Source organism: Peromyscus leucopus, chromosome 3, assembly GCF_004664715.2.
Source record: "Peromyscus leucopus breed LL Stock chromosome 3, UCI_PerLeu_2.1, whole genome shotgun sequence".
NCBI lineage: Eukaryota > Metazoa > Chordata > Mammalia > Rodentia > Cricetidae > Peromyscus > Peromyscus leucopus.
The window spans coordinates 84196480-84324754 of NC_051065.1; the positions used below are offsets into that span (position 1 = coordinate 84196480).

At 40.5% G+C, this 128275-nt stretch overlaps 2 protein-coding genes and 1 pseudogene across 2 annotated transcripts; 1 reads left to right on the top strand and 2 right to left on the bottom strand.

Annotated features, from left to right (window-relative positions):
* Positions 1-8918: 8918 nt before the first annotated feature.
* On the bottom strand, positions 8919-69155 carry Il23r (interleukin 23 receptor). The gene is made up of 9 exons (XM_028880748.2): positions 68803-69155; positions 60401-60524; positions 53247-53407; positions 50333-50478; positions 32392-32552; positions 19632-19717; positions 16900-17002; positions 12979-13069; positions 8919-10899 (listed from the first exon to the last, which is right to left on the bottom strand). The coding sequence occupies exons 1-9, from the start codon at positions 69113-69115 to the stop codon at positions 10261-10263; spliced, it is 1824 nt and encodes a 607-aa protein (XP_028736581.2). The 5' UTR covers positions 69116-69155; the 3' UTR covers positions 8919-10260.
* A 32042-nt stretch (positions 69156-101197) lies between these two features.
* On the bottom strand, positions 101198-102950 carry Tacstd2 (tumor associated calcium signal transducer 2). Its single transcript, XM_028880752.2, is given in 3 exon segments — positions 101198-102245; positions 102247-102530; positions 102533-102950. Coding segments are annotated over 3 exon segments (957 nt in total). The 5' UTR covers positions 102849-102950; the 3' UTR covers positions 101198-101888.
* Positions 102951-109380: 6430 nt separating this feature from the next.
* Positions 109381-109664, top strand: LOC114700913 (annotated as a pseudogene).
* Positions 109665-128275: the final 18611 nt, after the last annotated feature.

The window sequence follows — 128275 nt, forward strand, 5'->3', positions numbered from 1 at the left end:
CAAGTGCTGGGATTGAAGGCATGTGCCACCACTGCCCGGCCCATGGCAACTCTTATAAAGGAAAATATTTAATTGGGGCTGGCTTACAGCTCAAAAGTTTAGACCATTACTGTCATGGCAGGAAGCATGGTGGTGCATAGGCCAACATGGTGTTGGAGAGATCAGAAGGCAGCAGGAAGAGACACACTGGACTTGGTGGAGCATCTGAAACCTCAAAGTCCAGTGACATACTTCCTCCAACAAGGCCATACCTCTTAATAGTGCCACTCCCTATGGGATCATTTTGTTTCAAACCACCACAAACAGTAATATAAAATAAATGACTGTTAGAAGTAAAGGCTTTGCAATTCATAGGGTGAGGCTGTAGCTCAGTGGTAGAATACATGCTTAGTTGGCATGCATGAAGGCAAGGTTTTTATCACTAATTACAAATTCAGATATGGAAGCAACATATTTCTTTATGCCAAACTTCCTATCAGCTATAATAATGCTTTGTCTTTTATAATTTAGCTGTTAAAGGATATTTAATTAATGTTCTGGAAGGTGATCATGTAGGTTTGCTCACTCATTTTCTTTTATTTAGTGCACTGCTTGCCTGTGCCTTATCATGAGGCAGATGGTTATCTAATTAGTGTGGAAGTTGGACAGATTTCTTCCCCAGTGAGGGACATTGTTTGCTTGGTGGGGTCTTATTTCTATCAAATGAATACACCTGAAAAAAAGGGTTTGGGTCAAAAGCCAAGAAATCCATTGAAAATGACTGTGACATTGGAGTGACTCAAGAAAATAAAACTGAATAGATAAGGGAAATGTATGAAGTGTATTGTATTGTTACTTTCACACCAATCATGTGACAGGCAACTAGGGAAACATCTGTGATGGAGATGCAACATAGGGGTGTTATGAAAACAAAACACCACTACCACCAGCAACCTCAGACTACACAGGTTTGAAAACTTGCCAATGGTTCCAGGTAGGAATGTTTTCCTTCACAGGAAGATAAAGGAATTAATAGTCTATGCCATTGTTTATATGTTTCTTCTATCAGAAATTTTGAAGTGCCCACTTATGAGACACTGTTCTTAGTGTAATATTTTCAGGGAGAGACTGGAGAGTTGGTGCAGTAGTTAAGAGAACTTCTTCTTGCAGAGGACGTGGGTATAATACCTCGTAGCTGAAGTTTTCCTGTGTCCCGGCCTGCCGGCAGTTGGGACAAATCTTTCCCACTCATGTCCCTCAAGTAAACACACAGAGACTTATACTACTTATAAACTATATGGCTGTGGCAGGCTTCTTGCCATCTGTTCTTATGTCTTAAATTAACCCTTTTCTATAAATTTATACCTTGCCACGTGGCTCGTGGCTTACTGGTATCTTACATCATGCTTCTCCTCGTGGCGGCTGGCAGGATCTCCCTGTCTCAGCCTTCTTCCACCCAGCATTCTCCTCTCCTTGTCCTGCCTACACTATCCTTCCTGCATGCCTACTGGCCAATCAGCATTTTATTTATCAATCAATCATAGCAACATATATTCACAGCATACAGGACATCCCACAACAATTCCTTGCACCTAATGACAGTTCACAACCATATGTAACTCCAGTCCCAGGGGATCTTATGGCCTTTTCTGACCTCCTTGGGCACCAGACATGTATATGGTGCATATACATTTATGCAAGCAAGACATTCATACACATAATATATATAAAATAATAAAAAATAAAAATAAAAAAAGATTTTCAAGGAACTGATTTTGGATTGACCTGTGTACTAAATGGCACAGAAGCAAATAAGACTTTAAGGAAGTCTTAAAGACTGAGTTTTCTTTATCCATTACAAAAATTGGAAAAAGAAACTTTTAGGCAGGAAGCAAAGGAAAGCGAAAGAGAAGTCTCGTTGAATTTTGCACCTCACACTCGGGTCTGGTGTTGGGCTGTTTATGATTTCCTTCCTGTGCTCTGAGAGAGCAACTAATTTTAGGTTTGTCTTTATGGTTAAAGGAAATATTTTGTTTTGCTTGAGACAATGATCTAAGGAAAGAATGTTCACCATTCTTTTCGTATATACTAAAATTGATAAATGTATAAAAAAATAAAAAAGCATTTCTACAAACTGCTGCCTAGCCTGATGCTGCTTTGTTTATCTTCTTCTTTTCCTGTTATACAACTCAACCAGAACGTTCTCACTGCTCCGAGTAAAGGCAGACCATTTAAAATCACATTCTTAATATATGCTAAATGTGAATTATGAGACAAGACAAGAGCTTGTATTTCTGAACATAAGAGCAAACAGAATGCATCTTCAGAGCAATTATGGAAATTCTACACATGCAAGGTGTAGAGTCATTATCCTGAGTTAGGCTGAGTGGAATTAGTAAAACGGCTAAAAGAGCACTAACACGAAACATTTATTGGAATTTAATGGTTAATCTTGGCAGTGAGGAAGAGACATAGTAACGCTCTGTCCAGCCTCTGGTAGCTCTCTGTAATTTACCTTAACTTAAATAGAATTGTACACAATCTATTCATGAATCTGAATCTAATTACTTTGTATTAGTTTCATGCTTTTACCTTAGAGAGAGCCATGGTTTATTTTTAATCACCTCTTGCATGTTAAATCAATAGTGTCTGCCAAGTGGGTAAAAATTCCCTTTAAGGTGAAGCCCTCTGTAATTGGCATAATTACCTCACATGGAGAGAAGCCGCAGTAGGATTCCATAATCTCCAGCTTTATAAAATCTAATTACGTTCACAATACACTATTTTATTTTCACTGCTCTCAGAGCCCAAATGTGAACACAGCCCAGACAAATCCCACATTAACCAGAGAGCAACTAGGTCATCCTTGGGTGGCTGCCTCCCTCAGCTGTCTGAGGGAGGAGCCCCTGGGCCCAGCCATGGCACAGAGAAGTTTAGGAATGTTCTGGATCAACCTTCTGGGCTGGCCCACTTGATATCAGATGAAAAATTCTGTTCGGTCCTGAGGTTCGGCCTTCTCCAGGCTAGACTCAGTGCACAGGAAGGGAGAGAGATGCCCAGTCTGGGTTCTCCATGCTGCTTTAGAGGCAGCTGCAGGTAAGAGATGGAGAAAGGGAGAGAGATGCCCAGTCTGGGTTCTCCATGCTGCTTTAGAGGCAGCTGCAGGAAGACATGGAGAAAGGAAGCCTCAGAAAGGTCTCCAGTGTCTTCTCAGCAGGAAGTCTGCCTTCCTCATCTTTACTCTTTGGAATGCTACCACTAATTTTGCTTGAGAAAGGGGTAAATTGCTGAAGTACATCTTAGAAAAACCTCTTCTCTATGCAGCCACCTCAGTTCCTCTGTCAAAAAAAGGATGATTAAAAATATAAGAAAAGAATACGCTGGGGATGTACAGGGAGTGCAACCCAGCAGCCCATGCTGCCCAGGAGCCGCATCCCTTACTGTATCTTCCATAATATCTTTAACTCTGCTTACAACAATTCTACTCTAAATAAAGTACATGGACAGACAGACAGAAACACACACACACATACACACACACAAAACCTGCTCCAGGAAATGGCCCCACTGTACTTCATCTGTGCCTCCATTATTTTTAACATAATTTTTGATTCTTTGGGAATTTCACAACATGCACCCCAAGAACATTTCCCACTCTTTCCATATCATCCCACTTATTTCCCAGTCTTTCCATATCCACCTTCCACCCTTGTAACCTCCCCTGCACCGCCAAAGAAAATAAAAAATTGAAATTAAAACAAAACAAAAAGCAACCAACCAATCAAACAAAAAAACAAAACCATCTCACCCATCCCTCTGGGCACAACCTGCTCTTCTATCAGCCGCAGCCTTTTCTCTCTCCCATCACAGCTGTCACGTCTCTAGTTGTGCTGCGCATGCGCCGTTTTGCACCTCTGTCTTTCCCACCACTCCATCACATGTTTATTCGTTGCAGTGGCGTTGGAAGCGTGTGTCATGCAGTATACCCTTTTGTGTATTGCAATGAGTCATTGGTCTGGTTCAAGGCCTCTGGCTTCCGTTAGACTGTCAGTACAGGACCCTCACTGAGACTTCTCTGGGATATCTGGTTGTTGTCTTGGGTCATGGAGATCCTGCAGCTATGGTTCCACAGGACCGGCCCCTTCAGGTGCTCCAACAGCTCATAGATGGGGAAGATGTTGGGGTGGGCCAACTCAAAGCCCTGAATCTGAGCCTGGCCTGCCAGCTCTCTCTCACCCAAGCAATGGGGGCCAGCTCTTTCTCGATGCCCAGGTGAGGGGCAGGGTCTGCCTCTGTTTTGTTGCTTATTCTCTTTACCAGCTATTGTAGTGTACAGAGCAGGTACTCCACTGTCTGTCAGCATCTCTCCCCTTACTCTTTCTTAGCGGTGTCTTGAGAACCACTTTCCTCCTTTCTCCCTTCTCCTAAACCATACCAAAAGGGAAGATATTTCCACTTAGGATCAGCAACTTACAATACTGTGAGACTCAAGGAAATGAAGTTAATAATATACTTAAGAGCAAAATGGGTAGATGTCATGGTTCAGACGTGTTCCCAGAAAGTTCAGAAAATACAGGATGAAAGAGTCCAAGATGGGAGGTGAAGTGGGTAGGAACAACAGCGGGGAGAGAAGTATGACCGGAAACACTCACGAATTTTTCTGTGCTGACTCAGACCTCAGATTTAAATGGTAATGGTGATGGCACTTCTAATGTAATAAGTATTAAGTATAAATAATAATAATTCTATGTAACAATTCGATTAGCACTGGGTAAAAGAATTATAGAAAGAAAACACACAAGATCAACTCAAATGGATCGAATCCCTCAGTGTGAGGGCTGAAACCATGAAAGTTCTACAGGAAAAAATAGCTTCAGTTTTCATTATAGAGGCTTTTCATTTCCTTCATTAGATTTATTCCAAGGTCTCTCTCTCCCTCTCCCTCCCTCCCTCCTTCCCTCCCTCCCTCTCTTCCTTTTGTTTCTTGATTTCTTCTTTGGGGAAGAACTTTTCGAATAGGATACCCTTGTTGCTTAGGAAACAAGGCCTGGAATGGGACCTCACGAAATTAAAAAGTTTCTATACGGCACAAGAAGTAGTTAATCAAGTGAAGAGACAGCTTACAGACTGTGGGAAACATCTTTGGCAGCTGTACTTCTGATAGAGGATTAATGTCTAGAATACTAAAAGAACTAAAATAGCTAAACAACAAGAAAACAAACAAGGGCCTGGAGAAGCTAGCCAGTGGTTCAGAGCACCGGCTGCTCTTCCGGAGGACCTGGGTTCAATTCCCAGCAGCTACATGGTGACTCACAACCATTTGTAACCACAGTCCAGGAGGATTCAGTACCCTCTTGTGGCCTCCGTGGGCACCATATGTACATGGTGTACAGACATGCATGTGTGCAAAATACCTATACATGTAAATATACCTGAAAAGAATACAAACAACCTGATTTTTAAAAACAAGCTTAGGGAGTTAACAGAGTTCTTCAAAGAGTAAGTAAGTGTTTTTTTTTTTTTTGTTTTGTTTTGTTTTTTTAAGTGTTCAACATCACTATACATCAGGGAAATACAAATTAAACTTTGAGATTCTGCAGCCTGGGTCCTCACAGTTCAGGATGGCTGGAGACATCCACAGGCCCATCTGGCACCGTTTGGCTCAGGCTAGCTTGTGGCACCAGGTAGGTAGGTACCATTATAATGAGCAACTGTATGGTGGAAAAAATGGGAGAGGAAGAGAATCAGAACAGTTCATGTGCTGTGGCGAGAGGCAGAACTGAAGAAGCAAAGAGATGAGGAACAGGCTGATGTGCGTGGCTGGCTTGCCAGTTGGGGACAGGTTGATATCTGGGCCTGGGATGCTGCTGTCAAGGGCATGTCTGGGCCCATGGCCCTACTGCACCCAGGGTCTATGTTGACATACATGGCCCATGTTGCCACCAAAGTCCATAAGGACAACTGGAGTCTGGGCTGCCACCTGTGGCCATGTGGGTGTCTAACGTTCATGCCACCACTGGGTCCATGCCAATCTGAGTGGCCTGTTCTACCACCCAGGACCCCAATGACATCAGGCCTGCCTGAACTGCTGTCAAGGGCCATGTCTGGGTCTATAGCCATGGTGCAGCCAGGGTCTTTGTTGATGTCTGTGGCTCTGATATCATCGAAGGTGGCTCCTGATACTATTGAAGGCTGTGTCAATGCCATAGGGCCAAGCCATTGTCCAGTGGCCATGCTGCCACTGGGCCATGCTGATCGGAGTGGCCTGTGTTGCCCTCTGAGGCCATGGTGACATCCAAGCCCAGGCTGCTGCAGAGGATCATGTCTGAGTCCATAGTTCTACCACAACTGGGGTCAGTGTTGATGTCTGCAGACCATGATGCCACCAAAGGCCACATGGATGCCTGAGATCTGTGGCCATGTTGGTTTCCAAGAGCCACACAGCCTCTAGGGCCATGCTGATCTAGCTATTGTCCTGCATTGCTAGCTGGGGCCATGGTATCATCTGGGTCTGGGCTGCTGCCTAGGGCCATGTCTGGGTCTGTGGCCCTACCACGACTAGGGTCTGTGTTGATGTCTATGGCTCCTGATAGCATCGAAAGCTGTGCCAATGTCAGGGGTCTGGTCAGCCACTTGAGACCATGTCAGTATCTGAGGGCCATGCTGCTACCAGGACCAGACTGATCTGGGTGTCCTGTGCTGCCACCCAGGGCCATAGTGATGTCCAGGCCCAAGCTACTGCCTAGATCATGGTCTGGGTCTATCCTGCTGCAGCTGGGATCTGTGTTGATCTCTATGGCCCATGTTACCACATAGGGGAATAGGAACTATGAATGTTGAAATCCGAGGGCCATGCTGAGCTGGCCCTGCCCTTCACTGGCCTTGAGATAGCTGTCCCTGTCCCTTGATGGACACTGCAGCATAAGAGCTGGCTCCACCCCTCATGGTAGAGCTGTCTCCCCTGAACTCCTGAGAGATGGCACCACCCCTCACCACAAGTGTGGGAGAGCTGGTCCGGATGGCATGGTGATAGGGAGAGCTTGCTCCACCCCTCACTGGAGGGGTTTGGTCCCAGTAGCCTGGACTGACCAGCTCAACTACCACTCAGGTCCACATCCTGGGCCTTGGGCTGGCCCACCCTAACATCTACACCATCTGTGACCTGCTGGAGTGCATGAGGGGACTGGTCCTGTGGAACTGGACAATAGCTGCAGGATCTTTAGGACTCAGGGCAATAGCAGGATGTCTGAGAGGACTCTCAGATGAGTGAGGGTCCAATGACGATGGTGTGCTAGAAACCAGAGGTCTTCAACTAGACCAACAACTCATTGTAATGAACATTTACAAGTAAAACTGAGTCGATAAAAAGGTACACTGTTTGACACACCACAGTTCCCAGTGCCACCAGGATAACTGAAGAGATGTTGGAGAGGTGGGAAGATGGAGGAGTGAGGAAGTTTTTTGTTTGTTTTAAAAATTTTTTGGGGTTTTCTTTTTAGGGGGAAGCTGTGGGGGTGAGGGACAGATATGGAGGGACTGGAAGGTGAGTGGGATTGGGGTGCGTGATATGAAATTCCCTAAGAATCAACAAATAATCATGTTATATAAAAACAACAACATTGAGATTCCATCCCACCCCAATCAGACTGGCTGTTATGAAGGAAATAAATACTATGAGAATGTGGAGAAAGGGACCATTATGCACTGTCAGTAGAAGTTTAAACTGGTGCCGACACTGTGGAAAGCAGTGTGGAGAAGTCCTCAAAAACCTAGTAATAGATCTATTATACAACCACTGTTGGGCTTAGACCCAAAGGACTTAACATCCGTTTGAGAGTTTTTGTTTATCCTTCATTGCTACTCCACTCTCAGTAACCAAGGAATGGTACCAGTCTGGATGTCCACTAACTGATAAGTGGATAGTGAAGATGTGGTACATATGCCCAATGGAATATTATTCAGCAGCAAAGAGAAATGAAGTTATGAAATTTGCAGGAAAATGGGTGAGACAAGAAAATATTATATATTGTTTTCTATAAGTATGTTTAAATTACGTGTATGTCAGTGTGGGAGCATGTGTGCATGAATGCAGGTGCCCTCCGAGACTAGAAAGACTGTCAGATCCCCTGGAGTTTGAGTGGCTGTGACTCAACCAGCATGGATACCACGATTGGAACTCGGGTCCTTTGCAAGAGCAGTATCCATTGTTAATCAGCTCTTCCTCTCCCAGATGTTATATGAAATGAAGTAACCCATGCTCAGACAGACAACATTTGCATGTTCTTTCTCTTATGTGGATCCTTAGTTCTAATTTTTTACACGTGCATTTGTAGATGTGAGTATGGGTAGAGGCCAGGTACCTAGAAAGGGGCTCTTGGGGGGGGGAGGGCTTTAAGGGGAGAGAAGGGGAGGGTGCTAGAACACATGTGCTTTGCAAGTACAAGTGGCAGTCCTGGGGGTGGGAGGGCTTAAGTGGGCATGGGCACAAGGACAGAAAGTGGAGAGAGTGTCAACCAAAGCTAGGTCTATATGAAAAAGCCACAGAGAAACCTGTTACTTTGTAAGCTAAAAAAGTTTTTCCTGTGCTGAACAGGGATGTGGTGGGAGGAGACACCACATAACAAAAACTGCTGCTCCCTTCACACTGCCTGAGGGCAGGGGCACGCACTGCTCCGGAAGCCTTGACAGAAGAGCAAAGAATTCTTTGCTTTCATCCTTTGAACTGGACAAAAGCTTTCTAAATGCGTTAGATTTATGATTATAATGAAATGACCTATGGAAATATCCTTCACAATATACCAGATCATCTAACAAACAAAAGATGAATCTGTCTTGCCATTTTTGTATCAAATCTGACCTGCCTCTGTCTCTTATTGTTAGTCTCTCTTTAGAGAAGAATAAAGCAAAGTCATGATACTTTACAAGTCAGGATATTTAACAATTGCATTTTGTGAGTGACATAAAGCATCCCTTTTAGATTGCGTAAAGTACAACAAAGACGTATCTATTTTAGGATTAGACAACGGAATTTCCATCAGGTTTTAAGCTTTTTACATTTGTAACCAGTTGTTCTACTTTGGATCACAATGGTGTCAGAGAATGAGACAAAAGTAAACCAAGGCATGTAGGGACCAACTTGCAATGTCTGCAGGAGACACAGGCTATGGGACAAGGGCAGATGGAGTAAATGTTCACCATTCCAGAGTAGGATACACATCTGTTTATGACATACTCAACATATAGTTGAAAATAACAGTCAAACCACCTGTCTTGCCAATCCTGTGCCTCCTGCCTCACATAGATTCTGCTAGAAGGTAAATACTGGTGTTTGCCACAGTGTGATCCCTATTCCATTGGAAGCTCCGCCTCAAACCTGTCCCTTTCAGAAAGCAAGCCAAGTAGCAGCTCCTTCCCTGGAGCCGATCAAGACCACACCTACAGGGTATTTAGCTCTGGTCCATAAACCTGCCACATGATTTCCCCTCTTTCCTTCCCCGAGATCACCCAGAAATGCTTTGCTCAGATTAAACCTGGTCCTTTACTTTTAATTGGGCTCGGTTTGGCTTACTCTATTGATGGAGGAACCTACTACCGGGGATTCAAAATACCTGTTAAGGCCCACCACTCCTAACCTGGATGGAGAAAGCAGGCCCATGGTTCCAACCATCACTGATTCACAATCTTTTAATCTAAAACAAGGACCGCAGTGAAAGAACAGTAAGCAAGTATGTTAATATTAGCTGCTAGCGTCTGTTTCTGCTTTACTTGTTTTGTTGTTTGGTTCTATATGTAATTTTAAGTGATAAGACAAAATTAAATTTGATTCTGCCTCTGCCAGGAAATGTTCATGTTTTCATTTTAAAGACCTGTTTTCTACTTTCATTTTAGCACTGCGTATTCGTCACTGCTTACCCTTTATACAAGCAGAGCTGTTCTGTACAACCTAATGAAGAAACTTTGAAAAGAAATAGTCCTGGTGGCACACACACCTTTAGTTCTAGCACTTGAGAGGAAGAGGCAGGAAAAGCCGGCCTTCAGTCGTCCTCCGGCCATGTAGTGAGTTAGAGTCAAGCCTGGCTATGTGAGCGCCCATCTCAAGTGGAAACATTAAACATGAAACTGGAAACAAACAAACAATCTACCTCCTTGTTTTTGTTTTGTTTGCTTTGCCAACCAGGGATGTTCATTCCTGGTGTCTTGTAAGTGTAATTACACTCTTTGGAGGGAAGATTTGACCTTCAGTGGAAAGGCAGCCTCTCTTACTGACTTTGATGGGAGAGTCTACTTTTGCAAGAGTGAAATCCCACCGAATTGGCTTTCCAAAATGTTCTGTGGAAAGTAAGAATTAATAGGTGCCAAGTCCTCGCTCCTGACTGTCAAACAGGAGACAAATTCATCAGACAGCAGGGTCTGCTCTGGAATAGTTTCCCGGGGTGTGTCACTTTCCAAAGTCATGGTTGTTTCCTCCTGTCTTGAGTTTTTTATGTCAAGAGGATTGAATTCACCTTGATTTAAAACGAGGTTCAAGTCATCAAGAATTAGTATTTTGCCCAGTAAAGTCGTACTTGAGGCAGGAAATGCAAAGTTGGGATATGTTTTCAGTCTGGTAAAGTGGTCACTTGTGGCCTCAAGGGTTGCAGACTCCCTTTCATCCCTGTTAATGAAATGGTCTCCCCCGGAGGGAATGTTTGAAATCTGGGGTTTGTATCCAGTGTTGAGATCAGGAATATACACAACAGAAGAACTGGTAGACAGTGTTGTTAGCGGACAGTCTCTTGTCTCCAGGAGTCCTGTGAGCCTTTCTTCCTTGTAACCTGTGGGATTGTATTCCAGCGGAGAGATTTCACTTATCTCTGTAAGCACAGGATCCACATACAGAGCCTGCTCACGGTCTTTATTATCCTCAAATATACTTTTTTCCTAGAAAAAAAAAAAAAGACATTACTTCACTTTACAAACAAAACAACCCCTCCCCGCAAAAAACCCAAAAACTGTTTAAAGGAATCAACCTAATAATTGAGTGAGGGCTGAAATGTTCTTTCTCCAACTTCCCTTTCTTTCCCCCTTTATCTTAGTGTTATGTCTTGGATGATTTTCTCTTGTCTTTTTGGTGTCTTCTAAACCTTTATTCAGGCCTCCCAAAGATAGAATTAAAAATAATGCAAGCCTTAAGCATATTTCTTGGTTAAAATCTTTTTTAAAAAAAGTTCTTTAGCCAGGCTGTGGAGGCACACACCTTTAATCACAGCACTCTGGAGGCAGAGGTATGAAGATCTCTGTGAGTTCGAGGCCAGCCTGGTCGACAAAATAAGTTCCAGGACAGTCAGAGCTGTTACACAGAGAAACCCTGTCTGAAAAACTAAAACCAAACAAAAAATGGTTTTAAAAATTTTATTTATTTATTTTTATTTTATCCTGGGAACGCTTTGTTCATATGACATATGTCTGGGCTTAAGTTGATTAGTAGGTGTGCTGACCAGTTTTATGCCAACTTGACACAAGCTAGAGTCATTTTGGAAGAAGGTTGAGGAAATGTGGCCACTAGATTGGCCTGTGAGCAAGCCTGATTGATGACTGATGTGGGAGGGGCTAGATCATTGTGGGCAGTGCCACCCCAGAGCTAGTGGTCCTGGGTGCTGTAGGAAAGCACACTGGACAAGCCATGGAATGCAAGCGAGTAAGCAACTCTCCTCCATGGCCTTGGCATCAGTTCCTGCCTCAAGTTCCCACCCTGTCTGCCTTGGATGATGGACTGCAAGCTGTAAGACGAAACAAACCCTCTCCTCTTTGGTCATAGTGGTTTATCACAGCGATAGAAAGCAAACGAAGACAGTGGGCTCACCCAGCTTTAAGCAGAACCGTGGGTGTCTGTTTTACAAACAGGCCAGCACTGCCCGAGATGTTGTTGTCCCCTCTGTACTTGAGCTCACATGGCACTTCTGCCGAGACCATTCAAGAAAGTCCTCATCTTCCCATATTTCCTCTCTGCAGCCATCACATTTGGACGCATTTTCTATGGTCATTGCTCTGGTAGTACCACATGTTTAGAAGACATTTCTGTCCCACTAACTGGGTATTCAAAATGGTGATGGCTAAGCAGAGTTCTGGAAGTTCTGAAAACATATGCTTCTGACCTTAGCTCTGTAGCTGGCAAAGCGGCACCCCCCCCACCTCACCTCCCCCCCCACTCCCCCGCCTTTCCCAGGGCCATCCTGGTGCCTACTCCTTTTTTCCTGGTTGACATAAATCCTAGTCCATCCCGGTGACACCATCTTCCGCAGTCACCCAACAATAATCTTTGCATAGTCCATAACGTTGGAGAAATGGAGTGGTACCCTCCCTGAGACTTGGACACATCTCCGTCTCTTGTAAACAATCCTCTTGGAGCCTTTAATGCACGATCCACAAAACATTTCTTCCCTCCCTCCTCTGCCCTGAAGACACTTAGCAATCTTTCTTCCTGTATAGTATAGTTTCCTTTTCTCCTGCCCTTTACTCTGCTAACTGTTCTTTCGTCTAAGTAGGGTTTGAGATGCTATAACTTTGTTTCCACACACACATACATAGCTATGTTTCTACTCCAACTGGCATTTCAATTGTGGAGATTTTGTTGTTGTTTACTATTTATTTTTAGTTATTTATCTTCTTTTGTATGTACCAGAGTTTTGTTTGCATATATGTATGTGTATTATGTGTGTATATGGTGTCTGAAGAGGTCAGAAAGGGGAATGAATCCTCTGGAACTGGAGTTATGGATGGCTTTGGGCCACCATGTGGGTGCTAAGAATTGAACCTGGGTCCTCTGCAAGAGCGACAAATACTCTTAACCACTGAGCAGCCTCTCCAGCTCTTACTTATTTGTTTTGAAAGGTCTCATTATGTAGCTCAGGTTGGCCTTGAATTTGTGATCTTCCTGCCCCAGCCTTTCCAACGCTGGTATTACTGGCATACCTACCATACCGGGAAACAATCACATTCTGTTTGGTACTGTTTGATTACCTGTAGCAATTGTGCAACATTACTATTTTCCATTTTAGGAATATCTTCATGAAGCCACTTTGGGATTATCAGTAAGACCTTTCTTTTAATTCTAGAAAACAAAAAACGACACATTAGAAGCAGCTCCTTCCTTCCTTCCTTCCTTCCTTCCTTCCTTCCTTCCTTCCTTCCTTCCTTCCTTCCTTCCTTCCTTCCTTCGTTTTTTGAGACAGGGTTTCTCTGTGTAGCCCTGACTATAGTGGAACTTGCTCTGCAGACCAGGCTGGCCCTGCCTCTGTCTCCTGAGTGCTGGGATTAAGGGCATGCACTGCCATGCTCTCTCAGCACATCTCTTTAGAATCAGAGCAGGCAATCATAGGTCATGAACTGAGCTAGAATGGAACACAACCTAACCTCACGAAGGAAAGTCTTCCATCTCTTACTTAAGAAGGGTTCAGGGGAAGCCAGTTTGATGTCTTGTCAGATGTTTTTCATGGTGCTGCCTTTGCATATAAAAGCACTTTCTATATTGATTGTGCACACTCATCTGGGCAGAAAGGTTTGTACCAGGCTTGTAGACAAGACCACACTGATCTGAGGTCTATTTTTATACATCAAGAAACTGTGAAACAAGTAAGACCTGTTATTTGTTTTAGCAGGCTCCCTAAACACATTTATTAAGTGACAACAAAAATGGCTGGGTGAACTTTGCAAGCTCCTTTGACCTTGATTGACACTAGAGAAAAATGATTTCTTTGTGTATATGTATACAATCTTTTATGACTCAGATTTTAAAATTAATTCACATTCTTTCTGTTTATAAGTAGACCAAGATAGTAAGTTGATGCTACTGTGATGTTTCACAATGCACATTGATACAGTATACAGTGATTTTACATATATATTTTTAATTTATCTACTCTTAGTTTTGTTATATTTATGTGGTGATACAATGTTCTGAAAATATTTTACATCTTAAAAGACTGAAACTTTTGCTGTATCTCACTGCCAGAGTTAATAATACACTTCAAGGTCACTTAAGAGAATGCTAGTCTACCATGTATTCAGTTTGTTTAATCTGCCTTTAAGAAAATACTGTAGTAGTGCATTGGATTTCCCATGTAATCAACATTTACAACCTGAGCTAATGCATAGCTATAATCTTAAATTATCTCCTCTTCCGTGCCCCTGACCCAGATAATGCATGTGTATCATTTGCTGAAAGCAGCAAATATAGAAGTTGAAAGCCACTTTCTAAAACCTACCATAAAGGTTGAAAGCAATCATGTATGGATATTAGTTGATAAACAATGATATTTTTCATTGGTGCTATCTGGGCCAGTTGGAATCAGTTGGAGCCAGGGACTTAATCCCTTGTAAAACTCTGTTAAAGATTTCTATAAAGTATCCTATTCCTTTCCTATGTGATGCTTTCTGTGTTGATCAATAAAGAGTGAAGCCCTTTGTGAGAGACACACACGGCACTCACAGACAGACAGACACACATAGGGAGAGACACACACAGACACATGGACAGACAGATTCACAGGACAGCCTTCAGGTAGGTACAGGTTCAGACTCATACAGCAGACAGATGAGAAGGTACAGGAAGAGAGATGGATTCCAAAAATGATCCAGGGGAGTGCTTTTACTTCTTTCCTTAATTCGACACTGATGCATTATTGGTAACTTGATCTTAATCACTAATACATAGAATCTGTGCATATTTAAAATGTGATTTTTGCCTCTGTTTTAGTTCTGATTTTAATAATGGGCTTTTATCAGTAATGTATAGTTGTATTAACCAACAGTATCTACTTATATGTTAAATACTTATATTGGAATTATTTTCTTTCTATTTTGCATGTGCATGTGTTTTCATTATACACATGTGTGGATTTGTGGATATGTGTACATATGGAGGCCTAGGGACAACCCTGGGTTAGGTGATATCTGCCTTATTTTGAAGGCAGGGTCTATCACCAGCCTGGAGTTTGGAAAGCAGGTCAGTGAGCCTCACAGATATGCCTGTTTCTGCTTTTCCAGCACTGGGATTTTAAGTAAGTAACACAATACCTGTGACCTTTGTTAACTTGGATCCTGGGGCTCAAACTCAAGTCATACTTTAATGAAAGAGCCATCTCCCAAGCCCCTCTTTTATTTTCTCAAAATTAGAATTTAAGCAATTAAATTATCCAAGAATTGTTCTATTTTCTTATGCATTATTGCTAACTAAAAGTCTTTGGGTTATATTAATTATAGTAATGAAATGGTTATTTAAAATTCAAACTATCTAGGATATCTTTAGATGCTAATACTAATATTATTAATATTATCTTTAGATGATAATACCAGTTTTTATAGGCATTATTTGAACACTAAGAGGTTTCAAGAATCTTTGTATTTAATTACATTTTAAGACACCCCCAAGCAAAATTACATACTAGTTCGTCCACTTTGAAAAGGCACTAGGATAAACTTATTAACATATTTAAAATTTGAAATATTTTCTGTGGGAAAAGCCTGTGCAGATAATAGGTTGGTATAATTTATAGACTAGCTTGCTTAAAACCTTTCTTCTTCATTTTGATTATACATTTAGATGAGTGATTGCCTCATGAAACAAGTGTTGAAACAAAAAAAGACACTGGTTTCCAATTTCTGATTGGCTATATATACAGTCTAAGTCAGAAACCAGAGAATGTTCATGTGTGTCCAAATCTGTGCATTATTAGACACACTAAAACACTGTAACATTAAACAACTTTAGTCTGTAAACATATTAAAAATGCCAAAAGCATCTGGTAACATATAGAAAATCAGAGGCCTTTCCTTACTCATATTTCACTTTGAACAACTAGGCGAAGAATACCTGGGAGAAGTCATTTGGAAGAAGATGGGCCCTTCCTCAAGACAACACAGCCTATTACTACTGCCTTTTAGTTGCCCACCATGACTAGATGGTAAGACATTATTTCTGAAGACACCATATACATTGGTTGCAGAATATAGAAAAATGATGCTGGAACTGACCTGGAAACTTCCTTCATACTGGCCAGTGTTCACAATGCTGGAAGGGTTTATGTCAGCCACTGGGGGAGGAAAGTCATCAATGGTTTTACCGAGTGGTAACCCATGTTCTACAATACTAAAATGCCAGGCAAAATGTATTCACTGGTGCTATAGCGCCAAGAATGTTACAGGAGTAACCATCCACTTTTTGATTGGATTTGAAACCTGTCCACAGGAGGAAATTCAAGTGTGGTGTTAAACCTGGTTAAAAGCTCATGTCTGGGGAGGGCATAGGCTCAAATAAGGAAGAGCTCTACTATTGTTCTTTTGCTAAATGGTCCTGTTGTCAAATTGCTTCTATGTATTTGTTTATACTCATAGATTAGTGGTATTCACAACCTGGGTCAGAGAAGCTTCTTTTTACAGTAAGCAGCTGTCAATGCAGAGACTCATAATTGGTCAGTAAAAGTTCTGAGAAATAAGTAACTGTTTAATGATCAGTATGAGTGGACTGTCTAAAATACCCTCACCTTGCAAGGCTCAAGACAGCATCGCAGAAGAAGGGGCAGAAAGAAGGTAAGAGACAGAGAATAGGGAGGAGTGCTGTGAAATTCTGTCTTCAGGACACGACATGGTTGTCACACTCACATACTAATACCAGCTCTGGTTACCTGCATGTGACCTGTTCAGTTCCTGAATCTCACATAAGGGTGGAAAGAGAGACCCAATAACAAAGCTGTCCTCTGATCTCCATGTACACACCCTGTGACATGTGTACACTCTTCCAGTCACAAATAATACACACACAATAATGATTAAAAATTCTCTTTTTCAAAATAAAGATGTTAATGTATAAAGAACTGACTTGACTATATTTTGGTAGTACATATATATGGCCTAAATCAGGAACCAGACACTACAAAAACCTACCCTATTCGAAGTGATGTGTTAAATATCCCAATCAGAGCAAAAATCGGCAACATGGTGGACAAGAAGACCATTCCCGACAAAAATCCAATGTCTTGACTATTATCTAACAAAGGAAAGAAAAGAAATTTAACTAGGCATTAGTGTCCTTGTGGTGACCACGCCACTGTTTTCTGCACCCTGTTTAAAGTGTCAGTCACTGATCTCAAAGGGAGGGAAGGCAGAGTTGACATTCACCTGAGACTACAAAGTGACTGCCCTTCCAGATTGCCTGACTGTGTACCCCAGGAAACCATCTTCTGTCTGAGGAAATTGGACTGCATCTATCTGAGGTCAGTGGGTTTCTAGAAGTGCATCTCCAGCAAATGTGGTCAACACACACATACATAGTTTATGTGAGTAAGTGCTGTGATAAACCTCATTTCGTTTGTCTGACACAGCTGAGAATTCCCAATTGCTGTGACAATGTCTAAGGCTGGCCAAAGCCACAACTAAGATCTCTTTGCAACCTTTTCTGTGAGGCAACATTTATCTGTGACTTCTCATCATTCTTTAAAATGAAATTTGACCTATAAGAAAGCATAGTAATTCTGCCTAGAACAATATATGCTGTGGGGAAGAAATAAAAATTGCCACATGTGACACCCATTTTAAAAACACCTTTCTTACATTTTGAAGTTGAATTGATTTCTTTAGATCTCTCAATAGAGTTTATCCAATGTGTGTTACTCATAGGCTCATCACATTTTCCCCTAGTACAGGGGAAGATAACCGCAGTATTTTCAGATCTAGAAGATATTTTAGATGTGATTTACCAATTTGGAACTTGTAGGATCATGCTGAGTTAGCAGCTACCTTTCTACTTTTCCATTCTTCTTTCATCCCTGCCTCCTTTCCCATTTTTCTTTGATAATTAACTCTAGGCAGCTACTAGACCCACACTAGTCACTTCTCTGCTCCGTTCACCTGGGGGCTTCCAGGTTTTCCTTCCTCCTCTTTAAACACACTTGCCAGGCAGGAGCCTGTGAACTTTACCTCTTTCAAATTTTCACAGACTAGGGAATTAGTATTTTTCTAGGACTAAAGATGTATTATTGAATATTCTAAGCAACTATTTGGGTTGCAAGCTACTGCACACCATTGAGCATTAGAGCTTGGAATTAGAGAGAGGGTTGTCAAGGTAATGTGGTGCTTGGGGACATAGTGTAAGGAGGATTATCAGAGGGACCAGGAGTCTAATTGAACTCTGCCATTCTTCAGCTCTATGAACTTGGGGAATAATTATCAAGTTGCTGAGAGTCACATTTTACTTTCCATAAGACACAGACAGTACTGTCTGTCTAATGGAGCACCCATGAGTCCCCAGCCTCCAAAATTTCCACAGAAAACTCAATGTGCACGTATACAATTAGGAATCTGTACTGGGATGTTTTTTGTCTGCTTCATGTTTCTGTATAACATGAGACATTTTCCTCCTTGTTTTGTTGTTTTTCTCCCCTATTTATGAAGAGTAGAAGCTCAAGGAAGACAAAGGCATTGTTTATTTTTCCTCCCTCCCTCCCTCCCTCCCTCCCTCCCTCCCTCCCTCCTCCTCTTTCCCTCCTTTTCTCCTTCCCCTGCCTCCTTCACTCTTTGACAAGATCTCATGTAGCCCATATTGACTTCTAACTTGCTATGTAGCTGACGTATTGAACTGTTGATCTTCCTGCCTCCACCTCCTCATTGCTAGGATTATAGGCTTATACCACCAGGTCCAGCTTTGTCCACTTTTTTTTTTTCATTGTCAATTTCCCATCTCCCAGAACAGTACCCAGTACATAGTTATTTAACACATATTTGTTGAATAAATTAACAACAGTGCAAAAATACCAATACAACCTGCAAAATTCCTTACTCTAGTCCTGTTAGATTTTTGTGCCAGGAAGTAAATAGTCTACTAGTCAAACAGTCAGGCCTCAAGTTTTTCAATGTCAAACTTCAATTTAGAGTTATATTTGCTCATTGTACAATCTTATCTAATATTTTTACATGCCTGAAACATTTATGTGTGGCCGTCAATAAAAACACATCAAGTCCATGTTAACAAATTAAATGGGATCTGGTTCATCTAAGAGGAAGAACACAGACTTGTGTATTTAAAAGGATAGGGCTGAGTGTGATGTTTCATGCTGGTAATCCCAACATTTGGGAAGCTGAGGCAGGAGGCAGGCTGTGAATTTCAGGACATCCTGGAACTGGGCTACAGAGTGAGACCCTGTCTTGAGAAGCAAAACAAAACAACAAACAAACAAATAAATAAATGAAAGCAAAAAGTAAGACTTGAATTTCTAACAGTTTTGTACGTTTGAGCATTCTTCAGCCTCCCTGAAGTTGAGTTTTCCCTTTTATAGAGTAGGTCCACGGCATTTATCTCAACAGGTTGCTCTTCAGATTGACAGATGATGTATGTACAACCCTAGCACATGGTGGGCGGGTGACATGTTTTTAAAAAGACGTTTTTGGGACTTGAGACCCATAGCCTGCTGAAACAACAATGTAACCTCCTCACGACCACAGCAGACAGGTGCCCCTGAACTACTGCTTACATTCAGTGTAAGCACATTTTGAACCTAGTCAAATATTTCCCAGAAATGCTGATATGCCATTTTTGGTGTGGAAGTTACCTGCTGAGGAGGCCTTAATTCCATGTACATACATACACACATACATACAGACATGTGCATTTTTTTCTTTACCAGAAGTAAGATGTCCTTTAAAGACTGTAGCAGTGAGCATCTCAATCTTCTGAGATTCGTGGGATGATTTTGATGTGACCGAGGAACTTAAAACAAGAAAGAAAGAGTATCAACATTTTAGGTCTTAGCATTTTGGTGGCCCATGTTCCTGAGACATTTTTCTCTTGTTTGGAGGTGATTAAAGTAGTAATTTTAATATGTTCAGAGGGTGGGATAAAGCAAGGTCCTCAAATGTGTGTCTTTTCTTTTCTTTTCAGTGACTACATCTTGAAGGAGGAACTTCTGAATGGAGAGTTCAAACTACACCAGGCTGAGCCTTTAATCCTAGCACTTGGGAGGCAGAGGCAGGTGGATCTCTGTGAGTTCGAGGCCAGCTTGGTCTACAGAATGAGATCCAGGACAGGCTCCAAAAGCTACACAGAGAAACCTTGTCTTGAAAAAACAAAACCCAAAACCAAAACCAAAACAAACAAGCAAACAAACAAACACCCAAAAAACAACACCAGGTTTTAAAATACCAACATGGCTAGCAATTTCACTTGGTTTCTAGGCAACAAACACCAAGACAATACCAAGATAAAAATTCCACCCAGCCACAAAAATGCACAATAACTTGTTCCTACTTGGTTTCTTCCAATTGGTGATGATGCTATGACATCCACATTGCCTTGGCCATCCAAGCTGGGTCACCTCTGCCTTGGTACAGACTCTGGCTTTGGCTGCACTAAGGTGAGCTTTTATGAGCAGACACTTTGAGGTTGTAACACAGAGGTGAGATGTCACTAATGACTCCTCTCGATGCTTTCCTGCTCTTGAGGATCTTGGCCAGCCCTGTCTAGCCATCAGACTTTCAGGGCCCCACTAATGAAAGCTTGGGAACTGGGTGAGGTAAGAAGTCTTGGCAGTTAATTTACTTTAGGTCTGAATTCAGAAGAGTTCCGGAGCAAGCTTGCCCTTCTCCTGCTTCCTAATAAATGAGAGCTGTCAGAGGTGACTTCAAGGGCACAGCCCTCAAGAGCAGAAGACAGCACTGAAGAAGGTTCTGATTCTGAAACAGGTTCTAAGTTCAGCATTCCACACACTCTACGTATCCAGCCATTCCAGGGTCACTACTGAAATCCACCTTTTGAAAAAGTGTTTTGCATAACTTGAGATGTTCCTGTTGCCAAGCCACCAAAGGCTTATGTGATAAAGTGTGGTCTCTGGAACACTTGTTAAGAAATGCACAACACATATTCAAAGAAAAGATTCCTATAGGCCTTTAGAATTTTTTTTTTTGAAAGAGCTAATTGTATGCAGGTAACTTAAGGGCAAGTTTCTGTAAACTACGGGCTGGGGATTTTAGCAGACGAGAACATCAGGAATCTGTAAGGTCTTGACTCTTTCCAGAGCAAGAGGAAAGTGTTCCCTGTGAATTGTGGCAATCAGAAATTGTTTTGAGCTTCACAATGTTTTACCAAGTTTCTTCTGCTCCCTGGAAAATAATTCTACTGAAGTCCTGAGTCATGGCCAACTGCCAGGTTTATTCATCTAGATGAATGGCTCACAGAGCAGTGATCATTCTCACAAGTCAAGAAGGACTTGCAGCTACATGCTTTGGGAATTTTAAGAGCAGAAATATAATATTAAAATGCAGCATAATTTTCCCTTTGGCAAAGGCAGAGGTTTACAGCATGTGTTGCCCGTATTTTTATTTTTACTTTTATTATTTGAAAACTAGCATTTTCATTTAAAAATAGTAAATTGAGCTGTTGTATTTTTAATACAATATAATTTTGCTGTATAAACCAAGTTGATTATTTGGCAATGAAAACCTCATTGGATTATTAACTTATATCATACAAGACTAACTGTACTTCATATTATTAGCCTTAATGAATAAATACAATTTTCCTTTAGAATCTGTTATTATAGTTTCAAATCAACAAGGTGTGCTCATTGAAATTAAGCTAGTAATTTAAAAGAGGTTTTTAATTATGAGATGGTAATTTCATAAAGGATTAGATATCTGAATAAAATAACTTATAAACAGAACTATCAGGGAAGAAATCAAATCTGTGACAAAATATTTTTTAGCATGGCATGAAATGAAACCATACATTTTCCATGTTATACTGCCACCAAGTGGCTAGTTAATTTCTTTATAAATCACACTTAAATTTTTTTCATTGTAAAAGCAAAAGTTATGGTGAAGATATTTTAACAGGAAATAGAAGTGTGAGATAAAAACAACCCAATTCTACCCTCTTAATCCACCAGCTCTCAGTCTCTTGTAGTATTTTTAAGTATTTTAACATATGAAAGCACCCACAGATAGAATGAAACACACTAGACTCCTACACAGCTGTAAAACATTGTTATGTCTGTCAGCTTTAACCATCAGGCCGTTAATTTCCATGCTGGAGAAACCTCATGCTATCTCTGTTATTGCTTTATTAAATGCAGTGTTTTGTTCACAATGGGACAATTCTGTCCTGCAGTAGGGTGTTACATTGTATGACTATTATATCTTCATAGGATATATTTCAGGATATTCAGAAACCCAAATAATTTCTAGTTTGGAAATTTTTTTGATGTAGTTTGCACATACTATCATGGAAAGTAAGAATGATCATAAGAGAAGACAATGTGCCTGGAAAGAGTTGGCATTTTTTATAGTAAAAATAGCTCCCCATTCTTGGACAAAAAGTAGAGCATAAATATACTCTTTAGCCCAACAAATACCAGGCTAAATTAACCAAATCTGCTCCAAATGAATGGTTTTGGAAATAATGTATTCTGTTTGTTTCTTTGAATTGGTGCCAAATGATCTCCTTAGCTCTTCCCTGTGTGGCCACCTCCAGGCAACCATGTTGTCACTGTGAGGCAAGCACTCAGTATCTTCCAGTGTGTTTCAGACGACACAGAAGATCTCATATGCTCTCTGCTGAGCCTTGCAATCATGTCTAACTTCATCATAACTAAGCATGCCATTTACTGAATGAAGACTTAGGAATGGTAACCAACCAATGTCGTCTTCATGGCAGTTAAGAGTGGAACTTCTCACCTAGTTTTTGCATGTACTTTGTCCTGGTCACTAGGCTCATGAATTAATAGTCTCACTTTTACAACAGGGCAGTTCATAGTGTTGGACCTGCCAGCAGTCTGGCCCCCTAATGGGTAACATTGCTTCTCTGGGGACAAGTCAGTGTGTCATCCCTGCCTGGCCTTACTGAGTTCTCAATCCCACCACATTGTGTATTATTGGGTGAAAGCACTGAGCACTGATTCTTTAAAGTTTCAGCCTATGATTATTTTTTCCAGATATTTTTCTTGATCACTCTATCAACACACGCTAATTAGGAGAGGCTTGGAAAGTACAGAAGATTATGGACAGTGCACAGAATTTCAGATTGTGTCACAACCTAGAAGCAGTCATTTGAAATATTTGCTTTGTTTCCACATCAATACCCTCTTGGAGATCACATGCCTTAGCAATATCACAGCGTGTCGTTTGCATTCAGTGTTACATAATGAACACTTCTCATTAAGAATTTCTCAAAACACATAGTTGCTTAATACTCATCACACCCATGCAATGAGTACCCATTCAATAACACTCCTGTTGAGAAGCTGTTTTGAACATAAACTGTTGGCTCACATAAAATAGCCCACGTCCTAGCTCCACCAATTGGAATTATATAACCCTAAACAAATTATTAGTTCTTCCATGACTTGTGTTCTTCGCAGCAAAACTGGAAGAGAGCCATGCTTAACTCAGGGATTCTAATGTCCATCTTAGTTACTGTTGTGTTGCTGGGAAGAGACACCATGATTAAGGCATCTTATAAAAGAAGCTATTTAATTGGAGACTTGCTTACAGTTTCAGAGAGTGAGTCCATCATTGTCATGGAGTGGAGGGAACAGTGGTGGCTGGAATAATAGTTCAGAGCAAGTTGGAGAGAGATAGATAGAGAGAGAGATAGAGAGAGAGAGAGAGAGAGAGAGAGAGAGAGAGAGAGAGGAGGGAGGGGGGGGGGGAGGAGGGAGGAGGAGGAGAGAGAGAGAGAGAGAGAGAGAGAGAGAGAGAGAGAGAGATCGGGTCAGATTTGGACTCATCTCTTCCAATAAGGAACACCTCCTAATCTTCCACAATTAGCTCCACTAACTGGAGACCAAGCATTCAAACATAGGAGTCTGCGGGGGCCATCCTCATTCAAACCACCACAGTGAGATAGTTTACATGAAGTACCTAGTACCATGTTTGACATGAATGAAAGCCTCAAAAACATTATTTATTGCTATGTTGGACATTTAAATTGGCTTCAAATTCTTACTGTCATAATTAGCTTTGGGACAAATGTCACTGCACATGAATTTCCTTTCCTTATCTGTTGATTCTTTCTCATTTATCTTGAGACCCACATTTCTAATTATTTTTCAAGGTTGTGTTTCTATATGTGGGCTTCTTTGGCCACAGACACAGGCATCTATGGGACCGTTTTATTTATTTCTTCCTTTGCCAGGCTTTGTGTCAGTTGAGGACTGTATTATAGGAACTTAGATCAGAGCTGACAGGTGCCATTCTGGACATTTCTTTCCAAAAAACAAGAGTCAAAGAAAGAGGTAATTTTTCTTTAACCAACATACTATTTTCTTAAAACATAAACATCTCCGTTTGGTTCCTATCTTTCTAGTCTTATTTTAATAATTCAGCTGTGTAACAACATTTAAATGTTATCATTCCGGGCCCAACCTGGGCTGGTGGAATTCAATACCATCAGATCATGGGCAAACATTTGGTCTAGCCTATACTGATTGGTAAAGTGAAGACACTGACCATACAACACCAGACAGGCATCAGAAGCCCAAGGAAGAAACAATAGTGTGTCAGCAACCAACTCAGCATGACACCTGGAAAACTAAGCCAGATCAAGTTATTTCACGGGTAAATGAATCGTATCATCCATGATAATTAGTGATGGCAAGGTATGCAGAGACACTGCCACCAGACTCTCTTAATTCATGCATTCCTCCCTTGTAGTATGTTTACAGAGAAAGGGGAAGACCAACAAAGGCATCTTGTTGCAGCAACGAATAGAAGAAAGGGAAGGAAAACAACTAGAAGCTGTTCAAGAAGATTCCCCAGGCCACGTGGACCACACAGAGATGCAGGTCAGAGGTCAAAGCAAGTCAAGATTCTACAGGTAAGACTTTTGCCTGTTGTCAAAGATTCTTCAAAGTTCCGTTCTTGGTTTTGGGCACAGTGCATCCCTCTTCTCAAGTCTGAATAGTCTAGTAGCCCCTGGGGAAGAAGAGTGCACACTTCTACCCACTGAGCAATCACTCTAGCCCTTCACTACTCTTGAGTTGTTACGTATCCCACAGAAACACAGTGATTTATTAGAGGCAGGACCAGGAGAAGATAACACCTTGATGAGAAGTCCAAAGTGGCTCATATTTCAAGAAACGGTGTGTTTGTTTCATAGTTTATTAACTAAGAATCAGCAGATTATAATTAATGTATATATGCATGAATGACAAGTCTCTAATTATAAACAAGGGAAAATTTGGAAAACACTCTGTACACTGTTAACAAATTTGCATTACATTTAATAGTACGTATATTGAGTTCTATTAAAATGTTTGTTTTTTTCTTCTTTAGACACTAAAAATCCTGAAAAACTAGTAATGAGCACCTAAATAGCTCTGGTGATGCTACAGCTAGTAACTTCCCAGGAACAAAGTGAAAAGAAGTTTCACAGCTTGCTCACACTTGCCTTCCTCTGGAAAACCGTCCAAACAGGTGTCTGTCTTCTCTGGGAAACTTCTACTGAAAGTTGCAGTTAAGCACACTAATTAGTCATTATGAAATTACTGCCTTTCCCTTGGCGCTCTAACTTCATAAAAGGATTACTAAATTCAAGCCCTTTTCCATCACAGAGAAGTCTGTAGGACAGAGCAGTGTCTCTGATTTATATTGGCAATACTGAGTTCAGGGAACTGACTTTGTTTTCAGTATTGGTGTCTACAAATTATTGATGAGTTTTCTGTTTCATGTTGGGTATTTTCTGTGCTTGAAGATCCCAGAAGTTTCTGTAGCAGCTGTGCAGGTTGGTGGCATAGAAGCCCTCAGTGGTTCAGTCTCGCTGAGGCCTCACAGCCAGAGCAAACCAGACGTGGCAGAGAGGGTCATGTAGATACCATTCCAGAACACAGACCTGCTTCCTGTGCTTCTTAAGAGCCTGGGCTGCCAAGGATGCCAGAATGGGCGGACTCTCAGGAAGCGGCCAGACAGCACGAGAGAGAATTCCTAAGATTCTCTCATGCCCTCTGAAGCCTGTGATTGCTAAAACTTGATTCTACACTTGTCTCTCCCTGCTTCTTGCCTTTGTTGGGTGTTCTTTCTTAAGGAGACTAAGCAGCAGGCCCCCAATCCAGCACCAAGGCATCTTGCCAGTGCATACCAATGACCAGACTGCAGAGCTGTTGACTCCTCCCCTAGGCTTTCCCACAACCCCGACTTTTATAATACACCAGAACTTAGCAGATGTATCTTAGTGAGGGCACAGAGGCAGCGCCTCCACCATCTTTTGTAAGCAAAGCCCAGATAGGCCCAGTGCGCGTACGTAAGTCACTAAGCCAAGTGTAAACTCCAGAAAGGAGAGCAAAGAACTCTAGAGATATGGGTAGACATGCCAGATTGTGTGTAGTGGCTGACTATGTGGCCTTGGAGGCCCACCTTTTACTTAGTAATCTAGACCCTTGAGTCCCTGAGAACCCAATCTGAGAACCCCGTTCTGTGTACTATTTCCCTTGTGTTCAGGCTCATTTAGATGGTCTTGTTTGTCTCTGGTTTCCATCAGAGTTGGCTAAAAAACCCAAGAAAAATCTGGGAACCATGAAAATTGAGAGCTGGAAACTAAATCTGGGAAGAATGATAACTAGCAATTCTCTCTATTCTTGGAGTGGGAGGATGGGTCTCATTACATATTCCAGGCTGGCTTAGAATTCACTATACTGTCCAGACTGCCCTTGAACTCCTGGTGAGACTCTTACCTCAGCCTGGATTTACAGGTGGTAGCCACCACAACCAGAGCTTCTATCTGAAGGTTGGTACGCCATTTAAACATTGGTTCTTATACTTCATAACAGAAGAACCTGGGAGTGAAGCGGCTCAGGTATCTGCACAGGCATTTCCAAGCAACTGGCCCAGGGCTCCCACTCTGATAAACACTGTACTCTAGATAATTTACTTGATCGGAACCTCTGCTTTGTTTCTAATGTAGGGCTCACTTTGAAAATGAGCAAGTGAGAAAATAATCATAATATCCCATCAACTACTTCACACTTTGTCGTGAATAAATGAGGAGGAGGCGGGCTCCGTTTGAGGGACTGATAATGAAACAAAGCTCTGCCCTCAGGGTTTTCTTATTGACATATGTGGAGAGCATTTAGACTGTGGCTGAGATGGGACTGACACAGGCTCTTCCTAGGTCTCTAGGGAACGCAAACAGCTGCCCTGGAACCCCACAGCCTGACCGTGCCAGGACTTGGCTATTGCCCTGTGTTATAACTTTTGGCAAGTTTTTGGACCTCATTGCCTTCATCTGCATGGAACAATGATCATGCTGGTTTTATAGGACCATAGCAATAGAGAACAATTCATAGCTAAAAAGTTTACCACAGTGACCATCCTAGAAATGTTAGCTAATATCTTATATTCTGAAGACTCCCAGTCTTTCTAAGTGACTTGATAACATGCTAGGATAGAGGAACATGGGTGTCTAACTAGCAAAACTTCCCCTGTGGGTGTGGTAAAGCCTGACATTCTATTCTGAGGAACTGATTTTTTTTTTAATTTTTATAAAGCTCTGCTTTCCAGTAAAGGCTTAATATTCAAGGAAGGAAAAGAGATTAAGTCATTCAAGTCACCCAGCTCTTACTATAAATGAGCTCTTTCGGTTTCTCTTTGAGTCTGGGTTTTTCAAAAACTTTTATTGTTGTCATAGTTGGCAGTACTTGAACCAGGCAGGCCAACCACGCTACAACTGACTAGCATCATAGCTTGAGAGCAGGTTTTGCTGCTTGTATCCTCCCCATCCATCCATCCATCCATCCATCCATCCATCCATCCATCCATCCATCCTTCCATTTATTGGCAGGCTCTTACTACATAGCCTAGGCTGAACTTGAACTCCAAATCCTCCTGCTTCAGCCTTCCATGTTATAGGATTATAGGCATGTGCACCCATGCCCAATGTTCAAGACCAGGCTTTAAAGACAAGGAAAAGATGCTCTTCAGAGAGTAGCAACACAGAGAAATGCCTACTAGCCTAGCTGGGTATAATTTTGGAAATCAGTGACACACATGTAATAATTTAGAAAATAATCAGGGCAATCCTCTTTGGAAGGAACATTATTGCTTGCACTGCATGTACTTCCTTATAAATAAACCCTTAATTACTTGGAGTTTAGCTGTTGGGAAAAAAAACTTCATTACTAAGCAAACTGGTTAGCAAAAATAATATTATGGGAACTTATTTTGTTTTCAATCACAAGTCACGTTGATCTTCACCTGTGTAGGTTGCTTCTCCATGCTTTTATTTGTATTTGTACTTACAAGGTAATGAAATTTGTTATGTAATTATTCTTTTCTATCTTCTCTAGAATAAAATTTCTCCAAGGTATATATCTTGGTCTTTGCTTACTGAGGTTCTTAAGCACTTATAAGGCCTGCCAAGTGGTATAGGATGAATTAATATTTAAATAACATGATAATAACTGGTTCCTTTCATGGATTCTTAAAAAGGTAAATAGTGAGGATTTGCTAAAACATATTTGAGAACCTACTATTATGATTTTCCTAAGTCAATTTAGCTTCTATTTTTAAACACTTATCTTTATACTCACAGATAAGTGTGGCTCATATCCCTCATCAAAGAAACCTCTTTTTACAACAGATGGAGATTGCTACAGGGATCCAAAACTGGTCAAAATGTAGAGACTAAGTGACCACGGGAGGCAAAGACTTAATTAGTATATCTACAGCACAACCCCAGTACCTAAAGCTCAGGAGACATGATGGAAAAGGGAGCAGAAAGATGGTAAGAGCCAGAGGACCAAGATGCTTGCCGCAAGATAGTGTCTTCTAGACATTACAGGGAGCTGCTCCCATGATCTGTCAACAATATGGCTGCCTAAACAAGACCTGCATAATGAATACATCAGTTGATGAGCCAACAAAGATGAGGGACATTTCACAAGACTCCACCCCTAGATGAAGAGCTACAGATAAGCAATGGCTTCTGAGGGAGGGAAAGTTAGTTATCTTTGGGGTCAAGTTCCCTCATAGGCTATTCATTTCAAATTATTAGTCCTAAACACATATACATAAGTGCAACACTGAATGGATTCACAAATATGTATATATATAATTGCAGAAGAAGGGGCCATAGCCCAGAGGTGGTAGTGCAGGCCTTTAACCCCAGCAGTTGGAAGACAGAGGCAGGTGGATCTCTGCAAGTTCAAGGCCATCCCAGTCTACAGAGTGAGTTCCAGGACAGTCATGGCCTCACAGAGAAACCCTGTCTCAAAAAATAATAAAAAGAAGAAGAGGAGGAGGAGGAGGACAAGAGGAGGAGGAGGAGAAGGGGTCACGAATTTGAGAGGAGGTATAAAGGAGACATAGGGATGGAAATGATGTAAATACAGTGTATTTATATATAAAATTACCAATAGAATTAAAAAAAAACAATTTGACAACATGCATCTTAAAATGTGCTTAATCTCCCTCTGTGTGTGTGTGTGTGTGTGTGTGTGTGTGTGTGTGTGTGTGTTGCCTGAATATATGTATGGTTTGTGTTTATGTGCTTAACTTGGAGTATGTGTGTATATGCTTAACACTGTATGTGTGTTGTATACATGTATGTGCTTAACTGTGTATATGTGTGTATGCTTGTGTATGTGAGGATACTTTCTTCCATGTATGTGCATGTGGCAGCCTGAGACTGACATTCAGTTCTACTTCTACTGTTCTTGACCTTTTTTTTTTGAGACATTAATACATTACTGAACCTGTAACTCATTGATGGGCTAGAGTGACTGGCTAGTCAGCCTCTAGGATCTGCCAGGTTCTGCCCTTCCATAGCACTGGGATTACAGATACACACTGTTGCACACGGCTATTATATGGGTGCTGGAAATGTGAATCCAGAACCTCATTCTCACTCAACAAGCCCTTTACCTACCAAGCCATCTTCCCAGCACCAAATTTGCCTAACTCTTAATCTAATAATTCTTTTTTTAGACATAAAGAAGTAAAAGTTTAAATGCAAATCTACTAAAAGAAGCTTACTGATAACGATAAAATGAAGTAGCTGAAATTTTGTTTAAATAAGGAAATGGGGGTGGAGAAATGGATCTGCTGTTAAGAGCACTGTCTTCTCTTCCAGAGGTTGGCTGGATTCACAGCATCCACATGTTAGTGCACGTGTAACTCCAATTTCAAAGGATCAGATGCCCTCTTCTGGCCTCCTTGGATATTGCATGCATGTGGTGCACAGACATTATACATGCAGGCAAAACATCCATATATATTAAAAAAAAAATCTCAAAAAAGGAAATAAATAAGTCATGGTATGTCTATAGAACAATGTGTAGCCATTAAACAAGGTGTTTAAAAACTTACAAGTAGACTACATAAGCAAACCAGAAAACACTGCAGGTTCCAATCGAAAAAATGTACGTGCATAGGAAATAACAGCATAAATTCATTAACATGTGATTAATAGATATTTCTAGATCACATAGTAAACAAACGTACATTGTGTTTGCAAAGAAATATTTATTTGAGTTTAAAAATTTTTACTTTCTCTAGTATTTCCACTGTTTCTCATTAAATGTATCACGGGAAGGGATGTGGAACCAAAGAATAGCCTGTGGTTCCTTTAAGCGAGTGTGTGAGGTGCATAAATCTTTACGTTTGACTGCTATTTTGCCTTTTAAGTGAAATTTCTCCTTATGAAATAAGAAATGTGAAGCTCAGACTTTGTAGGTTCTTATTCCTTCTACCCTAGACCTTTGTCTTTAAACAACATTTGTGCTGGATATGATGGCACGCGCCTGTAATTCCAGCAGTTGGAGGGCTGAGGCAGGAGGACTGTCACAAGTTCAAGACAATCCTGTATTACAGAGTGACATTCTGTGTAGAACAACAACAACAACAACAACCAAATACGTGCATGCACACACCATTTGTTGGCCTGCCCCTGACCTGTAGAGGGACAGATTATCTGCCATTCCACTTGCTCAGACAGAACTGAATGACAAAGATTGAGAGTGCTGAGCAGTGGTGATGAGAATGCACAGCATTTGAGCATCTCACTGCAATGACCCACGAGCAATGCACCAGACTGCCTAGCAAATCATGACTCACCTTCTACATTTGCAAAATGGTGCTAATTACACAACCAAATACGGTGGACATAGAAAACAAACAGGCTTACAGAGAACAGTTCTTTGTAAGTTTAAGCAAATTATGCTCAATTACACTAATTTGAGTAACTCTGTGTTTCATTTGAAAAGAACCGTGTTACTTGGGGCTAGAGTTGATAGCTCAACAGTTAAGAGCTCATCCAGAGGATCTGGGTTTGATGCCCAACACCCACGCTGTGGTTCACAACCATTTATACCTTCAGTTCCAGGGGATCAACTGCCTTCTTCTGGGATTCTGTGGGCTCCAGGCACACACAGAAAAACATGTAAATAAAACTCCCATACACATAAAATCAAAATAAAATAAAATTTGAAAAATAATAATTTAATTACTAAGTAAATATATATTTTATATTGTATGGAAAGTCTCAAGAAGTTTTAACAATACCAACTTAAGACGGAAAATTTTAACTTCTAAAAATAGAGAACTGATTATTTGGAATTATTCTCCTAATAATGTAGCTCTAGGATTTGGACATCAGGGGGCGCCAAAATAACTTGGTTTGCTTGGCTCCATCCACTTGAAGTCACATATAGTTGTCAAGCTGTTGCAATAAGGATGATGTTATTAATGATGTGAGTATAATTAAGCCAGACGCGTTGTTTCTGGAAAGCAAAACAAAACCTGGCATATAAACTATACATAAAAGGCATACACCTGGTTCGTGGAGCCACTCTGGAATATTATGACAACTGTACTTGTTTGACTTTTACTTGCTTACAATTGAAATCTATTCAGCTAAGAAGGTGGTATTGTGTGGTGTGACTAGATGCATATGTAATTAAACAAATAGTAATAGGAACGAGATCTTTCTATATCTCTATCAGTGAGGTCTTGCTGAGAAGTCATTATTTCCATGGTTAAGTGTTTTTAACTCTTTCGGGTTACTTTTAGTATAGAGATAATCAGTGTTTAGTCACATTATTTGATTTTTTAATTTTTTTGTGATGCATTTGTTTTTTTTTCTGTAACTCAATGATACTTTCCAAAGCAAGGACTGATAACAAATCATTGTGTTTGTGAGGATTGTCACCCCAACTGTGTGTAGAATTAGTCCCTTTGTGGGAAGAAATGTGAGTAAATGTGTTGAAACCCAAGCATCTCCAGGTGGCTTAAACCATTTCACAAAAATTGTCAGCCTTAAAAAGCTCAAAGCAAATGATGATTTCAATATTGTCACCCTCCACAGAGTAGCCTTTCTTAAGGATCGCAGGCAAGCTGAAAGAATGCTTAGAAGAAGGAGATCAAAAGGAGAGCTACAGAGAACACAGTATTTAAACATACCCACCTGAGAGGGGCGTTTTGTGAACAAAAGGCAAACTCCAAGACTGCCAATGTCTTTTACCCGGTCCTTGACATCTCACTTGAAATACATAATTGCTGTTGGGCTCCAGGTAGAATTCTGACTGCTGCACATATGTGAAGTTGGTGTCAAATTTCTTAACCTAAATGGATGCATAATGGCAGTGAAGTGAGGTGGTGGGCATTCAGAATAGTTATTCCATTCAGCAAATCGAGAGAATGCCCACTTGATTCTGGGCACTTCCTAGAGCCAGAGAAAACCAGCAAGAACAGAGTACTATAAAACGTACACAACCACATGTAGGCTTTAGAATTAAAAGCAAAATCCATACTGGTTCATATTTGACAAACTTGGAAATCTCCAGAAAGTCCAAATTATGATACATTTTACACTGCCTGCCTCCTCCCTCCCCCGAGGATGGAGGATTTAGCTGTTAATCATTTGTATTCTTTCTATGTATCAGATTAAAAAAAAATTTTTTTTGAGTTAGGGTCTGATGCAATCCAGGCTTCTGATCCTCTTGTCCCCACCTCCAAGCACTAAGATTTCTGATATGCACCTGTTGCCTAGTTACTTGGTGCTGGGGGTTGAATTCAGTGCAAGCATTGACTATTTATATGAATAACCTCCCTGAATGAGGAAAGTGTCTCATTTATTCATGAAAAATTAGAAAAAATACTCAGAAGGCAAGTTGTTAAATTGGTTCTTATTGGAGATTTGTGTAAATAGTACAATATGTATGAGTGTGTGTGTACAAGTATTTGAGAACATCCAAGAAAAGTGGACTCTGAAAATACAATGAAAAGGAAATAGGAGAGAAAATAACTCAGGAATACAGTTGTGATTGTGGTATCATCTGTTATCAAAAAAAGTGAAAAACACACTCCATGTTCGCTGGCTCAGCCAGGAGAGGGACCCAGGGCTCAGAGCAGCAGCACCCCGTGGAAAGTGACTTACTGAAGTTATGGATAGTTGTGACTTGCCATGTGGGTGCTGGGAACTGATCCCCTGGTCCTTCACAAGAGCATCGAGTGGAGTGGTCTTTTAGCCAGGAGCCATGTCTCCAGCCCGAGTCGGTTCTTGACAGGAGCTTAAGGTTCCAAGAGGAAGACTACAAAGATAAGTAGCTAGAAGACAGGGTCTAGCACTCAGAGGACCAGGAAGGGTGCCAAGCACCGTCCACTGTATTGTAGAAACAGGGGCAGTTTATTGTGAAAGAGAAAGCACCCCAGCGAAGGGGAGTGGGCCAGAGAGCTGAAGGAAAAGCATGTGCTCAAAAGGACTTCTGGCCCTTTTCACAGAGGTCATTTACATAGCACTCACCTGTCCTATAAAAGACTCTAAGCTATCAGGGCCCACCTGCCCTGTGTTGATACATGGGAAGTTAATTGGGTCCCTTTTGGGGTTATCAATAAAACAATTTAAGAATAGACTCAACCGGGCGGTGGTGGCACACGCCTTTAATCCCAGCACTCGGGAGGCAGAGGCAGGTGGATCTCTGTGAGTTCGAGGCCAGCCTGGGCTACCAAGTGAGTTCCAGGAAAGGTGCAAAGCTACGCAGAGAAACTCTGTCTTGAAAAACAAAAACAAAACAAAACAAACAAACAAAAAAAGAATAGACTCAAATGGAAGCACACGGCCATTATTAGAGCTTAAAAAGAAAACTCCCAGAGCAGTTATGCTGCAAAACTTTAGCTACAGAAGGAGAAAGCCTGCATTTCAGCTGTCATGGAGGCCACAAGGTTTTAAGTAGGAATACTAAAACATTGAGGGATGCACGATCCAAATGGGCCCCCGAAATGGCAGTGCCCTTGACAATGTCATAAATGACATTCTAGGCTCAGCTCAGGTTGGGCGCTGACCAGGTAACAGAAGAATTGCTAGCAGATAAACAAAACCCTGAAATCAGCATTCTTCAGAAACTCATGAAGCAGGTTTCTGTCTGTCAGAAAGAGCCATTGCTTCTCTTATCGATATCCCTACAGCCGAATATCTCCAGCAATGGGGCATCCATTCCCCAGTAATACCTTTCAAAGCCCCCACTCTAGTCCTTAGGTTCTCCTGGCTCACAGACCTTCCCACTTGATACTCTAATTTCCAGGCTATTCCCACTTTCTCCTGCAGCAGCCTGTCTCTTTAAAACTGTCAAGGCTTTCCCCACCTTTTGCTTTTCTCTCTCTGTCCTCTAAGAGATGGCCATGGTAGCTTTGAACTTTCTCAGATAAACTTGCTTTCTACCCATAGAGTGGTCCAGTTTAGTGGTTTCCCTGTCTGTCCCTTCCTTTATAGGGAAAAAGCCTGGAAGACATGCTTAGAAATCAAGAAAAAGAAAAGTCTCGCCTTTCTGAATATTTCAGAAAAGTGTGCAGACTATGTTACTACTGAACTCGGGGCAGAAAGAATAGTATAGTACCTCGTTAAAGAGCTAATTATTCCATCTCTTTAGCATGGCAAGTGAGCCCACCTTCCTAGGGATTGTCCCTTAGCCAAAGTGATTAACCCAGCCAGAGATTCTAATCACTTGATGGAGAAGGAGTTTTGTCTACAATAAAGGAGTGATAGAAACATAGTAGCTAATGGGTCCCTCCTCTTTACTCTTCACATTTTCAAGGTCACTCATTCCTTTCTCAAAATGCAAGCCCTCTTCCCCTTCTGCTTCCTGGAACTAGAGACAGTTCTGCACATTGACTCAAAAGTGCTGTTGTGGACCTTCCCGTTTCTTTGAAACATGTAAAAGGGGGCACACACTCTGCCTCTTGGGTCTGAACTCACCTCAGACAACCCATCCCCCCTCAGTGTGCACTTGAGCTCCTAAGCTGAGACCTATCATAATGGTGGCAAAGCCCATGTTGGGGCTCAGCTGTAACAGACGCTCTTTGGGGTCCCTGGCCTTCTATGCTGACTGTTGCTTCTCCACCCTCTACACTGGCCTCTGACTTCTGGTAAGCCTTTCATCTTCGGGACAAACACCATCTCTAGACTAACTCAGTAAAAGTTTAGGCAGCTGCCTCTCTTGAGCTTGGGTTGGGACTCATTGCTACAAACTGGACAGTTTTGGGGATGCCCAAACTCAGCTTGGTTTCCTGGGTGTGACAATGGCCCCCTATTTGGGAGATCAGGAAGCAGAGTGGTGCAGGATTCCCTCATGTGTTTCCACTTGCTTGACTCATCAAGCCTCATAATGAATACAACCCATTTTTTGCCCACCTTTCTCAAAATGCTCCTGGGGGGGGGGAATCATACCCAAATGACCAATTTTCTTTTGTAACATCATCTTGTCACACACACAAAAAAATTAAATAATAGCTTTCAGTGGCCTAAACATGATTTCTTTGATGTACATTTGAGCAGATCTAGATTTTTATACAGCGTAGTGGCAAATGGCTTGAGAATTCTTATAGCAAATGCCCTTTCTTACTCTAAAACAGCTCTTTTCCTTTCCGTTTTTCTTTACTACATTCTTCACACAAAAGCAGCCTCTTCAGAAAGCCTTTCTCCAGCTGCATGGAGACTGCAGCTTTTCTCTCTGTGTGTTAGGAGGCTGCCTCATTCACAGCCAAACTTTTTGCTTTGCTATGGTGACAAAAAGCCTGGCTTCTCCAGTGTTGTCCTTGGGTTCTATTTGTCTCCTCTGACACACGGTGGCTCATGGTTGCTACTCTCTGGCTCTCTGGGATCTTACTAAAAGCCTCCTGATTTCTTTTGGACCTGGCCTGGTGCTGATGATACCCACCATGTAGTTGTTCCCCATCTCCCTCTGCGTAGTTACGACATGACTAAGATAACACTATCATGTCCTGATTCCGTTTTGTGTTTACTTAGACAGTTCTCAGCTTCCTACCTGACAACAGTCACATCTACCTTGGCAACATAGTTGATATTTCCATGACCTTGACCATGGTCCAGATGTGTTCACCAAAATAATGACTATTTATACAAACTTGACATAAACTAATATACCTGAGGAAGGTATAAATAAAAAAAATAATTGTCATGTCATGTCTAAAATAATTACTATATTCTGCCAGAAATGAAGGCTTCCAAGTTACTCTCTCATGTAACTTTGATGTAAATTATTGTCTTTGTGGCTTTTGCCTTTAAAAATGCTATTCCCCTGAGCTTTGGCCCCATGACTTTGAGGCATAAGCCTTCCCTTGGTCACTGGCCAATAAAGGACTCATATATTTTTAATTGACTTAATCAGGTGTCTGTATCTTTCTTGTGTGGATTATCACACGTGCCCCACCCCACCTCCAGGGCTGCACATCACAGGATCTTCCACGGCTTTTCTAGTGACACAGGCACCAGCCCCTCCTTGCAGTGCCCCCCCCCCCCCAGACCAAAGCAGGTTCACATTCTCAGTGTTTCTGGAATGGGGAGTGTGCTTCTCCCTCCATGCTAACTTGTGACCACAGGGAGGCTATGTTTTACCCTGACAAGTTTTATTAGAACCCACAGAGAGCTATCTTGTCTATAGAGTCCACCTTCTACCACCAACTCATGCTCCAATTACATTAAGAAAAAGCTGATTTACGTTCAACTGACATAATATACAAAGTGAAAAAAAAAAAAAAAACATGGGCTGGGCGGGAGGAGGGGAACTACTCAGGGATATAAGAATACTACAGGCCCAAACCCCAAAACCACTTTAGCATATCTTAGCCTTTTAAAAATAGCCAATCTATTACCTCCCTCTATGTAAACAACTGTGATGAGAACTCCAAAGCTACCTCATGGGATTAACTTTAAGGACATCCATAACAACCCTATTTAAATCTATCTTCACCAATACCTTCCCCACAAACAACCTTATATATCAAAGCTATTTGTCAAGGAGTCAACTAAACAGAAATTTTAATTTTTTTGGTATCACTTCCTTTGATGATGCCTGTTCCATCATTGACTTTATTTACCCTCAACCTCCTTCTCAACAAATGCAATTCAAATAATTTTGAAACTCATCTTGGGATTTTTGGTCCTTCCTTTCCCTCCTCTTCCCTAAGAGACATTGGATTATGAAAGCTGCTAGATTAAACCAATCTATATATTTTAAAAATGTCTTGACTTCAAAATGGAAGTCAATAGGTATGCTGCTTTGGGTAAGAGGTTATGCTTTTTTCCACAGAGAATGAGATTCATTCCAGGCTGATATGAATCAGGTTTAATGGTGGAAAACACCCTGAAAGTCCTGGCTACAAAAATAAAGAAGTAAACCTAAAAAAAAACCCTACAAAACGTATGCTGTATTTTACCTGCTCAAACATAAAACAAAAATATTTTAATTGAATTATACACACCATATATTCCATACTTGTAATATATGTTACCTTTAAAAGTTTATGTATTTCCAGAGCAAGGGGGCCAGTCACCAATAAAGATGAATGGCCCAGGTTATCCAGCATCTTAAAATGCCTCTATTGCAGTTTCCTCAGAGTTCCACATCCAGAATAGCTTTAAGGCTGCTGGATCAGGTGGCTCAGGCTCACAAACTACTCTAGCCAAGACTTGACCATTATCCTAAATTTTCTCAGGGTCCCCCAAAGATGCCCTTACAACAGGAAGCAGTCTAGAGAAAAAAAAAACCACCCACATTCCAAAAATTGGTTATGGATGTTTGTCATCATTTAAAGAAGATTGGTTACAAATTGTTGTTAGTTATAGTCAGGAAAAAAGCTAAACAAATGAGTTAAATTCAAAGATCTCTTTCTAAAGAAAAAGGGGAGGATATAGGAATTATAGGAAAAAAGAGTAGATTATTGAATCTATTTAATCCAAAAATCAACTATCAATCTCAAAATATTTTACATTGGTGTGGATTTTGGTTTATTGATACAAATTTGAAATTATTTTTGCTATAATGTATGTATGTATGTTTCTACTTTTGTTTTGAGTATTGGGTTTATGTAGCTAATTTAAAAATGTCATGTATAATTAAGAAATACAGGTTGATAGTAATCTATAATAATCAAGCTTATAGTCATATTAGATATATTTTCAAGGTTAAATATATACATATTTAGATAGATATATGGTCTTCATACACTTCAAAGACTTATAGAATATGACATTTAAGGTGTTCAATAACCTAAGGCTTTTCATGACAGTAAGACAGGTCTGTTCCTGACAGCACCAAATTACTTCAAAAAAGATGATGGGCATCGAAGAAACTCTGTATTGAGTTTGCTTTTTTCATGGCAAAAGCTAGCCATTTGGGCAAAGAAACTGCCCTTGCCTCAACAGCTGACAGTATACTGTCCAAAATGGAACAGCAATACACAAAAAAAAAAAAACATGACTGGCAAACTTGCCAAGACAGGGTAGACAGCCCTGCAAAATTTCCTGCTTCTCAAAAATGTCTGTCAGATATACTAGGCCTATAGGCCAAAGTTGGATACCCCAACATTACAGAACAACTTTAGGTGACAGTCTAGGCAACCAGATGTCCCTGTCATTAGGTAACATTACACCCTTCTGGGGTTTAATGGATTTAAAGACTAAACAGTTAGACTTAAAGTTTTCCTTAGTTATGATAAAGGTAAATTAGGGATAAAACTTTAGACTCACAAAGATAAGATAAATAATAGAATATTTTCTCTAAATTTGCCAAATAAAAAACTTTATATATATATATAGTTTTACTATGTTAAAGTTAAAACCTTCCTTTTTAATTAGACAAAAAGGGGGAAATGCTGTGGATTAATCCTCTTGTTCACTGTGAAGCTGTATTGCTCTCACTGTTAATAAAGAGCTAACTGGCCTATAGCTTTGCAGGAAGAGATTGGGCGGGAGAGACAAGAAGGATGCTGGGAAAAAGAACAATGGAGTCAGGAGGGTTGAGAGGAGACAAAGGAAGCAGGTGGTGAACATGTTGTACTGAGATAAGGTATCAAGCCATGTGGTAGAACATAGATAAAAATATGGCTTAATTTAAGATATAAGAGTTAGTTAGTAACAAGCCTAAGCTATAGCCAAGAATTTATAATTAATAATATTATTATAATTAATAAGAGACATAATTAATGTCTCTGTGTGGTTATTTGGGAGCAGCTGGCAGGACAGAGCTGACTGGCTGTCCATATGAAAAACTCTGCTTACAGGATACAAATAGAAAAGTAGAAGTCAAAGTATCTTTGCTCTCAGATGATATGACTTTACACATAAAAGACCCTAAAAACTCCAATAAGAAACTTCTATAGTTGATAAACATATTTACTAAAGTAGCAGAACACAAAATTAACTCACAAAAATCAGTAGCCTTCCTATATATAAATGACAAACATACTGAGAAAAAGCCAGGCAAACAATACCTTTCACAGTAGCCTCAAAAAATATAACTTGGGGCAACTTTAATCAATCAAGTGAAAGACTTGTATAATAAAAACTTTAGTGCACTGAAGAAATTGAGGAAGATATCAGAAGATGGGAAGACCTCCCATGCTCTTGGATCATTAGGATTAATATTGTGAAAATGGCAATACTACCAAAAGCAATCTACAGACTCAACACAATCCCCATCAAAATTCCAACACAATTCTTCACCAATTTGGAAAAAAGAACAACTTTTAGCTTCATATGGAAACAAAAAACTCAGAATAGCTAAAACAATCATGAATAATCAAAGAACTTCTGGAGGTATCACCATCCTGGACCTCAAACTGCACTATAGAGCTATAGTAATAAAAACAACATGGTATTCACACACACACACACACACACACACACACACACACACACACACACAAAGACATCTTTAATAAATGATGCTGGTCAATTGGATGTCCATATATAGAAGAGTCTAAATAAATCCACATTTATCACCTTATACAAGACTCAACTCCAAATGGATCAAAGCCCTCAACATAAGATCAACATAAGATCAACATAAGAACCTGATAGAAGAGAAAGTGGGGGATAGGCTTGAACCAATTGGCACAAGAAAAGATGTTCTGAAGAGGATATTGATAGTATAGACACTAAGATCAACAATTAATAAAGAGGACCTTATGAAACTGAAAAGTTTCTGTGTGGCAAAGGACATCATTATTTGGGAAAAGCATAAGCCTAAAGAATGGGAAACAATCTTTACCAATTGCACATTGGATAGAGTCTTAGTATCTATAATATATGAAGAACTAAAAAAAGTTAAATATCAAGAAAACCAATAATTAAAAAAATGGGGTTTCAGAACTAAGCAGAGAGTTTTCAAAAGATGAAACACAGATGCTGAGAAACACGTAAGAAAAATTTTAACATCCTTAGTCATCAGGGAAATGCAAATCAAAGCTACTTTGAGATATCATCTTACACCAGTCAAAATTGCCAAGATCTATAAAACAAATGACAGGCCATGTAGGGAAAGCACAACGCTTATTCATTGCTGGTGGGAGCACAGACTTGTTCAGCCACTGTGTAAATCAGTGTGTGGATTCATCTGGAAGGTGAGAATGTATTTACCATAAGATCCAGTGCATACACTCTTGGGCATACATCCAGAGGACTCTACATCCTACTACAGAGACAGTAGCTCATCCATAGTCATTGCTGCTCTATTTATAACATATTCATTGCTGCTCTGTTTATAATAGCTAAAATTGGAAACAGCCTACATGTCCATCAACTTAGGAATGAAAAATAAAAATATGGTACATTTACACAATGGGATATTGTTCAATTGTTTAAAAAAATAATAAAATTTGCAGGTAAATGAATGGTGCTAAAAAGAATCATCCCAAGTGAGGTAACCCAGACCCAAATATTGTATGTTTTCTCTTATTTTTGGATGTTAGTTTTTTTCTTTTTGAGACAGGGTTTCTCTGTGTATCCCTGGCTGTCCTGGAACTCACTCTGTAGCCCACACTGGCCTCAAACTCACAGAGATCCACCTGCTGCTGCCTCCCGAGTGCTGGGATTAAAGGTGTGCGCCACCACCATCCAGCATGGCTGTTAGTTTTTAAGCCTTTGATATGTGTGCTACAATCTGTATAACCACAGAAGTTAGGGACTTAGTAAGGGACTGGGAAGGAGAAGAGGACCTCTCCAAGGAAGGAGAAGTAGAATAAATAGAATGTACTGCTGTGGAGAGATGGGAGGGACTGAATTGGGAGGATTAATGGGGAGGGGAATGAAAGAGGAGGAAAATAGGGAGAATATGGGGAGGGACAACTAACACTAAGGACCATCTGAGGTACTGTATGGAAACCTACTATCGTAGAAACTTCCCAAAGTACATGCATATATGAAAGAAATCTACATGGGGTCACCAATAATGGGGCAGATATTGCCCCAACTATAGATCTTACACCACCAAGTAAAATCCCAGTCCCTGCAATGGGTCATATCTAGTTGAGCTGGCCAAAGGGGCCCCATGGAAACCTCCAGAACATTTCAGGCTATTGCCAAGGCTATTGGTTGCTTTCCACAAATTGATGGGAAGGCCCTATTGCTGAAGACGATACTTACATATCTCACCGAACACTCAGAAGTTCAGCTGGTGTCCATCTAGAAACCTTACCCCTGTTGACTAGTGTTTAAGGTACTAGAAGGTACTCTGCATGCTACCAGAGTGGAAACACCAACCAAGCTACAAACCCTGAGATCTACAATGATGACCCATCTGCAAGATATTCTGGTTCAATAGTGACAGAAACATTGTGGGAGTAACCAACCACTCTCTGATTAGATTTAAGTCCCACTTTATGAGATGGAACCCATGCCAGACACTGCTAGGGTGGCTAAGAACCTGATACTAGACAGACCATGGGCCTAGTGGAAAACCAAATACTATTTTTCTGCTAAAGGAACATAGCAATGAAATGACTCCTAATGACATTCTGTTATACCCATAGGTCAGTGCTTTGCTCAGCCATTATCAGAGAAGTCTCTTTTTGCAGTAGATGGAACCAACACAGAGACCCATAGCTGGAAAAGGTAAACATGTTTTTGTTTTTTTTTTCAATTAAAAAAAGACAAAAAAATAAATACCAAAAAAAAAAAAAGCAAATAAAAGCAAAATGAGAAGCAAATACTCACTCAGTTTCAGATAATCAGTCATAAAATAAATTTCTCTATAGTCTCATGACTTAAGATACCATATGAATGACCAATACATGCAGTTCCTTCTTGCTACTGGTTCCAAAAAAATCCCGTACGATCAGGTTCTTCACAGCAATAACTCGTTCCTGGTACCAACTTCTGTACTAGCTATGTTTCCATTGCTGTGGTAAAACACCATGACCAAGGCAACCTATTGAAAACTTATCTGGCTTAGAGTTCCAGAGGGATAAGGGTCCATGATGTCAGAGCAGAGGCATGGCAGCAGCCCCAGGATGCTGAGAACTCAATCATGAATCGCAAGCAGGAAACAAAGGATGTGAACTGGGAGCGGCATGTAGATTTGAAACCTCAAAGCTCACTCCCAGTGACAGACTTCCTCTAGCAATGAAGTCTACACTTCCTAAACCTACCCAAACATCACCACCAACAGAGGACCAAGTGTTCAGATGCTATGGGGAACATTTCTCATTCAAATTACCACATACTACAAATGTGTTCTTTTATCCTGGTGGCCATGGCTTGCTGAAACTGTTAACAAAGTTTTTAGGGTCATAGCCTAAATAAGGCTGGCAGTCCAATTAAGCTAGGCACAGTCACTCATCTACAATGGGTCAGTTGAAAAGACAGAGGCATGATGAAAAGCAGGATGAGGTGATTTATTCAATATGGCCACAATGAGAGGAGAACAAGGAGGTCCAGTACATCTTAAGGAGTCTGACATGAAGTTTAGGTTCAAATAAAGGGTGAAAGGTGTGCATTACTAAGTAGTTCTGATTAAGGCGTGGTCCACTCATCACCACTATCATGGCTCTATCTGTCCTTCAAAGAGTCTGATAACTTGTTAAAGCTGGTTTCAATCCTCTTTGGGAGACAGATTTACTCCTTTTGGCTGGGACTATAATCACAGGATCCTAGCAAAAGATTCTGGGGAGGGGGAGCAAATTCCAACAGCTTAGGGACCAATGTTTCAATATTCTGATAACCAAAAAGAGGGGCCATTCCCTGCCAGAGAATGTAGTTTACATTTACACTTGGTAAACTAAGGCCAATGAAGTGAGTGTGCATTGATTTGTAAACTTGTATATTTATTGTTATTCAATAATTTTGATGTGGAATGGTACAAATGTGTCTATGTCATTGACATAGCTCACTTGGACACAACCATCAAGGAGATCTGGTCCTATTTTGTAATTAGGACTACACTGTGGCTGGCTTATTTTCCTATTGCAATTTCTGAGACTTTCTCAAATCTTCCTCATATATCTCAACCCAATTTTGGAAGTAGAGACTGTGAGTTGAAGTTCTTTGAGGAAGCTAAATTTCTATTAAAGGTCTTGCAGATTGCTAGATCTTGGCTGATCAGAACATCCTGATTGTGGAGAGATGCAATGTTGTAGTTTATACTCCGTGTTTTCTTGGGCTTTCTTACCCCCTTTAACAGCCTTTAATAGTCTTAAGTTTTGCATCAGCCTAACATCCTCTTAGGTAAATGTCTTAGAAGGTATCACAAAGCTCAGCAGTCCAAGGCATCCACTAACTTCACAATTGGCAATAGGGTTGCTGTAGGCTGCACAATTTGAAAGTGGAACAGAGCTTTGACCCTGTGATCTGAGCCACAAGGCTTTTCTTAGATAGTTGCCTGTCACTGCCCTCCAGCTAGCCTAATGAAGACAGTGTCACCACAGAATCGAGAGGTGAAAGGTGTAGCCCTTTCCAACTTTCCATTCTTTTGTACTTAATGACCTAGATGAAAATATAAAACAAAGCTTCATCCTGGCTATCTTTGACTTGACTGGAAAATTATAGAAAGAAATGGCAGTCCACCTTTTTCTGTGCTAGTGGCTGTATTTTAGAAGCACAGTAGAAGGGATGGAATGTGGGCTTTGGATTGGAACCTGTTGTTTTTATTTTCTGGCTATTCACTGGATACCTGTAGCAATACTGCTGTGGATATCGCTCTATATAAATAAAACACTGATTGGCCAGTGACCAGGCAGGAAGTATAGGTGGGACAAGGAGAGAGGAGAATTGGGGAACAGGAAGAAGGAGGAGGAGACACTGCCAGCTGCCGCCAGGACAAGCAGTATGTAAAGATGCCGATAAGCCACAAGCCACGTGGCAAGGTATAGATTTATAGAAATGGCTTAATTTAAGATGTAAGAACAGTTAGCAAGAAGCCTGCCACAGCCATACAGTTTATAAATAAGAGTCTGAGTGATTATTTTATACGTGGGTTGTGGGACTATGGGGCTTGGTGGGACCTGGAGAGAAGCTCTCCGGAAACACAATACAGAGTTTGTAAGAGGCACCTAGGCACTAACTGTAAACATAGGAACACTTGCCTTGACTCATTCAGGCTAACTTCAATTATATGATGAATGGAGTTAATGTGACCTGTCCCAAAGAATTGTTGGGAGTTTGCTGTGAGGATTACAGGAGATAATAAATATGATGGGGAAAGGAGGGATAGACAGAGGCACCTTTACATTTGTTGTATAGCAGTTTTCTCTGAACAATTCCCTCCATGGGGGAGGGCAGGCTTATGAAGTTCAGGAGGTAAATGAAAAGTCACTCCACTGATCAAGAGAACAGAAACTTGGAAGATTTCCCAGAGCTCCTCCCCAGCATAAAAATGAGCAAACAGCTGTTGGGGGAGGGACCGCTGACTGCTGGGTGCTTCACAGAGAAGAGACTGAGTTACCTGAACACTGTCCAGACAGCTCTAGGGTGGATGCTTTCAGTAGTCACCACCAGTGTTGGGGCTTCTGGGTGATGCAGCTTTTTGAGTCATCCCTGCTCCTGTGGGAAACTCCTCACCTATGTTCCTGTTAGGAATCCCCACCCCCCAAATTCATTGTTTCACTAAGTTGGACATTGGTGTAATCTTTCATTTGTTCTGTCATGGGTTCCCTTTCTGTTGTGAATAGCCTTCTTTCTCCTCTGTCTAGGTATGTATATATGTATGTATGTATGTATGTATGTATGTATCTATTTATCTATCTATCTATGTATCTATGTATCTATCTATGTATCCATCCATCCATCTATCCATCCATCCATCCATCCATCCATCCATCCATCCATCCATCCATCCATCCATCCATCTATCTATCTATCTATCTATCTATCTATCTATCTATCTATCTATCCATCCATGCATCTATATCTATCATGTACCTCTAATCTATCTATATCTATAATCTATTTATCTATCATCTATCTCTAATCTATTACTCCCCTATTTGTGTGTGTATGTATTGCATCTCCCCAGGAAAATGTCATCACACAACATTCTCTATTATAAGGGCACATTTGTACTTCATAATTTAAAAGCTGTCTGAAGAAACACATTGTAAAAAGCCCAGCACCACTTTTAGCAGTTTGTTTTGAGTTAAACTTTAACCTAGATGTAATCCATGTGGTGACTTGGGAGGAATGTAATACTCAATGATGTTCAGTGTGTGTGAACGCCCCTCCCTTTATACAGAGGCCATAATGAGGTAAGTGCAGGAGGTAAGCAGACACAAAGGGGACCACTTGACCAAAGGGACAAAATGAAACCTTTGAATGACTTATTGCCTTTTCTGACTTGCTATAAAAATATGCTTATATTGGCATCCTGAGGATGTGTGAATTAAAATTCCTGACACAGAGGTGGGCAGGGAATGTCTGTGCCAGAGGGCTAGAATTAGCCCAAGACATGGTGATTAGACTCGGGACCTGCAACATTCCAGTCTCTCCACAGTGCTGAAGTTCCAATCAGCCATTTAGTCTCTGCAAACACAGATTCTTTTCACCAACTCTGTCTGTACCTTAGATATGCTGTATATGTATGGGGATGTACATACAAATACAAACATTTAAAGAATTTTAAGGATTTTTTTGACCACTACTGTGTCCTTAAAAAACAAACAGACAAACAAACAAACAAACAGACAAAGTTTTCAAGATCCTTATTTTAGTCAGGCTTATGTAAGAGAAAAACTCTAAATATATATTTTCAACTCCCATTTAAAAAACTATATTGAGATTTATACAAACATCTTAGAATTTGCAGATCATCTTAATGTTTTACACCATAATGATACATTTTAAAATATTATTCATCTTTGAATTTTATTTAAAATAGCAATAATAATAAAGTCATAAATGCCAAACTTTGTTTTGCTCTGGGTGCCTCATAAACACTAATAAGAAGTAAATGTTTTTCTAGCAAAAAAGTATTTCAAAGTATGTGTTATAACAACTTAAATCTTTAACAAGTTATTTATTTATATTTGGTAAGACAACAAAAACTAATGTTCTCTACCTGTCTTTATAATTGTTAGATATCTAAAGTTTCTATTTGCTTTCTGTGTTTTAGATACAACCTCCTTAGCTTTCATTTAAAACTACATTAAAATTGTTTTCTAAATTTTTTAATAATGTTAAGATTAAAGTATGTTGTAAAAGGTTGTTTTAAAATAAACATTTCATATTTAAGTTAAAAATAACATGAAGGTTATAAATTATCTAGGGTTATTTCCATACCCTGAGATAAATTTAATGTTTGATTCTCTACAACAATGTTTTCTTAAGTATTGGTTTGCTCTTAGTATCTTTTTACTAAATGAACATTTAAAAATCCATAAATAAATTTTAGTTTTTTCATGTTTTCCCATTGGATGAAACCTTTGCTTTTTGGATAATCAGTCATTGTTTTCATCATAAAAACATTCTCTTTAGAGGGTGATGCCTACTTAGAATATTTATACTGTGTTAATCTGCATTTAACTGTATTAAATCTGTTTGTAAGATTTGGTCTATTAGAGAAACATAACACATAGCATGGTAAAATACTCAACTATGACAACTAACATTCAAAATTAGTTATAGAGTCTTCTTCAGAGGATAAAAGACTAGATTATTTCATCATCTTAAAAAAAAAAAAGACATCACACTGAAGACTCCATTCTACTTAAAAAAATTCAGGACTGTGTCCAGGGACTTCTAACTCACTTCTAAGAGGCTGTGAACTTTCTCACATCATCTGGTATCACATTCATGTGGGCTTTGAAAATTCTGGGCACTAATCTTAAATGCCACTGACCATCAAGTACTCCAAGTGACTGACATTTCTCTCACCTTCATGTTTCTTAAATTTTTTTTGTGATTAGATCTTAAAATTTTGTTTATGACATCTAACATTCTACCTGATATATTTCTAAATGATAAAATAATACTAATCTTCATTTTAATGAAAATATAAGGTCTAAATGAAAATATTATCTCCTTACATTTGGTTATGCCTTTTTGTTATAACTGTTTCCTTATCCTAAACCCCTGCCTTATTCAAAATTAATATATAAAAGATTCAAGGGTTTTCATTGAATGTAATTTAATTAAAACAAAAAAATATAGCTTTTAAATTAAAATTTAACTCCACTTACTTTCACTAGAGATACCCAAATATTTGGGTTAACTCTTCTTATCCAAGTTATCCAAAACACATCAATTTCTAATAACAGCATTCAACCTTAAATACTGATGTTTCTTGATTTAATTAGTATCTAAAATATCCTATGGGACAATTATCCAAAATTAAAAAATTAAACAATATTCATATTTTACAAATAAAAAGGGACAATACTACATTGATTCCTTTGAAAGTCCTAAATCTAACCATTTAAATATAAGTAAGATAGTTCATAGAGTATAAATAACTGTAAATACGGGGGGATTATGTAGCCAATCTTGTTAAAAATATGTACATTTTGGTTATTTTAGAAATATTTGTCTCATCTGTAGTCTTCACTCCATTAGGCCAGACTGTGTTCCTGATTACTTAACTTTAGGTATAGTGTCTTACGTCACATGCAAGTATTACGCCAGACACTGAGGGAATAAAAAAAAAAAATAAGTCAAATCCGGCTCACAAGCTAATGGTTTTGACACGATCCAGGATGTTCTTTCTTAATGTCCTTTCCCAGCTGTTCCTCTCTCCTGACATCTGCTGTCCTGTCCACTACTCAGCCTCATCTAGATCAGATCCTAGGAATGAGCCTTCCTAGCTAGGAGGGACCTTATAATATTTAATAAATAATATGTGCCCCACATGCCCAAAGCGTGGTGCTTGTCGAGAAAGGGGAACTGTGAATGAAGAGAAGCTGAGCCTGCAGACACTGACTGGCTGGGTAGAGTTCCGGGGTTGTGGAGTGGTTGGAATGTGGCAGGTCCAGAGGTTAATTACCTTATCTTGGGCTAGTTCTAGTTGGAACAGCCATTCCTTGCCCATTTCTGTGCCAGAACTAACATCTTGTGAATAACAGATAAACAAACAGAAAACATGAACAACAACAACAATAACAAAAACCCTTTCGTAATCTGTTAATTTAGCAGACCACTAGCTTCCACCCAACCGTGAACTCAGAAAGCATCTCAGGTCCATAGAAAAGCACACCTCAGTGAAGGGGAGGACACACCTCAGTGAAGGGGAGGACACACCTCAGTGAAGGGAGGACATACCTCAGTGAAGGGGAGGACACACCTCAGTGAAGGGGAGGACACACCTCAGTGAAGAGGAGGCCTCTCCTGGGAGCAAAAGTAATCTCCCGAGAAGCACACTGTAAGAATAAGTACATTGTTGGACCATGTTGCAGGACGGTAATTAATGAGATCACACCTAAACAAGGACTGGGTAAGTATGCATATTTCTTTCCTCCTATTTGAACCAAAACTTATCATCAGTACCCTGAAGATGGACCTGGGGTTATTGAATCCTTTAGTTTTAGTTTTTTCTTACTGTGGCCACATTCAATGAGTCTCTGCTCTTCTTTTCACACGCCCACTTTCACAAGTGACCAAGCTTAGACTGTTGAGGCTGCCAGGGCCTAGGCTTGTACCCTAAAAGCTTTGATGGCAAACCAACCGTGTTCCTCCTAAAATACTTGGTCATTTAATGCTGGTATTTAAATTCTGCTAGTTTGTCCTGAAATTCGTTTTTACTTTAATCCCATCTAAGATTAAAGCTTATACTAGTGATAAATCTTAAAGTTTGATTGTACACTTTTTAAAGATTTTTTTCCCCACGTAGGAGGTTTATTGAGAGGAGAGAAGGGGGCAGAGAAAGGGGCAGAGATTGGTCCCTGGGGATGAGAGTGGAGAAAGGGCGGGGAGAGAGACAGAGAGAAAGACAGACACACAGAGAGACAGAGAGAGAGAGAGAGAGAGAGAGGAGAGAGAGAGAGAGAGAGAGAGAGAGAGAGAGAGAGAGAGAGAGGAGTGCTACTTCTGGCAAGATGGAGACAGCTAAAGATTTGTTTTTATTCATGTGTATGTGTTGTATTCATGCACATGTATGAAGGTGCCCTTAAGGTCTAAAGAAGGTTGTAAGATACCCATTTTTTTCGTATCTTGTTGGGAGCCAAATTACAGTCTTTCACAACAACGGCATTGCCTTTAACCGCTGAGACACTGCTTCAGCTCCTGAATCACACATTTGCATTTGAAAAACAGACATCTTACTCTAACATCTCCATTCTGAATCTCCCCTACCCACCATGCTGTCAAACTTCAGCATAGAATGCTTTTGTTTTATACCCATGGATGAAGATGTAAATTTCATCCTAAGAGACAATCCTAAGGAACTAAAGATAATCTTATTTAGTTGTAAATTCAGCCTATTTAGCAACTTACAGAAGGCAGAGGATCATTTCAGGAAACATCCCATTCAGAAGCACATAGTAATCACTGAAATCAGAGTAGTTCAAATGTCCTATCAGTCAAAAGTGCGAGAAGTGGATGCTTCCTGAGTCCAGTCTGAACACTGCTAATTGGCTTTTCTCTAAGTCATTTCCTCATATGCTAAGGAACAATGAAAACTTAGCTTACATTCCATGTTTGATTTGTTGTTTCTCTGTATCTCATTTCACAGAATACATTCTCAATCATGGTTTTGCTACTCCAGTAAATTATGGTCTTGGGCACAGTAGCATTTAAAGTCTCAGCTCTGGAAATGATGGGTGCAGAAGGTATTACTAGAAAAAGAAACAAAATATTTGTGGTTAAAAAAGTTCCCCAGAAAGAAATTGATAGCCTTTCATCAATATATAAACATGTCAAAATTCAAAATACAAAATTCCATAAATTTATAATTTAAGTAACAGCTGATGAACCTTGTCTTATTTTCTGATTTATTATGTAAGAGAAAAGTACTTCCTATAAGTCTAATGAAACTCCAACTGCTGGCCTCATTAAACTGCTGGAGTACTAAAAAAGAGATAAAGGAGGTATTTCTTCTTCCATGGCTTGGATTTTAAACGTTCTCAATGGCCCATGTGTTAAAGGCTTAGTACCCACCTAGACACCACTGGGAGATGACAGGAATTTTAAGATGTATAATCTAGTAGAAGGTCTTAGATCAAAGAGATGTGTGACTTTAAGAGGTATATTTGCGACTCTGGCCCTTCCTCTCTCTCTCTTTTTTTTTTCCTAGCAATGATAAAGTAAGCAGCCTCTTCCACCATAGGCTCTACCGTGACGTGCTTCTCTACCATGGGCCCAAAGCAATGGGATTAACCAGTCGTGGACTGACACTGGCAAAAAGTCAAGCTGTATCACATCCTTCCTTCTTACGAGTTTATTATCTCGGGTACTTTGTCACAGTAACAGTAAGCTGACACAGCATCTGTATTTATTTCAGATGATCTTCCTTGATAAGCTGTTAAACATACCTTTCACAGTAACATTCTTCTTCTGTTGGGAAAGAGGGAAATCTGTGAATATTTACATCTGCTGCTACTTGTTTTCTTCTCCCATTGCAATGAACAAGTTCCCTAAGAGTAAGACGTTGTGTGTCCTTAAAGGGGGACTGACATTCTGATGGGTCACCTTATAGTTATTCTAGAAGAAATAGTGTAGTAGCTAGAATATTCATATTTCTAAACTATATAAATATCTGTAAATTTTTTCCATTTGTAAGTTTTAAAAAAAGATTTATTTGTTTAGTATGTATAGAGTTCTGCCTGCATGTATGCATGCAGGCCAGAAGAAGGCACCAGATTTCATTATAGATGGTTGTGAGCCACCATGTGGTTGCTGGGAATCGAACTCAGGATCTTTGGAAGAGCAGCCAATGCTCTTAACCTCTGAGTCATCTCTCCAGTCCCTGTAAATGTCTTTATATGAACAGAATATATTATTGATACTTTTTATTTATTCTATATGTATATTATAAAGGTGAAAACCTTTGTCTTCGTTAGATAAATTATCAACTCAGAAGCCTGCATTTAGGCTTTATGAACTATTGTTACAACTTAATATCCTCTATGAATTAATTAATTTTTATTCATTTTTAACTTCATAGAATGCACTTTGGGAAGCTACTGTTTAATTAACAATTACCTAAAATTATGTACACAGGTAGATAATTTATAGAGAAGTATAAAACTCAAATATGCTTTATACAGGACTAGTGAAATTAGTTTCTTCCCAGAGCTCACTGTAGCTGATTTATGTCACCCAAATTACACAGTTATTTTCCTTTTACTAGGACAAGCTTTGTTTCAATAGCAATCAGTTTCTGAATTTTTCTGGAGTTAAGAAAGTAGACTTACATGGCTCTGGGACCACTTAAAACTTTTTAAAGTACTATCAAAGCCATAACTTATATTCCTCCTCCTGTCTTCCATTTGAGTTTAGTGAGGGCATTCAGAATAGCACCATTAAGCATTCTGAACCCTGTAAAAATTATCAAAATCAAAATATAATAACTATGGTAAGTCCTCTTAACAAAAAATAAGTATGTAAAGTTGGGGGCGAGGATAGAAAGGGAAAAGAATTCACGATCATGTGTATGATTACAGATTTGGTCACAAAATACTCTGCCAGAACCCTAACGTTCCACAGAAAATGCTTGTGCAATGTCTGTCCATCAGCTTCTGGCCTTGTTTGGGTCGACACCACCTTTGTTACTAATCCCTGTATGCAAGGGTAATTAAAGCAAAACAATTTATATAGTCATCCTCATTTTACCTTTGAAACTTCTTGCCTCATCCTCTTTCAATTCATATATAGTTTACAATGGCATACATATTCACATTGTACTGCTAAGTCTGAATAAACTAATTTACCCTTGAAGAGTACCTTAGCTAATTATCATGACATTATATTTAATGATGGTGGAAATTGAGAGCAGTATAAATCTCCAACAAGGGAATAAATAATCACATGCTCAGATAATAATGAAAACAATACTGTAGGTTATTTAATAGAAATGCTTATTAAATATTGTAACCTTTAAAAGGCAGGGTCTAAATATTTCAAGTTAAAACATGCTAACACCAGTTTGGTTAGTGAAATTAGAGATGTCAATACAATTTTCAGCGATCTCTATGTACTTGAAAAGGGCCCTCCCTGATACACAGTACACAGAGCATAGTATTTTAGTATGCCATGGCTTTTACAACATAAGGTTCATCATATCTGAGTACTATCCTTGTTTTGTTGCATCTGCCCTTGAAGGGTGGCAAGTTCTTTTGAGGTAGATTTCATGTCTCTCTTAGTCTCTCTGGCTTTTGGAATACAAATTCTCAAAACATATTTCTAAAACCACTGCCATCTAGAAATGAGACTAGAAGGATGCCCAATTGCAGAATTGCCTCAGGTGGAAAAATATCAGAAAAATTTGATTGTTTATAATCTGCAGGGACTTTAGGTGTGCTTTGTTCAGATTTAGACCACTTGACACCATCAGTGCAAATTAGTTGTCTGTAATAAAAAACATGTAGCATCTCTCGTTCCTTACCTATGTCATCCAGATGGACTTGTAGTGGTGGTGAATCCTCCATACCTAGGGCGTTGACAGCTTGGACCCATACCAAATACTTCCTTCCACCTTGCAATGAGTCAGTGGAAATGTTAACATGGCTTGAGGCAAGATACTGTTGCTCTTCTTCTGTCTCTAAACTATAAGAAAACCCACAGTTATATTTATGTAGTTTACTTGTTCCAGAAACATTGAATGCTATCTTTTTCATCTGATTTCAGAACTCAACTTGTTACTAAATCATGAATCAAACTTCATTTTATCTTCTGAATTTTTAAAAACAAATTCAAGGGTGGCACAGGCCACGGTTTAGCTTTGGTGGGTTCCAAATACTTTTCCCCCTGTAGACCTCCTCTACTGAAAAAATAAAAGTGGTTATATAGTTATGTGCAAAATATACATATAAACAAAATGCACACATATATTCATATGTTAATGTATTGCTGGTTTATTTGTATGCTTACATATATATTAATATTATTTATTAAAATTTTAAAGTTCTTTTCTCATTTAAAAAAATTAAGTATTTTCATGAACTCCTCTGTGTATTGTGGACACCAAGCACTGTGTTCACAGTACCTCACCAAGCACTGGGCTCACAGTACCCCACCAGGCACTGGGCTCACAGTACCCCACCAGGCACTGGGCTCACAGTGCCCATTAATGACTAACTTGGCATTGTCCACAGCTTGACACGAATGAGCCACCACTGTGAAGGGGCAATGCAGAGGATCAGTGCTTTGGGCTTTTCAGCTGGACATGTATTTCGGCCACAATATTGGGTAAGGGGTGAGAGTGAAAGGAGGATCAGGATGGGGTGAGAGGCTGAAGCAGGGTGCGGAAGGGCAACTTTGCAGGGAGAAAAAAAAAACCCAGCATATTGTAAAACAACTAAGTGAAATGATGATATGAGAGCTCGGCAAGTACATGGAAGGGAGCAAGAAAGGGCAGGAAGTAGCTGGGAGTGGAGCAGGCCATGCTCAAAAGACCCTCTAAGGAGGAGCCAATAGGTTGGGATTTGCCATGTGAGGGGAAGAGAGCATTTAGGATCGGCTGGGCAGTTTCAGAGGCATCGTTATGAAGGTTAGACTTCTGGGAAATAAAAGTGGTGCAGGAGAAAGAACAATAGTCCAGGATCATCCAGAATTAAACTATTGTAAGTCTTAAGTGAGGGCCAATGAGGATGGCCATGACATATTTTGAAAATAGAACTATCTGAGCATGATTGGGAGGTGGAGGCATGCAAATCTCATGTTCAAGGCCATTCCTGGATATACAGAGAGCTTTAGGCTAGCCTGGGCTACAAGGAGACTCTATCTCCAAAAATAACATAAGAAAGTAGATTGTACCAGGTAGTTGATTAAATGAGGAGAAGGAGTCATTTGCTGTGCAAGACAATGAAGAAGATGATGGTAGGAGTTAGGGACTAGGCAGTATAGAGAACCGTTAAACACCACTTGAATCACATCAATGTTTTTGCATCGTATGGCTGAGGATTTCCAGTCAGCCAGTTAATCCTGACAAATTCCACTTGCTTTGTGCTAAACTGTCAAATTTTATTAGCTAATATTGCCTTTGGACAGCAAACAGAAGAAGCAGACCAGAGTAGGAGTCTTCTAGGTCTCAAGAGATGAAGACATGTTTGAGTTTGTGTGTGTGTGTGTGTGTGTGTGTGTGTGTGTGTGTGTGTGTGGTATGTGTGTGTGTGTGTGTGAGAGAGAGAGAAAACAACCCGTGGGAGCCAGTTCTTCTTTTACCCTGTGGGTCAGTGTCAAATTCAGGTCATCAGGCTTGGTGGAGAGCATCTTTACCTGCTGAGCCACCTCATGGTCCTCTATTTTTAAATCTCTACTCTGAAATAGCCATTCAATGTTCTCTCTCTCTCTCTCTCTCTCTCTCTCTCTCTCTCTCTCTCTCTCTCTCTCTCTCTCTCTCTCTCATTTCAAATGTAGCCCCGACAGACTTGGAATTCATTATGTAGACCAGGCTGGCCTCAAACTCAGAGATTTCCTTGCCTCTGCCTCCCAAGTGCTGGGATTAAAGGGTCGCCACCACTATGCCTGGCCTTTTTTTTTTTTTTTTTTTTTTTTTTTTTTGAGACAGGGTTTCATGTAGCTCTAGCTGTCCTTTAAACTGCCTCTGTTGCTGAAGATGACCCAGTTTATTCAGAGTTGGGGCTTTGTGCATACTAGAAAATCATTCCGTTAATTGAGTCACATTTCAGCTCCCAAATCCCTATTTTTAAGAAATGGAAATACTTCACAGATCTGCACATCACCATTCATTGGGAATGGGGTGCTGTGGGAGTCATCTGCCCCTGTTTTTTGTACTGTTCCAATTATGATGTTTAAGCTGATGAGTTGAGGCAAGGACTGGCCTGATTTCTTTATCTAACACCATCAACTTTTTTTCCTTCTACAAGACTGCTTTCATGGGGTTGGTGAGGAAGAGAGAGCTTTAAGATTACTGCCATTTCATGCGTAGAGTTCCATTCTAGCTCCATGTATTACTATGTGACTCTCTAGCAACTCCCGAATTTCTACAGCTTCCTAATACCTTGGCAAGAATCAGAACTTGATTCATGTGACTTATTCACAGAGACACAGATGTGAGGAACTAACTTTATGCTTTCATTAAAAAATGAGTTTATGAATTAAAACACCACAGAAATGTTCTGCCATACGAAGGCCACCTTAGCAGGTGATAAAAGGCTCTCTCAGGCTGACACATGACACAGGGGTAGAACCAAATAACATGTCCCTAGCAACTCTGACTTTAAGCTTCAGTGTTTTCCCATATTGCCTCTTGCCTCCTTTCATAAGCTGTGAGGCTTAAGATAATTTACTTAACCCTAATATAATTCACTTTACTCCTCTGTGAAACAGGAAAGATAGCATCATTGTAATAACGAATGAAGGTAGATGCATGAGGAGAGAAATCAAGGAGTAGGACTCATTAAATTATGACAAGTTAAAAGGCATTTGTAATGTCACTTTTATGAATGGAAATGAAATTTAAAAAATTAAGACAGGGTTGTTCTGTGTCTCAGGCTGGCCTTGAACTCTTAATCCCCTTGCTTTGGCTTCCCAAGTGCTGGGGATTGCCAGTGTGTGTGCACTACCACATCTGCTTGATGTGTGTGTGTGTGTGTGTGTGTGTGTATACACATACATATATCAAATTTGTATCTAAAGTTAAATTACGTCATTGTGTTTAGATAGTTATGTAGGTGCCTTATATTCTTTCTGAAATACGAGGGGTCATAAGTTTATCAACAGAGAACTTATTGGAAAATAGGCTAAACTGTGTTAAATAAGAATTCAAACGTGAAAACGAGAAACCTACAGCTATGCTTAGCGGTAAGGGTAAGTGCTAAGTGGGGCATCTTTGACTATTTTCCAGTTAGAGAAAACCACACACCACACATTCTTAGCTGGTTTGTGGCTAGTTCTCTTACCACACATATTGAGACCTCAAGTCTTGTAAGGAGAAATGCATGGGGTGCTAAGGATGTGACCCAAACAGCAAGAGAGTTGTCCTTTACAAGATGGGGCTCAGCAGTTAAAAATGCTGGTCTCCAAGACTGACACTCTGCTGGAAACAAGTTGGAAGAAGAGCCTGGTGCTTGATTTAGAAAAATGTTCCCTTTGGGCAGCCTTTTGGACATCTAAGAGGAACCACTGACCTCCAAAGGTTTATGATCTTGGGTTTGTTGGTGTCTTTTTCCCCCTTTAACTTCTAGGGTTTAAGATGGGCCTGGAAGTCATAAAACAGGAAATAAATATTTGCTAAATTGGCTTGGCTGGCCCAGGGGACTGGACTAGGCCCTCTGGATACAGAAGACGGTTGTTTGGCTCAAACTATTTGGGTAACACCCAGGCAGGGGGATCGGGATCCATCCCTGGTGCATGGGCAGGCTTTTGGGAATCCAGTGCCTGTGGTGTGATGCCTTGCACAGACTTGGTACAGTGGGAAGGGGCTTGGACCTGCCTAGGCTCAGTTTGCCGGGCTCTACTGACTCCCCATGGGAGACCTTGATTTGGGGGATGTGGGGATGTGCGGTGGCTTGGGAGGGAGAGCTGGGAGATGGGAGGAGGGAGGAGGTGGGATCTGTGGGTGGTATGTAGAGCAAGTAGAAGATTTCTTAATAAAGAAAAAAAAAAAACCAAAAAAATGGCTTAGCTGGGATAGAGTGGAGGGCTATCACTGATCCATTTCTCTTCCTAAAACTTGTTGAAATTAAATATTTTTCATCTGTTTATTATTTATTTTGTGTATGTGTATACTCACAGGTACACATATGCTATTGTGGTCAGAGGTCAATTTTTAGATTCAGTTCTCTCCTTCTGACTTGTGGGTCTCAGGAATCAAACTGAGGTTGCCAGGCCTGAGGCAAGCATTTTTAACTGCTGAGCCATTTTGAGGGTCCCATTCACTCATTTCTATTCAACAACTATTAACAACCTGAAGACACTGTCAGACACTGCTGAGTTTCACAGATGGTTTATTTATAAGGGCCTGCTGAAGACAGGGGGCCAAGAGTAGGTAGACACTTAGTAACACAGGCCAGTCTTTCCCTGGCACCACCCATTGGTACACAGGAAAATAACACAGAGTTCTGTCTAGTGGGAGCACCACTAGAGAGGAGAAGAGCCATTGCAGCCATAGACTCAGTTCTGCTGGACAAGGTCCACGCAACACTGGAAGACCTCCGATTCCCCTGTCCTGCCATTGAAGGATTTCTACTTTCCTGTGGAACAAGCAGGTGGTCATGGCGGCAGGCTTCACAGTGTGTGTGATTTTACTGGAACACAGAAGCACAAGAGTTGAAAGTGAAACTTTGCCTATGCCAACCTCTTGCTGTTTGGCTAAATGGAAATACCCTAAGAAGCCAGGATCTTCACAGTTTTTTTTTTTTTTTTTTTTCTTTTGCCTGCTGCATGCTTTCCACCTTCAATGCCCACAGCATTCAGTAGAACTCAGCTTTTTCTTGGAGGGAAAAGGCCTTTTGGGCAGTTTATTAGAGAAATGGGCTTTTCTTTCTCTAGCTTATTTCAGCTCATGATTGTGTTCCCCATGAGTTAGAAGATGATTAGATGCGTGTTTCCTTTTGTTTGTCTGTGCTTACTGGCAAGTGTGCTTTGAATTTGCTAGAAGAAAAACATTTATTTGTATGATTTTTTTCAAATGCTTTATGTCATCTCTAAAGAATTTAGTGTTATTATTTTTTATTTTTAATGATGTGTGTGTGTGTGTATGCATGTGGGTATGTCAGTGTTATGTGTGTGCATAGGGGTATGTGAGTGTATGTGTGTACATGTGGGTATGTGAGTGTATGTGTGTACATGTGGGGCTATGTGAGTGTGTGTGTGTGTGTATGTGTGTGTGTGTGTGTGTGTGTGTGTGTGAATGTGTGTGTACAGAGTGTGTATGTGTGCATGGAGGTATGTGAGTGTATATGTACATGGGAGTATGTGAGTGCAGGTACCCATAGAGGCCAAAGGGTTAGATCACCTAGCGCTGGAGTTAGTTATCAGCCATCTGACATGGGTGCTGGGAACGGAACTTGGGTCTTCAGGAAGAGAAGTAAATGCTCTTAACTCTAAACCATCTTTCCAGTCTCACTGTGCCTTCTTTAAAATTCAGTAAAATTACATTGATCTGTACTCCATCAATTTGAAATACAGATTGGGTTTGCCAGAGTTTAACTATAGTTTACTTCCCTTATCCAAAGTGCTCAGGACCAGAAGTGTTGGATTTTAGATTTTTTTCCCAGATTTTGGAATATCGCTTATACCTAATGATATATTTATATTCAATAGCTATAAAGTTAATCTTTCATATTAGAACACATCGAGCATCATTTTCTAGACTTGTCCAAAATTATTTGAAAATAAAATTGTATATAGTACTCTGTAAATGATTGTTGATGTGTTTATTAATCTTTCTTCTCCTTTATGAATTAGGCTTGGTGTAAGGCAAATCACATAAGCCTAGGAAGACAGTTTTGAGTGCACCATAATATTCTAATCCCTTTTGCTATAGTCTGATCGGTGTCCCTCCAGACTCACATGCTGAGACCTAGCTTCTCTCTTGAGCAATGGGTCAGTTTCATATGTAAGATTCAGACTCTAGTGCAAGAATCTTAAGGGACTGAGCTGTTAGATGGTGATGATGTAATGAGGGCTCCACCCTCAAGGATGATGTCAATGCCTTATGAAGGAATGGAGTTGTTTTTCCTCCTCTCATCTGAGTACATACAGAAGACACTGCTTATGACGAATGGGCCAGTGGCAGACACCAAATCTACTAGCACTTTGATCTTGAACTTCCCGATCTCTGGTCTATATGAAATGAATTTCTATTTCTTACCAATTAGCTGGTCACTGACATTCAGTTACAGTAACATGAATGGGCTAAGATATCTCTTGTTTCATCGTTGCTTTAATAATTGTCCCCAGCCATCCAGCAAGGCTAACAACCTCTCAGGACATATAGTGGCAATAGTTTTGGATGGCAGTCATAAGGCTGCTCTGTAATGCCTTCTGCCAGATCCCAGCTGATAGAGTAGGCAGATGCATGGCATTTTTCTGCCCAGAGCTGTGGAGGAGGAGTCCATGGGAGGATATCTTTTTTTCCTTTCCACTTTTCCTGTCTTTAATTCCCATTCAAGCTAGAGTTGTATTACCTAAAGAACTAAAACTTGAAGGTCACAATTAATCGTTAATACTTCCCCTGAACTTACTGCTAAGGACCTGGCACCATCATGTGAGTTGAAAGCCAGAACCACTCAATTCATTGGAACAAGCATGCACTGGGGGCCCATTTTAAAGATGAAGAATGGGAATTTTGAGGGACTAAGTACATTATCCTAAATCCTCAAAGGAGAATAGGACTGAGATTTAGGTCACAGTTTAAAATGGGCTCTTTAACTCCTGCTACCAGTTACTACCAAGAGAGAAGAATGAATTGGTCATAGAGTTTGTTGTCCCATGAAGCAGAGAATAGCAGTGACCCAGGAGTGGTTTTAAGTTCCCTAACAAATGTAGGTGTCTCAGGTTTGAGGCTGGTCTTGGTCTCTGTTGGATCCACTCTGCAGTAGAATATGGGTCTGATAGTGCCATAGAACCTACCTCTTCACGTGCACCACATACTTGGTATCTATGTAGGTGGGCTTCCCAGTGTTCCAGGTGCACATCATGTTGTCTGAGTATTCGTAGATGACACAGGTCACTTGGCTGGGGGCATCTGGTGGATCTGCAACAAAATGAATCACTAAGAGTTGCTCTTGATAGAGTAGGTAGTTTATAAATCATCAGTTTCATAGGGAAACTGGGTCACTTGGCACTGAGTGCCCATGGGCTCCTCATTACTACCTTGAACCCAGTTTGTCACCAAGCATTGTCCCTTCCCGCACTATACTGTCCTGTGGGCTCTACTCCTTTGGGATACTAACAAGGTCAGATTCCTCCCATTCACATAAAGCAAGTCCCCCGCCCCCAATTCTCCAATCCTATCTCCTCTCAGCTACCATTCTACCTTTCTTACTTTTTAATCAAGTCATTAAAAAATTATTCTTATACATATTTTTGTGTGAATGTATGTGTGTACGGTGTGTGTGTGTGTAGTCTGTGTGCACTTATGTGTATGAGAATTCTGGTACAAGTGGAAGACAGAGGCCACAATGGATGTCTTCCTCCATTACTTTTCATATTATTTTCTAAATATGTATTTTATTGTAAATTACACATGTCTGACTATGTGGGAATTTGTGCATGTAAGTGCAGATGCCTCTGGGGAGACAGAAGAGGGCATTGAATTCCTTAGAGCTGGAGTTGCAGGCTGATATAAATAGCCCTATGTGGGTTTTGGGAACTGAATTTGGGACTTCTACAAGTAGAGTATGTGCTCTTAACCCCTGAACCATCTCTGTAGCCTTTCATGCCCTTTTTCTGTTCTTGTTGCTATTTTTTTTTGTTGGTTTGTTTGTTTGTTTTGAGGCAAGATCTCTCACTGATCCTGAAGCTCACTGATTGGCTAAACTGGCAGGCCAGCAAGCCCTAGAGATTCTCCTGTCTTTGCCTCCTCAGTACTGGGATTACAGGCAGCCATCATCATGCCTGGCTTTCATGTGGATACTGGAGATCTAACCTCAGGTCTTCATGCTTTCTTGGCAAGCATTTTACCAATGGAGCCATCTCCTCAGCCCCTCTGGTCTCTCAGGATTAGTTTGCACAGTTCTGCTGAAGCCACAGTTGTTAAGGTCACAGGAACTTTCTGTCTGGAAAACTCCTTCCTGCCCCATCAGAATTCCATCAGTATCACAGAGCTTGGCCTCTGCAGCGGCTGACCTTTCCCCTTCAAGCCTTTGTTCTTAGGATCTGTGAGAGATTCTTCAGCTTTCCCCTATTGGTCCAGAAGACTCTTTCCTCCTATGGAGTGTGTATTTTACTTCCCCCCCCCCTGAAAGTTTGCTGTTCACATGCGATTCAGCAGTAAGGGGAAGGAAACTTCCAACCATGATACAATATGCATGACCTCTGAGGACACTGTACAGAATAAGCCAGACACAAAAGACTTGCATGATTCCTCTTAGAAAAGGTATCTAGAATAATCAAATTCACAAAACCAAAGGTAGAATGACAGTGGTGGCCTGTTGTGCAGGTAGGCAGTGTGTGGAAGACCAGGATGAGAGCTGTTATTCAACAGTAGTTCCCTTTGACAGGAAGAGTCCTAGAAAGAGAGTGCTGGAAGGAGATAAGCAAATGCAGCAACCGCCACTGAAGCAAACCCTTACAATTGGCGAAAATAAGTAGGTTATACTATGTAGATTTTACCATTGCCACATCAAAAAGTTTTTTTTTTTTTTTTTTTAAAGCTTTAGTATTCATAGAACTATTTCAAGATGTGCTCTCTCTCCCACATCCCTGACCACACCCCTACCCACCCACCCCGGTCCTCATTTTTTTTTTAATTTTGTTTTGTCTGCTAGCATTTTTTCCTATGAGAAGCAACACTATCCCCAGTCTCCTCAGCTCCATTCTCCACCCAATTCTAGCCCAGGGATGTCAGTAACTAGGTCATGTGCACAAGGGTGCCCTTGACCTAAGCTGACTAATCAGAGAATTTCTCTTGGGAATGAGCTCATGACTCAGAATGAATCAATAAGAATTCTCTAAGGGTCTCCCTCTCTCCCTCTCCCTCTTCTCTCCCCCTCTCCCTATCCCCACTCTCTTCCCTGCTGCTCTCTCCCTCCGTTTCTCTCTATACGGTACATGAGCTGAGCTGCTTGTGACATTCCTGTCACAGTGAACAGTCCTTTTAGTGGTGCTGGATTTGCGGGTGAATACAGCCTAAGACAAAGAGTTTTGAAGACAGTTTTTGGACCCTCAGTGTCTCTGAGGCCCATGTAACCCCAGAAGCCATTGAATGACATCCAGATGTCCAATTATGCCATTCAACAATAAGCCACCAGGACTGATGTTTTCAAACAAGCATGGGGATACTGAGTTGCTGTATCTCAACATTTCCAGGGCATTTCTCTTGGTTTTCTCCTCCAGATAAACTCCTGCCTGAGATGACTATGCTGAGAATTACAAGACAAATGGAAGAAATCGTGGTGGATGCTGGGAGGGGAGAATTATGAAGAATAAAGCTTGGGCCATTCCACAGACAATCATGGATTCATGAATCTCTGCTTCTGCCGATGAACTGTCGGCTACTGATGGTTAGGGGTGAACATTATCTTCAGTTATGCACCCGAGAGTGAGCCTACAAGGCATGACAGATGGTTTCAAAGCATGGTCACACAGATGGCTTCCTGGTTCAGTAGATCACAAAACAAAAGGACATGAATTTGGGGAAAAGACCTGTGAGGAGGAGGGTGTTGACAGGGATGGAGAGTAGACAAAAGACAGTGAGGTTAAGAGCCATCAGAATATGTGTGTGTGTGTATGAAATTGTCAAAGAGCAAATTTAATTAATATGAAAAGGACACAGACAATTTGGTATCTGCAAATTGTCTACCAAGAATATTACATGTTATTTCCAGAGGCAAATAGATCCCTGTGAGTTCAAGGCCAGCCTGGTCTACATAGTGAGTCCCAGGTCAGCCATAGTGAGACACAGTGAGCTAAACAGTGAGACCATTTTCTTAAATGAAACAAAACAAAACAAAACAGAAAACCTCAAAAAGTTATTTAGAGCTATCAAATAGGCAAAGATTAAAAAATGGTATTATAAATTATAAAATGTTAAAATGGATTTATGGAAATCCTGTAACATTTCTGGCATGGGTACAAATTTGGATAACCTCTGAGGTTTACCCTTTGTGTATAATAACAGGGAAAGGTGAGAACAGGGCTGGCAGGATCCCTTCGTGTGAAAAGGTGCTTGTTGCTCAAACTGACAATCGGGGTTTGATCCCCAAGACCCATATGGTGGAGAGAATGGATTCCTTGGGTTGTCCTCTGACCTCCACATGCATGCCATGGCATATGCATAGGCACATAAATACACATGCATGTGCTCACGTGCACACAGAATAAATAAAACACGTAATTTAAAAAGTTTCTAGTGAGAACAATACCATGCAACCCAGCAGTTTTACAGGTAGGAGTGCATTCTTGGTGAAATATCCACACACATATGAAAATAACTTGCTAATAGTCTGTAACTATCCTTCAAAGTAGTGTTAATAATAATGAAAAACATGGAATCCCCCTCAATGTTACAACACAAGGCTGAGCAAACTATAATATACTCTGAAAACACACCTTAAAACAATGTTGTTGGCAATGCTTTAAGGACTTAGAAGTTGTCAGAAATATATTACTAAGTAATGACTCTATGATAAAGTGATTTAAAAAGTATGTTACAAAGTAGTATATTGCAGCAGTTTCCATAGAGGGAAAGAGAAGGGGAAATGCTGAAACTTCAAAGACACATTTCCAATTGTTAAGATGGGATTATGTCCTGGGCAGAATGATGGGCTTGTGTGTTTGATAGGCATTTCTATTTTTGTTCAGCAAAAGCTTTTTAACTGTGTATGTTGAATGTAATCAGTTTTACTATTAAAAGCTGTGTTCTTGGCTATAGAGATGCCCAGTGGTTGAGAGTGTTTGCTGGGTTCAGAGAGAGAGACTCTGCCTCAAAGGAAAAAGAAGGAGAGTGAGAGAGGAAAATACCGAGTGACCTCTTCCAGCCTTCCTACCTTCACACACATATGTACATGCATTCTCACACAGAAACCCATACAAACAACTCAATCTTCTTTTTAAAAGCTATTTTCAAACAGCAATGATGACATGGAAATGCTTTGTAAGAGTTTGGTGAGTGGTAGCATTAGGTTCCAACGAGAAACGTGGGCTCCCTCAAGGTGAAAGAAATCTTGAAGTTTCATTTGAACTTGAAAGAGGTAAGCATGGCAACAGTACCTTACATCATTCTGTACTCTGGGTTGTGAGAGCTTGTGGATTATAACAGTGGGATTATGTCATGGGTAGAATGATGAGCTCGTGGGCTTGGTAGGGGTTTTTCTATTTTTGCTACTTTTTTTTCCTGTGGTTTTAGACAGAGAGCCCTGTAATTTGACAATTACAGAAGACACATGTCAACTTTCTGGACTTTGTTTCACACTATTTTCCATGAAGCAAATGGTCAGGACTGCAAACGGATGGTTGGCAACAACTTCGGAAAAGACAAAAGTGACAACTCTGTCACATAGCTAAGTGAGCAATGTATGTTAGTGGGAAGCCGAATAAGGAGCTAGAGAGTAAAGTCCCAAGAGGAACATCCCATTGTTAGATTCACTGCTAGGCTATAGCTATCCAAGAACAAAACTGGCCGTCCACTTCTTGAGAATATCCAGAGTACACAAAGGATTAAGATTTTGTTCTCTCACACCTATCCCACCCTTCTACCCTTATTGGATGCTCTCTGATCATTTTCCAGGAGATTTACTAATTCAGTCTAACCAGAGATCCTTTGCCACTGAGATCTTCTGAAGGGGCAGGGTCTGTGGTTCTCTTTACTTTGTATTTCTAGTACTTAGCACATTTTTGGGTACATTTGTAAAACAATCACTGAAGTTTATCCCATAAATTGAATGGCGAATTCAAAAGATGATAAGGAGAAGAATTAAGATGGAGAGAGGCATGAAGTTTCAGGTGGAGATCACTAAGCCACTGCAGGAAGGTGCAGGTTAGGCTATTCACACAAGGAGCAACACTGAAAATATTCAGGGTTTTGAGTGTCTAACAATTCTTTCATAATCGTAAGTGTAGACCAACGACTGAAAATACGTAAGAAAAAAATGCTTAAAATTTTAAGTAAATGGTTAAGTGGAAACATCACCTACATGGTTTATTTAATTTGACACTTTTCAATGACCCCTATTTGAACAAATTTCCCATAATGTGTTCTCACTTAATCAGAGAAAGAATCTAAGAAGCATTTAAGATTATGGATTGTAGTGGAAACTGTGATAGTGGTGTTTCAGGAATCACTCATTAGAAAGACTTTGAAATACCTGTATAGTTTCAGGGAAAACACTGACCCACTTTCCCTCTACCTTCCATGATGTGTCAAAATGCCTGCAACCACTCCATTCAAAACAGTGATGCCTACTTGACATCGTAAAGCTTACAGAACAAATATCTTGTATCAAAGTGGCCCAGTGAAAGCAGTGTGCTTTCTAGAGCACCACAAAACCCTCAAGTCCCCCATTTTGACCTAGTTAATAGGAAGTAAGTTTGCTGAGAACTCAGCCCCAAAGCTCATTCAAATTGAACCCAGGGGGTTGAGTAAATTCTTGCCTGGCAGTTGGGTTTTCACACTCATAACCCAAGGTTTCTATGAGGAATTACACCTCAAAAATTAATGAATGGAAAGAGTGATGGTACAGGATGAGAGCTTCTCTTAGGCTGTCCTAGAGGGGGAGCATCCTCTGACTTGGTTCTGGGCTTTGGACAGAAACCCCTCAACCATACTAAGAGAGTGGCAGCGAGTAATGAGTCACCTGCACTCTGGTACACACAGGGAAGGGTTGTTAAGTAAAATTTGTAAGAACATGTTTGCTGTTGTTTTGGATGAAGGTCCTTCACTAGGATAATAAACTAGCAATTCAAACCAAAATGAAGGGGCCTGTGCTCAGCACCAAATTGGAGTTTAAGATCAAGTTTGTTTGAAAACAGGAGGCTCAACAACATCCTGTATTAATGGTTCATTCTCCCAGACCCAGCATAAGGCAGACCCATTCTGCTTTAACTAAAAGTAACATGGTGGTAACTGTTTTGATTTCTTGTTTCATCTTATAAAATCACCTGCTCTGATCTCCATCACCACATCTGTCTGTTTAGAGAATCAGGTGCTCTTTGAATCAGGAATTGTAAGTAAGATACAGAACTGAAACCCAAAGCTGCTGGATTTTTTTTTTTTAAATAGAAGTGATACTTATTTTGGATTTTTTTCCCTCTCACTTAAACCAATAACTCACCTTTCCCAGAAACTATGGAGATTTCTCATTTTCCCTCTGAAGAAATTGCATATCACTCTCCACTCTTACATCAATCCCAAAAGAGAAACAGCAGAACACTGACATATTGAGAGGGTGATTTTTTTCCTGAGATTATGGACAAGCTAATAAGATTTCATACTTCTGATGAGCTGTCTGTTTATGGTTTGATTTTTCACAATGTAGGCACATTCTACTGTTTAATGCATTGATTCAAGGCACATGTAGCAAGTTTATTATTAAACTCTAAAACTTACTTCTTCAACTCTCCTCCACCTCATCCTATAGCTATCTCATTTGAAAGCCATGCATGCTTGGTCAGCTGCTTGGAGTAAAGCAGGACAGTGGCCTTATTACAGAACAAGGAAGTCTCCTAGCTTCCAGGCAGTCAATCATGAGGCCAAGTGATCCAGGGGTCTGCTCTGGCTCTTCTTATTTATGATTTGGAGCCGAGGAAGAAGCAAGAACTTAGATAATATTATAAAAATACAAGGGAAGGGAGCCCTTCTGATCTTTCACCCCAAATGGCAGAGATATACTGGAGAATGAGGATAAGGAAGTGGCTCAGTTAGTTGGTAAGGTGTAAGCATGGGGACTTGAGTTTAGTCCCTAGCATTCACATAACATGCCTGGCATGTTGTCATAAGCTTGTAATCTCAGCATTGAGTGGGTGGAGACAGGAAGATTCCTAAGGCTCCCTGGCCAGCCAGACTAACTGGTGAGCCTCAGGTCACAGTGTGAGGCCTTGTCTCAAAAAACAAGGTGAAAGACTCCTTTCAAATAATGCACAAGTTTGACCTCTGGCCTCTGTACCCAAATGCGCACACATACATGTACACTTGCACACACAATCACAGACGCACTAATACTTAAAAAACAAAAGGTCCATAGATATTTATATAAATAAATACAGGCACTTATACACCTTCATAATGTTGTGAACACAAACTGATTTGGTGTGTTTTGAGATCGATTTGACTGAATTTTTCTTAATGATGGCAGTAATGGTAATTCATAATAGGAACTATGGGATTAAGAACAAGAGATTGTATGAGAATCTCCCTATGCATGTTTACTTGTTTGTTTGTTTATTGAAATGGGGTCTCACTATGTAGCGCCAGATGGCTTGTAACTCCTGATAAGAATGATCTACCCTTAAGCTTACAGAGATCTATCTGCCTGACTCCCAAGAGCTAGGATTAAAAGTGGAAGCCACCATGCCTGTCTGGAGAATCTTCTTATGATTTATCAACAACATGCATTTAATAAGAAATAGATACTAACATACTTTGAAGTTTTTAACATATATTCAAATAAAATTTTGAAATGTTGTGCTTACAATTACTTTCATTTCACAGAAAAAGCCATGGAGGTTGAGGTCAGCTAAACAAATTGCCCAAGATCACATAGCTCATTGGGAAGACAGTGAGAATACAAAGGTAGTTTTGAAATGCTCCCTGAATCTTGGTTTCAAAATCTCACACTGGGATCAATGAGCTTCAAAGTGAATGATTTTAGTTTGGAAAACAAATTCACTGACAAAAACCAAATTAAAAAGAGATGAAAAGAGCATCATTTAAACTTTTTGTTGTTGCCAAGGCTTAGGTTGATCAGGAATTCACCATCCTTACCTAAGAGAAGCCTCTCAGACCTGAGGTGTTGGCTTTCACATAGACTGTATTTATTCAGGCTAGTGGGGAAAATTGCTCTGGGGGTATTTGCAATATTTTAAAATTTATGGTGTTCACATCAAACTTCCATACTTCTGTCTTCTTTTGAAAACCCAACAGATCAAGGTACACTGGGCCCTATGTGACAGTGGCTGTCCCAGTGAGCCATAATCTTTCTTCTTTGTATGGGTCTCACCAGCCCCCATAACTCAGAGCTGATGAACCTGACTCATTTGAATTGAGCCCCTGTCTTAAACCTATATAATAGGTCAACTGTAGTGATTTGCCTCTAGCTTTAGTTCAAAAGTCCAGCAATTATCAGTTAACCATTAAGATACACCATAGTACTTACATCCAGAGGAAATGTCCTTCCCACAAATGAACGTCTCTTGAAAATGCCCAGGACACTCGGCAGTGCAATGCATAGAGGCATGAGGTTCCCAAAAGCCTTTGTACCAAAGTCGAGCTGTTGTTCTATTAATCCTTGTGATATGAGATCTTTCTTTGAGGCCGTTTTTATAAAAATAAAGCTTCCTTGGTCGGCAGTTCTTAAGGGCTTCTTGGCAATATATAGAAACATTCATCCCCATCTGAAACATTTCACTAGGCTCTACCCACATGTTACCAGAGCAGTTTATAGTTGTAATTCCTGGAAACAAACACATAAAATAATCAATTGTGCTGGCAAAATATTGTAAGGGATTTAGAAGAAGAATGTGCCACTGCATGTAAAATGTTTTCTTTCAGTAACCGAATGATTACTGAAGAACAGTTGTGTGTTTTCATTTTGGTTCCCCTGATGAGCAGCAGCTCGACACAGCCTCTGAGCTTTGTCCTTGTCAGAGAGCAAATACAATTTCCTTTTCTACTGTAAAGTGGAGACCATTATGAAGTGACAACATTTTTTCATAGATGAGACTCAAAGTAGTGCACGGGGCACTGCAGAATTCAATTCTATGCTTTTGATACTCAACCAATCTTTTGTTGGTTGGAGGGGGGCTGTTTTTGTTTGTTTGAGATAAAAGTTCCTTTTATCAGCATAATGTGACTATAATGATCAACTCCTTACAAAGAGAGAGTCCTTAATAGCTACATGAAACTTATCATTAATTTGATAATATAGGGAAAACAAAATACATTATTGAGTTAAAAAGCAAGCTGCAAAACAACATAGTTCGTAAAAGCTCAACATTGGGAAAAAGCAAATAATGGACGAATCAAGGAGAAATACTGAAAGTTGTTAGCAACAGTAATCTCCATGATAACATTTTTATTTTAAATTGTGTATGTCTATGACTTAAACATTGCACAATGGGTAAATTACTTTCATGACACCGAATCACTAATTTTAAAGCTCAGTGGCAGTGTTTGCCTTGAGTTATGTTCCCATCATACTCACCTAATAGTAAAGTCATTTACATAGAGTCAAACGGAATGGAATGTTAATGAAATAAAACTCTCATCTAGAAAACATACCAGAAGTTTTATGAAATGTGTTGTAGCTTTTCCTGGAAGTACTTGTATTAAAATATATTTAAATCTTATTAAGATAAGAACAAAGATCAGTATTTGATTTTAAAAAGGTCTTTGTCTTCGAAACATAAAGCTTAAAGAACTAGCTTGCTGAGTATGTAATTTAAGATTTCATTTTAAGTAACATTTAGACATAAATTAAAAATATTTAAATGTTGAAATAGTAATAAAATAATTACAGCATCATCAATAGGTACCAGAACCAGAGCCACGAAAAGGGAGTTTGTGACAATATCTGTGCAATCTTTTTTTTTTTTTGTTGTTGTTTTTGTCTGTTTTTCGAGACAGGGTTTCTCTGTGTAGCTTTGCGCCTTTTCCGGAACTCACTTGGTAGCCCAGGCTGGCCTCAGACTCACAGAGATCCGCCTGCCTCTGCCTCCTGAGTGCTGGGATTAAAGGCGTGTGCCACCACTGCCCGGCCACCTGGGCAATCTTATACTATTGTAATCCCAGGACTCAAGAGACTGAGGGAGGAGGACCACAAGTTCAGGGCCAGCATGGGCTACATAGATTATAAGATCTAAGCTAGCCTGGGCTGCACAACAAAGAATGAGAGCAGGTGAGATGGCGACCAAATTTGGAGACATGAGTTTGATCCTTGGGTCTCACATAGTGGAAAGAGAGAAGTACATTGTCCTCTGGCCTCTCCTTGTGCCACGGCACAGGCTCTGTTCCCCAAACAGATGAATCAGTGTGAAAAATATTTAAAAAGAAAGAGAGAAATACCTACCAGGGCATGGTAGCATATTAGTAGAATCCTAGCACTTGGGAGGCTGAAGCAGGAGGATGGAGAATTTGAGGTCAGCCTGTATCACATAGCAAGTTCAAGGCTGATGTACAAATTGTAGCTTGATCTTAAAAAAATAAATGAAAGAAGAAGATGAGGAAAGGTAAAAAAAAAAAAGGGAGGAGGAGGGGGAGGTGAAATGGGGCAATATTGAGTAGAGCAGCATGGGTCCAGAGTAAGGATGACAGACAGATTTGTGAAGTTCTCTCTCTCTCTCTTTATATATATATATAAAGGAAACATCTGGTATTTCCTTTATATATATATATATATATATATATATATATATATATATATATATAGAAACATCTGGTATTTTAGATAAGTTTGATAATTCAACTTTAGAAAAAATATCTCTATGACTCATTGTGAAACCATTTTTAGAATACATAGAAAAGTGTCAAGAGATCTGGTCACATGTCCTGGGTTTTAGAAATGGCTTTTCAGAGCATAATGGGGGCAAGTTGTTGATCAGGAGGAGCAACACAGACTATAAAAGACTAGGTCATGTTGACTTGACAGTTCCTTTCTTCTTCTTGAGATAGGCTCTCACTTTGCACGCAGCTCATGCTGACTTTGAACTCATTTCCATCTTCCTGTCGGCCTCTTACATGATGATAATATAGACATGCGCTACTCTGCCCAACTAATTGAATTTCTTAAATAAGGTTATTAGATTGGTTAGAAATGTTTGACTTTTTTTTGTAGAAATGTGTAATTATACTTTTATATCTTTATAAAGCCATTTGTTTATTTAATGGTATTTTTTTTTTTGGTGGAGTAGTTTCACCATGTGTTCCAGGTTGTCCTTCCACTCTGTAGCCCACTCTAGCCTCAAACTTGCAACAACTCTCTTGTCTCGGCCTCCTAAGTATCAGGATTAAGCTGTGTGCCTCTGCACTTGGCTAGTAGAGCTACTGAAATGGAGTAACACCATCCTAGTGAAAACCTTGACAGTTGTCACTTAGATTCTACTAAAATAGTCATAGAAGAATGAACGACAGTGCTGGCCCTGTCTAGCACCACTTCTTACTTCACTTGCTGTGCACTCATCATTTGGATGTATAAACAGAAATCTACTTAGTGTCTGCTCATTTCAAGCAACTGGCTTCTTTTCTCCTAAAGCTTGTAAGGAATCTGTTGGTCTGATTCTGAAGTGTCCAGTCATCTTGCTGTGAGTTTTTACATCTACACCTATAGCTCCAACATAACTGTGTCCACAACTGTAGATGAGCAAAATGAAAGTCAGCATGGTCCCAAGCAAGGATGACTTACGCATTTGTGAAGCATTTCACATTTAACAACAAACAAACAAACAACACCCTGCAAAACAAACAAAAAACCAAAAAACCAAAGAAACAAAAAAGGAGAAGTTTGTCATTATTATGAATCACCTAGTCTGAAAAATGTCACTCACTGTTCAGAACCCTGTGTTGGTACTGATTGTCTTTCTGTAACTGTACCCTTGCCCAGGAAACAGCTTTTCCCAACAGAAACTCTAAGATGTCAACCACAGCCTTCCTTAAACTTCTGCAGTCTCAAATGAACTTGTTTTTTTTTTTTTAATGTTGATATGAATTATAAGACAGAAGCAAAGCAGCAAAATAATGGTGTCTCACAAGGACTAAAAACTAGCAGAGAGCTCACTGTATAGTAATCATCAATAAGTAGTTCACAGAATTGAAGTAAATGCAAGCTTTGGATAAATTACATGATAGTTATGATAATCCCCAAATAGAATATCTCAAGATGGCCTCCTTTGTGGAAACATTCATAAATGACAGAGGAGTGTCAACTGGGGTACCTGGGGAAAAAACAAAACAAAGCAAAACAGAAAACAACTTGCATTTGGAGGGAAGATGGATTACTTTTAGTTTGTTCCATTCTATATTAATTTTTCTCAGTGCAATAATTTTTGTATTTTTCAGATATTATGACACAATGGCTTGAAAATGATAATCATTCAATGTTCTATTTGTTAAATGAAAATAGAGACACACAAAATACTATACCTCCATGACACCATCTGAAGAGCACATAGAGGGCTATTCCTACATGCAACTGAAGTGTGAGGTGATTCATGTCCCAAGTGAGGAAGAAACCTTTCATTTCTCTCTGGAAAAAAAATATGAAAAATCTTTATATTGTAACATTTTACTGAGACACTTAGCATTACATTTCTCATAATTATTGGCTTGAATAGGATTCTTTCATTCAGAATGACTGAAACAGGGCAGAGAGATGCCAGTGTTGTGTGAGGAGCTTCATGAAGAGGCAGATAAGCAGACCATCAGAGTGGAGTGTCTGCCTTCAAGCATCACTTAGGAGGTCATCAGATCTTTGTTAAAATGTAGTTACTCCAACTCTATTGTCCCTCATCAGACAGCTCCCCTATCTGCTGTAACTTCTGATGATGAACAGTTAATGTGTGACCGGTTCACACCCATCATGATCTGGAAGACCAGTCTTAGATGGACAAAAGTTGGGAAAAACTGAAAGTTTTAGAATTCTCACAGAAAGAGGACACACAGTGGGAATAGCGGAACAAGGCAAAGACTAAATAGACTATGACAAGTCAAAGCTACAGAGGGCCCTTCATCTCTGGCTCAGAAGAGACGTATGATGAAAGACACTGTCCACAGTTTACACCTGGGCCTTGCTCTTCACTTGTCAGTCTAGCTGTGGAATAAGTTGGTTACTCAATAGCAATTATTTCGTTTTTGTCAATTTAGTTAAGCCTGAGTTTTCCTATTAAAGAACTTCAAAACACAACTCATGGCTCATCAAGCAGCATAAAACACATGATTATATTTTTTGTGGTTTATGAACTTGGAGAGCCCTTTCTTAATTTGAGACAATGTATCTTTATAAAAGGCAGTACAAGCTGTAGAACCACCTCATCAGAATTTCACTGCTCACCACCTAGTTATCAGAATTGGTGTGATGGCAGACAGTATAATAGACTCACCTTTCATCAGTAGCATTGCACAAAAGCATCACAGAGCACATGAGAGAAAGCAGTTTTGGCCTGTGCATTTGCAGAGTGCAGCTGGCTTTCAGTATTGCAGGGATTAAGGTCTCTTTACCTCTCTGCTCATTTGCAGCACCTTCCTTCTTCAGGGCCAAGCAGCTGCCCTCATGGCTGTGCTGTCTTCTTTCCCACTGCCTGCCTGTCAGCGATCACTTCAGATTTTTACCTATGAGACAAATGGAAATTGTCAGCAGAGCCCTGACCTACATTTCCGTTTCCTGACGAGGAACTCGGTGTCCATTTCATAATGACTAGCTCTCATGTCACTATTTGGGAAAACCCAGATTGCTGAAAGTGAACTGCTGCGTCAATACTTTTTTCCCTCACCTTAATTGAAAATATTGTCTTATTTAAGAAGTCAAACAAATGGGCATGGCTGTACATGCCTTTAATCCCAGCACTTGGGAGGGAGGGGCAGGCAGATCTGTATGAGTTCAAGGTCTGCCTGGTCTATGTAGGGAATTCTAGGCCAGCTAGGGTTACATAGTGAGCCCTGGTCTCAAAACAAATAAACATTAAAAAAAGAAAGAAAAACAAAAACACCAATTCATGTAGCAGCTTATTTTTCTACCTGCACCATACACCAAAGAGAGAATAATGAGGTCAAGAGAATTGGAGAGTAACCCTCTACTCCCTCCTCCCCAGCTCCTTCAGAGATAATAGCAACATGAGACAACTCAAGAGGAAGTTGTACCACTCTCTCCTGTCGGTCTCATTTCCAGATTCATTTCCCCCAACCCCAACCACACACTGAAGCTTGTTGAGGCTTAACAGGGAGGCCATACTTCTCCAGCAAGAAGCTGGAATTTCTCTAGGTCAGCACTCCTCCTCTTTCCTTTGGCTGCTGAGGGCCAAGGGTGGGTAAGAGAACAACACATTTTAGCTTTCAAAATTATGAGAAATGGGATTTTAGAGCAGAGAAGGGAATGTGGAAGGGAGGGAAGATACGCTCCCCCAGCCACAGAAAAGGAGGCACCTCACAAGAGTAAAGGGGGCAGGGGTTATACCCCTGTAAGTCCTTAGTTTTCAACAAATGCAGGGGAACAGACAAGTGAGGACACGCCTGTAGGGAAAGGCAAAGGGAAAGTGGGTGAAGGGGAAGCCAACTTTGAAGCCTCCGGAAAGTCATAGAGTAACTGCTTCATGTACAACCCTTCGAGTTTTTCCTTATGGTTCCCGGTGGTTTGGATGAGAACAGCGCCCATAGGCTTGAATGCTCCTCATCTAGTTGGTGGACTGTTTAGGAAGGTGTGGTCTTGGAGAAGGTGTGCCACTGGGGGTTAAGTGTTGAGGTTTCTGAAGCTCACACCAGGCACAATCTTGCTCTCTCTCCCTCTAGCTTGCTCTTCAGATGGGACCTCTCAACTACTGCTCCAGCACCATGCCTGCCTGGCTGCCACCGTGCTTCCTGCCATACAGATCGTGAATTAGCTCTCTGAAGATGTAAGCAAGTCTCCAATTAAAAGCTTTCACTTACTTCAGGGCCCTTACCAGGTGCAATGTGATAATATTGCCAGGCTATTTGGCTCAAAATAGTCACTGGAGTGAGAGAAGGACATATACCCTCCCATTCTCTGAAAGAAAATAAGAAATTCCTTTCCTACTAGGAAAAACAGTTTTGAATAAGAATCATCAGTTTAGAGCTGGGGAGATGGCTAAGTAGGTAAAATGTTTGCCATGACTCTGATTCATTTACAGCTTATTTGGGGAATATGTGTAATTATGTTTATTAAGAAAAGTTACATTAAATCCCCAATGTTTGGGAGGCTGAGGATCTCTAGTTCAAGGACAGTGGGTTACAAAATGTTTAAAGATAGTGTGGGGAATTGACTAAGACCTTGTTTCAAAAATAAAACAAGGCTTGGATCTGGAAGTGTGGTTTACCTGTGAAGAGTGCTTGATGCTCTTCCAGAGGACCTAAGTTCGGTTCCCAGCACCCACATTGTGGGAGAACATTTAAAACATTGCTGTGCTCGCAGTCATTGCAGACAGTAAAATTGCAATTGCTGTGGGCAAAATCTGGACACTGAGATTTTTACAAAAGCCTCCTGAGTGACTGTAATAAATGGCCAAACTGAGACCTATGGAAAATATGAACATATTATAAATTTGAAGACCAAGCTGAAGAAATGACTATGGACCAGGAGTTAATCTTTAGTTACAACCTTATAACCTGTGAAGGAGGTGTGAGAAACACTTGACGTGTGGAGAACAGAAGGTGCAGGTGACTGTCTAAGGACCTTCAAGTTGTTTCTCCAAGGTGAGAGAACAGAGAGCTTCATCAGAAAGTATGTTAGTGAAGAGGTGAGCATGACGGTACATGCCCGTCATCCTAGTCCTTGGGAGTCTGAGACAGAAGGATCACCAATTTGAGTCCAGCCTAAGACATATAGCAAGATCCTCCCTGCCTACCCCACCCCACCATGCTAAAACAAAACAAAATAAACAAACAAATAAGCAAACAAACGAACTTCATGTCAGTAGCAGCCTGAAATTGGTATTGTATTCCTGGCTAAATAATTAAGTTTCATTCTGAAGGCAAAAAAAAGAGATGTCAAATATTGCTAAGTAAAGAAATAACGTTAACCAATGGAGCTTTAGAAGATAATGGGGATGACTATGTGAAGAACAGATTAACGATGAAGCCACCTCCCATGGGGGAGAGCTACCAAGACTCAACTGGGGCCAGAAGAAAAGCAAAGCAGTAAGAATTTAGAGAGCTATGTGGAGACATGGAGGTTTTCTGCAAATTTATTTGCTTGGAATGGGTGTAAATATCCAGTTTCCCCTGAGCACAATCAACACATTGTCCCTATTAGGCTATTGAAAGTTGTCTTAGTTTGTTTGGGCTGATATAGTCTCACTGATATATTTTTGTTGTTCCAACTTTTTTTTGTGGTGCAGGCATCCCTTTTTCAACTTTTTTTTTTCTGCCCTACCATCCTCCAGTGGGTGAGCATTCACCACCATGTGATGCACAGCTCACCGTCTGAGCCTGACCTACCTTTCAACACTGGAAATTCTGAGTAATTATGAAACATACAGAATAAGTGACATAGCTATTATTTGAGGAGGTAACAAACTATTTTCAATGAATTTATAAAAAAAGTATTAAAGTAGCATTGGAGTGCTTACTCAGCATGTATAGGGACTAGATGCATTCCTAGCAGCCTAAAATTTCTGTGACAAAATTTTTTCTAAGTTCATGGCTTATTTATAAATTTTAAATAAATCAAGGATACTTTTACTTTTACTCATCCTTCAAATAAGTGAGGAGATATTTTGTCTTATTAGTTATCACAGCAGTGAACTGGTACCTGAAGATTTTCTGAGGAGAAAGAGTCATTTATTGACTTATCTGAAAGATAATGCAACCCCCAATCAGCAGCTCAGGGCTTCAGCTTTAGACACCTTGGTTCCCTCAGCTCTGTTAGAGGGAAAGAGTAGAAGATTGGCTCACCCCACTTCCTGTGAGGTATACACTAAAGGTCAACTTTGCTTGATTCCCCAAGACATTTAAGAACTCTAAGAAACAGAGACAGATTAAAACTAGTAGGAAATGTAAAATAGTACAACTGCTTTGAAATTTAAACAGACTCTTATAAATTCTTATATAAAAATCAGAAATTATGTTTCTTGGTATTTACTGAGCAGATAAAAATCTACAAGCACACAGAATCTAGCATATGGGAATTTATAACATTATTCATATTTACTCAAACTTGGACACAACCAGTATGTCCAGTAGGTGGATGGATAAACTGTAACACATACAGACGATAGACTATTATTAAGTGTTGAAAAAACTGAGCTGTGGTGCCATAGAAAGACTTGAGGGAAAGCTTAAATGAATGTTACTAGGTAAAATAAGCCAGTTTGAAAGACTACATACTGCATGATTCCACCTGCATGACATTATAGAAGATAAAAAATTATAGAGAAAAACAAAACAAACAGAAAACCAACCAAACATTATCAGAACCATCACAGTGTCTGTCAGGGATTAAGTGGAAGGGAGAAAAAGATGAATGGGCTAAGCACAGAGAATTTTTAAGGTAATGAAACTACACTTAATGATGCTACAGTGATGGTCTCATGTTATTCTATATTTATTCAAACTCATAGAATGCACATCACCTTATCATAAACCGGGACCCTGTGTGGTAATGACTTGTCACTATAGGCTTATTAGTTCTAAAAAAAATTTATCCCACTGATAAAGGTGTGGGAACTTAGTACATGGAACGTTTGTCTAGTTTTTCTGTAGAACAACATGCTCTAAAAAAAAAAATAAAATAAAAAAGTAAAATAGACAAGCCAGGGACTACAGGCGAGGAGGCTCAACCCAGGCAGTGACACACACAGGAGCTGGGGAGCAGATGACATTAGTTGGGGATAATTTTGGACTGTGATATCCTGGAGCCTGATGTCAGCAGATGGATCAACTTCTGGAGTATCTCTCTGCCTGGGGTTCATTGCTGTAGAGCCCATGAACTCCAAAGCTCCAGCAGACGTCTTGCTGTTCCCATCCCTCCAACTGAGTGATTAATGCTTAGTAGATTTTGAAAACATAACAACAGGTCAGCCTATAGGGATTTCAGTGCTTCCCTTTGCACCTACTGCACCTGGAAGACACTTCCTCAGCTAGAGCATCAGCCGTCCTCTATCATGTGATCTAGGTCCTCTTAGGAAAGAGAGGGAGTATTATGTTCAGCTCATGGATTGCAAAGCTAAGTGTTGCCAGCAGAGGCCACTGGTATGCAAAGAAGAAAAGCTACTGAAATGAAGAGTTCTTGCAGACATCAAACACTTGCTGGGTACACAATGTATCACAAGAAAGACTCAGGTCTGTATTTCCAGTACTCAGGAAACCGAGGCAGAAGGATTTCTGTAAGTTCAAGGGCAGTTTGATCTACAAAGTAGATCCTGAATCAAAGCAACAACACCAAGAAATTAGTTCACAAGTTCAATTGGTTAACACCCCATCCCCTAACTCTGTATATGCCTGCCAGTCTCCAAGGTTCCCTTCTCTTCCCTACCCCACTTCTTTCTCTGCCCTCTCCTAGTATTTTGTTGCAAGGTATCTTGTGAACCTAGTTGTGTAGGCTAAGGATCCCTTTTGAACTACTGATTCTTTTGCTTGGGTTTCCATGCTCAGCCAATCTTTAATTTCCAAAGGCCCAGAAGGAAGCTGCTCCAACACATTTCCTTCCTTCCTTCTTTCCTTCTTTCTTTCTTTCCTTCCTCCCTCCCTCCTCCCTCCTTCCTTCCTTCCTTCCTTCCTTCCTTCCTTCCTTCATTCCTCTCTTTCTTCCTTTCTTCTTCCCCCCTTCTCATTGATGGCATAAACAAAACTAAATACATGCATTAAGGGTAATACAATTTAAAAATAAACACCATACAACAGAATTAACCAGATCTAGAGTATGTACATTTCAGTGGTCTTTTATACAGTTACAGTAGTCATTCTGAAGCTGTGGAGCTTCACATTGGATTCATCATTTTTACTAGTGAATATATTTAAATGCATATCCACCACCAAAAATATCCATGACAGAATTAGAACTACAAACAATTCTTCCTTTAATGTTTAGTCTTTTTTCCCCCCATTAGATTCAAGGTCTTATCAGTTATTTGTTATTCTTAAAGGGTTATTTTTGACTGGGCTCAAACTTAGAAGTAGAAACATCACTAATACACTTGATCATGCAGAAGAGAGATTATTAGAGATATAGAACAAGGCTGAGAAAATACTATATTCAAACATCAATGGGGAAGAAAAGAGCATGTTCATGACATCCAAGAATTCTGGGCTATGGCCAAGAAACCAAACCTGGGGGATGGAGGGTAGATCAGTGATAAAGAGCTCATATTGCTCTTGCAGAGGACCCAAGATCAGTCCCAGCATCCAACCAGGAAGCTCACAACTTCCTGTTACCCTAACTCCAGGGGATTGAACTCCCTGTTCTGGCCTCCAGGTGCATCTGCATTCATGTGCACACACAGAGACATACATTATGCTGGCTAACTTTTGTTATCAACTTGACTGCATTCGGAAGTAACTAAAACAGAAGCAGCTGGTTACACTTGTGAAGGATTTTTCTTGTATTATTTGAGGTGGGAAGACCTACCCTAAATCTGGACCATTTGAGGTTAGATGATATACTTTAAATCTGGGCCATACTTTCTGGTGGCAGTACAAATAAGAGAATATAAAAGAAGGAAGCTTGTGCTTTCTGTCTACTTGTCCTCATTCTCACTGGCAAGTCCATCTATCCTGACCCATTCCTTTGCTGGTATTAGAACTTACTTCTTCAGGATTCCAATGTGGACTGAAAACTGGCAGCTCTCTAGGACATTCCTGGGACTCCAGCACCAGATTGGGACTGTTCACACATCTAATATTGAGAACTGAACAACTACTGGATTCTTGGCTTTTCCATAAGGAGAGAGTCACTGTAGGAATACTTGGACCACAGCCTGTAAGGTGCTCTGATAAATCCCTTACTAAAATATAGATGCACATTAGTTCATTCTATCAGTTCTGTTCCTTAGAGAACCACAACTAATGCACACATATATTGAAAAATAACTCTAAAATGAAGTTGAAAAATAGATGCTTAGCTTTAATGACTCAAAGAAGAACAAGTTGTAAAGAGTTATTAATGATATTTAGTATAATTTACTTTTATTGCTGTTGGTAGCTTTAATGGAAAATTTTACCTATTTGTTATAAGCAAAATATGCAAGTCAAGCCAACTTTTTAGAATTAACTGTGTGTAAAATGATTACTTGGAAATTAATTGACTCATTTTTGGAAAAAAATGGAAAGTTCTATATATCACAAAGTTACAGGATTTAGGTTTTGTTGTTTTCTTTGGTGATAGGCCTTGATAGACAGTTAGGGGTGACCTGGAACTTGCTATGTAGTCCAGGCCATCCTCAGACTTGAAATCCTCCTGCTTCAGTTTCCAGAGTAATTATTGTACAATTTTAAGGCTAAAATAAAGAGATCTGAAGGTAAAAGTAGATCAAATTCAACATTCTAGATCTTTGGCCACCAACACTTTGGTCAGTGGAAAATTAGATGAATTCTTTTTTTTTAAGATTTATTTATTTATTTATTTATTATATATACAGTATTCCATCTGCATGTATGCCTGCACACTAGAAGAGCACACCAGATCTCATTACGTGGTTGTGAGCCACCATTTGGTTGCTGGGAATTGAACTCAGGACCTCTGGAAGAGCAGTCAGTGCTCTTAACCTCTGAGCCATCTCTCCAGCCCCCAGCTGAATTCTTAGAATACTTTAAATCCAGGAATTTAATTTCAGCCAAATGAACAAATTGACAGCCAAGTAACCAGCATGAAATGGGCAGATTAAGTACGGGTTTGTATAGACCAAAGTCAATATTGCTTTAGTCCATGCTTACAAGTAGTTAAAATTAGATACTTGGGAAACTGAGGCTGGAGAAATCATTTGAACCCAGGAGTTCAAGACAAGCCTTTTTTTTGGGGGGGGAGATGAGATCCGTTTAAAAAAAGTGATAAATATTTTAGTCCCAATTAAAGAAGAAGAAGAAGAAGAAGAAGAAGAAGAAGAAGAAGAAGAAGAAGAAGAAGAAGAAGAAGTGCATGCATGAGAGCAAGAGAGAGAGAATATCCATCCGGTTTAAGGGACCAAATCCAATCAGAAGAGTGTGACTTTGAGAAGGAACCTAGGTGTCACTCTTGGCTTCTTGGCTGCTTCTAACCACATCTCTGCTTTCTCCACTGTGGCCAGCAGGGCTGTGGATCAGCCTAAGCTTCATGTTTCTGCACCTTTGTCATAAACAAAAGTGCCTGCTGGTCTCCCCTGAGCTCTTAAGTGGCTGTACAAATTAGTGTTAATTATTAACTTGACAGCCAAGACTCATTTGAGAGAAAAATCCCAGTTAAGAATTTGCCTAGATAACACTGGTTTGTGGATATGTCTGTGGAGGACTGTCTTGATTACTAATTGATGTAAGAGGGCCCAACCCACTGTGGATAGTACCATTATCCCTCAGTGGGTAGTCTTGGGTTGTACAAAAAAGTATGAGCCTGTTAGTGAGCTAGATACCAAGCCAGTGGAAGTTCAGGCTCTCTGTGATGCATATGTCAAGACAGAGTCAGACATACTGAATACTCACTGAATGGAAAAATTTGAGAAGGATGCAGAAATAACAATAATCCAAGGTGTCACGATGAGATCTGACATTGCTTAAAGAAGAGAAGACTGGGTAAGAGGAGATTCAAGGTTTAAAATAGTTCTGGGAAGGCAATGGAGACAGAGAAGTCCAGGACCCTAAATTGCTCATTAGGAGAACTCTGTATCTTGCAGAGATGGGCATCCACTGCCTTTCACATCATGCTTAGTCATTAGGTAGCCATAGCCTGGGGGAAGTATTACCTTGTTGCTCTCTCTTGGGGAAAGCCCAGGTCAGGGGCAGACATTATGTGCTGGTCATGCTCCTGTCATGTAGCAATTTCCTCTGAAGCTCTTCAAGACCCAAGAAGTTCTAATGGAGGCCCCTTAATATTCAGGAAGTTCTTGGGTCTGGATCAATGGCTTAGTGGTTAAGAGCATAGCATTGGTTACTCTTACAGAGGGTCTAGGTTTACACTAACCACATAGTGATTCACAATCATCTATAACTCTAGTTCCAGGGCACCTGACACCCCTTTCTTTGCAAATAACAGGCATGCATGTGGTGCCTATGTACATGCAGGCAAAACACTCACACACAAAAGTAAATAAATAAATAAATCTAAAAATAAGACTTTAAAAATAAAGTTTAGAAAGGTGTAGGAAGTCCCTGAAATTGACCAGCTGCACAAGGACTGTAGCTAGGGTTTTCCTGCCTTGCCCACAGTCAGGACAAACCTCTGTCACCTGCCAGTCCCACAGCCGCTCAGACCCAACCAAGTAAACACAGAGACTTATATTGCTTACAAACTGTATGGTCACGGCAGGCTTCTTGCTAACTGTTCTTATAGCTTAAATTAATCCATTTCCATAAATCTATACCATGCCATGTGGCTCATGGCTTACCGGTGTCTTCACATGCTGCTTGTCATGGCGGCGGCTGGCAGTGTCTCTCTTTCCCTTCCTGTTCTCTTAATTCTCCTCTCTGTTAGTCCCACCTATACTTCTTGCCTGGCCATCAGTGTTTTATTTATTGACCAATCAGAGCAACAGATTTGACATACAGACCATCCCACAGCAAAGGACTTCCTTCCTCAAGATTCTATTAGCATCAAGGACTGCTAAAAAAATGCTCAGAGCAGCTGAGCTCCCTGGGAGAGATTTTTAAACCTTATGAGCTGCCTTTATGTCACGCAGCTTTCATGAGTTTTCATCCTGGCTATGGTGGGCTTTTAGGTGATGCAGCTACATTTACATCATCCCTGCTCTTATAAGTAACTCATCACCTATATTCCTGTATGTAGCCCTGATGAAACTCATTGGTTTGTTAAGTTGGACTTCAGTGGTATTGTTGATTTGGTCTGTCATCAGGTTCCTGCACAGGGTGAATATATTTGTGTGTATCTTCCCAGGAATAGTGTCACACCATAGTTTCCCACAGTAGAAGATCTGAGAAATATATTTTCACAGCCATAAAAATGTGCATAATTTTAGAGTTTGAGTAAGTTTTCTGTCCTGGATATACATCATTATGTTGCCAAATGAATAGTTCTTCAACATGCTTATATGCCTCCTAAATTCATATTTTGAATACCCAGTGTTATAGTATCCAAATGCTATTAACTGGATTAAAGGCCCCAAAGGCTCAATCCCTATTATTGGGATTGGGAGGTTCTGTGGACTTTTAGGCAGTAGGACATTATGTGAGGCCCTTGGTAATGAGGCTGCATCTACAAAGGAGTTAATGGGACCCCAGACAGTATTCTTTCCCCGCCATCCTCTAGTTCATGATCTGAATATTTTGCTATCTATCACACTATCTTGGCTGTGACTGTCTGGCACCTCATCTCAACAGAGGCAGAGAGAAATAAGTCTACCTCATCTGGGACTAGAACCTTCAAACCATGGGCCAAAATAAACCTTTCTTTTTAGAAGTTAATTATGTCAGATATTTTTATTCTAGCAATACAAAGATGACTAGGAGGTAACTAGGTAATGCAGGGAGAGTACTCCCGAATGACAATAGCCCTATATAAGGAGGCAGAGAAACCAGAGATTTCTCATACTTCCATGTAAATATATAACATTTGTCTGTAAAACAAGAAAGGGACCCTCCATCAGAATCTGACCATAATGACATCCTGATCTTGAACTTACAGCCTATAGGCCTGTGAGAAATAAACACTCTCTGCTTAAGCTCCTCATTTGATAGTAGTTTGTTATATAGCCCAGACTTAGACATGTGATCAGATCCCATTTAGGAACCAACATCATTGTATTGGCTTGTATAGTTTGAATATACAATATTTTCCCCAAAAGCTGGTATGCTGAAGGCTTGGTCCCACTGCAATGTTCAGAGGTAGAGTTTTGGGGAAGCATTTAGATCATGAAGGTTCTGGCTTAATCAATGAACTAATCTATTGATGAATTCACAATTTTACAGGCTATTAGGTGGGATGGGAGCTCTGGAAGACAGGAACGATCAGAAAAAGTGAATTGCTGAGGGCCTGTCTCTGAACTGTATCGTATCTCTAGTCTTTTCCTCTCTGTATCTCTCTGTTTCCCTGAAGCCAACAAGTGATAGCCTTGATCCCCAACATGTGATTGAGTTGCCCAACCATGTTCTGAAGCTCAAACAAGCCTTTCTTCCTTTTGCATTTTCTCAGCTATGTTCCACAGCAATGAAAACTAATACAGCATGCTACCTTTGAAGACTTTGTGAATGTCAAGGCTCCAAATGCACTCCATCTGGGTTCAGAGGACCAACAAAAATAACTTCCTTTGGCTAAGCCCTTATAAAAAGTGTTTCAGTGTGGAATATGGCTGAGATGAGGTATGTGCACCATTTGTGAGTATTCTTTCTTGAAAGGACAGTTGCTTGAAGAATTCCACTGAAGCATTTGTCCTGTGACACCATCACTGTCATTAGGACTTCGTTTACTTACATTCAACTCAGAGGAATCACTGTGTTGCATACTAGATCCCCATTCACAGAGGTCCTCATCCCAGCAGCTGCCTGCCTCCTAAATTTCCCAAGGAGAAAAGCATATGTCTTTTCTCTGGGATAGTACACACTCAATAACAGATCGATTGTGGGTACAAAGCCCTGGTCCCTATGCTACAAGTGAGGACAACCCTACAGGGACCAGATCTCTTCATGGAGTTGGCTGAGAAATGTCTTGGTCTTTTACTCTCTCCCTTAGTATTCCTTGTTTATGGAGACTTTCTACAATAATCTTGCACACAGACATATCTCTCTTTTCCCAGGTGGCCCAGTGCAATATAACTAAATTTTCTCCCACAAAAAGCCACATTGTTACAGAGAGAGACTTTCATTCATATCTTTTATGAGGTATGGGAAGTTGAATACTAAGTTAAAGGTGATAAAAACTCTGCAGAACTATGAAGTGTAACTTGTTTTTTAACAGGTTTACACAGGTGCCCTCAATGCAATAATCAGATCTTTGCTGCTCTTGGTACAGCCTGTGAAACAGGTGAAATGGCCCTAAGTTTGATGAGAGTTACAGATGTGATAGACCATAGCGCAGGGACAGCATTTTGACTGAAATGTTCCCTCATGCTTCTGGAATATACACGTTTGCATTACTGGCTGCATCCTTATTTACAAGTTATACTCCAATAAAAATTAGCTTGGCATTTCCTTCACCCACCCTTGACTTCCTGTACTTTCTTGTCATCCTAAACAGGTCTTCCACTATAAACTTATTGTTTTTGCTTGAAGAGAATGGTCACACTAGCTCATAGAGTGTTGTTTTTGTAACTGACCCTTGGATTGCTAGTGTACTAACATCCTCACTACAGTCCCATTCTTGTCTAACTAGCAGCCACTAAGATCTGGTTTCTGAAGTTGGAGCTAGGAGAATTCAAAATGGCTAAATGTCCTCCAGGGGGAGTCAGAGGGGGTAACCACAGCTTAGCTATTCATTCAGAAATTCCAGCTGAGAACTCCTTTAAGTGGTTTCAAATGATTACTTCCTAATTGCATAAATAAAAATAAATATAAGAAAGAAAATTGCCATTGACCCTACTGTCACAATACCATTGCTCACATCTTGATATGTAACCTTCTTGAAATGCAAAATTCAAATATCTTCAGTATTTAAAGTACTTGAAACATTATATGGTAAGCTGTTCTTTTTGCTACTTAAATGGTCATTCCTTTGTCCCTTACAAGGCAAGCATCTTTTCATACTTCCATGCTGTTTGGCTTTCTTCTTCAAGCAAATGCTTATTAATTGTTTTAATCCACTTTCTTTAAAAAAGAAAATATTCCTTTTATTCACTTGTAAAATTTTTGTTTGTGTTAGGACCCAGATCAGGCACTGCTTAGATCATACCATCTATAGTTATGACTCCCTCCTCCTCTGAGGAGCTGATTCTGTGTACATACCCCAGGGAAAAGAACTCACATCTCATATGATAGGTACATATTAACTAAGTGGGCTCCTCCTTTCCACTTCCCCTACAGCCTCAAGGTCACATGTTCTTTCCTCAAAATGCAAGACCTCCTCTCCTTTCTCCTGCTGCTCAGAGTCAGAGATAGCCTGATTGTAGACCCATGTCACCACTACTTATCAACCCACCAACCATGTGGTGGCATAGAACCTAGCCCTTTCCCTGAAACCTGTAAGAAGGGTTCCACACTCTGCTACATGGACTAATGCTAATGTCATGCTACTGTTTCTCTATGGTATTAACAATTCTTCTAATATATCTGTTCACAAGGACAGTTTTGTGAAGAGATCATGACCAAGGCAGCTTATAGGAGAAATAATTTAATTCGGGGCTTGCTTACAGTTTCAGAAGGTTAGTCCATGATCATGGCATGAGCATGGTGGTAGACAGGTAGGTATGGTGCTGGAGAAGTAGCCGAGAGCTTTATATGCTGATCCTTGGCAGTAGGCAGAGAGAAAGAGGGAGACTGTGCCTGGTATGGGCTTTTGAAACCTCTAAGACCCTTCCAGTGACACATCTCCTCCAACAAAGCCACCACACCTCCTAACCCTTCTTAAACATTCTACTAACTGGGAACCAAACATTTAAGTATATGTGCCTATGGGGGCCATTCTTATTCAAACCACCATAATGTTCTTAGGAGGTGATGAATAAATTGTGATACATTAAAGCCATGAAATAATATTCACCACTAAGTATAAACATACTATTAAGCCATGAAAACACATGAAAGGAGTTTAATGAAGAAGTTACATACTATTATTCCAACAATATGACATTCTGTATAAGGCAAAACTATAGACATAGTAAAAAGATCAGCAGTAGTCAGAGATTGTGGGAAAAGAAAAACGAACAAGTAAAGCACAAAGGATTTTTAGGGTAATTGATACATCCTTAGATATTTGTCAAGTATCAGGAATGAACTCTAAGACAAACAATAGACTCTGGGTGATACTAATGTACCATGATAGTTAATCAATTTTAATTAATATGCAATTCTGGTGTGGAGTATTGATAACCAGGGAAGCTGTACATATGTGGGGGCCAGCGACATGTAAGAAATACTTGTGCACTCTGCTTATTTTTCCTATGAGACTAAAACTTAGCCAGAAACACAAAATCTATTGTGATAGCCAATTTTGTCAGGTTGAATGAACTAAAGCTAGTAAAATGTATTTGGGTGTAGCTATGAATATTTCTGAGTGAGGTCACTATAATTTAGTTACATATATTTCCCTGGGGAGATGTGAACAAATACCTCTTTATTCCTCCCCATTCAGTGGAAAATAACTTGGTAAGGTATGTTCTGATGATTTTCAGAAGTTTATTGGTGTTTTAAATGTCTCAGTTTTCATGTCTAATTTAAAAATTTGGTTCTAATTTTTTTGGTTGTTGTTTGGATAAGGAATTGTCAATCTTTTTTATCTTTTAAAAGAATCAACTCTATTTCACTGATTATTTTTGTTTTTTTTCTCTTCTGTTTCATTAATTTGTGTTTGTGTTCTGATCTTTTTTATTAAGAATTTTTTTATTCATTTAACATACCAAACATGGATCCCCCTTTTCTCTCCCCCTTGCCCTTGCAGTCTTCTCCCCAACCCTCCCCCCACCTTCCTTCCTACAAGAGGTAAAACCTTCCATGAGGAGTCAGAAGAACCTGGTACATTCAGTAGAGGCAGGTCCAGTTCCCTCCCACTGCCTCAAGGTTGTTCCAGGTGTCCCACCATAGATAGTGGGCTCCAAAAAGCCAACCCATGCACAAAGGATAGATCCTGATCCTACTGCCAGGGGGTCCCTTAAGCAGATCAAACTACATAACTGTCTTGCTTATACAGAGGGTCTAGTCTAGTACTGAGGAAGCTCCACAGGTGTTTGTCTAAATTTCATAAGTTCCCACTAGTTTGATTTGGTTGTCTCTGTAGGTTTCCCCATCATGATCTTGATGCCCCTTGATCATAGAATCCCTCTTCTCTCTCTTTGACTGGGCTCCTGGAGCTCGACCTGGTGTTTGGCTGTGGATCTCTGCACCTGCCTCCATCAGTTATTGGAGAAAGGCTCTATGATGATAGTTCAGGCACCCTCTCCACTATTTCTAGTAGTCTAAGATGGGGTCATCCTTGTGGATTCCTGGGAACTTCCCTAGCACCCAGTTTCTCCCTATCCACATGATGTCTCCCTCTATTATGATATCTCTTTCATTGTTCTCCCACTCCATCCCTGTTCCAGTTCAACCATCCTGTTCCCTTATGTTCTCATCTCCGATCTCCTACCCTCCATTGCCCACCCCTTATCTCCAATTTACTCATGGAAATCTCATCTATTTCCCCTTCCCAGGGCAATCCAAGCATCTCTGTTTGGGTCCTCCTTGTTATCTAGCTTCTCTGGAGCTGTGGGTTGTAGTTTGGTTATCCTTTGCTTTACATCTCGTTTACACTTATGAGTGAGTACATACCATGTTTGTCCTTTTGAGTTTGAGTTATCTCACTCAGGATATTTTCTAGTTCCATCCATTTGCTGGCAAATTTAATGCTGAGTAGTACTCCACTGTGTATATGTACCACATTTTATTTATTCATTCTTTGATTGAGGGGCATCTAGTTTGTTTCCATGTTCTGGCTATTAGTAATGCTGCTATGAACATAGTTGAGCATGTGTCTTTGTGGTATGATTGAGCATTCCTTGGTTATATGCCTAAGAGTGATATAGCTGGATCTTGAGGAAGATTGATTCCCAATTTTCTGAGAAACCGCCATACTGATTTCCAAAGTGGCTGTACAAGGTTACACTCCCACCAAGAGTGTAGGATTGTTCCCATTGCTCCACATCCTCTTTAACAAAAGCTGTCTTTGACCTTAGCCATTCTGACAGGTGTAAGATGGTATCTCAGAGTCATTTTGATTTGCATTTCCCTGATGACTAAGGATGTTGAGCAATTCCTTAAATGTCTTTTGGGCATTTGAGAATCTTTTGTTGAAAATTCTCTGTTTAGCTCTGTAGCTAATTTTTTAATTGGGTTGTTTGGTATTTTGATGTCTATTTTCTTGAATTCTTTATAGATTTTAGAGATTAGTCCTTTGTCAGATGTGGGGTTGGTGAAGACCTTTTCTCATTCTGTAGGCTATTTTTTGTCTTATTTACCATGTCCTTTGCCTTACAGAAACTTCTCAGTTTCAGGAGGTCCCATTTATTAATTGTTGCTCTCAGTGTCTGTGTTACTGGTATTTCTCTGTGCTACAGGGTTTCTCTGTGTAGCCCTGGCTGTCCTGGAACTCACCTATAGACCAGATTGGTCTTGAACTCAGAGACCCACCTGCCTCTGCCTCCCATGTGCTGAGTAGTCCTTTAATAGTGTGTGCCATCACCACCTGACATATCCTGATCTTAATATTTATTTTAATCAACTCTTTTTAGGTTTGGTATGTTTTTGTTTCTCTAAGGCTGTGAGGTGCATGGTTAAATTTTTTATTGGAGTGTCTTTTTTTAATATAACTATTTATTTCTATGACCTTCTGTAGTGGATAGCCATTCCAGCTTTGGTCTGGAAATTCCAACCCCCATTGAGGCTTCTGTAACTATCATGCCTACAAGGTGGGGCCAAGAGAGGGCCCTGAAGACCTGAGATCCGGATGCGCCGCCCTCTCTTGTTTCCTGGACCCTGGACCCTAGAGGTAGACCAAGGAGGGTTCTCCAGAGAACACCTCTGGACTGTGCTGCGTCTTTCCAAGAATCTACAACCTACCTATCCCTTCATTTGTAAGTTATGCCACTAAATAAATCTCCCTTTTAACTATGTGGAGTGGCCTTAATAATTTCACCAATATCTGGTGCTTCCTCTTAAGATTGCTTTCATTACTGCCTATAGGTTTCCATTTTCATTCAATTCTAAGAATTTTAAATTTCCCTTCTTGATTTCTTCTGTGACACTCTCATCACTCCATACTGTGTTGTTTAATCTCCATGAGTTTGTATGTTTTCTATGATTTTTTTTTGCTGTTGATGCCTAGCTTTATTCCACTGTGGTCAGATATAATGCAAGAAGTTACTTCAATTTTTTTTTGTATTTTTTGAGACTTACTTTGAGTCCTAATATGTGGTCTATTTTTGGAAAATTCTATGGGCTGCTGAGAAGACTATGTGTTTTGTAGTATTTTGATGGAATGCTCTGTAGATATCTATTAAGTCCATTTGCTCTATGATGTCATTTAACTCAGATGTTTCTGTTTGTTTTGTCCAGATGACATGTCTAAGAGTAAAAGTGGAGTAGGTATTGAAGTCACCCACTATCAGTGTAAACACACTGTTAATCTGTATTTTAATTTCTTTTTCTGTTACTGTGACAAAATACTCTAAACAAAAACAACTTAAGAGAGAGTTTGCATTAGCTCACAGTTCAAGATACAGTCCATCATGTGGGGAATTCAGAGAAGCAGGAGCGTGAAGCAGCTGCTCACATGGCAGCCTCAATCAGAAGAGAGCAATGAATGCATGCATGTTTTTCAATTTCCCTTCTCTACTTATACAATGCAGGATCCCAACAAGGGAATGGTACCACCCACAGTAGATGAGTCTTCCAACTTCAATTAAAATGACCAAAATAATGCCTTCTAGGTGTGCACACATCTTCCAGATGATCCTAGATTCAGTCAAGTTGACGGTTAATGCTGATCATCACAATCTGTGACCTTATAGCTAGCAGTGTTTATTTTAATGAGACTGAGTGCACCTGTATTTGATACATTAATGTTTATAATTGTAATGTCCTTCTCTTGATGGATTTTACCTTTAATCAGAATAAAGTGACCTTCTGTCTCTCTTTGGAGTAGTTTTTGTTTGAAGTCCATTTCAACAGCAATTCCTGATTGCTTTCTGTTTCCATTCATGTGTAATACTTTTCTCTATCATCTCCCCTAAGGTAGTATCTAGCTTTAATAATGGGGTATATTCTTGGAGCCAGCAAAGAGATGATTCATGGTTTTTTTGATTTATTTTTGTTTTTAAATTACATTTTATTAAGTCTTTGAAAATTTCATACAATATATTTTCATCATATTCACCTCAATTTCTTCAAGATCCACTTTGGCCTTTTTACCCACCCAACTTCTTGTTTTCTCTCTCTCTTACTCACTCACTTTTCCACTTTCTCTTTTTAAACCCAATGAGTTTAAATTGGTTTAAATTTGCATTGGTTAACTTCTCTTGGATGTGGGGCCTACCCTGGAGTATGGTCAATATATCAGAGCATATACTATTAAAGAAAACTAACTCTGTCTTTGCTAGCAGCTGTCAAATGTCAATTATCTCCTCAGCTAAGAGTGGTACTACATGACCACCTCATCACACTTCTTGCTGGGACTTTGTCAGCCTTGAGCTTTCTTGTGTTCTATGTATGCTACCACAATCACTGTGAGTTCCTGTGTATATGCCTCCCTGTGCCCAGAAAACTCCATTTCTACCATCTTTGGCTCTTAAAATCTTTCCACTCCCTGTTCTATGATTTCACTGAGCCTTAAGTTGTGGCATATATATCTCATTTAGGACTGAATGTTTCACAGTCCATTATTATCTTATTCCAGTGGTGAATCTCTGTGATAATCACTATCTACTGAAAGAAAAAGCTCCTCTAATGAGGATTGTGTTGTTTTTCATCGGCACAGAGGCTGCGCTTTAACCTGCTGCTGTTTCAGCCAGCAAATGTGGCTCTAAAGTTACTGGCCTGCTTCTCTGGCAGTGGCCAGGGCTGCTCAGGCTGAAGCCTGGTAGGAATTCTGTTCCTGCAGGCATTGGCTATGTTGCTGCCATCAATTGTAGCTTTTAATTAAATCTCTATTGTTCTATTTATCAATAAGACTTGGGAGTCAAAGGCTGGGTTGAAAACCTGCTAGTTCAAACAGGTTGAGTAGCAACCAGCTGACCTTCTAAAAGAGAGTATCCTACTGCTCTGCCAAAACATGAGAATCAATGCTACACTAAGTCCTTCCCTACTACTTCATGTATGTCTCTCTGTCTCTCTATTGTCTTACAGACACCCTATGACTCTCTCTGATTACTTTTTGTCAACTGGTTGCTAACTTGGCCTCCTGACCCTAGGTTGATTTTATTTAATAATGCAAATTCAAACTCGGGATTTACGGCGTGACTGAATATCCCACACAGGGTTGAATGATATACTGATCTATGAGTGTAGCAGTAAGTCATTAGCAGTTTAAATGCTATGTCCATTCAGCAGAAAAATAGTAGTAGGTTCTCTCTTAGGGTCTTATTGACAGTGCCAGATATTTGTTCCACCTCATGGAGTGAGCCTTAGATCCAGTCGGAAAGTGGATGATTACTTCCATTACATTCATGCTACTCTTGTACTACTGGGCATATCTTGCCAGACAGGTCATTATTATAGTATGCAAGGTTAATAGCTGAGTGAGACTGATGATTACTTTTCTCCTCCCATATTGTGTAAAGCATCCTCTAGCACTATTAATGTTATCCAATAGGGCTGAAACTTCCAGATCAGTGGCTATTTGATTTCTTCATGTTAATGACTCAAGTATGTAGTATCTTCAATAGGGCATTGCTGTCAGATGCTGGAGGGTAACCAAGAACAATTGGAATAGTCTGTAATGTTTGTGGGGGTCTATGGAACTCCACTGGCTAGCAATTCTAGAAAAGATTATCTATTCTTGGTACTGGGAATTTTTGATAGTATATGGTGTCTAGTTGGAATATTGTTTGCCCCCCATTAGCTCCACTTAAACTCCTTTTATATATGTATATATTATAAGATGCTTCTATTCTGGTAGGTTTCCTCAAAAATGTTTTTCGTGTTAGTTTCCCTTCATTCCCTCATCTACGGTGCCTTCCCCCAACCCCTTTAATCCTTTCTGTTCCCATTTCTTCCCCTTATAACATTATATTGTATTTCCCTTGCTCGGAAGGTTTCCTCCTTCCTTTATTAGCTTATTAACTTCTATGGGTATTTCAAACAGAACACTCATATCTAAAGCTTAAAAGTTAATATCCACATATGAGAGAAAACATGATGTTTGTCTCTTTGAGTCTATGTAACCACACTCAGGAAGATTATTTTCAGTTTCATTTATTTACCTGCACATTTTATAATTTTCTTTTCTTCCCCTCTTTTTTTTTTTGAGACAAGGTTTCTCTGTGTAATAGACCTGGCTGTGCAGGAACTCACTTTATAGACTGGGCTGATCTTGAACTCTCAGAGATCTGCCTACCTCTGCCCTACCCCACACCGAGTTCTGGGATTAAAGATCTATGTCACCACCTGTGCATTTTCTTAACACCTGAATAATATTCTATTGTGTAAATAAATCACATTTTTGTTATCCATTCATCAGCTGGTGAACATCTAGGCTCTTTCCGTTTCCTGGAGATTGGGAATAGAGCAAGAGTAAAGGAAGGGCAATGATCTCTGTGTTGGAATCCGGGCCGACCCAAGGCTTTCTCAGAGGCCCTGATGAAATGACAGAGAGAAGGCTAGCTCTGTGTCCTGGCCCGGGGCAGACTTGGCAAGATCTTGCCTGGAGCTGGGGCCAGGGCATCAAAGGGATTCAGGATTTGGTTCCTGGGAACTTTTCTTTTGCCCTGGTAGAGAATGGAGTTACCAGTCATAAAGCCACTGAATGTCCCATGTCTGCCAGACTTGGGACATCCTGTGTTCCTTTTATGCAACATTGCTTGATTAGCTTCCTTCTCACTTTGTCTCACTGTATGATAGCTTTTGCTGACTTTGACAAGTTTCTTCCCCACCCCCACTCTCTATTTAGGATGTTGTATTTCTTTTCTTTTCTTTTTCTTTTTTTTTTTAAAGATTTATTTATTTACTATGTATATAGTGCTCTGTTTGTATATATGTCTGCATGCCAGAAGAGGGCACCAGATCTCATTACAGATGGTTGTGAGCCACCATGTGGTTGCTGGGAATTGAACTCAGGACCTCTGGAAGATCAGTCAGTGCTCTTAACCTCTGAGCCATCTCTCCAGCCCAGGATGTTGTATTTCTTAATAAACTTGTTTGCATGAGCCATCAACTTGTATAAGATCTTCTGATCCAAAACTTTTTTGTCTTCCTTGTTATTTCTCATCTTGTTGTCCTCCCTCCCAGAAAACCTCTCATTGGTCCAGGTTATTTCTGTAGTAACATATAGAGTTCCTTGGGAATGTTCTCAAGAGTGGTATAACTGGACCATGTAGTAGATTATTTCCAGCTGTGTGAGGAACCTGTGCATTGATTTTCAGAGTGGTTCCTTCAGTTTTCGTTCCACCAGCAGCGGACCCTGTTTTTCATCCAATCTGCTTTTTGGTTGGGGAATTGAGGCTATTAACATTCAGAGTTGTTATTGAAAGTTATGTATTAATTACTCTCGTTTTATTGATGTTGAAATGCTTGCTGTTTTTCCTAATCCTTATTTGTGTAACTAATTTTCTGTGTAGCCTCTTGCATGGGCTTGTTCTTTTTAGTCTGAAGACTTCATTACAGTATTCTCTGTAATGGTCATAAGTTCCTTAAGCCATTTTTATCATGGAAAACTTTGATTTTCATTTCAATGATGGCAGGGAATTTTGCTAGGTATACCAGTCTGAGTTAGCACCAATGATCGACCTGAGGCTGAAATACAACATTCCAAATCTTTCTCAGTTTAAAAGTTTTTGCTAAGAAATCAGCTGTTACTCTAATGGACCTGCCTGTATATGTGACTCCATTTTTATCTCTTGCGTCTTTTGATCTGCTAGTTGTTCTGTTTTGATCCTAATATGGTGTGTGGAGTTTCTTATCTGATCTTATCTGTTTGATAGTCTACATGCCTCTTGTACCTGGGTGGACATCTCCTCTTGTACCTGGGTACACATCTCCTTCCCTAGATTTGCAGACTTTTCTGTTACATTGAAAATATTTTCTATTCTTTCAGCATGTAATTATTTTCTTAGCATCCCATAGATCTTTCATATTCCATTTGTATGTTTTAAATAATGTCTCTTTGTTCTTGACAGAATATTCCAATTCTTCTACCTTGTATTCAGTCCCTACAATCTGCTCTCCCTATGACAATTCTATGGGTGAAGTACTCTTCTGAGCTTGTTATTTGATTTATTGACTATTTTATTTCCAGCATTTCAGTTTTTTCTCTTATATTTATATTTTTTAAAATTTATTTTATTTTAAATTATGTATATATCTATGTGTTTGTGTGTAGGTATGTTCACATGAGTGCAGGTGCCCATGGGGGTGCCTAAAGTGGGTTGTGGGAGCGGAATTTAGGTTCCCTGCAAGAGCACTACACCTCTTAATTGCTGGACCATCTCTCTAGCATTTATATCTCTTGACTAAATTCCATTTTTTGTAACCTTATTTCATTCAGTTCTTTGTGTTTTCTTAGAATTCATTCAGGAGTTTATTTATCCTCCCTGATTTCTTTGAATATGTTTATAATTATTCTTTTGAATTCTTTGTTTGAAATTCCACTGAAGTCATTCTTGTTGGGGTCAATACTGTGGGATTAGTGTATTTTTGGAGGAAACAGTATCTTTGTGTTCATCTTACTTTTGTGTTTACAATGGGACTTGTGCATCTAGAAAGTTTTTGTTTAAGTCATTTTTCTTCTATCAGTGGGGGTGCCTTCATGTTCAGGAGAAATTTTGTAGTAGTGTTGAAGAGTCATTTCCTTTGTAAGACTAACTGTTCAGGGAACTAGACTCTAATTCCATTCCATCCATTAGAGTAGAATTCTATTTGTATTCTATTACATTAATCACTATCTATTGGTAGACCCACCTTGAAAATAGTGTTGTAGTCAACTACAAAATCATCATCCTAAATGCACCAAATGTTTGGGGTTTAAAGAGACAGGGGACAACCAAACTAAACTAGAGGGAACTCATGAAAGTTGGATCAATGGTTGTGGGGCCTACATGGGACTAGCTAGATTAGGCTGTTTGCGTGGTGAGACAGTTGTGTAGCTTGATCTGCTTGGGAGGCCCCCTGGTGGTAGGATCAGAATCCATCTCTGGTGCATGAGTGGGCTTTGTGGAGCCCACTACCTATGATGGGACACCTCGAACAACCTTGAGGCAGGGGGAGGGACTTTGACTTGCCTCTACTGAATGTGCCTCCACATGGAAGGCCTTGCCTTCTTGTGGGAGGGAATGAGGCATGGGTTGGGAGGGGAAGCTGGCACGGGGGTGGGGGGGAAAGGAGGAGAGAAGAGGGGGATCTTTGATTGGTGTGTGAAATGAATGAAAAAAATCTTAATTAAAAAAAGAGACATTGACAGTACTGTGTGTATTAATATATCAGATGTTATGGGTATTCATGGAAAGCAAAGTGAAGGAAAAAAATCCCACAGTAAGAAAGACTAATAATTAGTATTGGGTTGATAGAAAGCATGGGGGGGGGAGTCATAAAAAGTAGGGATTGCTGTAAGAGCAAGAAAAGGAGGGTGAGTTAAGGAAGTTTGGGCGGAAGGTAATCTCAATGAGAGAGGTAAAAATATGTTGTAGATAATGCAGAACAGTTCCATTTCTCAAGACTCCATGGAGCCCCCCAAATCAGGACAGTCTTTGTTTTTTGAGAGATGAAAAAGGAAAGATAGGAAGAAGAAAAAAGACATAAGACAGGACCAAAATGTTCTTTAAAATTGACATTGGGTATTAAATTAAAAAGAAATCATTGTAACAGGGAGAGGGAGTTGAGTAGGAACTTAGGGCATAAAAATGGTCTGGCCCGGTTGCTTCTAGAGGACCGTCTTTGCCATGGGAGCTCCTCTGTGCAATGAATCCTTCATCATTCAGCTCCTCAGTGCCAAACTCTTTCAGCCTGACCCCTCAGCATTGAACTACTAGAGCACTACTGTCTACGCAGAGAACCCTTCAGTGGCATTTTTAGTTCTGGTTCTCGCAAATGAATCTTCAGTTTTACAAGATGGAGCTTCCGTGAGTGGATAACCCTGAAGTTTAAAAAGAAACACATTTGAGCTGGGTGGTGGTAGCACATGCCTGTAATCCAGCACTTGGGAGGCAGAGGCAGGTGGGTCTCTGTGAGTTCGAGGCCAGCCTGGTCTACAAAGCAAGTTCCAGGACAGCCAGAGCTGTTTCATGGAGAAACCCTGTCTCGGAAAAAAAAGAATAAGAATAAGAATAAGAATAAGAATAAGAATAAGAAGAAGAAGAAGAAGAAGAAGAAGAAGAAGAAGAAAGAAGAAGAAGAAGAAGAAGAAAGAAAGAAAGAAAGAAAAAGAAAAGAAAAGAAACAGATTTGTTTCTCATACTGTGGTTGAAGACATGTCTCTGTTTTGTATAATCCAGAGGGGCCATGGCTCCCTCTGTGAACAGATGGCCCCCCTAGTTTCCCTATCACAGAAATCTAGAAAAAGAGAAGTTCCCATGAGCAAGTGGGTGGATGATCTGTGAACTCATTCACAAACAGCAATTTTTGCTCCAGGTTCTTAGGCTAACTTGCTGTAGATCAAACAGCAAGATGTAATCTCTTCAACCCTTAGGCCTGATCTTAACTATTAAGATCAAGCACATTGCTAAAGAAAACTATACCCATTTCAAAAACAGGAAAGTAGCAGTCAGATGACTTCAAAGCTTACCACTTTACACCCATTTAGCCAAAGTATTGTTGCTATTTAAGTGATATCCAAAAGTTGTAGAATATTCACAACTTAAAAATGGAAATAATCACCAGGCATGGTGACATACACCTTTAATCTCAGCACTCAGGAGGCAGAGGCAGAATTTGAGCCTACCCTGATCTACACAGGGAGTTCTAAGCCAGCCAAGAAATCAGAGTGAGACCCTGTCTCAAAAGAAAAAAAATGTGTATAAATAATCTAGAAAAAACAAATAAGAGTAACTAGGCAGGCAGACAGAATGAACACTAGATGGGACCGCGAGGAGTTGAGAAACTCAAGGACAACTGCTACCCGGCTTAGGTAAATCTTTTCTCTGTGTTCTATCCCTTCATCTATACAATAAAATATCAGACTAAAATGACACTCCTCCTGTCTCTAACATTCTACTTGGAAACAGTAAACAAAAAATAGGCAGGAGTGGTAAATAATGTTGAATATTGTTCTTCTTAAGGGAATGGAAATAATGGAGAAAACCCTGGTGAATCACACAAGGAAATCAACCTAGGCTGCTGGAGGCTCAGAGGACAAGCTGAAACCTGATGAGAGCCCCACCTGCTTTACACATTCCTCTCAAGTCCAGCACCAGCCTGAGCTCAAACCAGCCAGTGAAATGGAAATTTTGGCGTGAAGGGGAATCCTGGAGGAGGAGGCTAAGGCCCCGAAGGCTACTGTTTCAGGAGTCCTGTCCTCAGCACACAGGTTGAGTTGAAAACAGAAATATGACCGGCTTGGAAGAGATGAAGAGGAGAGGTCCTGTACACACCAGGTGCCCATGACAGCCACTTGGGCCAGGAAGCAAAGTCAACTTTGGCTCAAGGAGGATGTGCATGCACGTCAACCTCTTTAGATCTTAATTTTCTTGTGTGTGTCGTTCATGTGATCTAGAAAAGAGAGCAGTGGTATATATAAGGGTATTTATAAATATGCTGAACTCACCAAATACCTCATGTCATCTTCGCAGAGAGGGGAGATTTTGTAATTTTCTCACCCGAGTAGGATTTGCATTCAGATTCTCCAGTAAGTCAGTGTCTCAAAGATGATACATGTGAGAGGGGATCCAACTTGGAGCTCTGTGAAGTGCAAAGCATCTGCTCTGGGCTAAGAGAAGAAACTATATGTCCTACTGTAGCCCCATCCTGATAGAGGAAGGCTTTCTCAGAAAGCTTCCTTTTCAGTTGCCCAGTTCGTCCACACCTGCTTATTTGATTTTTGAAGGTAAGTTAAAATAATGAAACCTGTAAGCTCCAGCTGGGCCACAGAAATTTAATTTTGGGAAACCCCTTGTTCTTACCCTTATGATGGAAGGTTAGGTCAAAGGATGCCTCGCCTGCCCTCCCCCAAGGCTTTTCAGCCTGGGTCCTAGGGTGACTCTGAAAGAGGAAAGGGCCAGAGAATGAAGACCGCAGAGTCTCTCTCACTAGGGAGTAGCTAGGTAGGCACTTCCGCCTGAATGCCACTGTTGGGAACCTGCCTGCACCGCCTCCTTCCTTTAAATGGTTTCATTTGAACAGGAGAGGAAGTTTTAAGCTTGAAGACACTTGGTCCTCCCCTAGCAGCAACCTAAACCACCAACGTCAAACACTCACAGCCCCAGGCTGAGAAGACAGTCAGCTGAGAGCTACCACCCCTTAACCACCAGCCTGGTACTTTAGGCTGCGGCTCAGCTTGGACTGTAGAGGAGAGGTGGGAGGAGATGGGTTTCTGTAGGGAGAAAGCCTTGCATCTAGATTCCCGGTTATTGCATTGACTTGTTGTTGCTCCATAGCAACACACTTGGCTTTGGGTGAGTACCAATGAGTGAAAAGCAAGTGGTAACCTTGATGGAATCGATGACTAGCTTGCACAGTCAATGGAAAAATGGTGCAAGTGCTCATAAATATGGGTTTGGGAAAGTTGCTTAACAATTGCTCACCACCAAGATTAATGTCCTTGCCCAACAGCTAAATGGGACTAGTACCTCCTACTTCAGAGTGGGACTCTTAAGAGAAAATACGCTTGTGAAACGAAGGAGCCTCACCAGCTCATGACACATGGAGGTCAGCGTGAAGCAGTGAGTCACCAAATCCAAGAAGCCGAACTCGACAGTGGCTACAGACCCCATCTAGTTGGCAGACCAAGTGTCGCTGTTCTGCTCAGATGCGAAGCGAAGCACCACCTTTAGCCCTTGCAGCACTGGCGTGAGGGCGGATCAGACGCCGGGTTCGGCAGGCTGGGGCTAGGAGTTGGGACACTGCGGACATCTGCGGAAGGCTGGACCGCTCCCTCTCGTCCTTACTCTCCACCAGACCGGATCAGCTGGTTCCAGTGGCTCACCTAAAGGAATTTGGGTGGCCCTCCCACTCCACCGAGTACCCAGCCAGCCCTGCGTGATAGCATCAGACTGTACACGCCTCTGGGCAAACGAAAGCCAGAGAGAGGAAACCGATACTCGCCTGCCCGCCCAGGCTCCGCCCCCGTGCAGCTTCCCTTTGCTAGGCAACCACACCTCCTATCCCTCAGGAACCACTAGTAGTAAATGTTAGAGTTTCAGGAAAGCATCTAGAGGCGCTGCCCCACCCCATTCTCCCACCCTCCCAACTTCTACCTTGAGGTCTTTCCCCCTTACTCTCTCCCTTCTGGCCCCAAACAATAGCAATCATTTATACAGTCTGATCATCGCCAGCAGGTGAGTATCCTCACAAGAAAGACAGGAACTCTTAGCCCTGTTCTTCAGAAGATGAGTCCTAGAGACCTGAAGCCACCTAGCCATTTATTTCCTAGGATTCTTGGGAGTGGTCTTTGCTCCTCCACGTGGCTTAAGAACTGTAAGGAAGGTTTGTCTGTTAATAAGCAGCCAGAGGCTGCTCCCATCTCCCATTCCTCTGTGGGTTTGAAGGCGGCTAGTTTTAGCAAACACCTTCAAATGAATTGCAATCCCAAATTTCCATCTCCCCCACCCACTGCTGAGAACGGAACCCAGGGCCTGCCAGATGCTAAGCAAGCACACCATCCCAGCCCTCAGGAAACACCAGAATATCAAAAGTCAATGTTAGAATCTCGCATGGGAGCATTAGTATTTAAAATATAAAATCCAAGGATTAGACAAAGGAGAACAACAAAGTGGTATAAATCTGGAGGGAATTTTCACACAGCCCTTCTTCAGGTTTGTGCCTTTCCCATATTTTATTAAACTCGAGTTGTTGCTTAAAAAACAGCAGCATTATTAAAGACGCATCTGTACAAACATTTTTTACAAAAGAGAACATTACTAGTATCAGCTCCATCAAGGGCAGGCAGAAGAATAGACACAGTCCAACAGAGACATTTAAAATGTATTCAGAGATTGGAAAGGCCTTTTCCTCCCGTACAAACGACGGCCGACGAAGAAGGACACTGCACAGGCTCAATTAGTGAACTTCTCTTCTCTCGGGGAAGGCAGGGAGCGGATGGATGTCAACCCACGACGGTACAAACACTGCTTTCCCATCTCAACCCATTTAAGTCTTTAGGTGGATTCAAGTCACTGGGAAACAACTCTGGGCTGCCTGGCATTTGCTCCTTGACTAAGCCACCTAGCCAGCCTTTGCTTAACTCTGTGGTCAGGTTTCTGTTGACCGGACAAGGAATTTCAGAAATGCTTCCTTCAAGACCAAAGGCGAGGAGGTAACCTGAACTCAGCATCTAGCGAATTTGTTTGTGGATAGAGAAGGAAAAGGTCAGAGCTGGGAGGAAAATTACCTCCTGGCCAAGAATCAACGGGTCAACTCATTCTTGTCTGGGATGATGTGGGAAGCCCAGGACCTGCCGGGCATCTATAAACTAGGTTCGCTTCTCATCTCCCCCAGCTCCTTTAGCTCCACCTTTCTGTACTTTCCTGACTTCCTCCGGTTGGTGACCACCAAGACGACCACGCCGGCCACTAGGGCCACTACAACCACAGCAATGACAGCGATGAGGCCGGCAGTGAGGCGCTTCATGGAGAACTGGGGGGGCTTCTCGTCCAAGTAGTAGATGAGCGTCCGCTCCACATGCAGGGGCTCCCCACGCACCTGCACATCCAGGCGGCGGTGGCCAGAGAACAGCGACTCGCCTTTGATGTCCCTCTCGAAGTAGTAGGCCACATCAGCTATGTCCACGTCTCCCAGGCTCTTTTGCGACGCGTTCTGTCTGCAGCTCAATCTGGATGATGGGCTCCTCGTAGTGCACGGCTGTCAGAAAGTTGGGGCGCAGCTGGTAGCGCTCCCTGAAGAGCCGCCGCAGCTCCGAGTCCAGGTCAGAGTGGTTGAAGGCTCGGTCGGTCGGGCGGTGGCGCAACTCAATGAGGATGTGGTGGGTGCGCACCACTTCGTCGCAGCGCAGGCTCAGGTCACCCTTGTCTGTGCGGCGCACACCCACCGAGTTCACGCACCAGCACTCCGAGGTCTGATTGCACTGGCGTGCCTTGAAGCGGCCCTGTCGTCGCATTCTGGGTCATAGAGGCCATCATTGTCCAGGATCGCATGCTCACTAGGCTTCACCAGGCTGCGGCCACTCTTCCCGGCGCTCATGCGCGCCTTGAGCAGCAGGCACTTGGAAGTCAGCGTGGTGCAGTTGACTAACATCTGTGAACCGATTGCCCGGCATTGGCAGCGGCCACCTGGGCCATCTAAGCTGCAGACGGTCATCTTGTTAGTGGGGCATGTGCAGTTGCTCATCTGTGCAGCGCAAAAGTGGGTCACCACCGCCAGCAGCCCCAGCAGCAGCAGTGGTGCTAGCTCCGAGCCCCTAGCCATGGTGGGGTGGAGGAAATCGGACTTACAGCTACTGACCAGGGGCAGGAGTTCTGACGGATCACTGCAGGCGACTGCTGCCAGGCCGCTCCCTCCTGCTCTTATACCCTCCTAGACCTGCAGGACTGGTTAGCCAGTGACTCACCCATTGGAATCTGGGTGGCACTCCCCATTCCCAGGTCCCATGGAGAAAGCCACCATCCCTGAGCCTCCTGAGATAGGATCAGGCAGGGGAGGCTGCTCCTGCCATCTGCTGACCAAAAGCTCATAGAGGAAACCAGTACTTACCTAGCCCCACCCTGGAGACGCTGTCCTCCTTATGGCTCAGAACCAGGCCGTTCCCACCTCCTGAGTTCCTCCAGAGGCCCAGCTCCTGACCTCCACGCCCCTCTCATTCCAGGTCTCATAATCCCACACCTCCTCCCTTTCTCTCCCAGCTCCTATCTTGAGTCTCTTTCCTTCCCTCCCTTCTTGATCCAGAACACCTCCTAACACATTTACACAGTTCTTTCGCTGGTCAACCTAAACATTTACACAGTTCTTTCGCTGGTCAATAGTATTAGCATGTCCTCATGCCTTTCAGGACACAAAGGGACTGTCTGTAAGCCCTATTCTAGGAGAAATGGTACAGATGAGGCAGGGAGAGCTAAAGTTAGCCCAGCCATTGATTTCTAGGATTCCAGCCTGGGTCTTCCATTTGGCTATAAAAACTGTAAAGGTATATTTATGAAAACAAGATGGTGCAGAATCTGAAGGCAGGCTAGTGAAACAATTCTATTACCACCACCACCTACAGAATCCAGCTGCCCTGGTGTGTCATGTATTAAAAGTTCTATTGAACACACACATGTGCCTATACTTGTGAAGATAAATGAAAAAGAAACATTTTTTTTTTGTCACTAAGACCACTAGGTGAGATCTTGTACCATTTGATTCTCAGAGAGCAAATTGTTGATTTTCTTTCTCAGTAACCAATGGAAGTGTCTGAACCACTAAGTATAATGAGAGAATGGAGCCTGTGAGAAACTGTGCCTCTTTTATGGGATGAAGGGGTGGCAACCTCTTTTAAAATCTAGAGAAAGTCCACCATTCCAAGCTGTGGTAAAATTAACAATAATTAACAAACTATAATTATTCTTAGATCCACCTTCAAAACACATTTTATATATCAGCATTTAATGCGTGCTGGTAGTATACTGTACAAGGGTGTTGTTTGACTCATGGATGCCAGCCAGGCCTCTGCACCATTAATTATCAAGTAATTCCCAAGGCAGACAGATGCAAACATATTATTTTGTCTTTATAGATAGAGGAAGTAGAGACACGAGGGACGAATTCTTACCCAGTAGCACCATCTCTTTAGGTCTCTTGAACAACTAGCCTAGCCTGTTCAGCCTCCACCCACCCTGCCACAGAGCAAGATCTAATGCTCAAATCTGTGTGCATTTCTCTCAGTTGAGAATTCTCTCTCTCTCTCTCTCTCTCTCTCTCTCTCTCTCTCTCTCTCTCTCTCTCTCTCTGTGTGTGTGTGTGTGTGTGTGTAGAAAGGGGAAGAGAGAGACATTTTGGCTCTAAGGGTAAAGTTCATACTTTATTATATTAATTAGTGCACAGGGTCAGCTGCCGTCATAGTTACTGTCTTCATCACTGTATCGCTGACTACTTTCCAGACTTCCACTTGTTCTCAAGTCCTTGCAGAGTCATGTACCTGGAGTTTCCTCTTTAATTGGTTCCAGTACACAATTTTGATTTTTCTACTCAATTGTTGTTTACTTTCTGGAAGCCTTTCCTGATCCACTCTTCCCTGATCCACTCAGAGAAATGCCTCTTCTCTGTACTCCCTTATCTTTTGCATCCTAGGGTTAACAAAAACTGCCCTTCCTGGGTTTCTGTTGCCCATCTGCAAATTGGGTACATCAGAGGCTCTGTTTCTTAGTTTTTTTTATTCTGAGAATCAAACTAAACAGACAAGACAGTAAGTGGTAAAGCTTTGTAACTCCAAGACCATGTTATATTCCATTAAAAATTAGCCTGTCTTCTTGCTTTTTCCAGTGATTGGCTGGGTGGCCAAAATCTATGATAATTGGCAAAGTCCCTTGGTTTTCATTTTCTTTTTAAAGTTTGTTTATTTATTTATTTATTGAGTTTTTTTTTTCCAAGACAGGGTTTCTTTGTGTAGCACTGGCCATCCTGGAACTTGCTCAGTAGACCAGGCTGGCCTTGAACTCAGAGATCTGTCTGCCTTTGCCTCCAAGTGCTAGGAGTAAAGGCCTGTGCCACCACTTTCCAGGTTTCCCCTGAGTCCCAGGCCAAATGGAGGAGAGCTAGTGAGGAGAGGCTCTCGGGGCTGAGGACCATAGGAGCAGTTAACTAACTGACTACTTAGTTAACTCAGCCCGGAATGGATTTTGTTAGGTTACTAGGAGGAGTGGAGTAGTAAGTACTAGGTGTCCAAGCTTGGTATTCTCTTTGGGAGGACAGAGTGAACAAGGATGACCTCGAGATCCCCTGCCTGCCTTCCTTCTTTAATATCTGGTTCTGCTAGGCTTTCCTCGATAGGCACAAACCCACCCAGAATGAATTCTCCCTTCCTCTAATTAAAAACAAAAATCATGTACTAGCTTATTTTCTTTGTATTTTTACTGTAGTTTAGAAATACATGATAAAAGCTTTCCATCATCTGGGGATTGTCAACGGGCAGGAGCCACATCAGTGTGCTGTGTCCCTGACAGATGATTATAGGAGGTACTAAGTAATGTTTGTTGGGTTAATTCACAGTGAATTGTACTCAGAATGTTGCAACATTGATATGCTTTCCCTGGAGTGTATATATGAACCATTTCAGTGTTGATGGCCTGGGACAGGTAAATATCATCACCTGTGACATCCTGGAATACCATCCCTATGTTAGCCCATCTTTCAAATGCCTAGCTTTAAGGAAGACTTGATAATGGCACCCTGAGAACTGCTTTCACATTTACCCATGAACACAAACTTTCATTGGCCTTGTGCCTGTAGGGAGGAGAGATATGTTCTGCTGAAAGGTCAGCTTTAGGGATTAGGGTTAGGGTTTAGGTTTGGTTTGTGTTAACGTTAGGATTAGGGTTTGGTTATGATTTGTTAGGTTTGGATTAAATTTAGTGTTAGAGTTTCTGTTTGGTGGTTAAGGTATGGCTTATGATTAAATTTGATGGTTAGAGTTCTGGTTAGTGTTACAGTTAGTGTTAGTGGTTGATATTAGGGGTTAGAAGTAAAGTTAGGAGTTAGGATTAGGCTTAGTGTTAGGGTAAGGTTTATGGTTAGTGTTGATTTACAGTTGGGGTTAACTCACTTTAGAGTTATGGTGAGAAGGTTAGGGTTAGGCTTCAGTTTTGTTTAGTGTTGTTAGGTTTATTGTAGATTAGGGTTAGGAGTAGAGAATGGGTTTAGTTTATAGTTAATGTTTGAGTTTTGAGATTTGGTTTAGGAGTTTATTTTAAGGTTTACTGTCAGGGTTACAGTTAGGGTTTGGTTAGGTTTGGATTAGGCTATCATTAGGGTTAGCATTAGAGTTCAGAAAAGGTTAGGATCAAAGTTGGGTTAGGGTTAGGTTTAAAGTTAGGGAGTTAGAGTTAGGAATAGTGTTCTGAGTTATTGTAAGGCTATTGTTAGGTGGTTGGCATTCACATTATGTTTATATTTAGATTTTGAGTTGGTTTCAGGTTAGAATTAGAACTTGGTTTGGGGTTAGTTTTGGAGTGTTAGGGTAGGGCGAACTCTGGTTAATATTAAGCACATAAGTGTTAGGTTTAGGCTTATGGTTAGGGTTAGGTTTTATATATGATTAGGTTTTCAGTCTAATTAGATATAGGGTTAAATTTAAGATGTTATGAGGGCTAGTTGTTAGGGGTAGGGCTTCTCGTTGCTGATTTATTTAGGGCTAGTGTTTACACTAGAGTCACATTTGTGATGAGGGCTAAGATTTGGTTTTGATGTCAATTTAGATAGAATATTAGTTGTAGGCTTAAAGTAAGGTCAGAGTTATGGATAGGATTGGGGTGTGATATAAACTTATAAATAGAGCTATGTACATGTTTAATTTGGCTTGGAATTCTGGTTAGAGTTAAGTTTAGGCTTAGGACTCAGGAAAAGAGTTTAGTGTAGCATTAGGGTAAGGCATAGAGTTAGTGTTAAAAATTGCTTTATAGTTAGTTTTAGACCTAGTTTTGTGGTTCAGGCAGGTGTAGAGTTAGGGTTTTGGTTATGGTCTGATTAGGATTATTGTATGGTTATGCTTAGGGATATTGTTAGTGTTAGGGTTATACAGGACTAGACTAGGTATAGGGTGGGTTTAGGGTTAGGGCTATGGTTAGTGTTGGGGTAGAGAGAAGTTTATTTCTAAGATTGCTGGAAGTATTGTTTGAATTATGGTTATGCCTGTGTCAGCGTTAGGACTGGGGACTTTGTTGCTTTAGTTTTCCTGCCTTGCCCACAGTCAGGACAAACTCTGTCACCCCAGTCCACAGTCACTCGAACAAGTAAACAGAGATTATATTGCTTACAACTGTATGCGTGGAGGCTTCTTGCTAACTGTTCTATTTTAAAGTAACCATTTTAATCTATACTTGAGTGGTCGTGGCTTACAGCATCTTCCATCTGCTTGTCTGGCAGTGCTGCAGTGACTCTGCTTTTTTTTTTTTTCTCTCTGTTAGTGCTATATTTCCTAGCCACAACAATCAGGTTTTATTTATTGACAATCAAGAATTGAATATAGACATCCCCAGTACAGCCAAGTGCAGACATCTCAGACACCTGCACTCAGCCCATGGTCCTAATCATCCTCTATGCAGACTGCTGGTAACGCAAAAACCAAGAAGGCTCCACAGAATACATTAAATCCACACAGACTTAGTTATATTTCTAAGATTAATGGTAGATTTGGAGGTAGGTTTGGTGTTAAGATTAGTGTTACATTGTCCTTAGAATTAGTGTTTGTTCTGTGGTTAGGTTTAGAGTTAAATTTAGGTTTATGGTTCCGATTGCTAGGAGAGCCAATGTTAGGATTTTCATTAGGGATAAGTTTGGTGCTTGCTTTGATGTTCCGTAAAAGCTACAGAAATTGTTAGAACAAGCGTTAAGGTTAGTTTTAAACTTATTTTAGGCATTTTGCTTAAGGTAGTGCTACAGTTCCATTTAGGGCTAGGGGTATGCTTAGGGCAAGAGTTTGAGCTTTTTGAAGGCTCAAGTGAGTGCTAGGATTTGGCTTAGTATTCAAGTTATGTCTAAGATATAGCTAGTTTTAGTTTTGTGGCTAGGGATAGGATTACAAATTAGGTTAGAGAAAAAGTTGTGGCTAGCATTAGAAATAATGTTAGGTTTAAGGTATGACTAAGGTTAGAAATCAGGTTGGGGCTAGTGTTAGAACTGGGGCTAGGTTTAGGGTTAGTTTTAGGGTTAACACTAGGATTCAAGACAGTATTTGGGTTAGGTGTAAAGCTTTGTTCAGTTTGAGACATAAGGTTAGTGATAGGTTTAGGGCTTTGTTTAGGTAATGTTATGGTTAATGCTTGGTTTAGTGATTTGATTAGGTTAGAGGTAGGGTGAAGGTTTGATTTAGGGCTTGGAAATCACAGTAGTGCTGTTATTTATAAGGTTAGTTTAAGAGTTAGAGTAGGCTTAGTGTTAATCCTGGGGTTAGTTTTATGTGTAAAGTTATGTTTAGGGTGAGGTTTGATGGCAGAGCCAAAGTTAGACTTATGGATGGGGTTCAGTTAAAGCTTGGTGCAAAGCTGGTGTAAGAGGAACAGCTAGAATTGGAAATAGCATTAATGTTAATTATAGACCTAGCTTTAGGGTCCAGGCTTGAGGTAGAGTTACAATTTCATTTCAGTCTAGGGATTTATTTAGGGCTACTGTTTTAAGTATAGGGTTAGAGCTAGTTTTAAGTTTAGTGTCTTAGCTAGTGGTAGATATGAGTTAGGTCTAGGGTTAGAATTAGGGCTGTGTTCTGGGTTAGTTTTAGGGTTAAGACTAGTGTAAGAGTATGTGTTGTTTAATGTTAGACTTACGGCTGGTATAAAGTTAGTGTAGGAGGGTTAGGATTAGGGTTGGGTTGGTTAAGACTAGGGGTAGAGCAGGTATAAAGTTAGTGCAGGAAGCACAGTTAGAACCAGGGTCGAAGTTATTGAAAACCTAGTTTTAGGGTACAGACCTGAGGTAAGGTTACAGTTTTATTTAGGATCAGATATATTTAGAGCTCGTGTTTAAACTAGGGTTAAGTTTAGTGTGAGAGATATGGTTTGGGTAAGTATTTAAGTTATGTATAGGCTTAAAATTAGTGTTAGATTTAAGTCTATTGATAGACTTAGTAGTACATATAGGGTTAAAGTTAGAATTAGGGGTCCAGTAGGGTTAGATTTATGCTTAAAACGAGTTTCAGAGCCAGTGTTTAGAATAGGTATAGATCTTTGTTTAATGCCACGGTTAAGATTTTGGTTAGGGACTCTCCTTGCAGCAGTGGTCTGAGTGCAGAGTTTGAGCTGCGGCGGCACAAGTCATGGCTGAACAGACTTTCGGAAAGTGTCTTCTGCTCTTTGATGGAATATTGTTGGAAGAGTGCCACCAAAACCGTGACCAAAGCATTATGCTTCTGGAAAAGTCTCAAGGAAAAGTATTGCAAGCAACACTAGTGGCTGTGGGATCAGGCACGAAAGGAAAAGGTGGAGGGATTCAGGCAGCCAGTGTGAAAGTTCTTCTCCCAGAGGCACCAAAGCAGTTCTAGATGACAAGGATTATTTCTTATTTAGAGATGGTGACATTTTTGCAAAGAATGTGAACTAAAATCATTGTTGAGGTGGTGTCACATGAAGTTGCCCATTCTACTGACGTTCTGAACTATTCATCATGTAAATAATTTCTGTGCCTCCCTTTTGTAATAAACTGATGACACCTAAACGAAAATAAATAAATTTAAAAAAGATTTTGCTTAGGATAATGTGGTAGTTGAATGTAATTGGCCTCCATAATCTCATAGGGAGTGGCACTCTTAGGACATGTATGTGGCTTTGTTGGAGTGATTATGGCCTTGTTGGAGGAAGTGTGTCACGGTGGGGGTGGGCTTTGAGATCTCTTTTGCTCAAGCTTCCCTCAGTGTGATTGAGAGTTGCCTTCCTGTTGCTGCAAGATGTAGCACGCTCAGCTCCAGCACCACATCTGCCTGCATGCCACCATGCTCCCTATCATGATGATAATGGACTGAACCTCTGAAACTGTAAGCGAGCCACCACAATTAAATGTTTTCTTTATAAGAATTGCTGTTGTCATGGTGTTTCTTCAAAGCAATAGAAAACTTTACTAAGACAGATATGGTTAATTTAAGTTATGGTTATGGTTTAGTGTTAGGGTTAGGGTTATTGTTATGGCTAGTGTTTTAATCACCTTTAGATATAGGCTCAGAGTAAGGTTGGAGCTAGGGTGAATTTTTTCTTAGTTGTAAATTTTTAAATTGAACTGTGTGAGGGTTAAATTTAGGGTTGGGTTTATGGTTAGGGTCAGAGCTGGTCTTAGGACTCCAGGGATAGATCTTGGTGTAGCACTAGAGTTAGAGATCTAGTTAAAGTTAGAAATAAGCTTATGGTTAGTTTTTGTTTATGATTAGTTTTAGTGTTCTGGTCATATGTATGATTAGGGTTTTGACTAGGATCTGTTTAGGGTTATATTAGGGTTAGGGTTAGGGGTAGAGACACTTTTAGTTATATTTTTAAGATTAATGCTTGAGGTTGAAGTAATTTTAGGGTTATACTTAGACCTGGGTTAGTAGTAGGGCCATTTGCAGTATTAGGCATATTTCTAAGATTGATGGTAGAGTTAGAGATAGAGTTTGGATTAAGTTTAGGGACAGTAGTGCTGTTACTTCCAAGTTTGGGTTAGTATTCAAATTAGGCCTAAGGTTGGAGCTAGTGTTAGGTTTTGAGTTAGGCTAGATAGTGTTGTGGTTCTGGTTAGAATTTAGGGCTAGATTTAGGATTAGTTTTTGGGCAAGACTAGAATTAAAGCCAGTGTTTAGATTAAGTGTAGAGCTTTTTTTTAGTGTTAAGATTAAGGTTAAGGATGGGTTAGAACAGTGTTTAAGTTATTGTTATATGATTAGTTATAGGTTTAGGGTTTTCATTACTGCTGTGGTTGAGCTACCAATATTGTAGCTATGGTCAAATGTATAAATAGTGTGCTAGGTTAGGATAAGGGTTAGATGTAAACTTACAAATAAAGCCCTGTGAGGGTTAAATTTAGAGTTGAGGTTATGGTTAGGATCAGTACAGCATCAGACACCGGACTCAGAGTAGGGATAGAGCTTGGTGTATCATTAGAGTGAGGAGTAAAGTTAGTGTTAGAAATTGGGTTATTGTTAGATTTAGACCAATTTATTTTTTATTGTTTTTGCTAGATGTATTGTTGGGGTTAGGGTTTTGGTTGGGGTCTGATTAGAGCTACTGTTGAATTAAGGTTAGAGTTGTGCAAGTTAGTGTTATGACTCAAGTTAGCCTTAGGCCTAGAGACAGTTTTAGGTTTAATTCTGAGATTAATGTTAGAGTCATGGTTATGTTTAGGCCAGGGTTTGTGTAGAGCAAGGGACAGTTTAGGCATATATCTAAGATTAATGTAAGATTTAGAGTAGAGTAAGGGTTAAGGTTAGGGCTAGAGACAATATTGCTGTCATTTCTAAGGTTTATGTTAGAGTTAGGTGTAGTCTTAAATTAAAAGCTTGGGCTACATTTATTATTAGGGTCACTGATAGTTCTAGGGTTAGTTTGAGACCTAGGTTTAGGTTTATGTTTAGGGTTAGGTTTATTGACAGTGTTAGGTAGAGCTTTGTATATTCTTAGTATAAAGCTGTAATTAGTCTTAGAACATGGGTTAAAGTTAGTTTTAGACATAGTTTTAGAGTTGGGACTTGAGGTAGGGTTACAATTTCATTTAAGGCTACTCTTTGAGCTAGGGCAAGAATTAGGGTTGGGATGCTATTTGAAGGTAAGTCTAAGTTTACTGTTAGAGCTACTGTTAGGTTTAGGTTGGGTCATGGCTATTGTTAGTGTTAGGATTACAGATAGGGTTAGTACTAGGCCTAGAATTAAGGCTATGTTTAGGATAATTTTAGGATTAAGATTAGGATTAAAGCCAGTGCTTTTGTTAGGTGTAAAATTTTGTTTAGTGTTATGTTTAAGTTTTATGGCTATGATTAAGACTAGTTTTAGTTAGTGGCGGTGGTTAGTGTTAGCATTAGAGTGAAGATTAGTGATAGGGATAGGGTTAGTATTAAATTTAGGATTGTGTTTATACTTGGTTGTATGTTAGAGTAGTGTTAGATCTGGATTTAGGATTAGGGTGTGATCTAATTTTACTAACAGAGCTATGTGACTATTCCCCATTTACTGTCAGGGTTATTGTTAGGGTCAGATCTAGGGATGACTCAGGTTTGATAGATCTTGGTTTAGCATTTTGGCAAGGGAGTACATATAGCATTAAAAATTGGATTTTGATAAGTTTTAGACCTAGTTTTTTAAATTAATTAATTAATTAATTAATTAATTTGGTTTTTTGAGACAGGGTTTTTCTGTGTAGCTTTGCACCTTTCCTGGAACTCAGTAGTTTTATTATTTCATTATCCTAGTTAAGGTTAGGATTTTCCTTAGGATCTGATTAGAATTATTGTATATTAAGGGTAGAGTTATGGTTAGGGTTAACATTAGGATTAGAAAGTGTTTGGTTAAGGTTAGGCTATGGTAAGAAATGGTTAAGTTTAGTTTAGGGTAACAGCCAGAGTTATTGTTAGCTCTAGAGATACTTTTATGTTTATTCTAGGATTAATGTTAGAGTTAGGAATAGGGTTATGGTTAGGCTAGGGTTTGTGTTAGGGAATGAAAGTTTTAGTTTTAGTTACATTTCTAAGTTGAATATGAGATTTACAGGTACGGTTAATTTTAAGGCAGGATTAGGTACAATATTCATGTTATTTCTAAGGTTATAGTTAGATTTAGAGGTTGACTTAGGGTTAACTTTAGGGTTAGGTTTACAGTTACAGTTAATGTTAGTCCTTGGGTTAGAATTATGGCTAGGTTTAAGTTTTGTGTTAGTGACGGAGCCAGGGTTAGGATTATGGACAGAGTTAGTTCAGAGTTTGGTATAAAGTTGATGTAAGGTCCACAGTTATTAGAAATAGGGTTTAGACCTAGTTTTGAGTTTGGGCTGGAGGTGGGTTTACAGTTTCTTTAAGGCTAGTGATGTATTTAAGGCTAGTGCTCAAGCTAGGATTAAATTTACAGTGAGAGGTGAGAGCTATTGTTTGGTTAGTATTCAAGTTAGATTTAGGGACAGAGCTAGTGTTGAGTGTAAGGTTAGGACTGGCGTTAGAGATAGGGTTAGAGATAGGAATAGGGTTAGGCTTAAATTTAGAGACCACTTCCAAAGTTCCAATTTGTATAGCATTTCTTTGGCTATCCTGTTAGCTATATTGATGGCTTTGTGCTATCAGGACTCATACCTTGGGGTTGGATCACTGACAGAACAATACCATTTTGGGGAGGTTCATTAGCATATAAAGGCCTGTTTTGGGTTAGGCTCCTCCCTGAGTTGTAGGATGGCCAGCCTGGGCCTGGCTTCTGAGACCTACTTCCCACCAGTGCTACCTGGTGGCAAGCTCTGGTATCACATTATTATAAGTTACACAAAATGGTTTCAGTTAAGTTTCTAACAGATATAGAACTTTCTTTAGTGTTAGGGTTAAGGGTAGGTTAATGCAAGGGTTTTGGTTAGTGCTAGGGTTAGGGTTATGATTATTGCTAGCATTCCAATTAGTATTAAAATTAGTATTGCAGTTACAGTCAGTCATTTGCCTAGTGTAAGGTTAGAGCTATTGCTTGGATTTGGGTTAAGGCTATGATTAGGCAAAGGGTTAAGGTTAGGGTTTGGGGTTTGAGGTTAGTGTTAGGTTAGAGTTAGGTTTAAGGGTTGGATTTCTGGTTACAGGTTAGATCAGGGGTAAGTGTAGGATTAGGGTTAGGACCAAATATGCAGTTGTCAGGGCTACAGGTAATTAAGGATAGGAAAGGCACCTGTGCTTTGAGCTGCAGCTAATCAGCTAACCATGGACACCTGATCCAGGGGTGAAGCTAATCCGAAAGAACTGTAGGCAGCTCAGCCAAGGGTTGCACTCTATACAGAAAAGCACAGAGACCTGAGTATAAATGTGCATCTGATCATGAAAAGTGATCATACCAGTTCCAGAGGTACAGCTAATCAACTAACAAACAAGCAAACAAACAACAACAAAAAGGAGGACAGCTGTTACCACAGCTCAACTAATGGCACGCATACGTGTGTCTAGTGCACCAACTAATCAAGAAAAGTACAGGAACTTTTGACAAGGGCACAGATAGTCTGGATAAGTGCAGACACCTGTGTCCATGCTGCAGATAGTCTGGGTAAGTGCAGACACCTGTGCCCATGGTACAAATAATCTGGTAAGTGTAGACATCTGTGCTCATGCTGTAGATAATCTAGATAAGTGTAGATACCTGTGTCCATACTGCAGATAATCTAAATAAGAGCAGACACCTGTGTCCACATTGCAGATAATCTGGATAAGTGCAGACATTTGTGGCCATGGTGCAGATAATCTGGATAAGATCAGACACCTGTGCCCATGGTGCAGATAATCTGGGTAAGTGCAGACACCTGTTCACATTCTGCAGATAATCCAGAAAAGAGCAGACATCTGTGCCCATGGTGCAGATAGTCTGGATAAGTGCGGACACCTGTGGCCATGGTGCAGATAATCTGGGTAAGTGCAGACACTTGTGTCCATGGTACAGATAATCTGGGTAAGTGCAGACACCTGTGGCCATGGTGCAGATAATCTGGGTAAGTGCAGACACCTGTACCCATTGTGTAGATAATCTGGATAAGTGCAGACACCTGTGCCCATGGTAAAGATAATCTGGATAAGTGCAGACACCTGTGCCCATGGTGCAGATAATCTGGTAAGTGTAGACATCTGTGCTCATGCTGTAGATAATCTTGATAAGTGTAGATACCTGTGGCCATTCTGCAGATAATCCAGATAAGAGCACACACCTGTGCCCATGCTGTAGATAATCTGGGTAAGTGCAGACATCTATGCCCATGGTGCAGATAGTCTGGATAAGTTCACACACCTGTACTCATGCTGAGATAATCTGGATTACTGTAGACACCTGCTCCCATGGAGCTTTTAATCTGGATAAATGCAAACACTATAGGTATTAGATAGAGCACACATGAATATGTGAGTACCACAATACTTGAAAGCAATAGTATTGCAGCGTACATGTATCTCTAACTAGAGCACTGTGCATTGGTATCTGAGAAAAAACAGACGACCTACTACTGCAACATAAACAGATGTGCATATACTGAAATGATGGAGCACAGGGGTGTACTTGTACAGTAGTGCACACATTTGTAGGAGTAGATCAGTGCACATTGATATACTAGTTCAGCAGTGCACCTGTATGTACTAATATAACAGCAAACTTGGTTGTGCTACTCCTGCATGCCCATAGATCTATGGGGACATCACTATACATATATATTCACTAGAAAAGAAGTGCAAACAAAGACTCTATTACTGCATTGCACATGGACACAGGTGTACTTGTGCAGAAGTAGAGTAGTGCACACTGATGTTCTGTAATTAGTGTGTCTGAGTATTTTTTGGTAAATCAGAGCACATGGATGTCTATGAACATCAGTCCATACAGGTGTACTAGTGCAGAAGCACACATAGAATACAAGTAAAGGAGTGCACATAGATTCACTGTTATGGGAGTGATCACACATGTTCTCACAAAGCAGCACACATGGATGTAAGAGTATAGGTGTACATAGATGTACTGTTATAGAAACACACAAATGTAATGAGTCCCACATCAGGACTCAGTTGTATGACATCAGCTTTCATGGAACTAGACCGTTGCACACAAGGATGTACTACTACACCATTGCACATGACTGTACTAGTAGAGCAGTGCACATGCATCTATTGCTAAAGCACTACACAATTTTATTATACATCAATAAGCAGTCCTTGCTCTAAGGACTTAATGGACTGGAAATGCAGCAGACAACTTTCTGGCCTATGCAAAGTTGATGGGTCTTTAAGAATAACAATCTAGGGCTGGAGAGATGGCTCAGAGCTTAAGAGCACTGACTGCTCTTTCAGAGGTCCTGAGTTCAATTCCCAGCAACTACATGGTGGCCCATAACCATCCGTAATGAGATCTGGTGCCCTCTTCTGGCCTGCGGTCATACATGCTGCATACATAATAAATAAATAAATCTTAAAAAAAAAAAGGAAAAAAAAGAATAACAATATAGTGTCTGTTGCTTAAAGAGCACCTTAGCAGGGACATAACTGGGGTTACAGCTCAGTGACAGAGAACATTCTCAGAACACACGAGGCTCTGGGTCTCAATACTCAACACCAAGTATATAAATAAATAATTAAAAAAATCTATCTTAACAGCCAGTCAAGAAACTAGGTTAATGGATCCCAAAGTCCCCCGAATCTCAGCTAACTGTTCTTTTTTTTTCTTTTCTTTTTTTTTTTTAATTTTACAACACCATTCAGTTCAACATAATAGCCACAATCAGCTAACTGTCCTTGACTGAAGCAAAGGTTAAATAGTAATTTAAGTAGTCCTTTCAAAGCGTTATATATTTTGTTTGTTTGTTTGTTTGCTTTAAGACAGGGTTTCTCTGTGTTGTTTTGGTGCCTGTCCTGGATCTCTCTCTGTAGACCAGGCTGGCCTCGAACTCACAGAGATCTGCCTGGCTCTGCCTCCTGAGTGTGGATTAGAGGCGTGTGCAACACCACCTGGCTTCAAAGTGTAATCTTTAATACCATTTCTATTAATTTTATTAAAGAACTCTACCATTTATGTGGATTCAAGCCATAATCTATAGCTACACTAACCTGCTCATTTTTATAGCACTCCTTTCTGTGTCTGTGTAAGCCTGTAATCCCAGTGCTGAGAAGGCCCAGGTAGGAGGACTGCAGGTGTGAGGCCAACCACACAGTGAGACCCTCTCCCAACACCAAAGATACCTATGCAATTCTTCTGTGTTCAAACTTAAGAAATGCCCTTTGTCACATACACAATGCAAAACCACACCTCTTAAAATATGAATTAAGTCAGCTCGAAGACTGTGCTCAAACACTGAAACCTGCCTTTCTTTCCTGCATCCGACTTATCATAGTTATGTCTCAGTTTGGTCCTCTTGTCTTCCAATAATGCCATAAGGGCTTGAGTGACAACAGAGTTTGGGGGTGCTTACAAGCTGATTTTCTTCACCACTATCTCAGAGAAAGCTGGGTAGAAACTTCTGAGTTGGGTCGTTGATTGTGATGAGATTGATAGCTGTTGGAGCCGAAATAAAGTTCTGAAGAGGCAGTTGGGACAAACAGTTTAATTCTTACCTATACTTTTGGAACAAAAAGATTGAAAGAACATTCTAAAATGTTCTTTAAAACCACCAGAGAAAAACAGCAGAAGTGTCCCCTGCCGGCTTACGTGTGCAATCAGCTACACCAGTAGGTACTGTAGCATGTGGAGTGTTGGTTGCCAGGCATCCCACTGCTGTGCTCAGGTAGACCAGGCAAGAAACAGGCTTGCTGGTCTTATGGACCCACCATGTGAATGTTCCAAGGTGTCTGCATGGCAGGAGGGCTGGTGGAAGGGTCAGCTCTCCATGTTGCCTCTAAGTACATTAACTGAACTAGTGGATGGTTAGCTGTTAATCCCGAGACTCAAGACCAGCAGCTGGGTTACAACGTAAACCACTGCCAGGAAAAATTGCACTTCATATAGAAAACAAACATAGATTTCTTCAGGGACAGTTTTGAACTCCACCTTCTGTCCTCGTCACCCAAAACCTCGAGTCAAACAAAAACTGTGCCGTCATTAGTCAGATATGATATCCTGATATCAAAACATGATACAACATGGAAACGGCGAACTAAATATTTTCTTTGTAATGAATGATGTATGCACCAAGAGTATCACTGAATCACTGGGATGTGGCATTTCAGCCTGGAAATCCCCATGTAACCATCTTCTAGGTTAAGAAGCAGAACCCTAGCAGTGCTTTAGAAGTCCGCTGGGGGCTCCTTGAAGCAATTGTGTCTTCAGAAGTGGCCATTATGTAATGTCTGAAGCTGCACATTAATTTTGTCTATTTTTTAATCTTCATATGTTACGTCAGTTTGGCAGCAGCACTCATTCACTCTTTTATCGAGTGCCAACTGGAACAGCTTTAGTTTCCAGTTTCCAGAACGACAACAACAAAGGTATGTAGTTGACTCAGTTGTTAAACTGGCATTGTTTTCGACTCCCAAGGAGCCACGTACTAACTGAGTAAACAGCAATGATGACCAAATCTATTCTAGATTCAGTCAACAATATACCTTCAAGCTTTGAAAGTTTCCTCCCACCACCGCCAGGCTCCTGTGCCAGGAACTAACTGTATCACTTGAGACAAGATGACGCTCACCTGTCTGTCAAATGTTAATGGACCAGAGAAGAGACAGGGCTTGCACGACCATGGCCCTGGCCAGGAGGACTGGAGCAGCAGCGGCTACTCTCCTTAAGGTCATGAGGGCTTACAACGGGCTGCTGCCTGCTTCCCTAATGTTACTCCCCCAAAGGAACTCTTTTCCACAGCCATGGTAACTCGAAAACAGGATTTTGTCCAGGTTTCAACAAAGAAGGATAAAAAGTATCTGGACTACCAGTCCCCCTCCCCCTTTATTTTATGTGTGTTCTAGTCAGCACAGAAATATAGCAAGACAATGTACTTGTTCACTAGAACTAGGAGAAAATTCCTTAAAATAATAAACTTAGAGATTTCTGAGTTAATAGGAGAAAATTTCCACTAAATACATGTTTGTTTTTCTTCACTCTGTTTATATGTTATTTCTGATATGAACAGACACAGGATAATTATTTTTAATATTTTGTTTTTATTTTATGTGTAAGAGTATTTTGCCTGCATGCATATATGTACACCATGTGTGTGCAGTGCCCAAGGAGGCCAGAAGCAGGCATCAAATCCCCTGAAACTGGAGTTTCAGACATTTGTGAACTGCCATATCAGAGCTGGGAACAGAACTTGGATCCTCTACAAGAACAGCAAGTGCTCCTAACCATTGAACCACGTCTCCAGCTCCATAAAAGGTATAAACAAAATATGTTTTGAGTACACATAGAGAACTAAATCATCAATACTACCAGTTTTTTATTTTGGTGTGCGTGTGTGTGTGTGTGTGTGTGTGTGTGTGTGTGTGTGTGTGTGTGGTGTTTATTTGAGTGTGTGCATTCATGCACATGTGAATGTGGCCAGTCTGGTCAAATCAGTGAGTTCCAACTTCAGTGAGAAACCCTGTCCCAAAAATAAGGTGGAAAACAATGGAGGAAAAAACCTTCATGTTAACCTCTGGTCTACACTCCCTGCCCTCCCCCACCAAATGGCTAAAGGGACTTGGTGGTGTGAGGTGATGCTAAACCACTATTCTTGCTGTTTACATAAGAAGCATAGTAAAACAGACAATAAAATAAGACAATACTGTAGCTAGAGTTTTCCTGCCTTGGCCACAGTCAGGACAAATCTTTGTCACCGCCAGTCCCACAGCCGCTCAGACCCAACCAAGTAAACACAGAGACTTATATTGCTTACAAACTGTATGGCCATGGCAGGCTTCTTGCTAACTGTTCTTATAGCTTAAATTAATCCATTTCCATACATCTATATCTTGCCACGTTGCTTACCGGTGTCTTCACATACTGCTGGTCATGGCGGCAGCTGGCAGTGTCTCTCCGCCTCAGCCTTCTGCTTCCCAGTCTTCTCCTCTCTCCTTGTCCTACCTACTTCCTGCCTGGCCACTGGCCAATCAGTGTTTTATTTATTGACCAATCAGAGCAACAGATTTGACATACAGGCCATCCCACAGCACAATACATAACAGACAACAAAATGGTAGCTGTGACCATTGCTACTGATACTCCTAGTGCATCACTGTCAGGGAACTGAGCTGGTTCTGGCACAATGAGCCAGTCAGTCATTTAAACCAAGCGGTCCAGCAAGCAATTCAAATTTTTCACCTGTTAGTTTTTCATCTTTATCAGCATCTAACACGTCTCAGTCTTCTGGAATTTAAATAAATATATGTCATGTAAATACGAACATGGTTTAGTTCTGGTAAGAATGGTTACTGAAAGATACATATAAAACTTTCAAGGTGTCAAAGTCCAGAGCCCACAAAATGAACTATGGCACCATCTGCTGGACACCTAAGCAAACTGCATTCCTGAGGCCTGCGCGACTAAGGGAAAGGGACATGGGATCAAATCCAGGAAAAGCTACAGCAAATGTTACAGCTGATCGTGGAGGTGAGTGCTCCAAGACACAAACAATGCTCATTTCAAATTTTAAGCCCCCCCCCCACAATTAGGACAGAAAGTGTTTTAAATGTTGCATCTTTTTTCTATTCTGAAAAAATAAATAATGCAAACAAATTACCATTCTGTGGTAAAGCTGACATTTGAACTTGGAATCTTTTACTTTTGACTCTCAAGTGTGGACTGTTGTGATCAAAGTACCTCAGGTGCATCTAGGTAGAGGTCTAGTTACCATAGACATGAATAGAAACACTCAAGATGGTAAATTTTAGTAGCAGATGTTGTGCAAGGACTAGACATAAAAATACATGTAAAGAAGCTCTCAAAATAACTGCCCACCCTCACACACCCTATCTTGCTCGCCAAGAGATCTGAGGCTTTTCCCTTGTACCTGCATCAAACATGGACTATCATGTTTTTATATAAAAGTTAGTATCTCTTGCGGGCCACAAGAATATATCATAGAGATTCAGTTGTGTATTAAAGCTGAACTTTGACAGGCCAAGGGTCTATCAAAAGGCAAAGCCATTTATTATGAATATTTGGTGTTACTCAGCCTTTAATATTTCAGCTGTCTTCTGCTATAAAATCCGTGCATCCCCAGACCAATTAGTAAACAGTTCAGCTCCCCAGACCTGCTGAACCTACTAAGTTACTAACTGTCCTGCTGAGCTTAGGAGACAAGCTGGGGGGGGGGGGAGACATGCATAGCTTTGTTTCCTGTGCTAATGAAGCTCAGACCATCCCCTTGCCTTGAGGAGGCCTAGTGATCCTCCAGAGCACTTTGACTGAGAACAAAAGAGATTTTTTACATATCAATGTGAAAGATAAAACAACATTCCTGAGGAGGCAGGGAACCATGTGCCCAGGGAAAGAAAAGTCAGGCATTTTCTGTAGATGGGGACAGAACAGCTTGGCGAGAGAGAAGAGAGGATGACAGAGATTCCATAGAGGGTAAGCAGATCTTGAGTAAAGTTTTCTGAGTGCCAGGGGTAGAGAGTAGCAGAGATGGAGAAAGAGGATATAGAGGACGAAAATGAGGCTGAAAGCATAGGAGTTAGTCGTTAGCTGGACTATGAGCTAGGAAGCTGGATGGAACTGCAGTTATGGAGACAGGATTTCATCCCAGAGAAATAAAGTAGAATGATAAAGAGCTTGGTATGTCTAGAGTTATTCCTGCCTTGAATGCCTGGTGGAGCTACAGCTGAATTGATGTAATTTTGTCTTAGAGGAATAAAGTTAACAGACATAAGAACATAATGTACGTAGATTTTTTTCCCCTGATATTCCATGCTGGACTTAACAAAGCCCCCGCTGAACCCTGGGGAACCAATTAGTACCCCAAATACAAGCCATTAGAATATTGTAAGAGTTCATTAACAGAGCAGTGATAGTGAAAGTGTCTTATGTTATATGGCAAGTGCAATAAAGACTGCCATAAGTACACACACGCTTACAGACAAATGGCTGCTTTACAAAAAAAGTGACAATTCTGGTTACCTACGATAATTCTTCTAATCAAACTTTGTCCCCAAAAGTGCTAAAAATTCAATAGTAGGCAAAACTACAGATTAAGTATATAAAGAAGGTCTTTTTTCCCGTAGGAGCTCATTTAAATAGAGTGTTATATGATTTGTCATGAAAAACATCTTAGTTCAGATGTCAGAAATATGGTGAAAACACTATCCATTTGAATTCTTGACCCCACACTTTCTGAGGGTTTGAAGATGAAGACCCTGACCACAGTCTGCCAAGACACTAATGGTTGACACAGTCAAAACTACTGTGAAGGGTCTGCTGCCATGCCACTATTCCTGGGTTCTCAAGAGACCAAAAATGGATCCCGGATATGCTGAGAACAGAATTTTTCTACTTATATAAGAGGCAACCTTGCCGCCTTCTTCTTCTTCTTCTTCTTCTTCTTCTTCTTCTTCTTCTTCTTCTTCTTCTTCTTCTTCTTCTTCTTCTTCTTCTTCTTCTTCTTCTCCTTCTCCTTCTCCTTCTCCTTCTCCTTCTCCTCCTTCTCCTCCTCCTCCTCCTCCTCCTCCTCCTTCTCCTCCTCCTTCTTCTTCCCCTTCTTCTCCTCCTCCTCCTGCAGGACTGGAACTTTCCAAGTAGGCTAGGCTGGTTGGCTGGCTAGTCCCAGGATCTACTTGTTTCTACCTATGTGGAGCTGGGATTACACCGCTGTTCACTAAACCTGGGTTTTTCTTTTGTTTGGTGTGGGGGTTGTGCTGTGGGATGTTCTGTATGTTAAATGTGTTGCTTTGATTGGTTTATAAATAAAACACTGGTTGACCAGTAGCCAGGCAGAAAGTATAAGCAGGACAAGGAGAGAGGAGAATTCTGGAAACAGAAAGGCTGAGTCAGGAGACGCTGCCATCCACCACAATGAGAAGCAGATGTTAAGATACCAGTAAGTCACCAGCCACGTGGCAACTTATAGATTAATAGAAATGGGTTGATTTAAGATATAAGAACAGTTAGCAAGAAGCCTGCCATGGCCATACAGTTTGTAAGCAATATAAGTCTGTGTGTATTTACTCGGATGGGTCTGAGCGGCTGCGGGACTGGCAGGTGGCAGAGATTTGTCCTTACTGTGGGCCAGGCAGGACTGGAGAAAACTTTAGCTACAGGGGTGGGTTACTTTCTTCATCCCTTCCTTCCTTCCTTCCTTCCTTCCTTCCTTCCTTCCTTCCTTCCAACCTTTCTTTCTTTTGAGTGCACGTGTGTGTGTGTGTGTGTGTGTGTGTGTGTGTGTGTGTGTGTGTGTATGTGTGACTGGAAATCATTGTGTAGACCAGAATGACCTTGAACTCACAGAGTTTCACCTGTCTCCACAGAGATTATTGGTGTGCACTACCATACCTGGCCATGCCTAGGATTTTAAAAACGGTTCTGAGAATCAAACTCAGATTACAAGTACTTTACCAACCAAGCTATCACCTCTTAAGAAGGTGTTTATGGCTTAAAATGTTTCTTTTATTAAAATTAAGACATTTTATAGAATACCATCATAATATAAGTATATGATATCAAATAGCTCCCAACAATGGACAGGAAATACTAGCGATCCACTGAAATGATTAGCAGTGTCATCCTCTGGGATATCCTGTCATTTGAACTTACTATCTTCATTCAGCTTTTTGGTGTAGGTATGATTAGTTGGATGCTGTAACTCTTGCCTTTCTCTTGACATAAAGAGACAACTCAGGAAGGCAGTCTACTCATTGACGCTGGCTCCAGAAAGAGATTGACCTTTTTTAGGCTGTTCACTGGATGTACAATTAGAATAAAAGAAGTGTGTTTTAAATAAAAAAAAAGTAATTTTTATGTTGTATATACATCTTCTGACTACATGTGTGCTTGTATACCATGTATGTGCAGGAACCTACAATGTAAGAAGAGGAATCAGAGCCGGCCAAAACTGGAGTTACAGTAGCTTATGAGCTGCCATGTTGGTGCAGAGAATTGAATCTGAGTTGTCTGAAAGAACAACCAGTGTTTTTTTTTTTTTTTTTTTTTTTTTTCACTGAGCCCATCTCTCCAGCCCAAACAGGGAACTTCTAAAGTCTTATTTTGGTTAAAAAAAAAAATGAAAAATTTGTCCTAACCAACCTCTAACCTTTCTGGTGAATTCATTGTAAAGTGTTTTCATGTAGAAATTCTTTTTCCCTTCTTGCACTCAACATTTCTTCACAAGAAGGTCTACATGAAAAAAAAAATACCACCAGAAAAACCCCAAAACAAAACAAAACAAAAAACCCAAACGACCGAGACTGAAAAAAAAGAATCAAGTTATAATTACTCACTGGACACACTAAATGTTTTATAAGACAGAGAAGAAAAGCTCAAGCCTCGGGAGGTGTGGAAGAATGGAGAGAGCATCAAGCACTAAAACCATTCCAATCTGTTCTCTCTGAAAAGGGAAAATCAACACCACCCTGAAAGCTGCTGTGATGATCACTTGAAACTCAGAGTGATCTCTGAGCCTCTCTCCAACCTGACAGGGTAGAATACAGCATGAGTTAACTCCTGCACCTGACTGTCCCACAAAACACCTTCAAATGTCATCCACAGTCTAGACACAGACAAAATGAAGTCAAAGATAACAAAATTCTTTAAAACTGACTACTTGTGACAGTCCCTCTGAAACCAGTGACGCAGCTCAATCAATCAGAGTGAAACAGGAAGAGAGAAGAGAGTGGAAGGCATAATGGCAGGCCTCACTGGGATGGAAGTAACCTACTACCTGACTATAGATGTTCCGATCAGAGGTGACCTAACAACCATAGACTCTTGGCTTGCAGTATACTGACATATATCTTTGAGGCTATATTTTGTATATGTACATGCTATGATAGCAGCTCAACCCTAGGCTGAACAGAATTGAGTTATGTTAAACTAATACCCAAGCCAGACTTGCCACATGGAATTTAACTGGCTAAGACCAAGACAACTAAAAGGCACATGTAAACTCAATATTACAGCTTGGTCTCACTTGTGGCATAACTCTTGTTAATAGTTTTAGTGTAATAATACATGGTGGTCAAGAATTAAGAATGCAGACAAAAAGGGAGTTGACTTAGAGAAGGAAGTCCTTCTTGCAAGCTGGCCTTTGGGTGGCACTGAGGAACATGATCAGTAAACTTCCCATTGATAAAAACAAAACAAAACAAAACAAACCAAACCAAAACAAAACAAAACCTCTCCTAACTCTTAAGGCTGGCTTTCTGTGCCTACATTGTTTGCATACGTAGTAAGATTAATGCCAAGTATATACTTTTCTTCTGGGAACCTAAAGTATGGGCACATGCAAAGATAACTAAATGCCTGCACCTAGTGAAAAGCCTTGGTGCTGCATCTCTAACAGCTTTCTTAGGCAAAAGCATGATGTATCTGGTGGTGTGTTCTCACTAATGAGTATGCTGCTTGCTCTCTATGGCCCCTTCTAGGAGGGATAGATCATGACGTTTCGAACCACTCATTTAAAAAGTAAAAAGTTTAAGATAATTTAAGACTTAAAGAAATGTTCATGCATGTCCTCAACTCATTTTCCACTTACAATAACACAACAGAGCTGCATCTACATAAAACTTAGATCTTTTCAAAGACCTTGTTTGTTTTCTAACTAAAGAACTCAGAGAAAAAGGACCAAAATATTTGAAAATATATTTTTCCTTATTTTTTGAGATATAATTACATCATTTCCCCTTCCCCTTTCCTCCCCCCTAAAATATCTGGTGTACCCTTTTAAAAAAATCTTTTGAATTCATAACCTTTTTTCCCCTTTATTTGTTGTTGTTGTTGTTGTTGTTGCTGTTGTGTGTGTGTGTATGTTTCTAAATACAAATAAAACCTGCTCAGTCTGGATAATGTTACTTGTATATATGTTTTCAGGGCTGACAATTTGGTATTGGACAATCAGTTGGTGTGCCCCTCATTCGGGAAGACTATTTCTTCTGATCTCAGCATTCTTTAGCTGCCTGTAGTTCTTTGTCTAGAACTGTTGAGGCCTCATGAGCTTTTCCACACTGAAATGCTTCAAAAGAAAACAAAAATACAAAATAAAACCTTAGCATTCTTTCCACTTTCCACCGATAGCTCCCAATTGATGCCAAGTCATATCCTTTCCTTTACTGCTGTGAGCTGAAATCTATCCATTTTCCGCGAGGCAACACTGAGCTTTCTCTAGATTGAAAGAGACTTCTTATATGGGGAGAGTTTCATCTTCTTTTTCCAACTCTCCTTGCTTCTACCAGATAGGAGGCTGGGCCGGTATTTGAGAATAAATAGATCTCTAATACATTTCTTGATTTTATTCCACAGATATCATAACTATGCCAATTTCCAATTGCTGTGCAAGGCAGTAGGAATACAGTGCCTTAGAGAGCTTATTGTTTATGTAGGGTACACAGAGGCTAATCAAGTCAGTTACACAGTGAGACAGGAATCTAGGGTGACTCCAAGGCTTGTCACTTCAGTAATGACTAGAAGCTGAGAAAAGAGCAGAACATGATGGGACTAAGGATGTTATTGTAAACACACTAAGTATGAGATGTCTGTTAGATTAATCAAGTGGTGAGTTAATAGAAGATGGAATTTAAAATTTAGGAATCAATGGAATAGAGGAGCAAATATGGTTTCTTTGAATATGGGAAAGGGAAGGGATGTGATAGCTGGTGTGTGTGTGTGTGTGTGTGTGTGTGTGTGTGTGTGTGTGTGTGAGATGATTAGGTCACATGACAAGCCAATAGAGAAAGGAAAATCTAAAGAAGAATGAAAGACCATTAACTAAGGTATATGGAAAATCAGAAAAAGTATGAAATTATGAAAAGTAAGCTAAGAATTTATGTAAATGGAGTAGAATCCTATTTGAAAGGTGAATCAATGGAGCCTCATGGAGGGGTACACAGGAGAACCAAGTAAGACGTGGAAAAAATTTGCCAATAGTAGGTCCGCTTCCTCTCTGAATTTTGTCTCCTTCTCCACTGGCTTCTTCTCATCTCCATAGTCTTCCATTCATGTTTTTCTCTCGTCCTCATCTCTCAAATCATATTTTTTCCATGAAGCCTTCTTGCTCTTCTCCCTTGTCCTCACCACTAAGCTTCTCAAAGGAATAAACCATACGTTTGCTGATTCTTACTTCTCAGTATCTCCCCAATCTAATTATTATCCATCATGATGTCAAAATTCCACATAGTTTTAACTGCTAAACACATTTATAGTTGTTCCTTAGTATCTATAGGTAATTGTTTCTAGGACCATCCACACTTGCCCAGGTCAGCTGATGAATAAAGCTCTTATATAAAAATAGCATGGGATTTATATATAACTCATGCAATCTTCTCACTTGAATCATTCCTGGGTTCTCTAATACATAACACAGTGTAAATGCTATGTAAATCATTGTTATAACATATAAATACATATTTCCTGTATGATGGGAAGAATCTACATATGTTCAGTACAGATGTAGTTGTTTTTTAAAAAAAGTATCTCCAGTCTGTGGTTGTTTGATGTGAAACATGTGAGACAGTGGACTTAGTTCCTGTCTCCTCACACCTTACATACTTTTCTCTGTCTGGCCATATTCTTTGCTTGTGCTGGGATTAAAGGTGTGTGACTTCCAAGTACTGGGATTAAAGGTGTATGCTACCATTGCCTGTCTCTGTTTCTCTCCTAGACTGAGTCAATCTCATGTAGTCCAGGGTGGTTTTGAACTCACAGAAGATCCAGAAGGGTTGCTGCCTCTGGAGTGCTAGGATTAATTGTGTGTGTCCCCACTTCTGGCCTCTATGTTTAATCTAGTGGCTTGTTCTGGTTCTCTGATCTTCAGGCAAATTTTATTAGAGTACAACAAAATATCACCACAGAAAACTTTTAATTGGGGCTGGAATATAGTTCAGAAGTTTAGTTTATTATCATCACGGTGGGAAATATGGTGGCATGCAGGCAGCTATGGTGCTGGGAATGTAGCCAAGAGTTCTACATCTTGGTTACACAGGTGACAGAAGGAGACTGTGTGCCACGCTGGTCAAAGCTTGAGCATAGGAGACCTCAAAGCCTGCCCCCACAGTGACACACTTCCTTCAATAAGGCCACACCTCCCTATGAGCCAACCATTCAAACACATGAGGCTGTGGAGGCCATTCCTATTTAAACCACTACAGTCTGTTGAGCCTCTAAAGCCCAAGCATGCACTTTTGTTCCCTTGCTCTAGTCCATGTTCTATTTCAGAACTTGGTAGTTTTTTTCTAAACTTTTATAAATGCATATGTTATATGTTGAACATAGTGCTCCTCAATGCACATTAAGCAGTTTATACTTTTCTGAAGTTAGACAAGGTAGAGATAAAATATTGGTGCATAAATATGTACTCTCCTTATAGACAGACATGCCTAATAAGATCAGTTGAAAACAAATGAATATCTCTTACCTCAGGTTTTAAGAATATGATAT

Excerpts from the sequence above, each read along its gene's own strand:
- Il23r (XM_028880748.2), bottom strand. The coding sequence starts at position 69,115 with ATGTGTTTGTTTCCAGGAATTACAACTATAAACTGCTCTGGTAACATG. Across the intron at positions 50,479-53,246 it reads AGTCCATCTGGATGACATAG|TAATACCTTCTGCACCCATC; the intron begins GTAAGGAACGAG and ends TTCTTTTTCTAG. Across the intron at positions 10,900-12,978 it reads ATGTTGCACAATTGCTACAG|GAAAAAAGTATATTTGAGGA; the intron begins GTAATCAAACAG and ends TTTTTTTTCTAG.